The sequence below is a fragment of the Gossypium arboreum genome, chromosome 4 (assembly GCF_025698485.1).
Source record: "Gossypium arboreum isolate Shixiya-1 chromosome 4, ASM2569848v2, whole genome shotgun sequence".
NCBI lineage: Eukaryota > Viridiplantae > Streptophyta > Magnoliopsida > Malvales > Malvaceae > Gossypium > Gossypium arboreum.
Genome location: NC_069073.1, coordinates 92,179,759 through 92,323,937, shown reverse-complemented (window position 1 = coordinate 92,323,937; position 144,179 = coordinate 92,179,759). Strand labels below are relative to the sequence as shown.

The following is a 144,179-nucleotide window of genomic DNA, read 5'->3' as shown; positions in this document are numbered from 1 at the left end:
ACACATATACATCACAAGTACTTAAAAATAACCGAGGGTAGTCCTATACATGCCATATCCAAAACTCAACTAAAGGAGTACCAAAAAGGGCTTTGATAGTGTGGTTGACTTCAACTTCTATGATCCCGAATCCGATCGCTAACGAGCAAAATCTATAAACAGAGAAACAAAGAAACGGAGTAAGCAATTTATGCTTAGTAAGTTTGAGCCATAATATACACACAACCAAAGCATAGCATTCAAGTAGCTAAACAATAATTCATATGCACAATTTCTCAAAGACATGCTTACTTCACAATCCCAACTCTTATATTCATACACAAATAACGGCCTAGTTAATGCCGATAGCTCATTTATCATTAGAGCGAATATTCAATGCGCATTTACTCATAGTGTGCAAAGCACACACAAAACATACCTTGTTGTTGGGAATTTCACAAGTGCATTAACGAAAATTTTACAGCAAGCTTATAATTTTCAAATCACATACCTTTGAGTTTAACCGGATATAGCTACTCGTTCAAACGCCTTCGGGACATAGCCCGGTTATGATAACCCGCACAAATGCCTTCGGGACTTAACCCGGATATCACAACTCGCACAATCGCCTTCGGGCTTAGCCCGGATATCATATCTCGCACATTTGCCTTCGAGCTTAGCCCGATATCACAAATTGCACATTTGCCTTCGGGCTTAGCCGGATATCACAATCGCACATTCATACACATCTTTGTTTCAATATCATAACAAAACTTTTATGCACAATTCACTTAATAAGAAATATCATTTGGGCTCAATGGCCACATACAAGGGCACAATTTCGATTGCTTATTACTTCATCCAATCGAATCAAAATCTAAGTTCCGATACTCGAAAACTTACCTCGGATGTTGTCGAACGATTCCGATGGCTATTCGACTACTTTTTCCTTCCCTTTATCGGATTTGGTCCCCCTTTGCTCTTGAGCTTAATTTAACAAATAATTTGATTCAATCATTTGAGTATCGAAAAGAAGAACTCAAGGCACTTAGCCCACATATATTCACTAGACATTAAAGTCACATAAGTACGGAATTCATGAATCGACTTAACACACAAAGCCTTCAACATGCTTACTCATGGCCGAACAACACAACCTCTTAGGCACTCATTCATGGCCGATTATGCATGTTGATGTTGAGGCCAATTACATGTTTAACACCACACATGAATGGCACACATTTTACTAGCTAATGCTTTACATATTGTAGCTCAATACTTATAATATAGCATCAAGCACTCATATGGCCGATTATACTTAGCCATACTTGCACCAAATCAACAATAAATTCCAAGATTTTCACATCACATGTGTACTAGGCGAATGTACTTGCAATTTCACAAACATTCTTCAACAATTTCTTCTTTAAACAAACATATTTATCATTTACTTCATAACCAAATCATCATGTGCAAACATACATACACATATAGGTGCATGGCGAACCTCAAGGTGTTCATAACCATCTAAAACATAAATTTTACCAATCAAGTAACAAGCATAAATCATGCTCATGAATGCATCATGGCGAATACATCACATTCATACCCTTTCAACTTCGGTCATGGTTAAACAAAGAACTCAATGTCTTACTCAACAAAGAAATTTCAAGAGTAGTCAATCCATCATTGCATGCATCATTATCAAGCTTCACATTTAGCATGCAATGGCTTTAACACAATATCAACCTTGGCCTAATACCATTTCCATGGCATAACAAGGATTTGAACCATGGCTAACATGAACATCAAGTTAGCAACTAAAACATGCATGAATCTCATGACACAACTTCATACATACCTTAATCTTGATGCAAGTATAGCCAAATCTCCTTCTAGATCTCTTCTAAACCAAAATGGAGCAAAATCCTATCTTCTTCCTTAGTATTTTCGGCCAAAAGGAGAGAACAAGGATGAACAAAATTTTTCTTTGCTTTTCTTTCACTCACGACAACAATGGGGAGAATACCACACTCACACACATTTTTTTTTTGTTTCTCTTCCCACCACTAAATTTTTTATCATTTCATCACATCATGCATTATCAAAACATGTCATAACATGTTTTTCCTTGCCCATAACTCCTTGTCATGGCCGCCACTATGCCATCTTTGGGGAATTTGACATGCAAATCCTTAATTTTGCATGCATTATCAACTAGTCATCACACATTTCCCCATCATACTTTCAAAGTTTACTACTAGGTCCTTTCTAGTGAAATTCACCTTTATAACACTAAATCGAATCATCAAAAATGCCACACACAAATTAACACATATCATAGGCATCAAAATAAATTTTAAATTATTTTTATGCCTCGATTTTGTGGTCCCGAAACCACATCCCGATTAGGGTCAATTTTGGGCTGTCACAAAAGTGGCATTCTATATGTTAAATGTGTAAGTCCTTATGAATTTATTTGGCCTTTGGTGAATGGGATGGACAAAAATAGTCATCTATTATGTGATTTTTAATGATATAAGATGAGGTTAAAATGGTAATTGGTTAATTAATGTTATATTAAACAAAACCAAGTGAAATTATCATCATCTTTAGTTCATCCTAGCCAAAATTAAAAGAGAAGGAAGAGGAAGATGTGGTTTTAGGGTTCGGCCATTGTTATTCTTGATCAAGGTACGTTTTGAGCTCAGTTTTTGATGATTTCTATATTTTTGTGATCGTTGCTTTGTGTTCTAGCTAGCCCATGTCTTAATTTTTGAATTTTCTGATGATTCTATGAAGTGCCATTGATGAATGCTTGAGCTTTGAGATACATGAGGATGAAAAATGAATAATTGTTGATAGATTTTAATGTTTTGTAAAGTGAATTTTGACAAAAATGTCAAATAAGGATTAAATTGTAAAATTTACAAATTGAAGGGTTGAAATGTGAAATAAATGAAAGTATTAGGGTACTGAGGACCTATATAAAATTCAGCTAGGCTTGGGTTTAAAGAAATTTCAAGAATTTTGTGTATTTGTGAAATAGGGACTATATTGTAAAAATATGGAAATTTAGGGGCTAAAGTGTAAAAATGCCAAAAATAGGTATTTTTGGATGAAATTAAATAAATAGGTGATTAAATGAGTTAATTTTGAATTTATATAGATCAAGAAAGAACGAAATCAAATTTAGATCGGGGAAAATCGAAGGTTATCGAGTAATCGATTCGATTCGTCAATTTCGAATAAGAGGTAAGGTTGTATGTGGTAATTTCATTATAAATGCATGTTAAATGCTTTGGTATTTCATAAAATGTGGTTATGAGATTTTGGATAATGTTTAAATTGTGATTACGACTCTACAGAAGTGTTCGACGATGAAATCAACAAATGAAACTTCCTGGTTAAACCTTAGGAATGGTTAGGATGCTAATGACATGTCATTAGGTTAATGTATTGGCTTCGAGCCATGATATTGGCACTTCGGGTGCGAATAATACCTTGATTTGGCTATGGGCCATGGTATAGGTATTCAGAGAGGGGTTACCTTGATTTGGCTACGGGCCATGGTATAGGTACTCCGAGATAAGTTACATTGATTTGGCTACAGACCATGGAATAGGTACTTCGAGATCTTGATTTGGCTATGGGCCATGGTATTGGTACTTATCGATTGAGATCTTGAGTATACGACTTCTATTCCAAATGGTTTAGCGAGTAAATAATGACGTAGTTGAGAAAAAGGTTAGTACGAGGTGGTACAGGTACGTACGGAACCTGTTCGAGTATTACATTGAGAAAGTTCAATGAAATGGTATTGGATCATGTTTTGAGACATTAGAAAGGTTTGCGGTTAATGTGATTTCAATTTGGTAATGTGTAAATAGTTGAATTACATTTATTAGATGAATTGAAATAATCATTTACGAACTTACTAAGCTATGAAGCTTACTGTGTGTTATTTGTCTATGTTTTATAGATAATCAAAGCTAGCTCAGACTTGGGGATCGTTAGGAACCGTCATCACACTATCAAGCATTTTTTTGGTACTTTTGAAGCCTTGTATATATGATATATGGCATGTATAGGCTAGTGTCATTATGGTGCATTTTGTGTTATGGAATTATAGCCATGTGGTTTGGCTTGTATTTGGTAAAGTTTTGGGATGTGAATTTTGCTTATAGAATGTGTTTATATATGCTATGTGATGTGAAATGGTATGCCTTGTGAATCTGGCATAGTATGGTATGAGATTATGGTATTGAATTTGTGTTATTTTTTATTTGAGTTAGTTATTTTGAAGGATGAATAAATGCATATTGAAATTAGGTGGAATGGATGAATTTGGCATATTAAATCAATATGATTGGAGTAGTAAATGTGTATTGAATTGGCTAGTGTTATTATGGCATGAATTACGCATGAGTTGATGATGTTTTGGATGCCTATAAATGTATTGAAATGGTATAAAATGTCTTGTTGTAAGAAGGCATGAGGAGGGTGAGAAATGTGGCTTTAACCAAGCCTATTTTCACTCCACACAGCTAAGCACACGGGCATGGGGCTTGACTATGTGTGACAAATGGCCTTGGTACATGGCCGTGTGTCCCCTGGGGTACCCTTTCGAATTAAATCAGTATACCCTATAGGTTCGGCATGGCCTAGACACACGGGCGTGTCTACTGGCCATGTGTGGCACACAGGCTGGCATATGGGCATGTGGCTGGCCGTGTGACCCAAGTCAGTAACCCCTTCAGTTTTCTCACGGCCATGACACATGGGCGTGTCTCCGGCCATGTGGTGCAAGTCAGAATGTATACCCTATTTTCATACGGCCTGTGACACGGGCGTGTCTAGTGGCCATGTGAGGTACACAGCCAGTTCACACAGACGTGTGACCCTTAAATGCATGAAAATTTTTTAAGTTTCCCAAAGTTTTTAAATGAACTTTAGCTGACGATGTGAAAAGTAATGCACCCGTTCCCGCTTAAGGGGCAGTGTCGGCTGATTCTACGCTGATTTCAAGTAGTCAAGGGGGAGAGGCTAAGCAATCCTTCTTCCAGATGATGCGTGAGTGGTTCACGGAGTTCGTTCGAATGAATCTGGCTGCAACTTCCACCCCTACCTGTTCCTCAACAAACCCCTGTAGTTCCTCAAGGTATTGATCTTTTGCGATTAAATAAACCACCTGTTGATAAAATTCAGAAACATAGGGCTGAGGAGTTCTGAGCTACCGTTGATGATGATGCTGAGAGAGTTGAGTTCTTGCTCAAGAACACAATTCGAGTATTTGATGAATTGTCTTGTACTTCTGATGAATGTATCAAATGTGTGGTATCTTTACTTAGAGATAATGCGTACCATTGGTGGAAAACGTTGATATCTGTAGTTCCGAGGGAACGAGTCACTTGGAAGTTCTTCTAATCTGAATTCCAAAAGAAGTATTTGAGTCAGCGATTTCTCGAAACATAAAGAGTTTCTAGAATTGAAACAAGGCGGGATGACTGTGACCAAGTACGAAAGAGAATTTATACGATTAAGCAAATATGATTGGGAATATGTTTCTACTGAAGAGATTATGTGTAAGCGATTCGTTGATGGGTTGAATGAAAATATAAAACTTCTAGTCGGGATTCTGTAAATCAAAGAATTCGTTGTTTTAGTTGAAAGGGCTTGTAAAGCCGAAGATTTCAGCAAAGAAAAGAGGAAACCAAATTCAGAGGCTAGAGACACTAGAAAAAGATTGATGAGTAAGCCATATTAGTCTTTATCAAAGAAATCCAGAGATTCGTATATTCGTCCGAATGCTTTGATTGGATATCCGAACAAGGATCGTGCTAAAAAATAGTCCGGTTCCAAAGCTCAAGCTACATCAATAGCTAGTATTGGCAGTGTAAAAGACAATAAACCTAAATGTCAGTACTGTAGACGACGAAATTTTGGAGAATGTTAGAATGAAATTAATAAAGCTTGTTACAAATGTGGTTCATTAGAACACTTCATCTAAGATTGCCCGGAGTTAAATGAGAAAGACAAAGTTCAGAATGTGAGATCAAGTAATACTGCAGCTAGAGGGAGACCACTCCGAAACTCTGGAAATATGAGTGGTAACCGAAGTGTTGTGAGAGATTCTGTTATGAGATTTGAGGCACGAGCACCTGCTCGAGCTTATGCTATTCGTACACGGGAGGAAGCATCCTCGCCATACGCTATAACCAGTACTTTCACTCTTTATGGTACTAAAGTTATTGCATTGATAGATCCAGGATCAAATCATTCATATATATGCATGAATTTAGTATCCAGTAAGACTTTGCCTGTAGAGTCTACTGATTTTGTGACTAGAGTATTGAACCCCTTAGGCAAGTGCGTTTTGGTTGATAAAGTGTGCAAGAACTGTTCATTGATGATTCAGGATTTCTGTTTTCTAACTGATCTGATGTTATTACCATTTGATGAATTTGATATAATTCTGGGTATGGATTGGCTAACGTTACATGATGGTATTGTGAATTACAAATGAAAGACGATTGATCTGAGATGTTAGAATAATGAGATTATCCGGATTGAGTCAGATGATCTGAATAGCTTGCCAGTAGTGATTTCATTGATGTCGGCTCAGAAATATTTAAGAAAGGGTTGCGAAGCTTATTTTGCTTATGTACTTGATACAAAAGTGACTGAAAAGAAGATAGAACCAGTGTCAGTTGTGTGTGAATATCTGGAAGTGTTTCCTCAAGAGTTACCGGGTTTACCACCGTTTCGAGAGGTTGAGTTTGGCATTGAGTTAGTGCCAGGAACTACGTCGATATCGATAGCTCTGTATCGAATGGCCCTGACAGAGTTAAAAGAATTAAAAGCTCAGTTGCGAGAATTAACCGACAGAGGGTTTGTAAGACTAAGTTTCTCACCTTGGGGTGCTCCCGTGCTGTTTGTGAAAAAGAAAGATGGCACGATGAGAATGTGTATAGACTATAAACAACTGAATAAAGTGAAAATCAAGAACAAATACCCTCTACTGCGGATTGATGATTTGTTTGTAAATTGAAAGGGGCTACAGTGTTTTCAAAGATAGATTTGAGGTAGGGTTATTACCAATTGCGAGTTAAAGACTCTAATGTGTCGAAAACCACATTTAGAACGAGGTATGGACATTATGAATTTTTAGTTATGCCTTTTGGACTAACAAATGCACCTGCTGTCTTTATGGATTTAGTGAATCGGATTTTTAGACCGTACTTAGATCGATTTATTGTTGTATTTATTGACGACATATTGATATATTCACGAGATGAAACTGAGCATGCCGAACATTTGAGAATGGTATTGTAGACTCTGCGTGATAAGCAATTATATGCATAAGTTCAGTAAATGTGAATTTTGGTTAAGAGAAGTTAGTTCTCTGGGGCATATTGTGTCAGCATCAGGTATTCGAGTTGACCCCAGTAAGATATCAGGGATTATAGATTGGAAGCCTCCAAGAAATGTATCCGAAGTCCGTAGTTTCCTGGGACTCACCGGCTATTATAATCGATTTGTGAAAGGCTTTTCGATGATTGCAACTCCGTTGGCGAGATTACTTCAAAAAGATGTAAAGTTTGAATAGTCTGAGAAATGTCAGAAAAGTTTTGATCAGTTGAAAGCTCTATTGACTGAAGCTCCAGTGTTAGTACAGCCAGAATCGGGTAAAGAATTTGTGATCTATAGTGATGCATCGTTGAATGGTTTGGACCGCGTTTTGATGTAGGAAGGCAAAGTCATAGCTTATGCCTCGAGACAGTTGAAGTCGCATAAAAAGAATTACCTAACGCACAATTTAGAGTTAGCAACCATTGTGTTTGCGTTGAAGATTTGAGCCATTATTTGTTTGGTGAGAAATGCCATGTTTATTCTGATCATAAAAGCTTGAAATATCTGATGACTCAAAAAGATTTGAATTTGCGACAGCAGAGATGGTTATAATTGCTAAAAGATTACAAGCTAGTTATTGACTAACATCCGGGAAAAGCAAATGTTGTTGCTGATGCATTAAGTGAGAAATCTTTATTTGTTCTATGTACAATGACCACTCGGTTGGCTCTATCTGACAATGGCTCGGTTGTAGATGAGCTGAAAGCAAGGCCATTATTTTTACAGCAGATTTGTGAAGCTCAAAAAGTTGATAATGAAATGTTAGTAAAACGAGCTCAATATGATTCAAACCTTGATCCAGAATTTCAAGTTGACACTGATGATTGTTTAAGATTTAGAGGCCAAATATGTGTTTCGAGAAATTCAGAGTTGATTCGGATGATTTTGAGTGAAGCACAAAGTAGTCGTTTATCTGTTCATCCGGGAAGCACAAGAATGTATAATGACTTGAAACAACTCTATTGGTGGCCTGGTATGAGATGTGACATCTCAGAGTTTGTTTCTAAATGTTTGATTTGTCAACAAGTTAAAGCTTAGCATCAGGTACTATCTATTTTATTGCACCCGATTATGATTCCCGAGTGGAAATGGGATAGAGTGACTATGGATTTTGTGTCGGGATTGCCCCTATCTCTGAGAAAGAAAGATGTGATCTGGGTTATAGTTGACAGATTGACAAAATCAGCTCATTTCATTCCTGTACATATGAACTGTTCGCTTGAAAAGTTAGCTGAGTTGTATATCTCCAAGGTTGTGAAATTACATAGAGTACTTGTTTCTATTGTTTCGGATAGAGATATGAGGTTCACATCGAGTTTTTGGAAGAAACCGCAAGATGCATTGGGTACAAAACTACATTTTAGTACCACATTTAGCCCGCAGATGGATGGTCAATTCGAGCAAGTTATACAGATACTCAAGGATATGTTGAGATGTTGTATTCTTGTGTTTGAAGGTATGTGGGAAAAGTATTTACCATTGATTGAATTCAAGTATAACAATAGTTTTCAATCGAGTATTAAAATGGCACTGTACGAAGCTCTATACGGTCGTAAACATAGAACACCATTATACTGGACTAAGCTAAGCAATAATAAGATTCACGGGGTTGATCTGGTTAGAGAAACAAAAGAGAAAGTGAAAGTAATTCGCGATAGTTTGAAAGCTGCTTCGGATCAACATAAAACTTACGTATATTTGAAACGGAAAGATATTGATTTTCAGATCGGGGATAAAGTGTTTTTGAAAGTATCTCCGTGGAAGAAAATACTTTGATTCTGCGGTAAAGGCAAATTAAGTCCGAGATTCATCGGACCGTATGAGATCATAGAGCGAGTCGGGCCAGTTGCTTATCAGCTAGCATTGCCGTCTAAGTTAGAAAAGATACATAATGTATTTCATGTTTCAATGCTTCGATGATACCGATCCGGCCCTTCACATGTCATTTCCTCGACCGAAGTTGATATTTAGTCAAATTTATCGTACAGTGAAGAACCAATCAGAATTTTAGCTCATGAGATCAAAAAGTTGAGAAATAAAAGAATAACACTAGTGAAAGTATTATGGCACTGTCATGGGGTTGAAGAAGCTATGTGGGAACCCAAGGATGCTATAAGAAAGCAATATCCAAACCTATTCACTGGTAAGATTTTTTGGGACGAAAATCTCTAACGGGTAGAGTTGTAACAGCCCGGTTTTAGCTAAATTGGAACAGTGGTTTCAGAACCACAAATCTGAAGTAAAAAAACTATTTTAATATTATTTTTGGTGTTTACAACATGTGATTATATATGTGTGAAAATTTCGTGAGCTAGTTTTATCGTTTAATAACTCAATTTGAGAAAAATGACTAAATTGCGTAAATTGTAAAAGTGACATTCTATATGTTAAATGTATTTAATTGCTATGAAACTTAAATGTGTAAGTCCTTATATGGTTATTTGACCTTTGGTTAATGGGATGGACAAAAATAGTCATCCATTAAGTGATTTTTAATGATAAAATGGTAATTGGTTAATTAATGTTATATTAAATAAAACCAAGTGAAATTATCATCATCTTTAGTTCATCCTAGCCAAAATTAAAAGAGAAAGAAGAGGAAAATGTGGTTTTAGAGTTTGACCATTGTTGTTCTTTATCAAGGTACGTTTTGAGCTTAGGTTTTGAGGATTTCTATGTTTTCATGATCGTTGCTTTGTGTTCTAGCTAGCGCATGTCTTAATTTTTGAATTTGTTGATGATTTTATGAAGTGCCATTGGTGAATGCTTGAGCTTTGTGATAGATGAGGATGAAAAATGAATAATTGTTGATAGATTTTAATGTTTTGTAAAGTGATTTTTGACAAAAATGTCAAATAAGGATTAAATTGTGAAATTTGGAAATTGAAGGGTTGAAATATGAAATAAATGAAATTTTTGGGCTGCTAAGGACCTATATGAAATTTTTCTAGGCTTGGGTTTAAAGAAATTTCATGAATTTTGTGTATTTGTGAAATAGGGACTAAATTGTAAAAATATAGAACTTTAGCGGCTAAAGTGTAAAAATTCCCAAATAGGTATTTTTGGATGAAATTGAATGAATAGGTGATTAAATGAGTTAGTTTTGAATTTATATAGATCAAGAAAGAAAGAAATTAGATTTCAATCGGGGAAAATCGAAGGTTATCGAGTAATCGATTTGATTCGTCAATTCTGATTACGAGGTAAGGTCGTATGTGGTAATTTGATTATAAATGCATGTTAAAACTGTGATTATGATATTTCAGATAATGTTTAAATTGTGATTACGACTCTACGGAAGTGTTCGATGATGAAATCGACAAATGAAACTTCCCGGTTGAACCTTAGGAATAGTTAGGATGCTAATGACATGTCATTAGGTTAATGTATTGGCTTCAAGCCATGATTTTGGCACTTCGGGTGTGAATAATACCTTGATTTTGCAATAGGCCATGGTATAGGTATTTAGAAAGGAGTTACCTTGATTTGGCTACAGGCTATGGCATAGGTACTCCGAGGTAAGTTACATTGATTTGGCTACGGGCCATGGCATAAGTACTTATCGATTGAAATCTTGTGTATAAGACTTCTATTCCAAATGGTTCAACGGGTAAATAATGACGTGGTTGAGAAAGAGGTTAGTACGAGGTGGTACAGGTACGTACGGAACCTATTCGAGTATTACATTGAGAAAGTTCGATGAAATGGTATTGGATCATTTTTTGAGACATGAGAAAGGTTTTTGGTTAATGTGATTTCGATTTGGTAATGTGTAAATAGTTGAATTACATTTATTAGATGAATTGAAATAATCACTTATGAACTTATTAAGCTATGAAGCTTACTATGTGTTATTTGTCTATATTTTATAGATAATCAAAGCTAGCTCAGACTCGAGGATCATCAAGAACCGTCATCACACTATCGATCATTTTGTTGGTACTTTTGAAGCCTTGTATATATAGTATATGACATGTATAGGCTAATGTCATTATTGTACATTTTGTGTTATGGAATTATAGCCATGTGATTTGGCTTGTATTTGGTTAAGTTGTGGGATGTGAATTTTGCTTATAAAATGTGTTTATATATGCCATGTGATGTGAATGGTATGCCTTGTGAATTTGGCATAGTATGGTATGAGATTAAGGTATTGGATTGGTGTTATTTTGAGATTTGAGTTAGTTATTTTGAAGGATGAATAAATGCATATTGAAATTAGGTGGAATGAATGAATTTGGCATATGAAATCAATATGATTGGAGTAGTAAATGTGTATTGAATTGGGTAATGTTATTATGGCATGAATTGTGCATGAGTTGATGATGTTTTGGATGCCTATAAAATGTCTTTTTGTAGGAAGGCATGAGGAGGGTGATAAATATGGCTTTAACCAAGCCTATTTTCACTCCATACGACCGAGCACACGGGCGTGTGGGTTGACCGTGTGTGACACACGGCCTTGGTACATGGCCGTGTATCCCCTGTGGTACCCTTTCGAATTAAGTCAGTATAGCCTACAGGTTTGGCACTACCTAGACACACGGGCTAGCACATAGGCGTGTGGCTAGTCGTGTGACCCAAGTCAGTAACCCTTCCAGTTTTCCCATGGCCATGGCACACGGGTGTGTCTCCGACCATGTGGTGCAAGTCAGAATGTATGCCCTGTTTTCACATGGCCTGTCACAGAGGCGTGTCTGGTGGCCTTGTGAGGCACACGGCCTGTTCACACAGGTGTGTGACCCTGAAATGCATGAAAATTTCAGAGTTTCTTAAAGTTTTTATATGTTATTAGTTTAGTCCCGAACCTCTTCTAAGCATGTTTTAAGGTCTCGTAGAGCCTCATAAGGGACATTGTAAATGTGTTCATTGGATTTTAATTATGAATGTATAAATGTATGTTAATGATGCATATTGATCGGTAATGCCTCATAATCTTATTCCGAAATGGATACGGGTTAGGGGTGTTACATGGCTTGTAACCTCCACAACCCGACCTAGATGTTAAGCCCAAATTTGAAATATTACATTGGCCACCAAAATGGCCTTGTAAACGATCAGAGTTTATTAAATTGTCTTTTTAAAACATTTGCTTACTTTAATAGAAAAAGTTAGAGTGTTTTCAAAAGGAATTTTTTTTTCAAAATCCAATTAATTTCAATGTTTACTCTTAAAAAAGTTGAATTCCAATTTTATGTGTATTTTTCGAAAACTATTCACTTAATAATGCAACAGAAAAGTGATATTTAATATAGTTTTAATGAAAACCAGATTTCATGCAAAATTGAATCAAATTCCATGTTTCAGCAACTTAAAATCAATTTAAATGTCATGCATGCCAAATAAACCCAAAACCTAAGTTCCATGCCACAATTCAAATACAACAATATAGTTCCAACATAACAGAATTTATAGAAATATGTCAAATACTTTTAGCTAAACTAAAATTTAGTTGAGTCCTCTATATACCGAGTCCGCATCTGAATGTGGTGGGTTATATATAAAGATGGAAATTAAGGGGTAGTGAGCTTAAAAAGCTTATTGTGAGTTTAGTTAAAAGAAAACTAGTGCATCAGTAGATGAAGCATACAAAATAACAATTCTCAGAACAATTAGACTCATATAGTGTTTTAGAGTATCAGTTCTTTGGATTAACAAATCAATATAATATTTCAGAATTCACAGTTATGCATGCACATGCTTATGAATGGCGATGCAATTTTAATTTATCAGAGAAGATCCTACCCAACTCCACTTCATGTAACAACCCAATTTCAGTGAAATCAAAACAGTGATTTCGGGACCACAAATTCGATCAGAAAATAAAATTTATTTTAATTTTATTACATGGTCCGTATTAAGTTAGAAATGTCATGTGAAAATTCTGATAAGAAAATTTTACCGATTATGTGTTTAATTAGGGGAAGGACCAAATCGTATAAAATGAAAAAGTTAAATTCTAGTAGCTAGAAGGATTAAATAACTATAGAATTCAAAATTTGAGGTCCTTTTATGGTAATTAGACCATTAAAGAAAAGTACGTAGATTTTTTTTTTGTGACTCATCCATGGAAATTTAGAAAAAAGGCAATGACTAAAATGGAAATTGAATTAACTTAATTAATTAAAAGATGATAAAAGAAATAACATCTTATTTTATTTCATCTTCATCCCCAAAACACATGGAAAACCTAGAAGAGAGAGAAGAAACTTTCTTGGCTTAATTAGGTAAGTTTTCTTTTCCAGTTTTTAGTAATTTTGATATTTTGAAACCGGGATAGTTTAATCTATCTATTTGAGGGATCAATTTGAAAAGTTATCAAAGTGTGGAAATTATGTCATGGATGAATATGCTGAAAATTTGAAATTTATGGTAGAAAATGAAAGGTTGTTGATAGATAAACAACTTTTACAAAGTGATTTTTGATTAAAACATGATTTAGGGACTAAAATGTAAAGTTGTGAAAATTAAAGGAAAATTCTAAATTTTATAGAATGTATGTGCTGTAAATTTTATAGTGAAATTTTTGTTAGACTTGGAATAGGGAGTAAATTGCATAAATTTCATTTTTCGAGCTTAGGGATGAAATTGGAATTTATGGAAAATTTGGGGGCAAAATGGTAATTTTTCCTAGGATGTAAATTGAGTCCACTTGAATTTGAAATGTGATAAATTGATGAATAAATTCATTTGTATAGATCCGGATAACACAAAATCAAAGCTAGATCGAGGAAAAGAGAAAGTTTTGGATTAGTTGATTTATATACCCGAAGTCGAGGTAAGTTCGCGTAACTTAATTGAGTTGCAAATATGATAAATTGAATGTTGTGTTGTATGGAATGCGTTTTGTATTTATGTGAGTTAATTTGAATGTTATAATATAAGAAATGATTAGATGCTTGAGATTGTTTGAAAAAAGGGTTAAATTTCGTTTGAATATTGGATTTCGATAGATAAACGAAATTTCCTTATTGAATGAGGTCTTGCATTTGTTGCTGACGAGATTTAGCTCAAACGTGTAATCCTATTAACCTCATTATAGATAGGATTTAGCCCGGACAGGTAATCCTGATATAATCCCTCTCGAGCATATGTTATAATTAGGATTTAGCTTGGACTGGTAATCCTAATTGAGCTTTTCTTAGCACATGTTACAGAAAGGATTTAGCCTGCACTGGTAATCTTGATATATGATATGTGGCTCGAGAGGGCGCTCTCTGATTTAAGGATCATAATGGGTACTCTTGAATATAAATTGACGGGTTATTAAATTGTTCACCTTGAGTGTACTACCTAAATATCCATCGAAATTTCTTGATTCAACGGATAAAATACTTGACATGATATGAGAATTATGAGACAAAATGAATCATGTCTTGAAAGTATATAGTATAATGAGCTTATCTATGCTTACTTGATGCATATGTGAACATTTATGTAACTAACTTATTTGATTGAGTGTATGTGTATAGGTAAAATTTCCAAATTGATGAAAAAGCATGTTAGTGAATGCTTAATGTTAATAAATGTAAATTGGTAATTTTTAATTCCTATTATACAAATTTACTAAGCATGTAATGCTTATTTAGCTTTATTTTCCCTATTTTATAGTGCTCGAAAGCTCGTGAAGGTTGGAGATAAGTTGGAACATGATCACACTATGCACAAACTTATTTTGGTATAAATAGTACACTTATTTTGGTATAATGGCATGTATAGGCTAATTTGGCCATAGATGGCTTAAATATGTTATTTGTAATCTAGCCATTCCAGTAATGGTATGTTTTGGTATTTATAAAGCATAACGTCATGATAAACACTTATGTGTTAAGTATAAATGACTCAATGATTTCAATGTTTAGGTTAAACAAAGGTAAGAATTTAAACATGTATGGATGCTATGTTATAACATATTAGATGTTAAAATTTGTTTAAATGGATTGGTTGGTACTTGGATGTAAATTTTGGTGCAAAATAATGGTAAAATTTTGGGTGAGAAATGAAGCTAGAAATGGCTTTATTTTGTCCACATGGGTAGACACATGGGCATGTGCCTAGACAGTGTGTGACACACGGCTTAGTACATGGGCGTGTAGTTAGGTCGTGTGTGCTCTGCTTCTTAAATTCGAAAAACAGAATGTTCAGAATTGAGCACACGGGCAAAGACACTGGCGTGTGTCTCAGCCATGTGTGTTACACGACCTGGAACACGGGCGTGTGACTTGGCCGTGCAAAACTTTCACCTAATTTCAAAAAAATTAATTAACCACACGGCCTAGCACACGGGCATGTGGCTGGCCGTGTGGTACAAGTCAGAGAGCTACTTAGTTTTGAACACGGCCTGTAGCACAGGCATGTTTTAGGGTCACACGAGCGTGTCGCTTGAACCACATGGGTGTGTGAACCTTGTAACTTGGAAAATTTTTTGAAATTTCACGAAAATTTTTTAGAGTTCCTGATTAAGTCTCGAGTCGAGTCTAAAGCTCATATAGGGCCTCGAGGGTCCATTTAAGGGACGTTATGAATAATCTCAGAAAATGAACAATAACTAGTTATCTGTAAATGTCCTGAAAACTCTGATATCGCTCCACAACCTTGTTCTCGCGACGTATTTGGATTTGAGTGTTACACTACACACCACAGTAAGAGTTCTCAGAACTCATCCATCCCTACACACCGCGTTGTGGATAAACCACTAGTAATTTATAGATAATCTGCCATAAAAAATTATGGGTAACGCACTAGTATTTTTTTTAAAAAGTTTGTAGTTAAACTATCAGTAAGTTGTAGATGAACCACCAGTATTTACAGATTATTAAATTTCCAATACATCATTATTTCAATCGTCCCGCCCCATGCAATATGCCATGCTAGTAACAGTATAGTACTGAAATAGCAGACATGCTTAACATTTATTCGATTCAATAGTAATAGTAGGCATGCTAAACATGCAATTAGTAATAGTTTATCAGTAATACAGAAATAGTAGGCATGTATTGTAACATCCTAAAATAGGGCCTAGTTGGAATAGTGGTTTCAGGACCACAAATCCGACATCAAAATATTTATTTTATGATCATTATGAGGCCTAGACTATGATTATATGCATGTGTTAAAGTTTCATGAAGAAATTTTAGGTATAAGGTGTCCAATTGGAAATTAGGGACTAACTTGAATAAATTGCAAAATTTGATTCCTAGAAGTAATTTGTATGAAATTGCTTTAGATTATGAATTAGAAGGTCTTGGAGAGCAATTTTCCCAAATTCTAAATTTTTGGACAAAAATAGGCTTGCATGGATGAAATTTTAAAGAAAGGGCATAAGGGCATTTTGGTCATTTGTCATTTTAATGAATTAAAATGGGAAAAATCAAGCCAAAATCAGCCATTTTCTTCTCCATGGCTGCCGAAAATTGAAGAGACACCATAGCTAGGGTTTTCAACATTTTCAAGCTTAATAGTAAGTGCTCCCAATCCCTGTTTTTAACGTTCTTTGTATTTTTGAAATCCCGATAGTTGGATCTCTCCATTTCTACCCAAGTTTCATGCTAGGGTTCATGTTTAAAAATTTACCCATGCATGAGTTGCTTGTATTTTAATAGATTATGAAGGAATATGAAAGATTAATGTGTGTTAAACATTTTTTTCTAGTTGATTTTCATAAGAAACCCTTATAAGGACCATTTTGCAAAAGATGTAAATGTGTGGTAGAAATGAGAAATTAATGGATAATGTTGGCTACCATAAGAAGGAAAAGTGTTCGGCTGGGCTTGGGTAAGGTAGAAAGTGCATGTGTTTCATTATACGAACCTAGGGACTAAATCATAAAAATGTGAAAGGTTAGGGAGAAAATGGTCATTTGGACCAGGGGTAGATATTAAACTCAAAATGCATAATGTGGGGTATTAATGGGTTAATTTTGCTGATATAAACCCCGAGGAACAAATTCCGAAGGTCAATCGTGGTAAACGCAAGGTTACGGAATAACTGAAACACATTTTCGAGAAGAGTACCAGGTAAGTTCGGATAACTTAAAGTAAACCCCTAGTATGTATAATTACATGATTTATGAATGCATGATATTTGGATTTATTGATGGCATGAAAATGTATGAAATGCATCTTTGATAATGAATTGTTGATAACCGTCTCGGTTGAGGTTAAAAAGGGAATTTGATGGATAAACCATGTTTTGCATGTGGAATGAGATCCTGCATGTGTTGCAGTAAGGATTTAGCCCGGACGGGTAATCCGTGATCTCAAGTATGAAAAGGAATCTAGCCCTGACGGGTGTTCCCTGAATGATCAAGCCTCCCGAAGAATATGTGTGCACTATGGATTTAGTCCGGACGGGTAATCCAATTAGGGTCTGAATTTAGCCTGGACTGGTAATTCAGATCCGAGCTTATTAAGGATGTTTGTCACTATAAGGGATTTAGCCTGGACTGGTAATCCCGACATCACCTTACGGTTTCATGATATGAGGAATTTAGCCTAGACTGGTAATTCCGCCATGAAATGTGATGTTCACGGGAGTGCATATATGTAAAATGATCATTCATGAGAATTGACGGATACTGGGTATTCCATCGAGATTTTCTAGAAACTCAACGAGGTTAATATGATTTATGCTAACAAGATGATGAATGATGAACTCATCTATATAAATTACATGATGTTTTGTTAAGTGACTAACTCATTGATTGAGTGCATGTGATAGGAAATCATTTTATAATAGATGATTCCATGATTTAAGTATGGATGTATGCTAATTACTCGGTAAGTTTACTTTCCGGTTATTCGATCTTACTAAGCATGTAAATGCTTACCCCTCTCTTTTTCCCTGTTTCACAGAGCCCGAGGACTCGAAAGGATTGGAGGACAACTGGAGAGTCAACACACTATCAACTAAATAAGCTTTGGTATCGAGACTTTGTTCATTTTGTTCAATGGCATGTATAGTATTTTTGAGTATTTTGTTATATGTGTCATTTGATTTGCCAAATGAAGGCATGTAGAAATATATTTATTTCTTTGTATATAGCCATAAAAGTTGGCTTAATTTAAGTAGGCTATGACCTACGATTTTATACATGGTTTTATTTACAAACGATGGGTTGCTATCAATTGGCAATGAGTCTCTTGAACGAGCCAATTTCGGATGGATTAATGCAGCATGGGAACCCATAAACACTAAATAGGAAATAACCTATCATGTGTGAAACCAATGATAGGAGGTTTCCATATAATGAGTTTTATTAAGGTTGTTTACAAGTGCAAAATTTTGTTTTCTCTCAAACTTAGAAATTTCTAAACATAAGAGGTAGAAATGGGTGACTTTAGGCTTGGAAAATAGCCTATTAGAGTCCACATCGGCGTGTGTCTAGGCCATGTGTGACACACGTTTTTCTCCCATGGGCGTGTACTAAGGGCGTGTGTCCCCTGCACTTAAAAATTTTTATCTCGAAGTTGTACATCGTAGGACACACGGGCATGTGTCTGGGCCGTGTTAATTTAACTGAATGCTCAACTTTTGAACATGAGGTGAGTCCACGGGCATGTGCCATGGCCATGTCTAAATGTCAAAGTTGCCCACGGGTTAAAGGCATGGACGTGCCCCAAGTCACACGGGCGTGTGAGTCCACACGGCCCACCTGTACAGGCGTGTGCCCCTTTTTGCTAAGGAAAATGTTCTGAGGAGACCAAGGGAAATTGAACGAGCCCGAATTTGTCCCACATTTCCTTCCGATATGTTATAGGTTTCGAAGGCCTATATAAGGGACGAGATGTTCGTGATCGAAAGGTTTTAAATTTAAATGAAATTTTGTGACCTGAGTTCGTGTACCGAAAGTGTAAAGTTCCGGTAATTCCTCAAGCCCTGTCTGGATTTGGATACGGGTTAGGAGTATTACATTTATTGGTATCAGAGCTATGGTTTAGTCAGTTCTAGGACTACCGTAGAGGATTGTTAAAATTCGCTATACATGCCATTGTTTGAGTGTTGATAGTGTGACGTCTCCTAATTGTTTAAATTGTTTTGAATATAGTAAATGTCTTCCAATCAAGCACAAGATGAGTCCGAGGGAGCCGAGAGCCATGCTCCAGCTTTCGTACAACGAGCTGTATCTAGTAGTAGTAGAAAGATGATGTTAGAAGGCCGAGAAGAGGCCCGAGCTGCTTTCTTTGATATGATGGATGAATGGTTTGGGGATTATTTAAGAAATCGCCCCAATATACCAAGACCTCCCCCGCCTCCTAACCAAACTGATGAGGGTATGCCATGAGGTATGGCACCAGTGAGAATCGGTAAAGCCCCAGTAGATAAACTTAGAAAGTATGGGGCTGAGGAATTCAGAGCGAAAGTTGATGATGACGCTGAAAGAGCTGAGTTCTGGCTCGAGAACACTACGCTGGTGCTAGATGATTTGTCATGCACACTTGAAGAGTGTTTAAAGTGTGCTGTGTCCCTTTTGAAGGATACTTCATACAATTGGTGGAAAACCATATCCTCAGTAGTGCCGAAATAAAATATTAATTGGGATTTCTTCCAAGCAGAGTTTAGGAAGAAATACATTAGCTAACGGTTTTTGGACTCGAAGCGAAAGGAGTTCCTGGAACTCAAACAAGGGAACAAGACTGTAATGGAATACGAGAGAGAGTTCGTACGACTAAGTCAGTATGCAACTGAATGGGTCCAAATGGAATCGAAAATGTGTAAACGCTTCGAGGAAGGTTTGAATGAGGACATCAAGTTGTTAATTGGGATCTTGGAAATACGAGAGTTTGCCGCATTGGCCGATCGATCCAAGAAGGCTGAAGAACTCAATAATGAAAGAAAACAAGCTAAGCGAAAGGCTCAAGTTACGAGTAAGAGGTCTAGCGGTAAGACACTCTTGTTCTCTACAAAAAAAGCCAAGAGCCTGTATGAACGCTCCACTTCGTCAGTGGGATATTCGGGCAGATCAAGAAGCTCTAAGCGATGAGGTCAAAAGTCCTCCTCGATGGTAACTAGTGTGGAGAGTGTAGACGATCAAAAACTGAAGTGTAAGAGCTGCAACAAATTTCACTTTGGAGAATGCCGAATGAAAAGCGGCACATGTTTTAGATGTGGTTCTCTTGATCATTTTCTTAGAGACTGTCCGGAAAGAGCTAAAAAAGATGAGGAATTAGCTCAGAAGACGAATGCTCCTATTTCACGAGGTAGACCTCCGAGATATCTTGGGAGTGCTAGTGGCAGTTGAGTCGAGACGAAAGGCACTGCAAAACCAGAGGTTCGAGCCCCGGCAAAAACATATGCGATACGTGCTCGAGAGGAAGCCTCTGCTCCTGATGTTATTACGGGTACTTTCTCTCTTTTTAATACCAATGTTGTTGCTTTAATTGACCCAGGGTCGACGCCTTCATATATCTGCATGAGATTGGCGTCTAGTATGAACATATCTGTTGAACCTATAGAATTCATCATTAGAGTGTCGAACCCACTAGGCAGATCAGTCCTGGTTGATAAAGTCTGTAAAAATTATCTTTTGACGATTTAAGGTCATTGTTTTCCGGCTAACCTTATGTTGTTACCATTTGATGAATTTGATGTAATACTTGATATGGATTGGTTAGCCCTTCATGATGTAATTGTGAATTATGGTAGTAAGTATATTAAGTTAAAATGTCCAGATGGTAAGATTCTATGGGTTGAATCAAGAGTATTGGGTTCGCCGCCAGCTGTAATTACTGCAATAGTTGCCCAGAGATATATGAGGAAAGGATACGAAGCTTACCTTGTGTTTGTGATGAACACTAAGGAAATTGAATTAATGATTTGAGTCTGTGCCGATAGTATATGAGTATCCAGATGTGTTTCCGGAGGAATTACCCGGATTACCTCTTAAAAGGGAGATAAAGTTTGGTATTGAGTTGGTGCCAGGGATGACTCCCATTTTTATTGCCCCGTACAGAATGGAACCTACCAAGTTGAAGGAGTTAAAAGCACAGTTGCAAGAGATGACGAATAAAGGATTTGCTAGGCCAAGTTTTTCACCCTGGGGTGCCCCCGTGTTGTTTGTAAAGAAGAAAGATGGTTCAATGAGGTTATGTATCGATTATCGACAACTGAATAAGGTGACTATCAAGAATAAGTATCCTTTTCCAAGGATCGATGATTTATTTGACCAGTTGAGAGGAGCCACTGTATTCTCTAAGATAGACTTGAGGTCTGGCTATTATCAACTGCGAGTTAAAGACTCGGATGTACCAAAGATAGCTTTCAGAATGAGGTATGGCCATTATGAATTTCTTGTCATGCCGTTTGGGCTGACGAATGCACCGGCTGTGTTTATGGATCTAATGAATAGGATCTTTCGGCCATATTTGGATAAGTTTGTCGTTGTTTTTATTGATGACATTTTGATCTACTCTAAAGATGAGACAGAGCATGCGAAGCACTTGAAAATTGTGTTGCAGACCTTGCGGGAAAAGTAACTATATGCTAAATTTAGCAAGAGTGAGTTTTGGCTCCAGGAGGCTGGATTTTTGGGTCATATAATTTTGGGTGAAGGCATTCGAGTTGATCCAAGTAAGATTTCTGCAATTGTTGAATGAAAATCACCTAAGAATGTAACCGAGGTTAAAAGCTTTTTGGGCTTAGCCAGTTACTATCGAAGGTTTGTAAAAGGATTTTCTATGATAGCGACGCCGATGATGAAGTTGCTACAGAAAGATGTTAAGTTTGAATGGACGGAGAAGTGTCAGCAAAGTTTTGAAAAGTTAAAGACATTGCTGACCGAAGCTCCTATTTTAGTGCTACCTGAACCGGGAAAAGAATTTGTGGTCTACAGTGATGCATCCTTAAATGGATTAGGGTGTGTTCTTATGCAAGATGGAAAAGTGATAGCACATGTTTCATGGCAATTGAAGCCCCATAAGAAGAATTATCCAACCCACGACCTAGAGCTTGCCGCTATTATTTTTGCCTTGAAAATTTGGAGGCATTATTTGTATGGCGAGACTTGCCGTATATTCACGGACCACAAAAGTTTGAAGTACTTGATGACTCAGAAAGAACTAAATTTGAGATAGCGAAGATGGTTAAAATTAATTAAGGATTATGACCTGATTATCAACTATCACCTGGGAAAGGCGAATGTGGTCGCCGATGCATTGAGTAGAAAATCTCTGTATGCTTTGAGAGCTATGGATACTCGCTTGACTTTGCTTGATGATGGTTTAATTCTGGCCGAGTTGGAGGCTATGCCCATATTTCTGCAGGAAATTTATAATGCTCAGCTTAATGATGATGACTTGCAAGCAAAAAAAGCTCAATATAAGTCTAGGGTTGAGTCAGATTTCTGAATTAGTCTTGATGGATGTTTAATGTTTAGAGATAGTGTTTGTGTACCCAAGGGCAATGAACTTATTCGAAAGATTTTGCAAGAAGCACATAATAGTCGTTTGTCGATTACCAAGATGTACAACGATTTAAAGAAGATGTACTAGTGGAACGGTATAAAAAGGGATGTTTCTGAATTTGTATCGAAATGCTTGGTGTGTCAGCAAGTTAAAGCTGAACATCAAGTGCCTTCAGGTTTGTTACAACCTTTAATGGTCCCCGAATGGAAGTGGGACAGAGTTACCATGGACTTCGTGACAGGATTACCTATGACTCCGAAAAAGAAAGATGTTATTTGGGTTATAGTGGATAAATTGACAAAGTCGGCTCATTTTATTCCGGTAAAGATGGATTATTCTCTTGATAGATTGGCTGATTTGTACATTTCTGATATAGTAAGATTGCACAGAGTACCACTGTAGATTATTTTTGACAGAGACCCGAGGTTCACTTCGAGATTCTGGAAGAAGTTACAAGAAGCCTTGGGTACAAAGTTGAGCTTTAGCACAACTTTTCACCCTCATACCAATGGCCAGTCTGAGCGAATGATTCAGATTCTTGAGGATATGTTGCGTTGTTGCATCTTTGATTTTCAGGGTAGTTGGGAAAAATACCTGCCATTGGTAGAATTTGCCTACAATAACAGTTTCCAAACAAGTTTGAAGATGGCACCTTACGAGGCCTTGAATGGTAGGAAATGTCAGACTCCATTATACTGGACAGAACTCAAGGAACGTCAGATTCATGGAGTTGATCTGATCAAAGAAACTGAAGAAAAAGTTAAAGTGATACGGGATCATTTGAAAGCGGCATCAGATAGGCAAAAGTCTTATGCTGATCTGAAAAGAAAGGAAATTGAGTTTCAAGTTGGGGATAGAGTATTCTTGAAAGTATCTCCATGGAAAAAGGTATTGAGATTTGGTCGAAAAGGTAAGCTGAGTCCACGATTTATCAGACTGTACGTGTGACAGCCCAAAATTGACCCTAGTCGGGATGTGGTTTCGGGACCACAAAACCGAGGCATAAAAATAATTTAAAATTTATTTTGATGCCTATGATATGTGTTAAATTGTGTGTGACATTTTTGATGATTTGATTTAGTGTTATAAATGTGAATTTCACTAGAAAGGGCCTAGTAGTAAACTTTGAAAGTATGATAGGAAATGTGTGATGACTAATTAAAGCATGCATGCAAAACAATGGACTTGCATGTCAAATACCACCTTTTATAGGTGGTGGCGGCCATGGCAAGAGAGGATGGGCAAAACATGTCATAAACATGTTTTGTTGGTGCATTAGGGAGAAATAATAAACAAAGGAGTATGGGTAAGAAAAGAATGAAAAAAATGTGTGTGTGGGGGTATTCCCCCATTGCCGTGAGTTGTAGAGAAAGAAAGAAAAAATTTGTTCATCCTTTCTTTGAGCCAAAACTAAGGAAGAAGGAGGATTTTGCTCCATTTTGGTTTAGAAGAGATCTAGAAGGAGATTTGGCTATACTTGCATCAAGATTAAGGTATGTTTGAGGTTGTGTCATGAGATTCATGCATGTTTTAGTTGCTAACTTGATGTTCATGTTAGCCCATGGTCCAAATCCTTGTTGTGCCATGGAAATGGTATTTGGCCAAGGTTGATATTGTGTTAAAGCCATTGCATGCTAAATGTGAAGCTTGTTGATGATGCATGCAATGATGGATTGACTACTCTTGAAATTTCTTTTAGCATTCTTGAGTAAGACATTGAATCCTTTGTTTAACCATGACCAAAAAAATTAAAAGGGGTATGGTGTGTGATGTATTTGGCCATGGTATGCTCATGAGCATGGTTTATGCTTCTTGCATGTTAGTTAAAATTTGTGTTTTGGATGGTTATGGACACCTTGAAATTCGGCCTTGCACCTATATGTGTATATATGTTTGCACATGATGTTTTGGTTATGAAGTAAGTGATAAATATGTTTGTTTAAAGAAGAAAGTGTTGAAGAATGTTTGTAAAATTGCAAGTACATTCGGCCTAGTACACATATGATGTGAAAATCTTCTTGTTGGTTTTGTGCAAGTATGACTAAGTATAATCGGCCACATGAGGGGAATTATTGTGCATGCATTCGGTTAGAGGCAAGCTTAATGGTGCCTATTCTTGACTTAGGTAATCGGCTACCTTGTTGTGAGCTAAGGCCGAATGTGTGCGTAATTAAAGAAAATTGACTAAAGTGCTTAGTTATGTGATGTTGAGTCAATGATGTGTGTATTCGGCCAAGGCTAGCAAGCGAGACTTTAATAAATTGAATTTGTTTGAATTAGCTCAAGAGCTTAGAGGGCCACAATTGGATAAGGGGAAGGAAAAAGTGATCGAATAGCCGTTGAAGCCGTTCGACAACATCCGAGGTAAGTCTTCAAGTAATGACCCTACTTTAATTATGTGAAATGAAATTATGGATGTGTAATGATTACTAATATACGTGTGTATGAGTATTTGAATGGTACCGGGCTAAGTCCCGAAGGCAATTACGCTAGTGATTATATTTGTGTTTGAGCCTTAGTAACGAAAATGAAACATGAATGTGTAATGATTATGGATGTATGTGTGCATGAGCAATTGAATGATATCCGGTTAAGACCAAAGGCAATTGTGCTAGTGACTTTATCCGGGCTAATACCGAAGGCATTCGTGCAAGTTGTTATATCCGGGCTAATACCAAGGCATTTGTGCGAGTCGTTATATCCGGGCTAAGACCAAAGGCATTCGTGCGTGTGGTTATATCCGGTTGTATTCGAAGAAGCTTGGGTTGAAGGTGGCGTTGGTTGCTGTAATACATTTAATTAGTACGCTCGAAAAGCCCAAAGGATAAGGTATGTTTACATGTGCAATGGAAAAGTCGATACGTTTGAATAATATTCGTCAATCGACTAACGAATTTTCAGCTCTTGAATTGGTTGATATCTTGTGAATGTATATGTTGATGAAGTGTGAAGTAAGTATGATTATGTGAATGTGTATAAATGAAATGATTCATTTGGCTATGTGAATGTAATGCTTTAGTTAAAGCCGATTTCATTGCTTGAGATTTACTAAGCATAAACATGCTTACCCGTTGCTTTGGCTCTCTGTTTTATAGATTTTGCTCGCTAGCGATCGGATTCGGGATCATTGAAGTGAAGTCATCCACACTATCAAACCCCTTTGGTACTCTTTTAGTTGAACTTTGGATATGGCATGTATAGGACTACCTCGGTTGTTTTCAAGTGCTTTTGTGATGTATATGTACGGCCATGCGAAAATGGTTCGTAAAAGTGGAGTACTGAATTAGACCATTTGTGGTTTGTAATTTTATATGGTTTCATGATGTTATTATGGATTGGAATGGGAGTGTTGGTCACATGATCAGCCATTTGAATGGCTAAACATGATCATAGGTGGACCTATGTATGACTAGACTATAGTTGGTCCATGGAAACTACAAAATAGGTAAGGCCTACCTTAAAAACAGATGCTGCCAGTTGCAGTGACGTGGATGTGAAAAATCACCAAAATTTGTAGGAAGGGTATTAAATTGTGAATAAGTTATGCAAACGAACCTTGACGAGTCTATTTTCATATGAAAGTAACGAAACGATCATATGAATAGTATACTGAGAGAGATTAAAGTTCTCGTGTGACAGGGCCAGAACGGTTTCTGGGTCCCCTGACGCGACTTTGAAAATTTAATATAAATTATCCAGAAAGAATTAGAAGTCATGCCTTATATTTGCAGATTCCATTTTGAGTCTAGTTTCATTAGAAACAAACGGCACCAGTATTAAAGCCCTGTACAGAGAGATATTCAAGTTGTAACGCGCGAAGGTCAGTGTAGTCGACCCCTGTAACATGGGTGACTTTAACTAATAAACTGTACCAATTGGCCCAACCAAAAATTCTAGAAATAAATCCATGGATGGATATATGAGTCTAAATTCAGGGAAAATTTACGGAATCAGTTTCCGAGTTTTGAAACTCAAGATATGATTTTTAAGGCGACAGTGACGCAGTTTTCCAGCCTGTCTGGAAATGCCAAATTGGTCGGTACTTTAAGAGGATTTGTCTCGTTAACCCCTCGTGTCCGACACCGGCGATGGTCTCGGGTTCGGGGTGTTACAGTACGAGATTACCGAAAGAATCAGACCGTTAGCCTATCGTTTGGCGTTGTCACCCGAACTAGAAAAGATTCACGATGTGTTTCATGTATATATGTTAAGGAGATATCGATCAGACCCCTCTCATGTAATTTCCCCAACTGAGATTGAAATTTGACCGAACATGACCTATGGAGAGGAACCGGTTAAAGTATTGGCTCGCGAAGTTAAGCAGTTAAGAAATAAAGATGTGGCTCTTGTTAAAGTTTTATGGCAACGACATGGTGTAGAAGAGGCTACATGGGAGCCGGAAGAAACTATAAGGAGTCAATATCTGAATCTATTTCCTGGTAAGACTTTTGAGGACGAAAGTCCCTAAGGGGGGAGAAATGTAACATCCTGGAATAGGGCCTAGTCGGAATACTGGTTTCGGGACTACAAATCTAACATCAAAATATTTATTTTATGATTATTATGAGACCTAGAATATGAGTATATGCATATGTTAAAGTTTCATGAAGAAATTTGAAGTATAAGGTGTCCAATTGGAAATTAGGGACTAAATTGAATAATTTGCAAAACTTGGTTTCTAGAAGTAATTTGTATGAAATTGATTTAGATTATGAATTAGAAGGTCTTGGAGAGCAATTTTCCCAAATTCTAAATTTTTGGACAAAAATAGGCTTGCATAGATGAAATTTTAAAGAAAGGGCATAAGGGCATTTTGGTCATTTGTCATTTTAATGAATTAAAATGGGAAACATCAAGACAAAATCAGCCATTTTCTTCTCCATGGCTGCCGAAAATTGAAGAGACACCATAGCTAGGGTTTTCAACATTTTCAAGCTTAATAGTAAGTGCTCCCAAGCCTTATTTTTAATATTCTTTCCTATTTTTAATATTCTTTGTATTTTTGAAATCCCGGTAGCTTGATCTCTCCATTTCTACCCAAATTTCATGCTAGGGTTCATGTTTAAAAATTTAACCATGCATGAGTTGCTTGTATTTTAATAGATTATGGAGGAATATGAAAGTTTAATATGTGTTAAACATCTTTTTCTAATTGATTTTCATAAGAAACCCTTATAGGGACCATTTTGAAAAAGATGTAAATGTGTGGTAGAAATGAGAAATTAATGGAAAATGTGGGCTACCATAAGAAGGAAAAGTGTTCGGCTAGGCTTGGGTAAGGTAGAAAGTGCATGTGTTTCATTATACGAACCTAGGGACTAAATCATAAAAATGTGAAAGGTTAGGGAGAAAATGGTCATTTGGACTAGGGGTAGATATTAAACTCAAAATGCATAATGTGGGGTATTAATGGGTTAATTTTTCTGATATAGACCCCTAGGAACAAATTCCGGAGGTCGATCGTGGTAAACGCAAGTTTTCGAAATAACCGAAACACATTTTTGAGAAGAGTACCAGGTAAGTTCGGATAACTTAAAGTAAACCCCTAAATAATTGCATGATTTATGAATGTATGATAGTTGGATTTATTGATAGCATGAAAATGTACGAAATGCATCTTTGATAATGAATTCTTGATAACCGTCTCGATTGAGGTTAAAAAGGGAATTCGATGGATAAACCATGTTTTACATGTGGAATGAGGTCCTGCATGTGTTGCAGTTAGGATTTAGCCCTGACGGGTAATCCGTGATCTAAAGTATAAAAAGGAATCTAGCCCGGACGGGTGTTCCTTGAATGATCAAGCCTCCCAAAGAATATGTGTGCACTATTGATTTATCCCAGACGGGTAATCCGATTAGGGTCTGAATTTAGCCTGGATTGGTAATTCAGATCCGAGCTCATTAAGGGTGTTTGTCACTATAAGGGATTTAGCCTGGACTGGTAATCCCGACATCACCTTACGAGTTCATGATATGGGGAATTTAGCCTGGACTGGTAATTCTGCCATAAATGTGAGGTTCATGGGAGTGCATATATGTAAAATGATCATTCGTGAGAATTGACGGATACTGGGTATTCCATCGAGATTTCCTAGAAACTCAACGGGGTTAATATGATGTATGCTAACAAGATGATGAATGATAAACTCATCTATATAAATTACATGATGTTTTGTTAAGTGACTAACTCATTGATTGAGTGCATGTGATAGGAAATCATTTTATAATAGATGATTCCATGATTTAAGTATGGATGTATGCTAATTACTCGGTAAGTTTACTTTTCGGTTATTCGAGCTTACTAAGCATGTAAATCCTTAACCCTCTCTTTTTCCCTGTTTCATAGAGCTCGAGGACTTGAAAGGATTGGAGGACAACTAGAGAGTCAACACACTATCAACTAAATAAGCTTTGGTATCGAGACTTTGTTCATTTTGTTCAATGGCATGTATAGTATTTTTGAGTATTTTGTTATATGTGTCATTTGATTTGCCAAATGAAGGCATGTAGAAATATATTTATTTCTTTGTATATAGCCATAAAAGTTGGCTTAATTTAAGTAGGCTATGACCTACGATTTTATACATGGTTTTATTTACAAACGATGGGTTGCTATCAATTGGCAATGAGTCTCTTGAACGAGCCAATTTCGGATGGATTAATGCAGCATGGGAACCCATAAACACTAAATAGGAAATAACCTATCATGTGTGAAACCAATGATAGGAGGTTTCCATATAATGAGTTTTATTAAGGTTGTTTACAAGTGCAAAATTTTGTTTTCTCTCAAACTTAGAAATTTCTAAACATAAGAGGTAGAAATAGGTGACTTTAGGCTTGGAAAATAGCCTATTAGAGTCCACATGATTGGACACACGGGCGTGTGTCTAGGCCGTGTGTGACACATGGTTTTCTCCCATGGGCGTGTGCTAAGGGCGTGTGTCCCCTGCAGTTAAAAATTTTTAGCTTGAAGTTGTACACGGGTAGGACACACGGGCGTATGTCTGGGCCGTGTTAATTTAACAGAATGCTCTAGTTTTGAACACGAGGTGAGTCCACGGGGGTATGCCATGGCAGTGCCTAAATGTCAATGTTACTCACGGGTTAAAGGCAGGGACGTGCCCCAAGTCACACAGGCGTGTGAGTCCACACGGCCCACCTACATGAACGTGTGCCCCTTTTTGCCAAGGAAAATGTTCTGAGGAGCCCAAGGGAAATCGAACGAGCCCGAATTTGTCCCACATTTCCTTCTGATATGTTATAGGTTTCGAAGGCCTATATAAGGGACGAGATGTTCATTATTGAAAGGTTTTAAATTTAAATGAAATTTTGTGACCTGAGTTCGTGTACCGAAAGTATAAAGTCCCGGTAATGCCTCGAGCCCTGTCCGGAGTTGGATACGGGTTAGGGGTGTTACATGTATCATTCACATATCATGCATATAATAATAATTTAGTTAATCAAATCATAGATTCCAAAATATACATCTTATCAGAGGCTCAATTGAGTGAAACAAAACTCTAAAAATAGTTCAGGACTATACAGGAACTAATCTGCACAATTTAAAAAATTATGGGCAAAACTATAAAATAGTGGTCATACTGCCGTGTGAAAAACACTAAATTTACCCTATAGGAAGGACACAACTGTGTGGCAGGCCATGTGGAAGGGTTGTGGCCATATGGTTCACGAACTAGCCTAGGATTTACAGGGGCACATGGCCATGTGGTCTAATCGTGTGGTCTACACGCCCATGTGGGAGACTGTGTGGCCTTAAACTTCACATGATTTTCCAGTGATTCACTTGGAAAAGAATACACACCTTTCATCATGGGTTCGATTCACATGTGGTCCAGCACATGATACGATTTTTTAGACTAACACTTCTTTTTGTTTTAAACTCTATATTTTAAGCATACTCTGATGGTTCCTAATTATTTACTGAGTTCGCAATGAACTCACCTACTCCTCTCTTACTTCAAAAGAAAGTAGGTCTTTGATGACAGTAGTGAGGTAGATGACATGGTAAGGCTCATCCATGAACAGATACTAGCGAACCTGGGGAATAGACGCTGAGGTTTTACTTACGTGGGTTTAGATTTGATTCTGTTATTAAAAGAAATTCCTTAAAATTTAAGTTTATTTTTATTTCGTGAACCTTAAAGTTAAACCTTTATTACTAATTTCTTCTTAGTATGAATAAAGTTTGATGTTTCTTTAGTTCTCCTTGCATGTGTGCCATGTTGCATTCTTTCAATATTGCCAAAGTATGTACAAATATCAAATGCGGACAAATTTTATTGCGAAGTATTATTTTCTGTGACCCTATATGCATGCGAACACTTAGGAGCGATAATCTTTCTACTTAGCGAACCCTACCTAAGTTTGAAAACCTTTGCATGAATGTCTCTTTTGTTGCAAAGCTCGATTGTGTGCAATCCTATGATGTTTTGTTTTAAATTTGAACCCATGGTTATTGATGTTATGCGAACTCACACGTTATTCTGTTATGCAAACCTTTCCTTTATTTGTTTGATAAGCTCACATGCTTTACACTCTATGTAAGATATTATTTCACTGCTGTGCTATAACTTATCATAATATAGGTTGTAAGTAAGTGGTGTGCTAGAGGTTAGGTTGGGAGTCAGTGGAGAGTCACTTCGGTGGCTAATGTTGCTCGCCAAATTTGGGTCGAACCTACTCGATCGGGTTTGGGGTGTTATAGTGCACAAGGTAATTTTAATTTTAATTGCTCTTATGATTTTTGTAGTTTTTATTTTCTTGATGTTTATTTTTTTAGATATTTGTTTGCTTTTGTTTTCACCTTTAATTCCTTTGTACTTAAGCTTGTTTTAGTATAACAAAAAAATATTAACATTAGTTATGCATAATGCTAAATTTAGGGCCAGTTTAGCATTGCTTCGAAGAATCACTTTTCGGGTAAAAGGCACTTTTGAGATAAAAAACACTTCTTGAGATAAAATCATTGTTAAACAAGATGCTTTTGAGCTTTTCAAAAGTGCTCTTGAGATAAAAAAAATGTTTTGCAAAAGTATTTTTTTAGCCAAAAGAAGAAGTCAAAAATTATAGCTTTTGCTCAAAAGTGCTTTTTGGCCCTCAACGTCTATATCTTTTAAGCCAACTGAATTGTTTTTTTTAATGATAAATTTTTAAACATGATAGCTTTCATGACAATCCACATATACTTCATATTTTTTTTTATTTTTTTATATATTTTTTGAATTTTGATATTTTACTTTTTTGAATATTTGTATAAAATTGTAAATTATTTTTTGGTGTGACATATAAAACAAATAATGTCATGTTAGAATGAAGTACATGATGGGCGTTGAAATCACCAAAAATAATTCCTACAAAATAACTCTAAATAGTAGTAAAGAGTGGTAGTAGGGTCAAGTCCACGAGGATTGGTATTATAATCAACTTTCGCATTTAACTTGTGATTAGAATTTCTGTCGTGTCAATAGTCGTGGCTATAGTCATTCCCACGACTCCAAACGAACCTGCTAATAAATAAATAAATAAATCAGGGAAGTTTTTAAATGTTTAGAAACTAAATAATTGTAACAACATAAATAATTAATTAAATAAATTAGAAATTAAAATGGAAATTAAATTCGGATTTTGTAATCAAAGATAATAAGCCTTAGCCCTAGACTTTGTGGATTCCGAATTTTGTAATCGATCCTTGAAAATTAATTTTCTCCTCCAAACAATAAGCTGGTTATAGCAGTTAAGAACGTCCTAACCACCAATTCTTCCTCTTGTACCTGGTCCCGGTACGACATGCAAACCAACCCTTACCAATTATCCAACTGAGATACACGTGTTCCCCATTCAAGATTCCGGCAGCCTTGCACTCTGAGGAACCCAACTCGAATTAACGGACTCAATCGCATGGGTCGTTTAAACCCGATCACTTCTTCCTTGATTTGTTCTCGAAGATCCAAATATGGCACGACCGACTCGCTTCTCCAATTGTCAGCAAACACGACTCTAACTCAACGTGCATTTTTTGACTTAAAAATTAAGTTAACTTTAAGGGATGAGTTGTCAATCCCGATACTTAAGAAAAATGTGAATACTGATTGGAAGGATTTTTAGTATGGATACGTATCTCACGATTCCCTACCGGAAAGAATATCAGCCTAAAGCTAAGATGGAATTTAGTTAAACATGAAATTAATCATGCTTTGTAGGTCTTGAAAGGTGATTTGATGATAATGGAGAAGAATGGGAAAGAAAGGTACTTGGAAAGGAATTGGACAAATTTGGCAAAGAACAAAGAAATGAAAATTAAACATTAGTAGCTATTGACGCAGCAACTCTGGAAGAAAAAAAGAACAATTCTATTTAATTCCAAACGGAAATCAAATGTAAAATGTATTCGGTCTTTCTGAGCTTCCTTAAAGCTATATTTACTAAATTTAACTTTAATCACTTCAACATATAATTAAAATCAAATAAAAATTAAAATTAGATTTTTTTCTAATTTTAGCTTTTACAAAGTCAAAAGAATCTGATGAGTCCTTGGCATTTTTCACATTTTTTATTCGGCCTCACTTTATTGATTATGTTTTAATTTGGTCATTTTCTGCTCGTTTTTTACTCATAGCATCTCAATTGCATCTTAATTGCATCATTGACAAAATTAAAACATAAAAAACTAATTCAATAAGAATCAATTCAAAAATTAACCGAATTAAACACAAAAAGTCATGTAAATTAACATGTTATCAATACATGTGGACTATCACGCAAGTTGTCACCCCAAAATTAATAAAAATTAATGTTTTAATCAGTATTTACATTAAAAAACAAATAGACTCTTTTGAAAGGTTAATCAACAAATATAACTTAAAATAATAATAAAACTAAATTGAAAAATATATATAAACGTATTCGAATTAATTAAAACATGTAATAAAAGAGAATCTAAATCGATCTTAGTTTAGGAAAATTGATGTGATGTATGGTTATTTTATAATACTTCGAATTTTAATATTTTATTCTTTTAATATATCTGATAATCATATTAGATACATACGTAATAAAAATTTCAAAAGAAAAATGCTAAATAAAATAAATGATTTTTTTAAATTTCACTACCAATTAAGTATATGAAATATTACATGGTGTTGTTATAGTTATAAAATAATGTTGTCAAAATCACAACATCAATTTAGAAAATTTATTTAATACTAGACATTTTATTAAAACGTGTATGTGTGTAAAGAACACTTATTTAAAAAGATAAAAATGCATTTAAAAATAATATATAATAAAAATGAAACATATAATTTGAAACTGATTAATAATAACAAATGAAATATGTATAATATTAAAATTAAAAAATAAATTAAATTATGAGTAAAACAAAATTTAAATACATAAATATATCATATTAAGAATACTAAATGAGAAAAATTATTTATCATGGTATTGTTTTCAATCTTGAGTTGGTGTTGAGTTAACTTGTGATATCACTCAATCAACAATATTAATATATATATATGAAGGTAAGAAATTGTGCATATTAAAATAAAAATGAATAAAAAATAAAATAAAGTTTTGATTGAGTGGTAAACTTAAGATTTTACTAATTTAACCAATACAAATTTAAATATCATTATATACATATTTTTATTAGTTTTAAAAAATAAAGATATTAAAATACTTTCAAATAATATAATTTATCTTAATTATAAAATAATATTTTCGTAATTTTTTAATTGAGTTGGTAGTCGTTTAACTCGTGATTACACAACTTAACTGATGACTTTATTAATAATATAAATATTATCAATGTAATATTTAGATTGCATAAACAAGATTGAGAGGATGTGGTTTAGATGTCACCTTATCATTCTAATCATATATATATATATATATATTATAGCGCAATTTGATGTTTGAATAAAAGGAAACATTCCTATGTAATCTAATAGTGCCATTTGTCACAATAAAAACTTATCATGTGTAGTTAAAGATTATATTAAAATAAATAAATTTAAGGCTTCTTGAAAAGACTATTATGGAAAGTAGTAATTTTTAATTGCAATAATAACTATACAATCCAATTATATATCTTTTAAATTATTTTTTAGAAATAATTATATTTATTTTATTGAGAATCATTTTGTTGCCAATTTATTTTATTTAACCATGACAAGTTAATTTTTCAAAAAGAAAAATAATATTGTTAATACATTAGAAGTGCTAAAGCATTATTTTCCAAAACTTTACAAACAAACTTTTACGGAAACCGACAAATAAATTACTTAGAAAACATCTGATCTTCTTTAAATTCAAAAAAAACCAATAATAAATAATTTTAATAATTACAAATATAAAAATCCATAATTAAAAAAATCATGTGTCATATATTTTGATAATTAAATATCAATAAAATAATTGACATAAATAATACCAAGAGTCAAATAAATAAATAAAATAAATTATTTCTCATAGTCATGACATGCTCTCGTATTTAGCAGTCATGTTTTAGACTTCAAGCAGGACTATTTCTCCTAGTTATCTTTTGTCAATTAAACTCTAATTATTCTAGGGATATTCATTAACAAGAGTTTTTCTTTGAAGGCGATAAGATATAGTCGCATATGAATTTTAATGAGAGTTTCATGGTAATTATGGAGAGTATTTTGTACCCCTTTTATGAGTACCCAATAAGATTTAGGGTTTTATTTATCGGTTTGCTCTTTGAGATTTTGAGCTTTGTATTCGAGGTTTTGGGCAATGTACAAGTTGTACATTTAAATTATTTTCTTTATATTGTACTTTTATTTGTTTACTTATTTAGTGAAAAACCTATACCTCCTTTAGTTGTGGTTTTTATCCTCTTTGAAAATTTTCCATGTAAAACATTTGTGTTTGTTCTTTTCATTTTTATTATTTCGTTGTTTATACAAGTCGATACTAACGTAAATAATGATTAATAAAAGTGATTTTAAGTTCAAATTTAATATTTGAAATATGTGATTTTCAATCACTAAAGTAAGATTTGATAAAAATCATTCAAACCAAAATCCAATAATCTCAAAGTACAAAAATGAAGTTATTAGGAAATATTATTATGAGCAAATATATTAACACCCATTTATCCTATATTTTTGAAACAGTGAACTAATAAAGGAAATAATTATGAAACCATTAAAATTATTCAATAATTAATAAAGCGCTATAAGAAAAATATCGGTAATCAATTATTAATTAAAAAAATGAAGCCTTTACGTTCGGGTCATCATAATTTTATTTGAAATATTTATGACAGAATGTTTAGGTAAAATTTGTTTCAGTAAACTATAAAAATAGTTATTTTATTTGTTTTAATGCATTTTAGTTATCTATATTATCGTTTTGTTACGAAGTGATCACTTTACCGTTAAGCTCTGTTACCTTCCTAACGGTAATTCTACGTGACAATCCAAATAGATTTTAACTGCCAACTTGGATGTCCAAATAGGATGAGAATATGTTTTTAATTAAATAAATTTAATCAATTAAAAATTTTAAACCCTAAATCTTAGACTGAAAAATAGTTCATCTTTTTTTTTTAATTTTTTTTCATTTGACTGAAAAACTACTATATTCTTTATTGAATCAAAACAGTAGAAATCAAATTGAATGCTTCATCAATCAATTGAATTTTTTATTCAACATAGAAAAACAAAGGATGAATTCAGTGGAGGGTCCAGGCATATCTTCATTGCATCCGTCTATCTTTTTTACTGAATAAATAGTTTCACTCTAAAATAGCATATTATTTAATGAAAACTCTAAATTAAAAGCATTAATATTTTTTTTCTTTTTAATATATTCTTCACAAAAGAAAAAAATCCTTAAAAAGAACTCCAAATAGTATCTATGTGGTTTAAATACTACAATGTTTAGAAACTCCAAAGTTTAGAAGGATGTGTAGCCATGTTTTAATTGACTTTGTTTCTTATCATGAAAGTGTGGAAAGAAATTTTAATAATGGTAGAAAGTGTCATTAATGAGTAATCAATCCTTTTGATTTTTATCATGAAAGTGTTGATTGCTAAGCAATCTGTAAATGGTTCTTACAGTGGATTACAAATGTAGTTGTCTGACATTTTCTTGATGTGTATGTACTCAAGTCATAGTATTTGCCATAGTTATACTTATAACTATGCGAGTCCTCTAATTTTGTTGCTTTTTTACTTCATTTTCATCAGATATTGTTGTGTTTTATTAGTAACTTGTTATCGGTGTTATAGGCAATGTTCAATTATTTGAAAGAAAAAAATATGTTTGGTTATGTCAGACTTTATCTTTCATGTTATTTAGTTTCTTCTTATTATTATTATTATTTTTGTTTTGCTGATGTTTTTACTTCATGTTTTTGAAGCTGCTGCTTTATCTTGGAGGTTGTCTGTGATAACCCAATTTATTTTTTTAAGGATTTAATTTAGCTGATATCGAACTTAGGGCCTTTAATTGTTTAATTATTTACAAATGACTTTAAAAACTTGTCTTCTAGGAATATTTGGTTAATTAAGTTAGTAAAGATGTAAGCAAAACCCATAAAGACTAACTAAATAAGTAAAGCTGCATGAAAATAAGTCATGAAGGTTAATTATATTATATTCATATAACATTATTATGGGGAAATTTTGTAAGTTCTCTTGGACTTCTTTTAAATAGCTGAATAAATAAAATGGCATGCATGGTTCAACAATCTGTAGTGTAACTAAATTTATGTTTAAAGACTTTATTATTTGGGTGATGTTTAAGTAAGGTAAGGTTCAAATTAACTTGGTAAGGACCGATTGTTCTTGGAGGAAATAAATGGTGAAAATTTCGGTTAAATGTCCTATGTTGTACCATTTTATATGTTGCTCGGATATCTTTTATACTTGAAATTTTACAGTTTGATTGTGTGTAATTATGTTAACATTATTGACCTGAAGATATTGTCAATGTTGTTTGCTACATTATTTCTACATTTATGTTGTCTTAATGTAATTTATAGTTGTTGTCAAAATGTCTCTTAATGTGCGTATTTATGCTGTCCAAATGTAATTTATAGTTGCTGTCATAATGTCTCATAATGCGCATATTTATGTCGTCAAAATGTGAATAATGGCTGTTATTTTGATGTTCTAGATTGTGTATTTTAATGTTGTCCAAACGTGAATACCGATTGCTGTCCGAATGTCCTAAAATGTTCATGAATTCATCAGTGGTGTTGTTTGAAATTGAACTGGAGTTGATATAATGTTGTTTTCAGGTTTGAATTGTTGTGGAATTTGTTGGTAATGACATAATGTTTTGTTTTTCTTTTTTGGTTTAGGGTTTGATGTTGAACAAAATACTTCATGGGGAGATTTTGGAGGAGAAGCACCTGACTCAAATGATAGTTAATATAAAACTTATGAGTCAAATGCTTCTTATTTTGATTCTTTTGAGTCTAGTGGTGATAGGGTAGATGAACCAGAGGTTGAACTAGTAGGTGAAATGACATAGAAGGAGTTAGGTCACTTACTGGGCTAAGATTTTTGGGGTTTAAGAGATGATTTTGATAATAACAGTGATGATGATTTGAATAATGACGTGGATTTTGATAAAGATGGGAATAAAAAGTACCCTATGTTCTATCCTCAAACTAATATGAGAAATACTATATTAATAAAGGGTTTTGTTTTCCCTAGTATAGACATTTTAAAAGATGCAGTTAACAGTATGGAAGGATAAATAGGGTGGTAACGAAACTAACTAGGAATGGCAAGCTTAGGGTGAAAGCAGCCTAAGTACCTAGTTGTCCATGGACGTTGTAGGCATCCGAATTAAATCCAAAAGATCTAATGGATGAGAGTTGGCAGATTAAGACCTTAGTCAAGCACCATATGTGTGGGAAGGTAATGAAAAATAAGAATATTACTTTAAAGTGGATGGCTAGACACTATTTACACAAATTTCAAGTTGATCCCAATTATTCCTTAACATATTTACAGAATGATATTAGGGTGGATTTTGGAACAATAGTGTCTCAAACTAAATATATGAAGGCAAAGATTAGGGCCTTGGAATTAGTTCAAGGGAATCACAAAGCCCAATATGCCAATATATACGATTATTTACTTGAGTTAAGGAGACGCAACCTTTGTACAACAACCATATGTAAATTAGACTGTAGGCTATTTCAAAGGCTTTATACATGCATTGAAGCATGCAAATTAGGTTGGTTAACTGGTTGTAGGAGAATTATAAGGCTAGATGGGTGCTGGCTAAAAGGATATTATGGTGGACATTTGCTTGCTGCTGTTAGGGCTGATGCCAACAATTGTATATGTAACGCCCCAATTTTCGGGAATTCTGTGAATGTTGGCATAGGTTTAATTATGTTAGTGGGCCTCTAGAAGGCCCAAGCTTAAGATAGAACCCGACAATTTTAGTTAATTTTTTTTGTTCCATAAGAAAAAAGGGGGTGAAATTATGAAATAGGACCTATGTGAAAATGTTTGAAAATGCTATAGGCTAAATTGAAGTGGCCAAATAAATAGGAGTGCAAAATAGGAGCATTTGCATGACAAACCTCCCATTTTACATGAAGTGGCCAGCCATCATGTTGTTGTAGACAAAATGTGCACTTGATATTCATAATTTATGGTACAAATTGATACAAATTGATAATGGGTTAGGTAAATGTTCCATGATAATGGGTTAGGTAAATGTTTCATGATAATGGGTTAAATATTCCATGATAATGGGTTAGGTAAATGTTCCATGATGGAAATTTTATGTCTTTTGTATTAAAGAATTAAATGGATGAAATATGAAATTTTATTAAAAGAAAAAGGGGTGAAAAGAACAAGTTTTGTCTATCTTTGTTCATTATAGCCGAAAGTTAGAGAAGAGAAAGGAGAGGAGAAAGCTCTTGAATGTTCGGTTACTTGGGGAAGAAAATTGAAGGTAAGTTCATGGTAGTTTGCTTTTATTTTGAGGTTCATGAGTTCTTCTTGATTCTACCTTAACTCTTGAAGCATATTTTGGTTTTTAGTTGTGTTGTGAGCATTTAGTCATGAATTAAAATGAAGGAAATGGTTGTTGTTTCATGTTCTTTTGATGAAAAATGGAAGATAGGTGAAGTTGAGCCAAACAAATGAGCATGCATGTGCCTTAGATGTTAAAGGGAAAAATCGGCTAACATGTTGTGCTTTAAAATGATGAAATGGAGATTATACTTAAGTAAAATCATAGATATGTGATGATTGATTGGTGATATACATGTTTAAATAATATGCATGCAAGTTATGTGTGAAAGAGTGATTTGGTAATAAATCTGCTTGGGACAGCAGCAGTTAAATTGTGTGAGATGAATTAGAAGCTGAATAAATTATGTAATTAAAGCTTATTGAGTCTAGTTTCAAATGAAATAAACAAGAACATATTTTTAATTCTGTACAATGAGAAATTTGATTCGTAATGAAGAGTGGTCAGATTAGTCAAACAGTGAAACATGGGAAACTTTGAGAAAAATCTGGTATTGATTGGCCAAACCAAAAATTCTGAAAATTTTATGGATAGAAGATATATGAGTCTATTTTCAAGGAAAATTAACGGCACTTGATTTGGAGTTTCGTAGCTCCAGTTATAAATAATTTAGTGACTGTTGCTCAGGAAGACAACTTGCAGTGAAATTATGATTATGTGGTAAACATTGACAAAAATTTGTTAATGAGTTGCTTATTGATTTCTTATAAGCTTACTATGATCTGTAGGTGTGGTTGGCCGAATATTGTAAGGGGTTAATACGTAGTTCGTATTTGAATAGTTAGATTAATGTGTTAGTAATCCAATTGTAGGCAGTTCGTGTGTGGATCTCGTCACCATATCGTCGCAAACAGGTGTGTAACTAACACCCTCTTTCTTAGTCTGGATCGGCAAAAGTCGAAAAGCAGAAAATGCCGAAAACCGGTATTTTGTAAATTTGCGAGTGTGCGAATACTCGTGGGTAAATCGATTAATGTTTTGGTAAACTGCAAAATTTGGACTGCAAAGTGCATGATTTCTATGCCCTCGATATTTTTGGGCTTAATGGGCCAAAATTGGAATAATGGGCCAACGGGCCCAATTCGGTAAGAACCCTCGGTACGTGATTCTGTTAGTACGTGAAAAGTAGGAATATGCATGAAAAGCCCTAAAGTAGATAAATTACTAAAATACCTTTAAAAGTGGAAAATTTACAATTTTACCCCTAGTAGATAAATTACCGAAATACCCTTAGGGTTAAATTGACCTAAATGCATGTTTGACTGTTGTTATTTACTGCATACCATGTTGTTATTATCTGATGCATGGGATTGGGATATTGACGTAGGAAGTACTAAAAGTGGCTTGTCCACGTCTTGGAGGCTTTGCCTCAATTCTTTGATAACTGAGCAACAAGGTCAAGAATCTGTGGAGTGTTGGGCTAGGTGGGTTGAGCTATTCCCACATGGAGTGTATGGTGGTACGGTGGAGTGTAGTGGCTGGTGGGTTGAGTAGTCTCCCAAATGGGCTTGCATATATTTATTGATGTTGCATGTATTTTGAAATGGGCCTATGGGCCATCTTTTATCTGAATAAGGGCTAAGGCCCGTTTATTATAATCTGAAAAGGGCTCGGTCCAAGACCATCATTACTGAATGGGCTTAGGCCCAATAGGCTTGAGTGACTTGGGCTTTGAATGGGTTTTCCTTACACACGAGTTTCCCCAAACTCACCCTTTTATTTTCATCCACGCAGAAATCCCCAACCATAGTGGGCTTGGAGTCGTGAGGGAATTGAGTGGCCACCCGTTCTAAAAGTTTGATTTTCTTCTAGTGAACTAGACATCATTTTATTTACGTTTGAAGTTTTGGGTTTTTAAATGTAATAAGGCCGCTTAATTATTTTTTATGGTTTTAATATGTATTACTAAGATAGGTATTACTTATTTTAACTGTTGAAATTGGATAGCTTTAGGGCACGTTTTCAAAAACAACAATTGATTTCAAAATAACACGACAACAAGCAAAGCTTCCGCAATGAAAGTATTTTCCAAAATTAATCACTTTTCCTAAAATGACTTAATCAAATCGGTTTCCTAGAAATATCCTTGACGTTAAGGTGTGGCAATGGTGGTATGCATGTCTAGGATTGGATCCGAAGGAGCTTGGTATAGCGATCCGATGGACTCACCACCTCTTTTCGGTTTCCTACCGGTGCATGACTTCCATTCACTTTAACCTATAATGAAATTATCTTTTAAAACACTAAGTAAGTTTTTCTGGATCAACAATATAAAATGTTTTAAACGCTTCGATGTGGCATGTCGGATCCAGTCATAACGTCTGGGCCAGGTTTGGGGTGCTACAGTATATATCCAGTTGCCTTTGCTATAGTTAAGAGTGAAAACAAACAGTCATGGTTTTGGTTCATCGAGCTATTACATCGGGACTTGGAGATCGATAACTCCTACAATATATGCTTCATGTCTGACAAACAAAAGGTACCATAAAGCCATACTGTTCCCTAAATTGTTTATATAAGGTTAGAAGTGATTTTTGTGTTGTTCCCTAATGCTGGAGCAAGAAATTGTGCCAGACATCTTTACAACAATTTCAGAAACATGGAAGGATTTAGAGGCCAAGCTATTTGTCTCACTTTCTGGAAAGCTGCTAAAGTAACTTTTCCAAGAAAATCTGAATAAGTAATGTCTAAAATGAGGTCGTTGTCAAAATTTACTGAAACTTGGTTGAGTGACAAGGATCAAAGAACGTGGTTAAGAGCCCACTTCTTAACTAGATGCAAGTCTGATCTATTACTGAAAAATAATAGTGAATATTTCAACAAGGTTAAAATTTGTTTTTTGAGCTGACTGTTTATCACTTCATGTTGTATAAGTGTTGTTGGAGTTATTTAAGGACTTGCTCTTATTACAGGTTATTTTAGAAGCCAAATATAAGCATATCCCAATGATGTTGGAAATAATTAGAAGAAAAGTCATGACTAGGTTGGTTTCCATGAGGGAGGCTGTTGAGAAGTATTTTGGACCTTTATGTCCAAGGATATAGAAGATTGTCTGAAATTGCTAATCAGTCTAATAACTAAGTTCAGCTAACTCTTTTTTACTTAGTTTGGAATTTTGTTACTTAGATGCAAAAGTTTTAATTTTAGAATGTTATTTTGTTTGTAGCGTATGGCCAATATATGTTGGAAACAAGAAGTATGAGGTAGATTGTGGATTAGACAACAAACATGTGGTTGACCTCCTCAACTCCTCTTGTTCATGTAGAAAATGAGACTTGTTAGGAATCCCATGTAAGCATGTTATTTCTTACATGCAACTACTTGCTGTGAGCCTTAAAACTTATGTTAATACATGCTATACTTTCACTACTTAGTTGAATATTTACAACCACTTGATTAACCTTATAAAAGGTGTAACACCCCTAACTAGTCTTCGTCACTAGATTAAGGTTACAGAGTATTACCATATGAAATAGAACATTTAAAAACAAAATAGGAACATCTATACAAATTTAATATTATCAATTAATAACTCAATTTAATTATAGAAAAAGCACACATGCGGGCCTTAAACTGAGTCTATGGGGCTCTAAAAATAACGTGAGAACAATCAAGGACCAATTTGAAACAAAACAGAAAATTTTGGAAAAAGTTGAAAATTTTGGAAAATAGGGGTCATACAGCTGTGTGACATAGCCTAGACCATGTGGAGATTCGAAGCCTAGACATACGGTGGTGTGTTCGCCCTTTGGGTATTTGAAGTAGGGCCACACGACCGTGTGACCGCCTATGTGGGGTGACCGTGTGTGGCACAAGGTGGTGAGCCATTTCAAAACCAAACCTTGCACACCAAGATACTTCATTTTTACAAACATTCACATAACACACTTAAAACATACCAATTTCTTCAACCTATGAGACTAACCGATATGCCATCAATAGGCACCACAATTCATACCTCAAAATCAATCCAACCAATAACTCAAGTTCATTAATTAAACACATATCAAACATACCAAAACCATTTCAAACATACATGTCATTCAACCATGGTTTGGCTATCTTCACAAGGCATGCATAAGTATTCAATAGCCTATCTATTTATACCATTATTTTCAAACTATTAACTATAAATATTAAGTCATTTATAAGCTTAGCACCACTCTAACATACCAATTTTCCAAACTACAATAAAGTCTTATTACATACCAAAGCACACACATATCATTTTACCACTTCATTCACATTTCAATAAACCAAAGGCCATTTAAATCACATGGCATTCACAAGTGACCAAAACCCATACTTACATATACACATTTATAAGCCAACCACAAGGCATTTAGGTAAATAAACTTAAACCACAACACATTGATAAACAACCTAAAAACTAACTTGATGGTTGAGTACATGTGATAGGAAATTTTACTATGAATGTTGGCCTGAATGTCTTGTATGATTGCATACTAAATAACTGGTAAGTTTACTTCCCGTTATCCGGACTTACTAAGCATGTTAATGTTTACCCCCTCTCATTTCCCTGTTTTACAGAGCTCATGAACTTGTGAAGATTGGAAGATGATTGGAGCATTGTCAACACTATCAACTTGTTTTGCTTGGGTATATAGATACTTTATTTTGTTTCAATGGCATGTATAGGTTCTTGTTATTTTGTGATATGTGTCATTGGTTGGCCTATGTAAGGGCTTAAATATTAAACTTATTCTTTTTGTATATGGCCATAAGACATGGCTCATTTTGATGAAGGCTATGACCTACTAATTGTGCTTGTTTGTGGTTAAATGTTCTTGTGATGATTAAATGTGGTATATTATAAATAGACTTATGAAATGTGGTCAAATCACTTGGGATGGTTAGGTCATAATTGGAAATGAGTTATAACAACGAGCCAAGTCTAAATGTGTTCTTGAATGAGTTGTAAATCCCAAATACTGTAACGCCCCAATTTTTGGGAATTCTGTGAATGTTGGCATAGGTTTAATTATGTTAGTTGGCCTCTAGAAGGCCCAAGCTTAAGATAGAACCCGACAATTTTGGTTAATTTTTGTTCCATAAGAAAAAAAGGGGTGAAATTATGAAATAGAACCTATGTGAAAATGTTTGAAAATGCTATAGGCTAAATTGAAGTGGCCAAATAAATAGGAATGCAAAATAGGAGGATTTGCATGACAAACCTCCCATTTTACATGAAGTGGCCAGCCATCATGTTGTTGTAGACAAAATGTACACTTGATATCCATAATTTATGGTACAAATTGATACAAATTGATAATAGGTTAGGTAAATGTTCCATGATAATGGGTTAGGTAAATGTTTCATGATAATGGGTTAGGTAAATGTTTCATGATAAGAATTTCATGTCTTTTGTATTAAAGAATTAAATGGATGAAATATGAAGTTTTATTAAAAGAAAAAGGGGTGAAAAGAACAAAGTTTTGTCCATCTTTGTTCATCATAGCCTAAAGTTAGAGAAGAGAAAGGAGAGGAGAAAGCTCTTGAATGTTCAGTCACTTGGGGAAGAAAATTGAAGGTAAGTTCATGGTAGTTTGCTTTTATCTTGAGGTTCATGAGTTCTTCTTGGTTCTACCTTAACTCTTGAAGCATATTTTGATTTTTAGTTCTGTTTTGAGCATTTAGTCATGAATTAAAATGAAGGAAATGGTTGTTGTTTCATGTTCTTTTGATGAAAAATAGAAGATAGGTGAAGTTGAGCCAAACAAATGAGCATGCATGTGCCTTAGATGTTAAAGGGAAAAATCAGCTAACATGTTGTGCTTTAAAATGATGAAATGGAGATTATACTTAAGTAAAATCATAGATATGTGATGATTGATTGGTGATATACATGTTTGAATAACATGCATGCAAGGTATGTGTGAAAGAGTGATTTGGTAATAAATCTGCTTGGGACAGCAGCAGTAACGTGACTTTGAAAAATCACCATAAATTGTGGGAGATGAATTAGAAGCTGAATAAATTATGTAATTAAAGCTTATTGAGTCTAGTTTCTGATGAAATAAACAAGAACATATTTTGAATTCTGTACAATGAGAAATTTGATTCGTAATGAAGAGTGGTCAGATTAGTCAAACAGTGAAACATGGGAAACTTTGAGAAAAATCTGGTATTGATTGGCTAAACCAAAAATTATGAAAATTTTATGGTAGAAGATATATGAGTCTATTTTCAGGGAAAATTAACGGCACTTGATTTGGAGTTTCGTAGCTCCAGTTATAAATGATTTAGTGATTGTTGCTCGGAAGACACTTGCGTGAAATTACGATTATGTGGTAAACATTGACAAAAATTTGTTAATGAGTTGCTTATTGATTTCTCATAAGCTTACTATGATCTGTAGGTATGGTTGGCTGAATATTGTAAGGGGTTAATCGTAGTTTGTATTTGAATAGTTAGATTAACGTGTTAGTAATCCAATTGTAGGCGGTTCGTGTGTGGATCTCAATCGAAGATATCGTCGCAAATAGGTGTATAACTAACACCCTCTTTCTTAGTCCGGATCGGCAAAAGTCGAAAAGCCAAAATGCCGAAAATCGGTATTTTGTAGATTTGCGTGTCTGAATGCTCGTGAGGTAAATCGATTAATGTTTTGGTAAACGCAAAAATCGGACCGCAAAGTGCATGATTTACGTGCCTCGATATTTTTGGGCTTAATGGGCCAAAATTGGAATGATGGGCCAATGGGCCCAACTCAGTAAGAACCCTCGATGCGTGATTACATTAGTACGTGAAAAGTAGGAATATGCATGAAAAACCTAAAATAGATAAATTATGAAATACCTTTAAAAGCGAAAAATGTGCAGTTTACCTAGCGATAAATTACCAAATACCCCTAGGGTTAAATTGACCTAAATGCATGTTTGATTGTTGTTATTTATGCATACCATGTTGTTATTATCGATGCATGGGACCGCTATATTGACGGAGGAAGTACTGAAAGTGGCTTGTCCACGTACTAGAGGCTTTGCCTCAATTCTTTGATAATCTGAGCAAAGAAGGTGCAAATGTGGAGTGTTAAATTGGGTGGGTTGAGCTATTCCCACATGGAGTGTATGGCTGGTACGGGTGGAGTGTAGTGGTTGGTGGGTTGAGTAGTCTCCCAAATGGGCTTGCATATGTTTCTTGATGTTGCATGTATTTTGAAATGGGCCTATGGGCCATCTTTATTATCTGAATAAGGGCTAAGGCCCGGTTTATTATAATCTGAAAAGGGCTCGGCCTAGTACCACTTATTACCCAAATGGGCTTGCATATGTTTACTGATGTTGCATGTATTTTGAAATGGGCCTATGGGTCATACTGTTATCTGAATAAGGGGCTAAGGCCCATTTTATTGTAATCTGAAAAGGGCTCTGGCCCAATACCACTGTTACCTGAATGGGCTTAGGCTCAATGGGCTTGAGTTGACTTGGGCTTTGAATGGGTTTTCCTTACACACTGAGTTTCTCCAAACTCACCCCTTTTATTTTCATCCACGCAGGAAATCCCCAACCATAGTGGGCTTGGAGCTGTGAGAGAATTCGGAGTGGCCACCCATTCTGAAAGTTTGATTTTCTTCTGGTTAACTGGACATCCTTTTATTTATATTTGAAGTTTTGGGTTTTTAAATGTAATAAGGCCGCTTAATTATTTTTTATGGTTTTAATATGTATTACTAAGATAGGTATTACTTATTTTAACTGTTGAAATTGGATAGCTTTAGGGTGCGTTTTTAAAAACAACAGTTGATTTCAAAATAACACGACACCAAGCAAAGCTTCCGCAATGAAAGTATTTTTCCAAAATTAATCACTTTTCCTAAAAATGACTTAATCAAATCGGTTTCCTAGAAATATCCATGACGTTAAGGTGTGGCAATGGCGGTATGCATGTCTAGGATTGGATCCGAAGGAGCTTGGTATAGCGATCCGATGGACTCACCACCTCTTTTTCGGTTTCCTACCTAGTGCACAGCTTCCATTCATTTTAATCCTTAATGAATTAATCTTTTGAACATCAAGTACGATTTTCTGGGCTTAGAATGGAAATTTTTTTTTAACGTTTTTGATGTGGCATGCCGGATCCAGCCATAACTTCTGGGCCAGGTTTGGGGTGATACAAATACAAAGAGGATAAATTAGCATGTACATAACCAATGAGATGAGGTTAACATGAAATAGAACATTTATGGTAGTACTTGGGCATATTTAGGCCATGTTAAACTTTATTGAGATTCACAAATATGAGTGATTATTGAGGGTGACCATTGGCTTAGATTGGTAGCCTTCAAAAAGGTTTACACGGATAGACACACGGGCGTGTGTCTAGGCCGTGTGTGACATACAGTCAGCCCCACGGGCGTGTGGTATGGCCGTGTGTCCCCTGCACCAAAAATTTTTAGGTTAGAATGGATGGTAGTAAACACACGAGTAGAGACACGGCCGTGTGTCCCAACTGTGTAGAAGACACGGCCTAGAACACGGGCGTGTGTCCTGGCCGTGTGACCCTAAATGCATGATGATGTTATAAACAGAATGCTCGAGTTTTTGGGCACGGGCGACAACACGGACGTGTCTAGGTCGTGTGTAGTACACGAGCCAGGGACACAGGCGTGTGCTTGGCCGTGTGAAAATCCCTGTAGGTTCAAATTGAGAAATAAATTTAATTAATTACACACGGGTAAAGGACACAGGCGTGTTCCAAAGCACACGGGCATGTGCATTGCCTCCACACGGGCGTGTAAGGCTTAACCTAGGAAATTTTCCAAAAACTTTCTTAAGTTTTCAGTTTAGTCACGGACCATTCTCAATGTATGTTTTGGGCCTCGTAGGTCCATAATAAGGACATTATAAATATGATTGACTAGTTTTAATTTAGACGAAATTTTTATAGCCCATACTTTCTAAAAATGTCATGTTCATGCACAGTAATGCCCTGTACCTTGTCCCGATCTCAGGTACAGGTAAGGGGTGTTACACGAAACATGTTATTTGAATAGAAATTGGTTGAAGGATACCATAGTGTCTTTGAACCATGGCCTTATTCATTCTCGACTTGATGCCATAGTGTCTTTCAACCACGGTTTATACATTTTTACGTCGTGCTGGCATAGTTCTTTCAACCGTGGTCTTATTCGTTTGATTCATAATGCCATAACGTCTTTTAGTTATGGTCTTACTCATTAGAATTATGGTGCCATAACATCTTTCAGCTATGGTCTTACTCGTTTCCAGTATGATGCCATAGTTTCTTCCAACTATGGTCTTATTTAGTTTCAGTATAATGTCATAGTGTCTTTCAACTATGGTCTTATTCGTTTCCTTCAAGCCAACAAATTTGATTCACACATATATACACAAATAGATAATAATTTATCAAACGTTAATTAATTGAATTAACCAAGTTACGAACTTACCTGAACTTATAAACGACTTCTAACACGAACTGACCACTATTCCACCACTTTGACTTTTTCGTGTTGTGTCAGTTCGAGTTGTTTTTTTTTTATCTAGATAAATATTTTTATTCAATTAATCCCATTCTAGCATTTAAAGCAATTAGTTTAGCTTATAACCCATAATAATGAAAATTTACAAAATTACCCTTAAAGTTTACCCTTTTTGCAATTTAGTCCCTAAACCTGAAACTTGTAATTTAACCATTTTTAATTAAAATTCATGCCAGTCAATTTTTACCTAGTCTTATAACAACCCATATTTATCATCAATTTACAATATTTTCCTTTAATTTTACCATTTTCATAAATAAGTCCTAAACCTTAAAATAATCAAAAATTACTTAACAAAATATGTATATTTAACAACTAAGCTTAACAATATACCATGAAGCTTCAAAAACATATCAAATTCATCCATTACATAATTTATAACATTTTACAATTTTACAATTTGACCCCTAGGTTAGCTAGATTAAGCTAATACGAGCTCAAAAATATAAAAATTACTAAAAATAGGACAAAATTTCTCTTACATGCACCCTAATATAGCTTGGACGAATGTTCTTTATGCTTCACCATGGCTATACAGTTTCAAAACAAAAAGAAAAGGAAGAAGATAGTAGTATTATATTTTGTCATCTTTTATTTTAATTACTAATTTATCAAATTACAAAGTTAACCATTAAAAATAATTAAAATTTCACTAAAAACCATACCACATCCGTCCACTATATTTAAGCTTCGAAAATTTACCAATTTAAACCCTTAATCCATGTGTTAAATCAATTTAATGCACCTATAGAGATTAACTTTTACACATTTTTCAATTCAGTCCTTTTCACTTAATTAACTATTTAAACATTAAAATTTCTTAATCAAATTTTAATATGACCCTAATAAAACTCCATAAATATTTGTATAAATATTTATGAGTTTGGTTTATAGAAATGAGGTCCCAGTACCTCATTTTCTAAAACACCTCAACTTTAGGGGCATACCACTTGAACCTAAGTATTCTTTCAATTAATAGAATTCATTAAATCAAATATAAATAATATTTTACTTGACTCAAAAATATTAATTAATAATATTTTCAAACTCTCACATCGGATTTGTGACTTGAAAATCACTGTTTCTGACACTATTGAAAAACTAGTTGTTACAAAAGGTAATAGCCTTAAGACCCTAAACCTTTTGATGTATTACTTTATTGTAAATGTGTTTGACATCTTTAAATTTTTGCGTATAGGTTCTACGCAATAAGAACATGTGAAGGACATGGAAACCATTTCCTCCCATGATTAGAAAGCCCCCAAGAAGACCCAAACAAACAAGGAGGAAATAAGTTGATGAAGCAAGAAAGAGTGGACCAAAATTAAGTAAGACAGGACAACAAGCTAACTGCACCAAATGTGGCAAACCAATCCATAATACAAGGACTTGCAAAGGGATTGTTGGGGGAAACCAAATGGCAAACCAATCATCGAGCCTACAAATTTTGAAACTAGCCACTTCAATGGATAACACACCAAGCCAACCACCATTAACCCAAAAAAGCTCAAACCGTACATCAAATTTTTGAGCCAAATTACCTTTCAAAAGGAAGGATCCACTTGGTCAACAAACAATAGTCAGATGGATGCAAACTCAACAAATCAATGACTCCACTCTGACATAACTATCACGATTTAAAAAATGCCCAAGTATGAATCAATTGCTTTGACTGAATTGGATTTCATTTTGTTGCACAGTTAGGAATATATTTTGTTTGGGGAAATATGTTTTGTGGACAAATATTATATCTTTTTGGAAGGGTTATTGAACTATGTTAACAATAGTCAGATGATACACTTTGTCTTAGTTTAAGGTTTGCAAACAATATATTTTTTCTTCAAATGTTAAACTATTGAACAATTACTTTGCTAAATTTTAAATGGAATCAACATTTCAATTTATTTTTTATATCTTTTTACTCTCACAAAAAACTATGAGACCATGAAGATAATCAATGTATTAACTTCTGAAAGGTGATACAAGTTCACCTAAGGAATTTCCTCTTTCAAAGAAGCAAGGTTTTTACGATTATCTGAAATAAACTTCTTTAGTATACTTGAGAAATGATGGAAAGTTTTTACATTTTTTTTTTTGTGAAAGGGGTGGTTAACAAGCTAATTTTCCCCTTAATGGCTTTAATGGTTGGAGTCTTGGGTGGAGATTTTGAAATTGGAGGTGGCATGCTTATAAGCCCACTTCTTTTTCAAGTTGGAGTAGCCTTTAATGTAAGTAAACAATATATATATATATATATATCCCTGTTACTACCATAATAGAGTTCCAAGGACTATCAAAGGTCAACTTTATGAAATAGCCGATGCTATCAAATGATAGCAGCAAAAAAACCAAATAGTAAAAAAACAAATAAGTTGGTTTCACTTGACTACAGGTACAAGTTACACAAAACTATTTCAATTGCAATGTAATCAATGCTTTCCAACTTTTAGGGGTACAAAAGTTAGAATATCCGAGCAATCAATGTAGCTTCAAACATTATTTTCAGTTCTCATTTCACATACTCTTTCAAAGGGAAGGAAAGCAGTAAACAGTACACAAATCCTAGACTTTTAGTTTTGAGCCACACATTCAGAAATCCACATTAGGTTCCTGATCTCTTGCTCTCTTAATGTCATGTATGCAAATAAAACACCATTATGGATTTGTAAGTGAAATTTGATGCATTATTTATTTGATGAAGAAAATAGGAAATATAAAATAAATAAAAGCAAAATCAATCATATGCCGCCATTGTGCTTTTCTTTGATTATTGTTATTAACAAAGATAGTTTGATGCTTGAGAAATAAAATATAAACTTGTTGCTCAAAAGCTAGGCAAAGCCTTTTCACTTCCTTCTTGTAAAATGCCTTGTCAAGCATCTGGCTCTCTTTGTAAGATAATTTGGAGAAAATTGATAGGTAGGGAGGATAATTTTCTATCGCAGCACAGAACTAGGCAACAAACAAAGCAAAAGACTAAGAACTCAAAGTAGCTTCATCTAAGAATAATATGTAAAACTAACTTGGTCAATATCCTCATGCACAACAAGTTCTTTATGGCCATAGGGATAACTATTTAACACGAAATGGCATTTCAGATATAACACTCAAACAAACCTAATACCCAAAATAAAAGAGCATAGCCAAGCCACAGAGAATAAGCATACAACAAACCAAAATTCAAGTATAATTTCCTTCGATCATTAGGCATAAGTTCAATGCTAATGCTGTAAAAAGTAAACCAAACCAAACATGCTTATTAGAAAATACATGGTAAGAAAATATATAGAGCAAAACTAGAAAACTGTATGAAGTAAACTGTAACACCCCTATCTCGTAACCGTCGCCAAAATAGGTAAGGGGTATTACCGGACTTGTAACTCATGTCAGAACAGTAAAATTTTGAACTTTTTCTTGAAATAAAGATCGTTCATTTAAATAAGTACTAAGTACAGCCAGAGGTAAAATTTAAACTTCACTAAGTAAACATTCAAAAGATGCCATTTTCGCATGGCTTATATACATTAACCAAAAATATTCTTCCGCCACTAGTCTATTCTATACATGCCATAAAATAATTCTAAACATAACAGTAACAAGCGGTGGATAGTGATAGTGTGACTAGTTGCTGACGATCCTCGAGCCTGTAGCTTCGCAATGAGATCTATAAAACAGAGGAAACAGAGTAAACGGAGTAAGCATTACAATGCTTAGTAAGTTTTAAGCAGTGTCAACAGATAACAATCAAATTATAACATAGTTGTTCGTATTTCTATTTCACTCTTCCTTCGGGCATACCATCCCTTTACCGAATATGCACATCTCATCATATACAATAGGCAGATAAACTTTCACATAAAAGTGAGCTCATGTGACATAGATATATCGTATGATTTCACATAACCTCTCACACTGATCCGATGTCATATAATCATAGGAATAGTCTCATAGATTGCTCTCGTATGCATCACATAACTACCTTATGATTTAGTTCAACTCAAGCTCACATATAAACTTGGAGTACATACCTGTTTAACCTTTCGTATTGAATATATTTATAAGCAATTCTTATTACGAAGTCTTATAGCTTTAACCTCTACTCGGATTATCGGCGAGACCTTTAGCTCGCATTTAAATCTCCACATCGGTTATCGGGTCTTACCGGACAAAATCTCCACACGTAGTCATCGGGTCTTACCGGACATACTCTCCACACGTAGTCATCGGGTCTTACCGGACATAATCTCCACACGTAGTCATCGGGTCTCACCCGGAATATATTTCCAAGTTTCATGTACATTTAATCACATGTTACAACATTCACATCGACTGTCATATTTGTAATTCATTTGCCTCATCAAATATCTAATAATACACACCTTTCACATTTGGTCGTTCGGCCACAATATACGCACATCGCCTACATATTTCACACTAGCCATTCGGCTTTACCACATATACATATCTCATATATATATATTTCACATTGACCATTCGGCTTTACCACATATATGCATGTTCATATTCACCACATTGGCCATTCGGCCTTATCACACATATGCATGCTCACATTCATCACATTGGCCATTCGGCCTTATCACATATATGCATGTTCACATTCATCACATAGGCCATTCGGCCTTATCACATATATGCATGTTCATATTCACGACATTGGCCATTCGACCTTATCACACATATGCATGCTCACATTCATCACATTGGCCATTCGGCCTTATCACATATATACACATTCACATTCATCACATAAAATCCTAAATCAAAATATAAATTTTCATGTATTCATATCACAATTATCCAAATATACTTCACATACCACATATACTGTCATGTATACACTTTGTCTTGGCCGAATCTACATCAATCATTTTCCAATGAATAATTCAATTTCACGCCATACTATCATTTCATATTCGAATACTCATAAACTTACAATTTCACAAATTTTAATATCGAAGATCCGTCTAACACTCATATATCATTTTACAATATCACGATTTAGAATTCACGTATGGGTTTAATCAATAGCTTATGAGCAACTAAAACAAGTTTTATCCAGGTTTACAACAAAATCACATATTCACTACGAGCTATTTTCCTGAGCAATAGTCACTAAATTATTTATAACTGGAGCTACAAAACTCCAAATCACTTGCCGTTAATTTTCCCTAAATATAGACTCGTATATCTTCCATCCATAAAATTTCCAGAATTTTAGGTTTGGCCAATCATTACCAGATTTTTCTTAAAGTTTCCCCTGTTTCACTATTTGACTAATCTGACCACTCTTCACTACGAATCAAATTTTTCATTGTACAGAATTCATAATGTGTTCTATTTGATTTCATTTGAAACTAGACTCATTAAGGAGTCTAAGCATATAAATCTTATCTTATAACCATTTTTTACAAATTATAATGATTTTCCAAAAACAGAACAGGGATTTCGAGTCATTCTGACACTGTCCCACACAACTTTAAATATCTCTTTATAGGAAATTTCTTTGCTTCCACGGTCTCTTATATAAGAAACTAGACTAACTAAGCTTTGATTACATATTTTATTCAGCCTATAATTCCACACCAACAATTTATAGTGATTTTCTAAAATCACGTTACTGCTGCTGTCCAAAGCAAATTATTGCAATTTGCTCTTAAATTTCCAAGTCCAAACACTTATGAACTTACCATTTGAGTTTAAGACATATCATGGCCACATCATATCCTATTAAATCAACTCATTATGTCCTATTATGATTGAATTTACTCAATGTTTAATCACTTAAAACTTACCTCGGAAGTGGTCGACTATTAGATGTCCACGGCTATTCGTTTACTTTCTCTTTTCCCCTATCCGACTTTGATCCTCTTTGCTCTTAAGCTTAAGTAAAACAATAGATTTGCTTAAGTACTTAACTAATATTATTCACTTAACAATCACATTTGACAATCACATATCATTTAATCTTTGATTAACCAATTTAACACATACCAAAATGCAATCATACATCTAACCTTTATCTCAATACCAAACCGAGTTATAAGATCATACATTATACTAAGCATATCATTAAACATACCTATTCAATTTAGCTAATTTCATAGCCGATTAATCACCTTACCCCACATTACTCAATGCGAATATTAACCCAACATCACAAGCATAATCACCATGAAACTTACCTTAATACACATTTTATCCCATTGCGAATACATATATATATATCATCAAACAAATATTTATTCACATAACAACAATTCATTCACATCTCTATAAATGATCATAATCGGACATTATAAACAAATCAACTAGTTTAGCATTCAAATTCTTCTAACCATTCCTCAATCATTTACTCAATGAACAACAATCCAAGCACATCAAAGCATAGTCGAATGTATCGTTCTTCTTAAATTCAAAAATAAATACATGGGCTAACTTCAAAATCTATTTAACAACTCAACTTTATAAACACATATTCGGCTAGGAAGAAAGATTGATAATTTAACAACCTTAGCTTAACATATAATTTGTTGTGACACATCTTTAAGCACTTTTATTCCAACAACTCAAAACACATTCATCACTCTCAATAACTAAATTCATATTCGGCAATGGCCTCCAATATAGTGACCGATTCTTCTCAACCAGCACCTAGTGTACACACATGATCATTTGTTTGATTCAAGCACCTATCCACCAAAAATTCATCCAAATTAACAAGAACAACAACCACATTCTTTGTTATCTACCATGACCGAAACCCATATTCATTCACCAAATATCAAAAATTTATCATCAATTTGACATATAAGGACATAACCAAATGTTTCTTGCAACACAAACTCAAAAATTAACACATGGGTCATGTTATGAGCACCAAAACAAACTCAACTTCACAAAATTCCAAAAGAATCACATGATATCATACCTTAATTCCCCACACAAGATGGCCGAATGCCTTAGGTGTGCTTTCTTCCATTTCTTGGTTAGTTTCGCTTGAGAGAGGTAGGAGAAGAAGATGAACATTTTTTCTTTTCTTTTGTTTTCTTCCTTCAATTCACGGCAATGGAGGGGGCATGGATGAGACAACTTTTTTCATCACCCTCTCTTTTCATTACTTTATTACTAACCTCTTATTTTATTCTTTCTAACATAACACACTAACACAACATGTTTCCAACATGTTTCACCCCATAGCATGGCCGGCCACTAGCTCTAATTTTGGGTAATTTGACATGCAAACCCATCATTTTCATAACATGCATTAATAGGCCACTTTACATTTGCCTAGCAAATTTCTAAATTTTCTCACATAAGTCCTATTTAATAAAATTCACTTACAATTAACAAAATTCAAACATGAAATTTTCACACATGCATATATACATATAATAAGCATCAACTATGACGGTTAATTATTTTTATGACTCGATTTTGTGGTCCCGAAACCACTTTTAGACTAGGGTCAAATTAGGGGTGTCACATAAACATTGTACATAATTAATAGTATCTATTAATGGAGATATTTACAACCCTTCTGTCAGCCTCAAAGGCAAGGAGGTCAGACATGATCTCTGTTGTCGCACCACCAAGTTTCTATAAGAAAAAGGAACGTTTAACTTAACAAGTAGGGAAATGAAAAAAAAAAGTAGCATAATCCATATTAAAAAAAAATGCCATCTTTCTTTTGTATCAAAATCTTACTTGGAAAAATTTGTAGAAGTCTTTAATGAATGCTTTGTAGAGAGTGTTCCTCGTGATTTCAATGTTCATGTCATCAAGATCCTAGAGAAATTCCAAGATAAATGAAGCCAAAATAAAAGGTTTAAATATTACATTGTTCAACACAATAAACACCCCAACACAACTACTAACAATCGGACATGTGTGCTTATACACAGATAATCAAGAAAGTTGTTGGAAGCATGTACTTTAGAGGTAATACACTTAGAAAAGTATGGATGTAACAGCCCATTTTTTAGTGAAATCGGAACAGCGGTTTTGGGACCTCAAATCCGCCCCAAAAATAAGGTTTATTTTTATTTTATTATATGGTTTGTAATATGGTAGATATGTCGTGTGAAAATTTTAATACGAAAATTTTATCGGTTAAGAGTTTAATTATGAGAATGACTAAATCGCATAAAATGAAAAAGTTGAACTCTAGTAGCTATAAGGATCAAATAGCTATGGAATTCAAAACTTAAGGTCCCTATATGGTAATTAGACCATTAAGAAAAGTATGTAGATTTTCTTGGTGACTCATCCATGGAATTATAGAAAAAGGGCAAGGATTAAATTGAAATTTGAAATAATTAAATTAATTGAAAGATGATAAAAGAAAATATCATCTTATTATTGTCATCATCAACTAAAATTTTATGGAAACCCTAGGAGAGAGAAGGGAAACTTTCAAGGCTTAATTGGGTAAGTTCTCATGTCTCGTTTTTAGTAATTTTGGAATTTTTGAAATTGGGATAGCTTAATCTCTCTATTTGAGGGACTAATTTGAAAGGTTATCAAGGTATGAAAATGGGTCATGGATGTATTATGCTAGGAATTAGAAATTTATGCTAGAAAATAAAAGATTATTGATAGATAAACAATTTTTACAAATTGATTTTTGATACCACTGTTGGAATGCCGGTGCCTCCAAGGCGCAGCGGAAAAATAAAATAATTAAAGATATTCCGGCGATCCAAACCATGGATCCATGTGTAAGGAACGTATCGGGGTGATAAAAGATTTTGAAATTACCGAAACTTCAATCTGAGTAGACAGCAACGCCTAGGCAACGGGAATCCTTAACCACTATCGAACCAAGCCGCAACCTTTTCGATGTCGGCCTCTACGTAGTCCACACAGTTGACAATGAACGGTAGAAAAATCTCAGAAACTATTTCAGTGATTTTTATGCTTGATGACTACTAGACCCTTTAGCATAGTTTTGGGCTTATTTATATGTTATTTCTTTAGGGTTTTTACCCTTGCCATATATAACACCCTTTTAATTGGTATATCTTTTTTTCTTTAATGAATATTAATTCATTAAAATTAATCTGAACATAATAGTCATCATTAAAATAAATATAATAATGTTTAACCGAAAATTATAATTACATTAATTATAATAAAGATTTTGATAAACTATATTTATTTAAACTTATATACTGAACCAAATTCATATACAAATGAAATTATGTTCGATTATGTGTACAACATCCTTGTAGGTATAGTATGTTCAACAATTTGATTGCCCAATTAAATTAATTCTATAATTAATTTAATTCATCTAACAATCAGAATACAATACCAACTATGTTTTACTCCGTCCATTTCAACCATAGGGTGTGACCCTATAGGTTCTTGTAACGTTAGCAGTAATATTAGAACGATTCTAATGTTACAAACAATGAGTGGCATCTAGCAATGCATCATTGCTACCTAAGTTACGAGAAGTCATGATTCGACATAACCTTTTGTGATTAACCTTTCATGCATTAATCCTTAAGTCCTATATCTTTGGAATGGACACAAGTCATGGAATAGTCACACTTGCATAGTCTGTGAGAGCCCGATTTTTACCCTAGTCGGAACGGTGGTTTCGGGACCACGAATCCGAGTAAAAAAAAGTTATTATTTGTTTATTATTTATCTATGTTTTGAATGCATGAATTTGGTTGGCATGAAATTTTATTTTAAAATTTGCATCATTTGAATGCCGATTTATTGAATAGGGTCTAAATGCATAATATTAAAACTTAATGAGTTATTTGGTGATAACCAAATTATGAGGACTATTATTAGTGGAGGGATTTCATAAGAAATTTTGCCATTTCCAAGTGTAGTGGACGGCACTTGTTATTGTTATTAGTTTTATATAATGAATATATGCATTTTACCTATTAGTATTATTATATTATATGAAATGAAAGTAATAAAAATAAAAGAAAAGGAATAAAATAAAACCACTTGCCTTGTTCTTGTCGAAATAAAAAGAAGAAGAAAATAGAAAAGAAACAAGACATTCGGCCTTCCTTGATTCAAAATTTAGGTTTGTGTTTAGCTTTAATTTGAAATTGGTTGCATTTTTGAGATGTTAGTTGTCTTTTGATCATAACCCATGAATTTATTTTCCTAATTGTTGAACATTGAATGTTCGGTCATGAGGTTGATATGAAGAAATGCTTTAGTTCTTTGTTGAATGTGTTAGAAAATAAGAGTTGGTGTTTGATTATTGAGGTTTAAATTTAGATGTTAGGTGATTTTGTGTTTATGGTATGAAAATGAAATAAATTGTTAAATGGGAAGTTAATTGCGAAATGGAGATATGTAAGGATTCATATAGGCATATGGAGCATTCGGTTATGGTACATTGAAATAAAGAATTGATGTATTTTAATTATTAAATACTTTGGACTATTTAGCAAATGTTGAATACCATGAGGAGCGAATAAGTAAACTTATTAATTATGCATTAAGAATTGATTTGTTTATAAATTAAATTGAATGAGTTGAAATTGAAATTTTAATTAGATCAAGAAACGAGGAGATCAAAAGCGGATAAGAGAAAAGCGAAATTAATTGAATAGTCGAGAAACTTAATCCGTCGATAATCGAGGTAAGTTTTAAGCAATTGAGTTGATTGAATTTAATTATAATGTAATTCATGAATTCAATGGAAGTACATAATTATATATGTATAGTTTGGTATAATCAAAAGTGAATACATATGTATGGTTTGATATCACCGAAGGTGAATATATATATATACATTTATTTGATCTAGCCGATTGTGGTATAAGTATGTGTATATATATTCAAAATGGTAGTAAGCTTGAGATGAGCACTAAGTGTGCGAAGTGAAATTGGTAATGAGTACTAAGTGTAAAAAAAAATTGATCATTTGGCACTAAGTGTGCAAACTGAATTTATACCGAGTACTAAGTGTACGAGATCGGTTAATAAGCACTAAGTGTGTGAGTTTATCTTTACGTATCAAAGATGGCTTAAGGTGAATAAATGTTTATTTGTTTGTTTGAATTAAGCTCAAGAGAAAAATGAGCTAAATTCGGAAAGGGGGAAAGCAAAAGTAGTTGATTAATCAATCCGTAATTGTGCAATGACATTCAAGGTAAGTCCTTAAGTATGCGCGCTTAAGATTATATAATATGATAAGAAATTATTTGACCTTTACAAGTTCGATTTGCAATAAGTATATTGAATTTAGGCTATAAAGCCGAATATGAAATGGATGATTTATGTATATAATGTGGCCGAATGACTATTAAGTAATGGTGTGAAAGTGTGTAATATGTGTGTACAATTTTACTGTACTTGTTTGTATAAAGTCGAATGTGAATTGAATGGTATATATGTGGTGATCGAATAGCTATTATGAAACAAAGTCAAAGAATGGGATATTTGTATAATTGATGAATTGTGACTATTGTTCCTACTTGATCGAGGTTGTGTGTGAAATAATTTGTGAATATGGCATATAGCCGAATGGTTATTAAAAGTGAAACTGGGATAGTGAAAAGATTATGCGTTCTTTGTGTATGATTATTGAAACGAAAGTTAAAGGGTAGGTGTATATTTTGTGCTTATATTCGAATGAAGCAATTGAATTACTAATGTGATATGTTATGTGAAATGTGTTAACATGTGAAAAAAATATGCAAGATACTGGAAATGTATCCGGGCTAAAGTCCCGCAGGCTTCGTGCTGGAAATGTATCCGGGCTAAAATCCCGCAGGCTTCGTTGTAACACCCCATACCCGAGACCGTTGCCGGAGTCGAACACAAGGTGTTAACGGACCTAATTCATTAATTAAACAGCTCATACAATTCATTTTAAAATTTCCAGACAAGCTGGATAACTGCATTACAGTCGTTTTAAAAATCATATCTCGAGTTACGAAACTCGAAATCCAATTCCGTAAATTTTTCCTGAAACTAGACTCATATATATATCTACTAATTTTTTTCTAGAATTTTTGGTTGGTCCAATTAGTACAGTTTATTAGTTAAAGTCTCCCCTGTTTCAGGGTTCAACTACTCTGACCTCTGTGTATTACGAATCAGATATCTCCCTATACAGACCTTCAATAACTATGCCGTTTGTCTATAATAAAACTAGACTCAATAAGGAATCTGTACATATAAATCGTGACTTCTAATTATCTTTGTAAAATTTATGGTGAATTTCCAAAGTCAGAACAGGGGATCCAGAAATCGCTCTGGCCCTGTTTCACAAAAATTTAAAAGTCTCATAAAATATAGCTCATATACCTGTTTCGCTTATTCCATATGAAAATAGACTCATCAAGTTTCGATTCCATAACTTATTCATTATTTAATTCCATTTCTACTATTTTTAGTGATTTTTCAAACTCACGTCACTACTGCTGTCTGAATCTATTTTATGGTAAATTTTACCTATTTCATGGTTTCCATGGATTAGCTAGCAATTTGACATACATAATACCAAATATGATCATGATTAGCCATTCCAATGGCTAATCATTACTAAGCATTTCTATTTCCATACCACTCAATAACCATATCATAAGACCATACATATAAAATGATTATAATGCTATACATGCCATACTCAAAATATACAAGCCATTATGCCAAGATGGTATACGGATAGTGTGGCGTGCCTCCGACCGTTTCCGATTTCGAGCTGGCTTGTCAACACTACAAGGAATGAAAAGGAGGAGTAAGCATAAATGCTTAGTAAGCTCACATGCAAATAGCAAGTAACATAACCATATAAGCAAACATAAAACATCATTTTGCATAATCATCACCAAGACATTCATATCACCTTTTCATTTATCATCTTACCATATTGTTGTTATATCGAGTTTTCAACCCGAGGGTTAAGTACATACCTGTTCAAAGTATCCATTTCACAACACTTACCAATCGTCCCTTTCATTTTGAGTATTCCTCCATTTGAGTAGAACTTTACCCGTTGAACACATCGAATATAATTCGGATACATGGAAAGTTTGCACATAAGTGCCACATATGTAGCCAAGCTACCATGTAACCCGCCCATAAGTGAACTCGGACTCAACTCAACGAGCTCGGGCGTTCGCATCCATAAGTGAACTCGGACTCAACTCAACGAGTTCGGATGCCTAGTTACATCTCACGAACTCGACTCAACTCAACGAGTTCGGACGCTCGCATCCATAAGTGAACTCGGACTCAACTCAACGAGTTCGGATGCTCAACCATCCTAGTGACATGTCACTTGTATCCTAATCTATTCCTAAGGTTCAAACGAGCTTTTTCCTCGATCTCACATCTTTCCGTCTTCCACGGAATATCGAAATCGATACTTGGTGATAGTTCATACTCATCAAGTAATTCACATAATTACATATTATCAAACAATTATCACAAGTATAATATTTCATAATAATTATCATATCATTTAAAAACATTAAAACATTTAAAATAATAACTATGTTACCAACATTTACATATGAACTTACCTCGTATGCGAAAATGGCTATTTTACCATTTCGTCCACAACTTGGTATTTTCCCCATTTTAGCCCAATTTCAGTTTTCCTTGCTCTATCATTTAAAATATAGTCTAATTAGGACTCACATTATTCAAATTGACCCAAAATCATATTTTGGAAAATTTACAATTTTGCCCCTAAACTTTTGCATATTTACACTTTTGCCCCAAAGCTCGTAAATTAAAATTCAGCCTATTTTCTTATGTTTTATGACATTCTGATCATTTTTCCCTTCTATGGCAACATCAAATTCTCACTCTAACATGTACTTATGACTATTAGGTATTTTTACCGATTAAGCCCTTTTGCTCGTTTTCACTTAAAACCGAGTAGCACAAGTTGTCTAACATAATTTAAAACCTCACATTCTATCATAAAACACCAAAATACACAAATTTCACCTATGGGTATTTTTCCAAATATAAACCCTAGGTTAAATTATTGCTAGCATAAGCTAAATCGAGCTAGGGACTCCAAAACGTAAAAATCATTAAAAACGAGGCTAGAACGGACTTACAATCGAGCTTGGAAGCTTGAAAAACCCTAGCCATGGTTTCTCCTTGCTATATTCGCGATTTTAATTCATTTTACCTCTAAATGACCAAAATGCCCTTACTACTAAACTTTCCAAAATTCCTTCCATGTCCTAATTTTTGTCCATAGACTTAGAAATTGGTAAAATTACTCTTTAAGGACCTCTAATTAATAATCTAATTCAATTTTATGCAAAATACTTCTAGAACACAAGTTTTGCAATTTATTCAATTTAGTCCCAAATTTCAAATTAAGCACTTTATGCATAAAATTTCTTCACGAAATTTTCACACAATCATGCAATCATATCATAGACCTTAAAATAATCATAAAATAATTATTTCTATCTCGGATTTTGTGGTCACGAAACCACTATTCCGACTAGGCCCAAAATTAGGATATTACAACTCTCCCCCCTTGAGGATTTTCGTCCCAAAAATCTTACCGTAAAAGTGGTATTCACTTTTAATCTCATATTTGGTGTCAAGAACTTGCACTTAGACTGCACCTCCAATACATCTCTTCAATTTCTCATATGATCTAAAAGCTTACAGTCTCAACTCTCAACTGTTCTTAAATTTTCAACCCTTCTTAATTTCCCATGATATCATGACATAAAACCCGGATTTCAACTTGATTTAATGGAGACCGAATTCCAAGAAATCCAACAATCAAAGAGACACGAAATTCCATGAATCTGATGAGTAGGAATTCATTCAATACAGATGTGATTTATAGATCTCGCCAAACATTTAACAATAGGATACATCACATTTTCCTTTTTCCGCCATAGAAATAATTCTGATATGGCCTCAAGAATAATCCTTCTCATTTCCATCCCAATATCAACATTGACAAGGATAATTTTGATAGATCCCAATGCTCGGCTTTAACCCCTTTAACAACTTCGATTTTATGTAACATCGGATGCTCTAAACTATCACATTACCTCACTGTCTTGAAACACATCACAATTCATACAACAATACATTACTGAAAGTCAGGAAGTCATTGCTCAATGTAGACTAGTCTAGTTCAGACGTTTCGGTTACCAATATTCTCATCTATCCGAACTCTGTCAACATGTAATAAACTTTTCAGCTTTCACAAGATGGAAACCTTATCATTCGTAGTGACTTAAACTAATATTCAACTCTTTCTATTAAATATACACTTCTCGTTCAAACTATTTACTCTTTTATCCGTACAAAATGAAATTCTATTATCGACTTGGGAAAATAATCCGACATAATTGTCACATGAAATCTTTCAAATAAATAATTTACCATACCGACTAAAACTCGCGCTTTTATCACCTATGCCTTTACTTGATGTCAAATCCTTACATAGAAATTAGAAAAATCCCAATACTAAAATCACCACATTACCAAGATCAAATTAGAAGTATAGTCATATTTGACATGATTATCACGAATGAAGAACGTACTTGAACATGAGTCATAATTGACAAATTATGGAACAAAGATAACAAGAAAACCGAATAAAGAAATCCAAGATAGAGAAACCCGAATAAAGAAATCCGAATAAAGAGATCCGGGATAAAGAAACCCAAGATACGATACTATGCTTGAGAATCGAAAACCAAATTCATAGAGAAAATACAGAATACCACGATAATTCTTCAAAGAAAGAAAGTCCAAAAGAAAACATCATTTAATCCCACTGAAATCAAATATAACAAGATCAATATATCTTCCCATACATATATATCGGATGAAGCATCAAGTAGAAGAAGCAGAATCATAATATCATATGAATTCTCTCATCAATTCTTATCGATGAAATGAAATAGAATACCCGATGAAATAGAGCAATATAAATTATAAACCAGTCGGACTACCAATGCTTTCATCCAACACCGAATTAGAAGACATTCCCATATAACAAGAATTTCTTGAAGATCAATAGCCATAGAAATATTTACGAGAACGGGTGAACACATAGAACATCTCAAAAGAGATCTAAATCATCCGGTCATAACTGTCACACTCGGATAATTTGCATTTGAAATATCATTTCCTAACTAGTTCTGCGTCACAAATTTCATATTAAATCATTCACTAAAGAATGTCAGTTCGAATAAATTTCGATTTACACTTTTCTCGACCTTGCACTTGAGTAATTCGATTTACCAAAGAGAATTCCTTCTCTAACTGGGACGATGCATAATTCCAATAATCTTTATATCAATCCGATACTTTACGGCTCGACTTTACTTATCAGCTCATTTTCAATCTCGGATCATACTTATAATTATTCTATCATTTGAACTCTTTGGGTTTTCAACAGAAACTTATTCAATACAAATCTCATGAAATTCCATTATAAGTACCACTTTGGTAAGGGGAAGGGGTTGTAGGACCTCTAACTCGACTTTCTTATACATACACATATGACACAACTTCCATCATCATAGTAACATCATCAAAATCATGTCATTCATTCATGTTGGCTTACACCAATTTTCCTATTGTCCCATTTAGACAATATACTTATGCATACATTCTATGTTTTCTAGACAGCTTTACTTATCCATTCAATTAATTAAATTAATTCATGCTCATGACATTATATAAGGCCAAACAAACATAGATATTTGCATCACAATCACAACTTTCATTTCGTGCATCATCATGTACATATCATTACAATCATATAATTCAGTCCAACAATTTAACATAGATAAGTTCATTTCATTATAATCCTTTACCTCATAAAAAATTGTATATCATTAACATTCATCAACATTCAACGTCCAATCAAGACAAGGACATTTTCATCAGTATTATGATATTATGACCTTTATTCATACCTCTACTACTTTTTATTTATTCCGTTCATCTTATCAAGTAAGCTACATACACTACATCGTATGAGCATTAAGCAAATATAGATATTTATCACAACATGAACTTTCATCTCACATATTATCACATATGTATCATAAACTTTTATTCATACTTTTTTGAACCGAGACTTATCATAATCATAATTTTACTCAAATATCTTCACATAACATTGAACATGGTCGGCACAGCTCGGTTGGAGAGTACCCTGTCTAAATAAGACGGTACTTATACGCGTCGGAAGACATCACACTATCACAGATCAGTGGCATGTATAGCTAAACTTTTACACATGCTAGGTTAGTCCGAGAACCGACTAAACCTGCTCTGATACCACTAAATGTAACACCCCGTACCCGAGACCGTTTTCGGAGTCGAACACAAGGTGTTAACGGACCTAATTCATTAATTAAACAGCTCATACAATTCATTTTAAAATTTCCAGACAAGCTGGCTAACTGCATCACAGACGCTTTAAAAATCATATCTCGAGTTACGAAACTCGAAATCCAATTCCGTAAATTTTTCCTGAAACTAGACTCATATATATATCTAATAATTTTTTTCTAGAATTTTTGGTTGGTCCAATTAGTACAGTTTATTAGTTAAAGTCTCCCCTGTTTCAGGGTTCAACTACTCTGACCTCTGTGTATTACGAATCAGATATCTCCCTATACAGACCTTCAATGACTATGCCGTTTGTCTCTAATAAAACTAGACTCAATAAGGAATCTGTACATATAAAGCATGACTTCTAATTATCTTTGTCAAATTTATGGTGAATTTCCAAAGTCAGAACAGGGGATCCAGAAATCGCTCTGGCCCTATTTCACAAAAATTTAAAAGTCTCATAAAATATAGCTCATATACCTGTTTCGCTTATTCCATATGAAAATAGACTCATCAAGCTTCGATTCCATAACTTATTCATTATTTAATTGCATTTATACTATTTTTAGTGATTTTTCAAACTCACGTCACTGCTGCTGTCTGAATCTATTTTATGGTAAATTTTACCTATTTCATGGTTTCCATGGATTAGCTAGCAATTTGACATACATAATACCAAATATGATCATGATTAGCCATTCCAATGGCTAATCATTACCAAGCATTTCTATTTCCATACCACTCAATAACCATATCATAAGACCATACATATAAAATGATTATAATGCTATACATGCCATACTCAAAATATACAAGCCATTATGCCAAGATGGTATACGGATAGTGTGGCGTGCCTCCGACCGTTTCGATTTCCGAGCTGGCTTGTCAACACTACAAGGAATGAAAAGGAGGAGTAAGCATAAATGCTTAGTAAGCTCACATGCAAATAGCAAGTAACATAACCATATAAGCAAACATAAAACATCATTTGCATAATCATCACCAAGACATTCATATCACCTTTTCATTTATCATCTTACCATATTGTTGTTATATCGAGTTTTCAACCCGAGGGTTAAGTACATACCTGTTCAAAGTATCCATTTCACAACACTTACCAATACGTCCCTTTCATTTTGAGTATTCCTCCATTTGAGTAGAACTTTACCCGTTGAACACATCGGAATATAATTCGGATACATGGAAAGTTTGCACATAAGTGCCACATATGTAGCCAAGCTACCATGTAACCCGCCCATAAGTGAACTCGGACTCAACTCAACGAGCTCGGGCGTTCGCATCCATAAGTGAACTCGGACTCAACTCAACGAGTTCGGATGCCTAGTTACATCTCACGAACTCGGACTCAACTCAACGAGTTGGACGCTCGCATCCATAAGTGAACTCGGACTCAACTCAACGAGTTCGGATGCTCAACCATCCTAGTGACATGTCACTTGTATCCTAATCTATTCCTAAGGTTCAAACGGGCTTTTTCCTCGATCTCACATCTTTTCCGTCTTCCATGGAATATCGAAATCGATACTTGGTGATAGTTCATACTCATCAAGTAATTCACATAATTACATATTATCAAACAATTATCACAAGTATAATATTTCATAATAATTATCATATCATTTAAAAACATTAAAACATTTAAAATAATAACTATGTTACCAACATTTACATATGAACTTACCTCGTATGCTAAAATGGCTATTTTACCATTTCGTCCACAACTTGGTATTTTCCCCATTTTAGCCCAATTTCAGTTTTCCTTGCTCTATCATTTAAAATATAGTCTAATTAGGACTCACATTATTAAAATTGACCCAAAATCATATTTTGGAAAATTTACAATTTTGCCCCTAAACTTTTGCATATTTACACTTTTGCCCCAAAGCTCGTAAATTAAAATTCAGCCTATTTTCTTATGTTTTATGACATTCTGAACATTTTTCCCTTCTATGGCAACATCAAATTCTCACTCTAACATGTACTTATGACTATTAGGTATTTTTACTGGTTTAAGCCCTTTTGCTCGTTTTCACTTAAAACCGAGTAGCACAAGTTGTCTAACATAATTTAAAACCTCACATTCTATCATAAAACACCAAAATACACAAATTTCACCTATGGGTATTTTTCCAAATATAAACCCTAGGTTAAATTATTGCTAGCATAAGCTAAATCGAGCTCTGGGACTCCAAAAACGTAAAAATCATTAAAAGCGAGGCTAGAACGGACTTACAATCGAGCTTGGAAGCTTGAAAACCCTAGCCATGGTTTCTCCTTGCTATATTCGGCCATGGGGTTGAAGATGAGCAAAATTGGCTTTAATTTTGTATTTTAATTCATTTTACCCCTAAATGACCAAAATGCCCTTACTACTAAACTTTCCAAAAATTCCTTCCATGTCCTAATTTTTGTCCATAGACTTAGAAATTGGTAAAATTACTCTTTAAGGACCTCTAATTAATAATCTAATTCAATTTTATGCAAAATACTTCTAGAACACAAGTTTTGCAATTTATTCAATTTAGTCCCAAATTTCAAATTAAGCACTTTATGCATAAAATTTCTTTACGAAATTTTCACAAAATCATGCAATCATATCATAGACCTTAAAATAATCATAAAATAATTATTTCTATCTCGGATTTTGTGGTCACGAAACCACTATTCCGACTAGGCCCAAAATCAGGATATTACATTCGTGCTGGAAATGTATTCGGGCTAAAGTCCCGTAGGCTTCGTGCAGGAAATGTATCCGGGCTAAAGTCCCGCAAGCTTTGTGCTGGTAATATAATTTTGGGTTTTATACCTAGCAGGCGAAGTGCCGATGAATTTGATAAAAGTATACAATTACAAGATCCTACACTAAGATGACAAATTGAAAGTGTATTACATATTAAGTTGGCCAGGTGTGTATCATGTACTCGTATGCGATTTTGATTTGAATTAAATTATAAATGTATAAAGTGATGCATCTGTGAGTAAGTGTTATGACTATAAATGTGATCGTGATACATTTGGTAAATGTGTGAAGTTATGTGAAGTGATTCTATGTTTATATTCAAATATAAACACTTGGTCCTTGTGGAAAGGTTTGTGGAAGTATATGATTTTATTTTTAGGTGATTACGATCATGGAAAATTAAATGTGAATATGATATTGTATTTTATTTGTTTCAATTGAACTAAAGTTGATAGTGAAGCATTTTAATGCCTATGTTATATGAGTTCGATCTTGAATGACATGATATACATGTTTAAATAATTTGAATGCAAGGAATGTGTAAAAGAGCAAATTTGTAATAAATCTGCTTGGGACAGCAACAGTAGCGTGAATTTGTAAAATCACCATAAATTTTGTAAATTGAATTAGAAGCTTAATAAATTATGTAATTAAATCTTAATGAGTCTAGTTTCTTATAAAAGAAACCGTGTAAGCAAAAGAATTGTAGATAATGAGATATTTGAAGTGGCGTTACATAGAGTCAAAATGACTTCAAAATCCCCTGTTCTGTTTTTAGAAAATCATTGTAAATTGTACAATGACGATTATAAGATAAAATTTATATTCTTAGACTCCTTAATGAGTCTAGTTTCAAATAAAATAAACGAGAACATATTTTGAATTCTATACAATGAGAAATCTGATTTATAGTGAAGAATGGTCAGAATAGTCAAACAGTGAAATAGGGGAAAATTTAAGAAAAATATGGTATTGATTGGTCAAACCAAAAATTCTGAAAATTTTAGAGATATAAGATATATGAGTGTATTTTTAGGGAAAATTAACAGCACATGATTTGAAGTTTTTTAGCTCTAGTTATAAATAATTTAGTGACTGTTGCTCAGCAAGACAGCTTGTAGTGATTATGTGATTATGTTGTGAACATTGAATAAACTTGGTCAGATGTATGTAGTCCATGTGAAAATGAGACATGATAAATAACAGATAAATATATGCTATATGTGCTTGAAATGTGACCTTGTGGTTCCATGAATCAAACATGGGAAAATATGACATGTTTTGGTTGGTATGTATTGGATATGTGCAAGTTTTGTTCATACGAATGAATTGATGTTATCACACAATTTAAAATCATAGTCATAAGTTATTTGTAAATATAAATAAGTGAAGCTATTTAATAAGGTTATATGAACTTAAGAGTACTGTGAATGTATATGCAATTGAGATTATTTTTCAATTCGGATTAGTGATATGGAATTTTCATAATCATTGAAATGATTTATTTGCTTAAGGCTTACTAAGCTTTCAAAGCTTATTTTGTGTGTTTTTCCTATGTCTATAGGGCTTCAGAGAAATTGCTTGGGTTGGAAGTCGAGGAGATTTCATCACACTATCGAGTTATCATGTGAGTAGATAAAGTTTGTATATCATTAAGGTTTAAGGCATGAATAGAATAGACTAATAGTGGAAGGATATTTTGGTTAACGTATTTAAGCCATGCGAATATGGCATCTTTTGGATGTTTAATTTTATAAGTTAGAAATTTGATCACTGGTTGTGTCTAGCATTTATATAAAAAAAATCTTTATTTCAAGAGAATGTTCAAAATTTTACTGTTAAGATATGTTTTCTGATTTCCGGTATCACCTTGTCCTATTCCAGCGACGGTTACGAGATAGGGGTGTTACGTAGTCCATCCCATGTTTCTTGATACCTTAAGTGTACTATGATACACAAATAAGTATGACATCTCATATCAACTTATTTGAGCATGGCCATGCATTTCTAGTCTCACTCAATCAAGTGGCCTAAGATATTACTCCTATTATGTAGGAGGGACTTATCCTATATTGATCAACCATATCCCTCTACATAGATTGTGGTATATCCAACATCAGTCTTTATAGAACAACCAGTTACGATGTTCATTTGACTATATCAAAATATACAACTCACGATGTTGGGATAATGATGATCTCAAGTATAAGGATCATATACATATTAATCACTATGAGTAATGTTGTGAAAATTACATAATAATCCAAGAAACATATTCATAGCAGGTCAGTCCAATATGTTGTTCTCTAACACACATATTCATGCATTGATTTTGACACTCCATATCAATGATAACTCTTTATCATCAATCAACTACATGTTAGTCTTAATGCATTATTGTTTTCCTAGCCAACAATAATACTTGACTAAGGATCTTTTAAGAATAATCATATTATTCTCAGGATATTATTATAAAACAGTTTATTTATGTACACAGAAAAGAAACTGAAATAATAATGGCAACGCCTTATATCAATAAACATGATAAATCAAGTATGTTATTACAACCATCTCGTGATTGATCTTTGGGCATACTCTTACAGAAAATATGATTTAGGGATGGGTACCCTTGAAAAAAAAATTGACGGATTATCGAATCATACACTTCAAGTGTACTACTTGTGCATCTATCGGGATTCAATGGTTCAACGGACATAAAGCTCTTGACATGGCATGAAAATCTTGATATGTTATGATAATGACTTGAAATAATATTGCTTGATGAGCTCATCTATTCTTACTTGATGTGTATGGAAACTTCGTGACTAACATGTTTGATTGAATGTGTGTGATTAGGCAATTTAGCCAAATGGATGAAAACATAACATTGTATCCTAGATTTTAATAAACAAGATTGGTAAGTTTGGTTTTCGTTATACGAACTTACTAAGCATGTAATGCTTACTCTGTTTTATTTTTCCCTGTTCTATAATGCTCGGAAGCTCGTGAAGGTTGGAAGATCATTGGAGCATCGCCACACTATCAACTAACATTTTGGGTATACTTAGTAAAATCATGTTGGTATAATGGCATGTATAGGACAACTTAGCCAATAGTGACTTGAAATGTTATGTTTGTAACCTAGCCATTGGAATGGCTAGTAATGGTTCACTTTGGTATGACTAAGTAGATTATTATGTTATACATATACGCATGTGTTATGTTATGAATATGTTATCAGAGGTTGTTATTGCCTAAGTTAATCCAAGGTAAGTTTACAAACACATATGCATGTGATGGTATGCTATGATGAATGATAGAATTGTCTATTTTAAATGCTTGGATTGGTTGGTATTGAATGTGTGTTTCATGTACAAGTTTTAGGTGAAAATTTTGGCGAGAAATGGAGTTAGAAATGGCTTCATTTTGTCCACACGGGCATGTGTCTAGATGTGATGGCTTCATTTTGTCCGCACGAGCATGTGTCTAGACGTGTGTGACACACGACCTGGTAACATGAGCATGTGGTTAGGCCCTGTGTCCCTTGTACCTTAATTTTGCAAAACAGAATGCTCAGAATTGGGCACACGGGCAGAGACACGAACGTATGTCTCAGCCGTGTATGCCACACGGCCTAGAACACGGGCATGTGTCTTGGTCATGTCAAACTTGCACATATTTCTGAATTGAATTGGTTAACCATACGGCCTAGCACACGGGCGTGCTGCATGGCTGTGTGTTCAAGTCAGATAGTTACACGAGGTCAAACACGACCTCCAACACGGGCGTGTCCCAGGGCCACACGGGTGTGTGAGTCCTACACCTTGGAAAAATTTATAATTTTGCGAAAAATTCTTAGAGGTCTTGATTAAGTCCCGACTGATTCTAATGCTCGTATTGGGCCTCGAGAGCCCGATCAAGGGATGTTATGGATGGTCTCGATAAGTGAATAGTAATTTAAATATATTAATTGAATTTTTTTTAAATGTTCTGGTAATGCCTTGAAACCTATTCCGGTGAGGAGTATGGGTTAAGGGTGTTACATTAATGGTATCAGAGCTACGATTTAGTCGATTCTCAAATTAGACGTAATGAACACGAGTTTAGCTATACATTCCATTATATAAATTGTGATAGTGTGATGACTCCTAATAATTTTAAATGTGTTTTTCATATAGTAATATCATCTAATCGAGCTAGAGCTAAATTTGAGAAAGCTGAGAGTAATGTTTCAGCTTCGGTTCAAAGAGTTACGTCTGCGTCTGGTAGTGAAAGGCCCATGTCTGAAGGCTAAAGTGAGGAGGCAAAGCAAGCCTTCTTTCAAATGATGAATGAATGGTTTACCCAGTATTTGAGAACAAAACTTGTTGTACAACGACCTCTCCCACCTACTCCCCAACTGATTCCTAAGGTACCACAGGGTGCCGAACCTGTTAGAATTGGTAAGTCTCTGATAGATAAAATCTGCAAGCATTGGGCGAAAAAATTTAGATCTACCGTAAATAATGATCTGGAAAGGGCTGAGTTTTTGCTAGAGAACACTATCCGGGTTTTTGATTAATTGTTTTGTATACCTACTAAATGTCAAAAATATACAGTATCCCTACTGAAGGATACAGCTTATCATTGGTGGAATACCATAACTTCAGTAGTACCGAGGGAGAATGTCACATGGGAATTCTTTCAAGTTGAACTCATAAAGAAGTATGTGAGTCAGAGATTTATGGATCAAAAAAAGAAAGAATTTCTAGAGCTCAAACAGGGAAACATGATCGTATCCGAATATGAACGAGAATTTGTTCGACTGAGCAAGTATGCTAGAGAATGGGTTTTAACTGAGGCTAAAATGTGTAAACACTTTGAAGAGGGCCTAAATGAAGATATCAAGTTATTGATTGGGATTCTTGAAATAAGAAAATTTGCAGTGCTAGCTGGCCGAACATACAAAGTGGAAGAACTGAGTAAAAAGAAAAAAGAAACAAGCCAAAAGAGAGGCTCGAGTTTTTGGAAAAAGAACCATCAGTAAGTTACAATCATTTACTTCTAAGAAATTCAAGAAGTATTATGACCGTGTGACCACCTCTACAGGATATTCTGGAAGAGAGCAGGGTTCTTAACGTTCTAACCCAAGGTCTTTATCTCCATCTATGACCAGTGTGGGTAGTGTCGGTAATCCTAAACCAAAATGTAAACATTGTAACAAATTTCATCATGAGGAATGTCAGTCTAGAAGTGGAGGTTGTTTCGGATGTGGCTCCAAATCCTAGTAATCCTGTCTTGAGAGACAGACCACCCCGCTATCTCGGTAAAGTTAGTGGTAGTCGAGGTACTACCAAGGATACTACAGTTAGATCTGAGGCACGAACACCTGTAATGACATATGCTATTTGTGCTAGAGAGGATGCCTCTGTAGAAGACGTCATTACTAGTACATTTTCTCTACTTGATATTGATATTACTGCTTTGATTGATCCTAGTTCCACACATTCATACATATGCACGAACTTAGTGACTGTTAAAAATTTACCTGTTGAATTCACTAAATTTGTGGTTAAAGTTTCAAACCCCCTAAGCCAGTATGTTATGGTGGATAAAGTTTGTAAGAACTATCTGTTGATGGTAAAAGGTTATTGCTTTCCGGCTAACTTAATGTTATTGTCATTTGATGAATTTGATGTAATCTTGGGAACCCGATATGATGTAGTGGTTAACTGTAAGAAGAAATATATTGTATTGAAATGTTAGAATGGTGAATCGCTTCATATTGAATCTGATAAACTAGATGGACTACCTAATGTGATTTCAGCAGTATCGGTACAGAAATATGTTAGAAAGAGGTATGATGCCTATCTTACGTATGTGATGGATAGTAAAGTATCTGAGTCAAAGATTCAGTCAGTGCCAGTAGTATGTGAATTTCCTGATGTATTCCCAGAAGAATTACCTAGTTTATCACCAGAAAGAGAGGTGGAATTCTCTATAGATCTTGTTTTGGGAACAACACCAACATCATAGCACCTTACAGAATGGCTCCTACTGAATTAAAAGAGCTGAAAGTATAGATGCAAGATTTGATTGACAGAGGTTTCACTCAACCTAATTTCTCACCTTGGGGTGTGTCGGTTCTATTTGTAAAGAAAAATGATGGATCATTGAGGTTGTACATTGATTATAGACAACTCAACAAAGTTACAATAAAGAACAAGTACCCATTGCCTCGTATTAATGATTTGTTTGACCAGTTAAAATGTGTTACTGTATTTTAAAAGATCGGTCTCCGTTCTGGTTACATTCAACTACGGGTAAAAAAATCAGATGTATAAAAGACAGCTTTTAGAACCAGGTATAGACACTATGAGTTCCTTGTGATGCCATTTGGCTTGAAAAATGCACTTGCAGTGTTTATGGATTTGATGAACAGAATTTTCAGCCCGTATTTAGACAAGTTTGTAGCGGTATCTATAGATGATATTTTGGTTTACTCCTGAGATGAAAATGAACATGCTGAGACTTGAGAATAGTGTTACAAACTCTACGAGAGAAACAATTGTACGCCAAATTCAGTAAATGTGAATTTTGGCTATGTGAAGTTAGTTTCCTTGGGCATATAATATCTACTGAAGGTGTCAAAGTAGACCCAAATAAAATTTCAGCCATTGTTAATTGGAAGCCACCAAAGAATAAGTCTGAAGTCTGAAATTTTCTGGGACTAGTTGGTTATTATCTAAGATTTGTAATAAGTTTTTCAATAATAGCTTCACCGATAAATCGTTTATTATAGAAAGATGTGAAATTTGAATGGACTAAGAAATGCCAGCAGAGCTTTGACAAATTAAAGGCTTTATTGACAGTAGCACTTATGTTAGTCAGTTTATAGTGATACATCATTGAATGGTTTAGGCTGTGTTTTGATGTAAGATGGTAAGGTAGTAGCCTATGCTTCACGACAGCTAAAGCCACATGAAAAAAACTACCCGACACATTCTTGAATTGGCAGCCATAATATTTGCATTGAAAATCTAGCGGCATTACTTGTTTGGTAAAAAATGTCACATATTCACCGATCATAAAAGTCTGAAATACCTGATGTCATAGAAAGATTTGAATTTGAGACAGCGCAGATGGCTTAAGTTATTGAAAGATTATGATCTTGTTATTGACTACCATCCGAGAAAAGCCAATGTAGTAGCAGATGCTTTGAGCAAAAAATCCCTGTATACTTTGCGAGCAATGAACACCCGATTATCGTTGTTTGAAGATGGTTCAATGATATCTGAGTTAAAAGTTAGACCAACGTTTTTGTGACAGATCTCTGAAGCTCAAAAAAATGATAGTAAGTTGCAAGCCAAACGGGTACAAAGTGAATTGACTCCTGACTCAGAATTTCAGATCGGGGTTGATGGTTGTTTGTTATTCAGAGGCAGAGTATGTGTACCAAAAGATACAGAACTAGGACAGAAGATCTTAAATAAAGCTCACAATGGTAACATGCCTGTACATCCCGGTAATAATAAAATGTATAATGATCTGAAAAAGATGTACTAGTGGCCGAGAATGAAATGAGATATTTCTAACTTTGTATCTAAGTGTTTGATATGTCATCAAGTAAAAGTTGAACATCACTTTCCTTCTGGACTATTACAGCCGGTTACGATGCCGGAATGAAAATGGGAAAGAATTACCATGGACTTTGTAACGGGATTACCTCTGTCTCCAAAGAAGAAAAATGTCATTTGGGTAATCATTGATCTGTTGACAAAGCCTGCACACTTTATTCCAGTATGTATGGGTCATCCCTTGGATAGATTGGTTGAATTATATGTTTCTGAGATTGTCAGATTGCATGGATAGCCTGTCTCTATTATTTCAGATAGAGATCCTCGGTTTACATCTCGATTCTAGAGCAAATTGCAAGAGGCTCTAGAAACTCAGTTACATTTCAGCACTGCATTTCATCTCCAGACAGATGGTCAATCTAAACGGGTAATACAGATCTTGGAAGATATGCTTCAATTTTGTACACTTGAGTTTGAATTTAACTGGGAAAGGTTTTTGCCTTTGGTTGAATTTGCTTATAATAACAGTTATCAGTCTAGTTGATCGCGATTTTTGTGGCAGGTAAGTTTTAAATATTTATAATTAATCGTTCTTGAAACTAACTATTATCGCGATGCAGGCAAGTGTACCTATTGAACAGTAGTATAGTTTTAGCAAGACCGGATTGTCGAACCCAAAGGAACTAAAAATACTAATAATGACTGTCTTTTTTATTATCTAGCCTAAGAATAAGGGGGTTTTCTTTTAACTAACTAATTAGCTAATCTAAGAATTCACAGGGAATGGAATTGAGGGATTACTTTTGGAAAACGATTGAATTAATAAAATACCTAAGGAAAAATCCACCTAGAATGTACTTGTTATTCTGGCTCCGAATCGGATGATTTATTCATTTAACTTGTTCTGCAGAGATCCCTAAGTTATGTTATTATCCCTATTCAAGACTAATAACGTCTAATCCCTAGATTGAATAATTGAGACTTTTCTCTAATTAACACCCTAGGGTTGCATTAACTCGATCTATGGATCCCCTTATTAGGTTTCACCCTAATCCGGCAAAATCTTGTCACCCTATGTCTAGGCGCACAAACAACTCCGGTTAATTATGAAAAATGTACTCTTAGACAGGGTCATTCCTCTTCTGAATAAGATCTTATCTTGAATCAGTATCCTGGGATATCAAAACAAGAATTAAGAACACATAATTAAGAACAAGTTAAATATTTATCATACAATTCAAAAAATAATAACAAGATTTGTCTTAGGTTTCATTCCCTTTAGGTATTTAGGGGATTTAGTTCATAACTAAAAAGGAAATCATCTCAGAAGAATAACGAATACAAAATATAAAGAAAACCCAAAACTCCTGAGGGAAGTTGAGGGGAGATCTTCAGTCTTGATGATGAAACCGGCTTCTGAGATGGATCAATCGGCGTCCTTCGAGTAATTCCTTCCTTCCTCTCTGTGCCCTCCTTTCCTCTTCCTTTAGGGCGTATTTATAGGCTTTATAATGCTTAAAAACCCTCAAAATTAACCTTTTTCGAATTAGACTCAACTTGGGCTTGGCAGGGACACGCCCATGTGAATCGTGCTTCGAATCTACCAAATTGACACGACCGTGTGGTCTACCCATGTGAGGAAGTCCAGGCCGTGTTGATTTCGTACTTTGGCTCATTTTTTCTGTTTTTGGCCCGTTTCTCGTTCCTTTTGCTCTCCTATGCTCTCCTAAGTATAAAACATGAAATTAAAGCATTAGGAGCATCGAATTCACCAATTCTAAGGAAAAATCATCCATAAAATGCGTTAAGCATGGGGTAAAAATATGTATATATTACGGTTTATCAAATACCCCCACACTTAAGCATTTGCTTGTCCTCAAGCAAAATCCTCAACTCATAATCAAAATAAATCTTTCTTAACTTATAATCTCTATCGAAAATATCTCAAAATAATCCATAGGTAATCATACATTGAGAATTCAACTAAAAGAACATAAAGGTTTCAAACATTCCAAGTCGAGTGTTTAATCATGCAAACATAGGTGTCTCCCCTCATCTAAGTAATTACCTTTGATTCAGAATATCACAGAGTTTCACATCCTCACTAAAGATTCACTCAAATCACTCGAGGTGTTTAAGGACAATAATTGAAGCACTCAATAGTCAATAATGAAAAATTATTACCATAGGCTTGCATGAAAATCAAATCTCCACCACTATAAATTGAGATGATACATCAATCAAAAGGTCTTTAGAGGGTTGTAATGAGGCTTGGTTAGGGGGTGTGGTCACAGGCTGAAAGCAAAAGTTAGAATCGAGATTGAATTAGAAAATCACTTAACTAGAAAAAGATTTAATATCACTTGCGTACAACACAGCTTCTTCTCAAAATATGGAATTAAATACTTAAGCTCAAAAACAAAAGATTACTACTACTAATATGTATACATTTTTTTTAAGAACAAGTTAAATTACAAAATAGAATAAAACATAGTAAAGCAACTATTTCAATTCAAATCTCGACAAAAATGGGGATCAAATTAATTTAGAGGATTTCAACAATAATGGGTTAAGGGTTAATATTAAGGGTAATATAAGAAATTATTTGTTAGGCTCAAGGGGGTTTATTAGGGGTTAATCGTGGAGGTAGGCTTTTCATGGCATGAGTGGGTTAATCCTAAGTGCCTTAATCATTTTGACATGTCAAATCAAATGGTGTGGTCTTGACATGCATAATCAAGTAAGTTCTAGAATAACAGTTCAATACTGACGCACTTAAAGTAATAATAAAAGTACGCATGAAAGAATTAATAGATGCTCAATAGGCTCAAAAATTTTAAAAAAATTTATGGCTTTTTGATGTTTAAAACTTGTGAATTCCAACTCAAAGTAATACCTAAACTTTGGGGAAACAACCTAAGATTTTAAATTCTTAAAAATAAACTTATCATGCTTGATTCTCTAATGTCTTAAAGTTTAAACAATCAATGCATAAATGCCTATGTTTTAATTCAAGATATATCAATCAAAATCATAAATCAATTAAAATTTATCCTAAATATGATATGAGAGCTTTTCAAGAGAACAAGGTAGTCATTCAGGGATTTTTCTGATAGGGACATGAAGTAAATACCCCCCACACTTAAGATGTACATTGCCCTCAATGTACAAAGATAGATATAAGAATATAGAAAGAAGATAGAGAGAGAAGTGAAACTTCCTGTTTGATGAATTCCTCGAACTGGAGTTTTGGAGAGTAATCGGTGCGAGAGTGGAGGAGGATACTCCGACGGTGGTAGAGGTTCATTAGTCCATAAGTTTTGTGCCAAAATAATAGTATATCTAGTGGTAGCTATGGTCGTGGTCGATCAGGACATGGTAGTCGTGGAGAACCGTTCCCGGTGGAGTTTTTAGTTCCTATGCGATGATGAGCTTAGGAGCTCTATATAATTGTGATAAAATAAGGAACTTTTTAAGGGATATTAGGAAGAATAATTACTCATAAAGAAATAACCGAAATTGATGATTAAAAAAATTTCTAAAGTCTAATAAAAATTAAAAAGTAGTTTTAATAAAAATTAAAAACATAAAATAATAAATAAATATTTTTAAACATCTTCATCGTTGGATGGTTCGCGATGTGGGACTGGCGATGAGATATGGAGGTGCTGACAAATTTGCTGTAGAGTAGCATCAATGTTGTCAAATCATTGAAAACACTTCTGCTCGAATCGACTGAGGCACTCAAAGATGTCAGCATATGAAGTCGTCGCATGCACTAGACGAGAGGGTGGTGGTGGCTGAGACGGTGAGTCCTCGTGCTGTGGTGGGACACCATCAGGAATGTCCTTGTAGGCCTCATCCTCGGTAGATTAGGCGAGACGATATTGAGGAGGGTAGGTTCCTCGACTCTTTTCTATCATCCTCATACTAAGTATGCTCGAGATGGCTTGTGGAGACATCTGGCCAATGAGGGTTAAGGATGATTCTTGGGCTGTGGTGTTGAGAAGCCCGAAGTGTTGAGCCAACCGAGTAACATAGGGGCCAATGGAAATGAACCCCTTCCTATGCCGCTTCGTCTGGTGCTGAATCGCGAGGGCGATGAAATAGGCAAGGTCGATGACGTGCCCGTACGACATACACCATAAAAAGTAGGCATCGTGAGTGTTGACAACTCTGGTGCTCTCTCGTCTTCCTGTAATCGTGTAAGCCAAAATGGCGTGTAGGTACCTCAGAGATGAAGGGAGAGCTGATGCCTTGGAGTGGGTAGGATTGTAGGTAGCCCCACCTAGTACTAGTGCGTCCCAGCACCGTGAAGGAGAATGATGGATGTGATGACTGAGAGCATGTAAGTCATTCTCCTCCTTGAATTCCTCCGTATATAAACCCACCGCCGTACCGAATTCTAGGACGCTGAGCTGGTGGACTAATTCGCCTAGGCGAAATTGGACCATGCCGGGATCATCTTAGTTCGTCATCAAGGTCTGAAGATGAAATTTGGAGCATAATTCTATCATAAGCTCGAGATATGTTGGCTCGATGATCCCAAACAAAAGCTCCCAAGGGTCGGTGATTAGGAGGGCTCAAATCGCTTCAGCCAACTGAACTTGTTCTACCGCAGCCCAGTTGATGCAGCGGCCCGCAATTAAAGGTCAGGCTCGAAGTATTTGGAATAGTTCTTCTTGGGGCTTGATGGGGAACCTCAGGAAAGGGTGACGAACTTCCGCGGTAGGACCAGAGGAAGATGACGCACCCTTCCTTTTCTTTGAAACAGGGATAACAACCTTTTTACCACATGAAAATGACATGGTACCTGCAAATAGAATCATCAAGTCGTTTTGATGAGTGGTCAAAGTAAAACGAAGAAAAATTTTAAATAAAAATCATAATTTCAGCCACAACTAACTAAAACAATAAGTTCAATGGCATACTTTTGTGGCACTAGCACGGTGATACGAGTAAAAATGGCCAGGAATTTAATGGAAATATAAAGAGCATAAATTTAGCACATGGCATGAGTTGTAATGGTAAATAACAAAAAACAATTGAAAACTATGAATATTGATTTAGAATAGGTGAGTAAGGCATGAGAGTTTCATAAAAAATATGTCATGGGAATGAATGATAACAAATCTTAAAAGAAATGAAACTTGAATGATAGCATAGTGTGAGATACATGAAGATTATAGCATTAAAAATGCATGGAGTTAAAGGTAAAAGAGTGAACAAACACTAAAAAATGGAAGAATAAGCGTCAGGAATGAAGTTGGAAGCAGCTCACGGGCGTGGCGGGGAGGGCGTGTGGACTTGCAGCGGCTAGGGTTAGGGTTTTTGGGTGAAGAAAACAATGAATACTACAGCTTATTTATAGATTTGGGGGCACACGGCCAGGTAACACGCCCGTGTTCCCCAATTTTAGCCCGTGTGATTCGCAAATTTTGAGTTTGGGCACGTCTGACATTTAGTACACGCCCGTGTTCCTTGGGCGTGTGGGTACACATGGTTGTGTCACACGGTCGTGTCTGGCGTTGTTCGCTTCTCTCACACCCATGTAGGTAGACCCACGCCCGTGTCAATCTAACAGGTTCGACCATGGGTGCTAGACACGAGCGTGTCGCACGCCCATGTTGTTTTAACAGGTTCACCCATGGTTCTTCTACACGGGCGTGTCGCACGCCCGTGTTGTTTTGGCAGGCTCGACCATAGCCATGTCGTAGGCCGTGGCGTTTTATTGTAGCCCGTGTTTGGGAAAATTGTTGCCCTATTTTCACAAGGCCCTAAGCACGCCCGTGTGCTTGGCGTGTCTCTGTGGAAAACCTGTATTCAAGACCTCCGTTAGTAAGTTAGGTGTTGAAGACTAAATTTTAAAGAAGTTAATATAGTTAGTGCTTGGGTTGCCTCCCGAGAAGCGCTTATTTATAGTCTAAGCTCGACTTACCTCTCCATTGAATGGTCAAGGTGGTTCAAGGAGTTTATACTCCTCATTCATGCTATCATTCTCCTCAAAATAAGGTTTCAGACGGGTGTTGGTTACCTTAAAAGTGCTGAACTTGGGATGACTTACCTTGACTGTACCGAATGGGAAAATGCTAAGTACCGTAAGAGGAATTTTTGTATTCAGTGTGGTAGTGACAATGTGAGGATCTGTGGCATCTAATAAGACTTTATCTCCAACCTTAAGTTGATGTGGGAAGGTGTTGAGCTCGTTCTGGCGTAGTTCTGGTTTATCGTGTGTTCTTGGTTTATGCATCTGCCATTCATCTACCTCCTCAATTTGTAGCCTTCAATCTCCATGAACAGGTCCTCTGCTACTGCTTGAGAATGACTCATGTGCTTCCTTCAGACTCATTTCCTGCAAAGTAGGTTGTACCATATTGTCAGTTTTAGTAGAATGGGTTAAACGATCACCTTCAATTTCTGATGTGTTGCCAGAATTGCGAGCTTGAAGGGTGATTGTTTCGTCTCCCACAAGGAGTGTGAGTTCACCTGTGCCAACATCAATGATCGTTTTAGCAGTTGCTAAAAAGGGCCTTCCTAGAATTAAAGGAGTGTTGCTATCCTCTTCTATATCTAGAACAATGAAGTCCACGGGAAATATAAATTTATCAATTTTAACTAGCACATCTTTAATAATACCCCTAGGAAATCTTATAGTTTTGTCTACTAATTGAATGCTCATCCTAGTCTGTTTGGGTTTCTCGAGACCTAATTGTTTGAACATTTTGTAGGGCATGATGTTAATACTAGCCCCCAAATTAACTAATGCATTATTAACATCTAAACTACCAATTAAGCAAAGAATCGTAAAACTTCCTGGATCTTTTAGTTTGTTGGGTAGTTTATTTTGGAGAATAGTTGAGCAAACTGCGTTTAGGTCCACATACGACTCCTCGTCCAACTTCCACTTATTTGCTAAGCTACTTTAAAAATTTCATTGCGTTTGGCATCTGCGATAAACCTTCAATAAATGGTAAGTTAATATGTAATTTTTTTAAGAGTTTAAGGAATTTACCAAATTGTTCATCTGAGCGGTCTTTCCTTGAAGCGTTGGTGTATGGCACACGAGGTTTATATTCGACATTCACTAATTTGTTTTTATTATGACCTATCTCACCTTGACCTCTGCTTATCACAGTTTCTTGCATCGGTTCTGGCTTAGATCCTTCCTCATCTTGAACATTAATCACGTTGATTTGTTCCCTTGGGTTGGGTTTAGAATTACTTGGCAAGCTACCTTGTGGTCGTTCGGAGATTAGTTTAGAAAGCTGGCCTATCTGAGTTTTGAGCCCTTGGATTGACGCTTGTTGATTTTTAAGTACTGTTTTAGTGTTCTGAAAATGGGTTTCTGACACCAAGATAAACTTTGTGAGCGTCTCTTCAAGGTTTGATTTCTTTTCCCGTTGATAGGGTGGCTGTTGAAAACCCAGAGGATGTTGTGGTATTTGATTTCCTTGACCGCCCCACCAGAAATTGGGATGGTTCCTCCAATATGCATCATAAGTGTTACTATATGGGTTGTTTTGGGATCTAGAGTTATTATTACCCATTTATTGAACTTGTTCCTCCTCAATGCTAGGGTTGAAGGGTTGATACTCTGTGCATGCTCCTCCTCCATTCGTCTCGCACCTCATTCCTGGATGTACCTGAGTAGAACCAAGTAAACCATCAATCTTTTTCTTTAGAAGGTCTACCTGGTTTGACAGCATAGTAACCGAATCGACATTATAAACGCCTGCTGTTTTAGTTGGCTTAGTCCTCATGAATTTCCACTGATAGTTATTCAGTGACATCTCTTCAATAAACTTATAAGCATTTTCAAGTGTTTATTATTGATGGTTCCGCCAGCAGCTACATCAACCATTTGTCCAGTCGAAGGATTCAGGCCATTATGGAATGTTTGAACCCAAAGCCAAAGCGGTAACCTATGGTGAGGGCACCTTCTCAGTAAGTCCTTGTATCTCTCTCATGTATCGTAAAGAGTTTCTAAGTCCATCTACACAAACAAAGAGATATCATTACGTAATTTGGCCGTTTTAGCCGACAGAAAATATTTTAATAGAAATTTTTCGGTCATTTGTTCCCAAGTAGTGATTGACCCTCATGGTAATGAGTTCAACCACTGTTTAGCTTTGTTCCTCAATGGAAAAGGGAATAACCGAAGACGACTGGCATCATCAGAAACACCATTAATTTTAAATGTATCGCATAGTTCCAAAAAGTTTGCTAAGTGAGCGTTGGGATCCTCATCCTGTAAACCATCAAACTGAACAAATTGCTATATCATTTGAATAGTGTTAGGTTTTAGTTCAAAAGTATTTGCAGCTACAGTAGGTCTAACTATGCTTGATTCAGTTCCTGTTAAAGAAGGTTTAGCATAATCATACGTAGTGCATGGAACAGGATTTTGATTAACCGCAATTACAGGAGCTAGATGATTGTCTTGGTTTTCAGCCATCTCTTTGGTTGGGGTTTGAGTATCGTCCTCTTGCTCGTTCTCTGTGTATCTTAAGCTTCGCCTTATTTCTTTTTGGTTTTTGCGAACTGTGCGATCGATTTATTCGTCAAAAAGTAGTGGTCCTGATAGGTTTCTTCTAGTCATAAACTATAAAAGCCTGCCAAGAAAAAGAAAAAGTAAATAATAAATAAAAATAATTAAATTAAATCGCAAGAAAAATAAATGGCTAAAGTAATAAAAATTAAGCGTTCCTAATATCTTAGTTCCTCAGCAACGACGCCAAAAACTTGATCCCGCGATTGTGTGATAAGTAAGTTTTAAATATTTATAATTAATCGTTCTTGAAATGAACTATTATCACGATGCAGGCAAGTGTACCTATCGAACAGTAGTATAGTTTTAGCAAGACCGGATTGTCGAACCCAAAGAAACTAAAAGTACTAGTAATGATTGTCTTTTTATTATCTAGCCTAAGAATAAGGGGGTTTTGTTTTAACTAACTAATTAACTAATCTAAGAATTCACAGAGAATGGAATTGGGGAATTACTTTTGGAAAATGATTGAATTAAGACAATACCTAAAAAAAAATCCACCTAGACTGTACTTGTTATTCTGGCTCCAAATCGGACGATTTATTCATTTAACTTGTTTCATAGAGATCCCTAAGTTATGTTATTATCCCTATTCAATACTAATGACGTCTAATCCCTAGATTTAATAATTGAGACTTTTCTCTAATTAACACCCTAGGGTTGCATTAACTCGATCTATGGATCCCCTTATTAGGTTTCACCCTAATCTGACAAAATCCTGTCACCCTATGTCTAGGCATGCAAACAACTCCGGTTAATTATGACAAATGTACTCTTAGAGAGGGTCTATTCCTCCTCTAAATAAGAGCTTATCTTGAATCAGTATCCTGGGATATCAAAACAAGAATTAAGAACACATAATTAAGAACAAGTTAAATATTTATCATACAATTCAGAAAATAATAACAAGATTCATCTTAGGTTTCATTCCCCTTAGGTATTTAGGGGATTTAGTTCATAACTAAAAAGGAAAACATCTCAGAAGAATAACTAATACAAATATAAAGAAAACCCAAAATTCCTGAGGGAAGTTGAGGGGAGATCTTCAGTCTTGATGATGAAACCGGCTTCTGAGATGGATCAGTCGGCTTCCTTCGAGTAATTCCTTCCTTCCTCTCCATACCCTCATTTCCTCTTCCTTTAGGGCGTATTTATAGTCTTTAGAATGCCTAAAAACCCTCAAAATTAGCCTTTTTCGAATTGGACTCAACTTGGGCTCGGAAGGGACACGCCCATGTGAATCGTGCTTTGAATCTGCCAAATTGACACGGCCGTGTGGTCTGCCCGTGTGAGGAAGTCTAGGCCATGTTGATTTCGTACTTTGGCTCATTTTCTTCGTTTTTGGCCCGTTTCTTGTTCCTTTCACTCTCCTATGCTCTTCTAAGTATAAACATGAAATTAAAGTATTAAGAGCATTGAATTCACCAATTCTAAGGGAAAATCATCCATAAAATGCGTTAAGCATGGGGTGAAAATATGTATATATTACGGTTTATCACTAGTATTAAAATGGCATCGTATGAAGCTTTATATGGTTGCAAATGTAGAACTCCATTGTATTGGACAGAACTCAGTGAGAAAATTTTACAAGGAGTTGACTTGGTCTGAGAGACCGAGGAAAAAGTGAAGGTTATTCGAGACAACTTGAAAGTAGCCTATGATCGTCAAAAGTCCTATGCTGATTTAAAACTAAAAGAAATAGAATATCAAGTCAGTGACAAAGTATTCTTGAAAATGTCACCTTGGAAGAAAGTTTTCTGGTTTGGACGTAAAGGAAAACTGAGTCCACGGTTTATTAGACATTATGAGATTACATAAAGGATTGGGCCGGTTGAATATCGATTAGCTTTACCACCATAGTTTGATCAGATTCATAATATTTTTCATGTGTCTAACTATGGCGGTATCAATCCAACCCTTCACATGTTATCTCTCTGACAGAGGTAGAGATTCAGGTTGATATGACATATGGTGAAGAACCAATCAAAATCTTAGCTCGGGAAACAAAAGAGTTAAGAAATAAAAAGGTAGCTTTAGTAAAAGTTCTTTGGCAACGATACAGTATAGAAGAGGCTACCTGGGAGCTGGAGGATATTATGAAGAAGCAATACTCGAATCTTTTTATTGGTAAGATTTTTGAAAACGAAAATCCCTAAAAGAGGAGAGTTATAACAGCCCATTTTTTAGTGAAATCGGAACAGTGGTTCCAGGACCACAAATTCGACCCAAAAATAAGGTTTATTTTTATTTTACTATTTGGTCCGTAATATGGTAGATATGTCGTGTGAAAATTTTGATACGAAAATTTTATCGATTTAGTGCTTAATTATGAGGACTAAATCGCATAAAATGTGAAAGTTAAATTCTAGTAGCTATAAGGATCAAATAGCTATGGAATTCAAAACTTAAGGTGTAACACCCCGTACCCGAGAACGTGGCCGGAGTCGAACACGAGGTGCTATCAGACATAATATATTTATTTTCACAGTCTATTTAAAAATTTCCAGACAGCTGGCTAACTGTGTCACTGTCACCTTAAAAATCATATCTTGAGTTCCACAACTCGAAAATCAGTTTCGTGATTTTTCCCTGAAACTAGACTCATATATACATTTAAAAATTTTTTTCTAGAATTTTTGGTCAGGCCAATTAGTACAGTTTATTAGTTAATGTCTCCCATGTTACAGGGATCGACTACACTGACCTTCGCGCATTAAGACTTGGATATCTCCCTGTACAGGGCTTCAATACTGATGTAGTTTGTTTCTATAGAAACAAGACTCAAAGAGTAATCTATACATATATGGCATGACTCCTAATTATCTCTGATTAATTTATAATGAATTTCCAAAGTCGGAAGAGGGAATCCAAAAATCGTTCTGGCCCTGTTTCACGAAAACCCAAATATCTCTTAACATACAACTCATATGACCGTTTCGTTTCTTCCATATGAAAGTAGATTCATCAAGGTTCATTTTAATTTATTCACTATTTAATTACATTCCTACTATTTTTAGTGATTTTTCACATCCACATCATTCTTCTTTGTCGACATCCCTTTAAGGTAGACTTTACCTATTTCATAGTTTCCATGATTCAATTAGCCCTTTTACATACATAGCACAAAGTATAATCATGATTAACCATTTCAATGGCTAATCGTTTCCAAACATTTCCATACCTCTTAGTGATCAACATACAAAACGATTATAGTACTATGCTAAAAGCGATATAAGCCATTTTCGCATGGCTATCCAAATTTACACAAAATCCATGGGTACATGACCAACAACAAAAAGGGTAGTCCTATACATGCCATTTCAAAGTTCAACCAAAATTGTACCAAAAGGGGCTTTGATAGTGTGGGAGACTTCGACTTCCAAAAATCCCGAGTCCGATGGTGACGAGCCAAAATCTATAAAACAGAGAAACAAAGAAACGGAGTAAGCAATTTATGTTAGTAAGTTTTGAGCAAGGGATTCAAGCACAACAAAAGCATAGCATTCATATAGCTAAACGGATAATTTCATATGCACAAATCCTCAATATCATACTTACTTCACATTACCAACCCTTATGTTCATACACAAAGATCAACTTAGCCAAAGGCGGTAGCTCATTTATCGATTGAAATAATCTGATTTGTGAGGATCAACTAATTCAAAGCACATCTGAAACATACCTCTTTGTTGGGATTTCACAAGCGTATTAACTGAAATTTTACAGCAAGTTCATTCATTCCCGAATCACGTACCTTCGGAATTTAACCGGATATAGCTACTCGTTCAAATACCTTCGGGACATAGCCCGGTTATAGTAGCTCGCACAAATGCCTTCGGGACTTAACCCGGATTTAGTAACTCGCACAAATGCCTTCGGATCTTAGTCCGGATTTAGTAACTCGCACAAATGCCTTCGGATCTTAGTCCGGATATAGTCACTTAGCACAAAGCCTTCGGGACTTAGCCCGGACATCATTCGAAGAACCATGCACACATATATCAATAAATCATGACACATCCATATTTCATTTTCATTACCAAAGCTCAACACAAGACACTTATCATATTTACAATTTCGGCTCAATAGCCACATACAAAGAGCATGATTTTGATTTACTTAAGACATAATCTAATCGAATCATAATTTAAGTTCCATTACTCGAAAACTTACCTCGGATGTTGTCGAACGATTCCGATGGCTATTCGACCACTTTTTCCTTCCCTTTATCGAATTTAGTTCCCCTTTGCTCTTGAGCTTAATTTAACAAATAAATTGATTTAATCATTTGAGCATCGAAAAGAGGAACTCAAGATACTTAGCCCACATATATTCATTAGACATTAAAGTCACATATGTACGGAATCATGAATCAAACTCAACACATTAGTTAATACTCTCCTTAGCCGAATTTTCTAAGTCAAGATAAAGCCTTCAATATGCTTACCTATGGCGAACAACACATCAACCTATGTACTCATTCATGTGGCCGATTATGCATGTCTATGTTGAGGCCAATTATATACTCAATACCACACACAAATGGCATACCTTTTACTAACTAATGCATTACATATTATAACTCAATACGCATCCATCATGTACTCCATAACCGAAACACCATCATATGTAAGTATATACCTTGAGATATTGTATATGTCATACCAATACGTTATGTGCAAACATATATATATATATATATGTGCAAGAGCCGAATCTCAAAGTTGATTATAACTAAACATGAACATAAATCCAAAACACAAATCTTACCTACCATGCAATAAGCATAAATCATACTTATGGATATACCATGGCCGAATACATCACAACACCATACCATTTCAATTTTGGTCATGGTTAAACAAAGAACTTAATGTCTCACTCAAAAATGCTAAAAAGAAAATCCAAAAGTCATCAATCCACCATCACATGTATCATTAGCAAGCTTCATATTTAGCATGCAATGGCATTAACACAAAATCCACCTTGGCCGAATATCATCCCCATGACATAGCAAAGATTTGAACCATGGGCTAATTAGAACTCAAGCTAGCAACTAAAAACATGCATGAATCTCATGGCACAACCTCAAATATACCTTAATCTAGATACAAGTATGGCCAAACCTCTTCCTAATCCTCTTCCAAACCAAACATGAGCAAGAACTCCTCCCCTCTTCCTTAGAATTTTCGGCCAAAAGAAATGAAAAAGGATGAACAAATTTTTTTTTCTCTTTCCTTCACTCACGGCAATAGGGGGGAAAGAAACACTCACACACATTCTTTCCTTTTTTTTTCCATTTCTTTATTACCCATACTTCTTATTTTATTTTTCCTACCATACATCACTAACATAACATGTTTGTGACATGTTTCCACTCATAGCATGGCCGGCCACTACTAATTAGGGGGGAAATTTGAGATGCAAGTCCTCCCTTTTGATTACATGCACTATTAGATCCTTATGGATTAGCCTATCACATTTCAAAAGTGTCACACAAGTCCTACTAACTGAATTCACATGCAATCGGCTAAATCGAAGCTTGAAATTTTCACACATTCATAATTACATATTCTAGACAATAAATATTACGTTCAAACATTTCGGTGACTCGGTTTAGCGGTCCCGAAACCACTTCCCGACTAGGATCAATTTTGGGCTGTCACAACTCTCCCCCACTTAAGAAATTTTCGTCCCCGAAAATCTTACCGGTAAATAGGTTTGGGTATCGCTCTTTTATAGAGTTCTCGGGTTCCCAAGTAGCTTCTTCCATCCCGTGTTTGAGCCATAACACTTTTACTAACGGAACCCTTTTGTTTCGCAACTCCTTCACTTCACGAGCTAGGATACGAATCGGTTCTTCTTCATAACTCATATCGGCTTGAATTTCGACCTCTGATGGACTAATTATGTGCGATGGATCAGATCTATAGCATCGAAGCATCGAAACATGAAAGACGTCGTGAATCTTTTCAAGTTCAGGGGGCAAAATCAATCGATACGCAACTGGACCGACTCGTTCAGATATTTCATATGGCCCGATGAACCTCGGACTCAATTTGCCCTTACGCCCAAATCTGAGTATCTTTTTCCAAGGCGAAACTTTAAGAAACACTTTGTCTCCCACCTAATACTCAATGTCTTTTCGTTTCAGATCCGCGTACGACTTCTGGCGATCTGTGGCTGCCTTCAGACTTTCACGGATTACTTTTACTTTCCGTTCAGCATCTTTAATCAAATAAACTCCGAAAATTTTACTTTTACCGAGCTCGGTCCAAAACAATGGTGTACGGCATTTACGCCCGTACAAGGCCTCGTAAGGTGCCATCTTAATACTTGATTGAAAACTATTGTTGTGTTTAATTCAATCAAAGGTAAATCTGCTCCCACGAACCGCGAACTCGAGGATGCAACATCTCAACATATCCTCAAGTATCTGAATTATCCGCTCGGATTGACCATCGGTTTGAGGGTGAAAAGCGGTGCTAAATGCAACTTGGTGCCCAAAGCTTCTTGCAATTTCTTCCAAAATCGTGAGGTGAATCTCGGATCTCTATCCGACACAATAGAAATAGGTACCCCGTGTAATCTCACAATCTGAGAAACATACAATTCAGCTAGTTTATCCAATGAAAAATCCGTACGTACGGGGATAAAGTGAGCCGACTTAGTCGATCTATCAACAACGACCCAAATCGCATCTTTCTTACTTGCCGACACATCGGCAACCCGGATACAAAATCCATCGTGACTCGTTCCCATTTCCATTCAGGTATCATGATCGGCTGAAGTAAACCCGTAGGCACTTGATGTTCCGTCTTTACTTGCTGACATATTAAACACTTCGAAACAAAATCGAAATGTCTCGTTTCATACCATGCCACCAAAATCGACTCTCGATCGTTGTACATTTTCGTACTCCCGGTGAATTGACATTCGGCTACAATGAGCTTCGTTCGTAATCATCGAAATGAGTTCTGAATTTCTTGGAACACACAACCGATTTCTGTACCTCAAACAATCGTCATCATCAATTTGAAACTCCAATTCCACATTCGGAACACACTCAGCCCGTTTTGCAACCAACTCATCGTCGACTTTCTAAGCTTCACGAATTTGATGAATCAATAATGGTTTGGCCTTTAATTCGGCTACTAACACATTGTCGGGTAGAATAGACAAGTGTACATTCATCGCTCGTAAAGCAAACAGTGATTTCCGGCTTAAGGCGTCCGCAACCACATTAGCCTTTCCCGGGTGATAATCAATGACAAGCTCATAATCTTTTAACAACTCGAGCCAACGTCTTTGTTACAGATTCAAGTCTCTTTGAGTCATCAAATATTTGAGACTTTTGTGATCCGAAAATACATAGCACTTCTCACCAAATAAGTAATGTCGCCATATTTTCAAGGCGAATACGATGGCAGCTAATTCAAGATCATGGGTCGGATAATTTTTCTCATGTGGCTTTAATTGTCTCGACGCATAGGCCACAACTCGACCTTCTTGCATCAATACGCAACCTAACCCAAGTAGGGAGGCGTCACTATAGATGACAAACTCTTTGCCCGATTCGGCTGCACTAAAATTGGAGCTTCCACAAATAAGTTTTCGTTGATCAAAACTTTTCGACATTTTCCGTCCATTCAACTTAACATCTTTTGAAGTAGCTTCGTCATGGGTGTGGCTATCATCGAGAAACCTTTTACAAACCGTCGGTAGTAACCAAGTCCCAAAAAGCTCGAACCTCAGAATATTTCTGGAGGCTTCCAGTTAAGTATGGCTGAAATTTTGCTCGGTCGACTCGAATACCCGACGCAGATACCACATGACCCAAGAAGCTAACCTCTCTTAACCGAACTCACACTTGCTGAACTTAGCATATAACCGCTTATCCGTAAAATTTGCAACACTAATCTCGGTGTTCAAAGATGTTCGGTCTCATCTCTTGAATAGACCAAGATGTCATCAATGAACACAACTACGAACCGGTCCAAATCATCGTCTCAAGATCCGATTCATCAAATCCATAAATACCACAGGGTATTAGTGAGCCCGAACGGCATCACTAAGAACTCGTAGTGACCGTACCTCGTTCTGAAAGCAGTTTTGGGTACATCCGAATCTCGAATCCGCAACTGATAATAACCCGATCTCAAATCTATCTTTGAAAACACTGAGGCTCCCTTTAGTTGATCAAAAAATCATCAATACGCTGTAGCGGATATTTATTCGTTATCGTCACTTTATTCAGCTGACGATAGTCAATGCACAACCTCATGGTTCTGTCCTTCTTTTTCACAAACAATACTGGTGCACCCCAAGGTGAGAAACTTGGTCGAGCGAAACCTCTATCCGTCAATTCTTGCAACTGAGCTTTCAACTCTTTTAACTCGGTTGGTGCCATACGATACGGAGCTATCGAAATCGGCATAGTCCTAGGTACAAGCTCAATACCAAACTCTATCTCCCGAACAGGTGGCAAACCCAGTAATTCTTCAGGAAAAACATCCGGGTATTCACAAACCACTGGCACAGATTCGGGTTTTATTTCTAACTCCTTATCATCAAGTACTTACGCAAGGTATGCTTCGCACCCCTTTCTTACATATTTCTAGGCCAACATTGATGATATTACAGCTGGCAACCCCTTTAAGTCCGTAGACTCAACTCGGATCATCTCGTTATTTGCGCACCTCAAATCCATAGTCTTGCTTTTGCAATTCACAACCGCATCATGCACGGTCAACCAATCCAAACCAAGAATAACATCAAATTCATCAAACGGCAAAAGCATCAAGTCCGCCGGAAAACAGAACCTCAAATTACTAGGGACATTTCTTACACACTTTGTCGACAAGCACGTAACGACCCAAGGGACTTGACACCGAGTTATGAACTCAATGAGACTCAATAGGTAAAGTCTTCTTTGGATGCTAAGGTTTCGCATATATAAGAATGAGTAGAACCGGGTCAATCAAAGCAATCACATTAGTATCAAAGAGAGTAAAAGTACCGTAATAACATCTGGCGAGGAGCATCCTCGCGTGCGCCAGATAGCATAAGCCCTAGCAGGAGCGCGAGCCTTGGATCCGGTCGTAGCATCTCTAGATCCTCTCTGACCACCACTAGCATTGCCCGTATTTCTAGATGGTCTACCTCGAGCAGTGGTAGCACCCGGTTTCCCACTCTGATTTACATTCTGTTCAGACAACCTCGGGCAATCTTTAATGAAGTGGTCAACTGATCCGCACTTGTAACAGGAGCGGTCATGGAATCTGCAACTCCTCGAATGCCATTTACCACAATACTGGCACTCCGCTCTGTCTCGACGATCATTTCCAACACTAGCGATTGAAGTGACTCGTGTGCTCACAGGGGGTCGATTGCAATCTCGTCTAGAAAAGCCCGAAGTGTCTCTAGATCAGCCTAGATCATCTCTAAATTTCTTCGATGACTGTTGAAAGGGCTTTCCCGATGATCTCTTACGAAACTCCTTTGCCCCCACATCAGCTTTCCTTTTCTCCTTACTGAGCTCCTCGGCTTTGCAAGCTCGCTCGACAAGCACCACAAATTCTCGGATTTCTAAAATGCCAACATACAACTTTATATCATCATTCAGTCCATCTTGAGCGTTTACACATCACGCTTCAAGAAATACATTCTCGCAGCATCTGCTAAGCCTCACAAATTTTCGTTCATAGTCGATGAACCGACATGGAACCTTGTTTGAGTTCAAGAAATTCCTTCCGTTTTTGGTCAATGAATCTCTGACTGATATACTTTTTCCGAAACTCGGTTTGGAAAAACTCCCAAGTTACTTGCTCTCTAGGCACAACAGAAGTCAATGTATTCCACCAATAGTAGGCGTAATCACGTAGCAAGGAGATAGTACACTTTAGGCACTCATCGGTGTGCAAGATAGCTCGTCGAGTATCGGATAGTGTTGTCCAACCAAAATTCAGCTTGCTCGGCATCATCGCTGTCCGTAGCTTTAAATTCAGAGCCCGTGTTTTGGATTCATCAACTGGGGCTTATTTGATCTTATTTGGTCGATTCACGGAGGTATTGTAGGTCTTGGGGTGGTATTAGTCGGGAATGGAGGTTGTGGAACAGCCGTATTAGTTCGAATGTATTGGTTGAACCAATCATTCATTACACTATAGAAAGCTTGTCTAGCTTTATCATTCGGATTACTAGCAATAGGTTGAGAGTCCGCCGGAGCTGTCCCTTGTGCAGGAGCACGCGCTACACTCTCAAGATCATCAGCTACCGCTCGGTCAGGATCGAGATCCATTACTATAAATAAGCACATTTGCAAATGTCAGAAATCACCACACTATCAAATAATCACATAAAATGGCATGTATAGCTAAACCCAACGCATTACGGTAGTCCTAAAATTGACTAAACCGTGGCTCTGATACCAATTTAATTGTAACACCCCGTACCCGAGATCGTGGCCGGAGTCGAACACGAGGTGCTAACAGACATAATATATTTATTTTCACAGTCCACTTAAAAATTTCCAGACAGCTGGCTAACTGTGTCACTGTCACCTTAAAAATCATATCTTGAGTTCCACAACTCGAAAATCAGTTTTGTAATTTTTCCCTGAAACTCAACACATATATACATCTACAAATATTTTTCAAGAATTTTTGGTCGGGCAAATTAGTACATTTTATTAGTTAAAGTCTCCCATGTTACAGGGATCGACTACACTGACCTTCACGTATTACGACTTGGATATATCCCTGTACATGGATTCAATACTGATGTCGTTTGTTTCTATAGAAACTAGACTCAAAGAGGAATCTATACATATATGGAATGACTCCTAATTATCTCTTGTTAATTTATAATGAATTTCCAAAGTCGGAACAGGGAATCCAGAAACCGTTCTGGCCCTGTTTCACGAAAACCTAAATATCTCTTAACATACAACTCATATGACCGTTTCGTTTCTTCCATATGAAATTAGATTCATCAAGGTTCATTTACATAATTTATTCACTATTTAATTCCATTCCTACTATTTTTAGTGATTTTTCACATCCACATCGCTGCTGCTGTCAGCATCTACCTTTAAGGTAGACTTTACCTATTTCATAGTTTCCATGATTCAATTAGCCCTTTTTGCATACATAGCACAAAGTATAATCATGATTAACCATTTCAATGGCTAATCATTTCCAAACATTTCCATACCTCTTAGTGATCAACATACAAAATGATTATAGTACTATGCTAAAAACGTATATAAGCCATTTTCGCATGGCTATCCAAATTTACACAAAATCCATGGGTACATGACCAACAACAAAAAGAGTAGTCCTATACATGCCATTTCAAAGTTCAACCAAAATTGTACCAAAAGGGGGCTTTGATAGTGTGGGAGACTTCGACTTCCAAAAATCCCGAGTCCGATAGCTGACGAGCCAAAATCTATAAAACAGAGAAACAAAGAAACGGAGTAAGCAATTTATGCTTAGTAAGTTTTGAGCAAGGGATTCCAGCACAACAAAAGCATAGCATTCATATAGCTAAACGGATAATTTCATATGCACAAATCCTCAATATCATACTTACTTCACATAACCAACCCTTATGTTCATACACAAAAGATCAACTTAGCCAAAGGCCGGTAGCTCATTTATCGACTGAGCGAATACAGATTTGTGAGGGATCAACTAATTCAAAGCACATACGAAACATACCTCTTTGTTGGGATTTCACAAGCGTATTAACTGAAATTTTTACAGCAAGTTCATTCATTCCCGAATCACGTACCTTCGGAGTTTAACCGGATATAGCTACTCGTTCAAATACCTTCGGGACATAGCCCGGTTATAGTAGCTCGCACAAATGCCTTCGGGACTTAACCCGGATTTAGTAACTCGCACAAATGCCTTCGGATCTTAGTTCGAATTTAGTACCTCGCACAAATGCCTTCGGATCTTAGTCCGGATTTAGTAACTCGCACAAATGCCTTCAGATCTTAGTCCGGATATAGTCACTTAGCACAAAGCCTTCGGGACTTAGCCCGGACATCATTCGAAGAACCATGCACACATATATCAATAAATCATGACACATCCATATTTCATTTTCATTACCAAAGCTCAACACAAGACACTTATCATATTTACAATTTCGGCTCAATAGCCACATACAAAGAGCATGATTTTGATTTACTTAAGACATAATCTAATCGAATCATAATTTAAGTTCCATTACTCGAAAACTTACCTCGGATGTTGTCGAACGATTCCGATGGCTATTCGACCACTTTTTCCTTCCCTTTGTCGGATTTAGTTCCCCTTTGCTCTTGAGCTTAATTTAACAAATAAATTGATTTAATCATTTGAGCATCGAAAAGAGGAACTCAAGATACTTAGCCCACATATATTCATTAGACATTAAAGTCACATATGTACGGAATCATGAATCAAACTCAACACATTAGTTAATACTCTCCTTGGCGAATTTTCTAAGTCAAGATAAAGCCTTCAATATGCTTACCTATGGCGAACAACACATCAACCTATGTACTCATTCATGTGGCCGATTATGCATGTCTATGTTAAGGCCAATTATATACTCAATACCACACACAAATGGCATACCTTTTACTAACTAATGCATTACATATTATAACTCAATACGCATCCATCATGTACTCCATAACCGAAACACCATCATATGTAAGTATATACCTTGAGATATTGTATATGTCATACCAATACGTTATGTGCAAACATATATATATATGTGCAAGAGCCGAATCTCAAAGTTGATTATAACTAAACATGAACATAAATCCAAAACACAAATCTTACCTACCATGCAATAAGCATAAATCATACTTATGGATATACCATGGCCGAATACATCACAACACCATACCATTTCAATTTTGGTCATGGTTAAACAAAGAACTTAATGTCTCACTCAAAAATGCTAAAAAGAAAATCCAAAAGTCATCAATCCACCATCACATGTATCATTATCAAGCTTCATATTTAGCATGCAATGGCATTAACACAAAATCCACCTTGGCCGAATATCATCCCCATGACATAGCAAAGATTTGAACCATGGGCTAATTAGAACTCAAGCTAGCAACTAAAAACATGCATGAATCTTATGGCACAACCTCAAACATACCTTAATCTAGATACAAGTATGGCCAAACCTCTTCCTAATCCTCTTCCAAACCAAACATGAGCAAGAACTCCTCCCCTCTTCCTTAGAATTTTCGGCCAAAAGAAATGAAAAAGGATGAACAATTTTTTTTTTTCTCTTTCCTTCACTCAAGGCAATAGGGGGGAAAGAAACACTCACACACATTCTTTCCTTTTTTTTTCCATTTCTTTATTACCCATACTTCTTATTTTATTTTTCCTACCATACATCACTAACATAACATGTTTGTGACATGTTTCCACTCATAGCATGGCCGGCCACTACTAATTAGGGGGGAAATTTGACATGTAAGTCCTCCCTTTTGATTACATGCACTATTAGATCCTTATAGATTAGCCTATCACATTTCAAAAGTGTCACACAAGTCCTACTAACTGAATTCACATGCAATCGACTAAATCGAAGCTTGAAATTTTCACACATTCATAATTACATATTCTAGACAATAAATATTACGTTCAAACATTTCGGTGACTCGGTTTAGCGGTCCCGAAACCACTTCCTGACTAGGGTCAATTTTGGGCTGTCACATAAGGTCCTCATATGGTAATTGGACCATTAAGAAAAGTATGTAGATTTTCTTGGTGACTCATCCATGGAATTATAGAAAAAGGGCAAGGACTAAATTGGAATTTGAAATAATTAAATTAATTAAAAGATGATAAAAGAAAATATCATCTTATTATTGTCATCTTCAACCTAAAATTTTGTAGAAACCCTAGGAAAGAGAGGGGAAACTTTCAAGGCTTAATTGGGTAAGTTCTCATGTCCCGTTTTTAGTAATTTTGGTATTTTTGAAACCATGATAGCTTAATCTCTCTATTTGAGGGATTAATTTGAAAGGTTATCAAGGTATGAAAATGGGTCATAAATGTATTATGCTGGGAATTAGAAATTTATGGTAGAAAATGAAAGATTATTGATAGATAAACAACTTTTACAAAGTGATTTTTTGATGAAAATATGATTTAGGGACTAAAATGAAAAGCTATAAAATTTGATGAAAATTCTAAAATTTTATGGATACATGTGCTGGAAAATTTGTAATGGGGCTTTGGTTAGGCTTGGAATAGGGAGTAATTGCACAAGTTTCATTTCCAGGCCTAGGGACAAAATCAAAATTTATAGAAAAGTTAGGGGACAAAATGGTAATATGAAATGTATGAAATTGATTGTTAAATTCATTTATATAGATCCGGACAATACTAATTCGAGGTTAGATTGAGCAAAAAAAATATTTCAGATTAGTAGACTTTTACGCGAACAAGTGTCGAGGTAAGTTTGTGTAACTTAATCCAACATGTAAATATGTTTAATTGAATATTGTGTTGTATGGAATGTGATTTACATTTATGTATATTACTTAAATGTTATAATAGGAAACTTAATACATGCTTGAAATGGTGATAAAGGGTTAAGTCCCAATTGAATGTTGAATTTCGATGATTGTATACGCTTTCTCGGAACAATTAAGGTCCTACATTTGTTGCAGACGGGATTTAGCTCGAACGAGTAATCCCAATGATCTTGTTATAGAAAGGATTTAGCCCAGACAGGTAATGCTGATATAATATCTTTTGAGTATACATTATGATTAGGGTTTAGCCTGGACTAGTAATCCTAATCGAGCTCCTCTGAGCATACGTTATAAAAAGAATTTAGCTTGGACTGGTAATCCTGTTATAAAATATGTGGCTCAAGAGAGTGTTTCTTGGTTAAGTTCCCTAATGGGTACAAAATGGTAATTTTTCCTAGGACGTAAATAAGTCCATTTAAATATGAAATGTATGAAATTGATTGTTAAATTCATTTATATAGATCCAGACAACACTAATTCGAGGTTAGATCGAGGAAAAAAAATGTTTCTGATTAGTAGACTTTTACGCGAACAAGTGTCAAGGTAAGTTCGTGTAACTTAATCCAACATGTAAATATGTTTAATTGAATATTGTGTTGTTTGGAATGTGATTTACATTTATGTATATTACTTAAATGTTATAATGAGAAACTTAATACATGCTTGAATTGGTGATAAAAGGTTAAGTCCCGATTGAATGTTGATTTTCGATGATTGTATACGCTTTCTCGGAACAATTAAGGTCCTGCATTTGTTGCAGACGGGATTTAGCTCGAACGAGTAATCCCAATGATCTTGTTATAGAAAGGATTTAGCCCTGACAGGTAATGCTGATATAATATCTTTTGATTATACGTTATGATTAGGGTTTAGCCTGGACTAGTAATCCTAATCGAGCTCCTCTGAGCATATGTTATAAAAAGGATTTAGCCTGGACTGGTAATCCTGTTATAAAATATGTGGCTCAAGAGAGTGTTTCTTGGTTAAGTTCCCTAATGGGTACAAAATGGTAATTTTTCCTAGGACGTAAATAAGTCCATTTAAATATGAAATGTATGAAATTGATTGTTAAATTCATTTATATAGATCCAGACAACACTAATTCGAGGTTAGATCGAGGAAAAAAAATGTTTCTGATTAGTAGACTTTTACGCGAACAAGTGTCAAGGTAAGTTCGTGTAACTTAATCCAACATGTAAATATGTTTAATTGAATATTGTGTTGTTTGGAATGTGATTTACATTTATGTATATTACTTAAATGTTATAATGAGAAACTTAATACATGCTTGAATTGGTGATAAAGGGTTAAGTCCTGATTGAATGTTGAATTTCGATGATTGTATACGCTTTCTCGGAACAATTAAGGTCCTGCATTTGTTGCGATTTGGATTTAGCTCGAACGAGTAATCCCAATGATCTTGTTATAGAAAGGATTTAGCCTGATGTAATCTTGATATAATATCTTTTGATTATACGTTATGATTAGGGTTTAGCCTGGACTAGTAATCCTAATCGAGCTCCTTTGAGCATACGTTATAAAAAGGATTTAGCCTGGACTGGTAATCCTATTATAAAATATGTGGCTTAAGAGAGTGTTTCTTGGTTAAGTTCCCTAATGGGTACCCTTGAATAAGAAATTGATAGATTATCGAATCATAAACTTCGAGTGTACTACTTGTGCATCTATTGGGATTCAATGGTTCAATGGACATAAAAATCTTGACATGGCATGAAAATCTTGATATGTTATGATAATGACTTGAAAGAATATTGCTTGATGAGCTCATCTATTCTTACTTGATGTGTATGGAAACTTTGTGACTAACGTGTTTGATTGAATGTGTGTGATTAGGCAATTTAGCCAAATGGATGAAAACATAACATTGTATGCCTAGATTTTAATAAACAAGATTGGTAAGTTTGGTTTCCGTTATACGAACTTACTAAGCATGTAATGCTTACCTGTTTTATTTTTCCATGTTTTATAGTTCTTGGAAGCTCGTGAAGGTTGGAAGATCATTGGAGCATCATCATACTATCAACTAGCATTTTGGGTATACTTAGTAAAATCATGTTGGCATAATGGCATGTATAGAACAACTTAGGCAATAGTGGATTGAAATGTTATTTTGTAACCTAGCCATTGAAATGGCTAGTAATGGTTCACTTTGGTATGACTAAGTAAATTATTATGTTATACATATACACATGTGTTATGTTATGAATATGTTATCAAAGGTTGTTATTGCCTAAGTTAATCCAAGGTAAGTTTACAAACACATATGCATGTGGTGGTATGCTATGATGAATGATAGAATTGTCCATTTTGAATGTTTGGATTTGTTGGTATTGGATGTGTGTTTCATGTGTAGGTCTTGGGTGAAAATTTGGGTGAGAAATGGAGTTAGAAATGGTTTCATTTTGTTTACACGGATAGAGACACGGGAGTGTGTCTAGACCATGTGTGACACACGGCCTGGTAACATGGGCATGTGGTTAGGTTGTGTGTCCCTTGCACCTTAATTTTGAGAAACAGAATGCTTAAAATTGGGCACACAGGCATGTGTCTCAGCCGTGTGTGCCACACGACCTAAAACACAGGCGTGTGTCTTGGCCGTGTGAAAGCTGCACCTATTTTCGTATTGAATTAATTAACCACACGGCCTAGTGCACTGGCATGTGGCATGGCCATGTGTGCAAGTCAGAGAGTTACACGGGGTCGAACATGGCCTCCAACACAGGCATATCCTAGGGCCACACGGGGCTGCCCCTTGGACCATATGGACGTGTGAGCCCTGCACCTTGGAAAAATTTTGTAATTTTGCTAAAAATTCTTAAAGGTCCCGATTAAGTTCCGACTCGATTCTAATGCTCGTATTGGGCCTCGAGGGCCCAATCAAGGGACGTTATGGATGATCTCTGTAAATGAATAGTAATTTACGTAGATTAATTGAAAAATATTTTGAATGTTTTGGTAATGCCCTGAAACCTTGTTCCAGCGACGGCTGCGGGTTAGGAGTGTTACAATGGAGCCAAAGGAGTCTCAACAAGAACTAATGTATAGAGTTTACGTATGTTCTAAGCAACTTTTAGTGTTGCAATACTGAAGTAGCAAAATAGAAAAGTCAGCGTTGATATTAGGTGAGGTTAGATAATAACCTGATCGCAATTAAGGGGTTCAAATACCTATCAAACATGCCCAAAGGATGGCACTCCTCCAAGAACTATTGAACATCTCTCTCATACAAGGTTAAATTATTTGCATATTTACACCATCTTAACATACATCTTTCGTTACATCACTGAGAACTCAAAAAAGCCCAACCAAAGTCAGCAACCTTACAATACCCCATCCCCCTCTCCAAAAAAGGTGAATTAGCAACATAAAAATGTAAAAAATTCACACCGTCGTATCAAAAACCACCTGTAGATAATACTAGACAAGGTCGGCACTGCTAATATTCAATTAAATGAAACCTAGATCATTAGATGTGAAATAAATCAACTACCATTGTTCAAGAGAAGGATAATTTGATATATCACAAGCAATTCACAAAAAGAATTTTTGCATACGTGATATATTCTAAGAAGGTGGACAATGGCTCCGTAGCTTGGCATAACATATACTTATACTCATCAACAAATTTTAGAGTACATTTCTCCATAATTATAGTCGTATACAATGGTGAAGGTTCTGCAAAGTATATAATCAAATTATAATGAGATCCCATAATTCATAATATTAATCAAATATAACTTGAACTAATAACATGAAGTTGTAGTTAATATCAATTTCAGCTCAATTCACACAAAAATAAAAGAATTACCTTACCAGATTTGAATTGAAAAAGCAATTAAATTGAAGATCATGAAAGATACGTACTGTTTTGGAGATAAGGGTCGTACTTGATGGCAGAGAGATGCATCTTGATATCATCAAGGGTTTCGCAAACCATAATAAAAAAAATTCAAACATTGGGATTGTCAGAGGAAACCAAGTCCTCCATACCCGATTGCTGCCTGGATATCATTTTTTCCAGCAAGGACTTAGTTATGCCAAAAATCGGAAGATGTTTGATGCAAAAAGTGAAGAAAACAAAACAAAAGAGAAGAGTGAGAAATAGATTGGAGATACGCAACGAGTGAATTTGGTTGATTTGGGGGAATCTGTGTGGGAAGAATGTGATGGTGAGAAAAGATGGGGAATACTCGGGAATGAAAGAGATTAATTGACTCCTTTTTACCATTTCATAAATTTTATTGAATTAAAAATCTATTCTCATCTCATTTGGACATCTTAATTGACACTTAAAATCTATTTGCACTGCCCCATAGGATTATCGTTAGGGAAATAACGGAGCTGAACGGTAGAGTGACCACTTCGTAACAAAATAATAACATAAGTGACTAAAACATAACATTTCAAACATAAGTGACTAAAATGTAATCTGAGACAAACAAAAGTGACTATTTTTATAGTTTACTCTATTTATTTTTACAAAAATGGAAACATAAATAATTAAAAATACTATAATGCATTTAATCACACATCTTATCTAAATAAATTGTATGCAAAAAAAAGTATTATTAGTTAACCAAATTCACAGCAAATAAAAAGAACCATTAAGTATTTTCTTATTTTTTTCCAATTTCTATATTTATATTACATCACATATATATCCTCATTTTACCCAAAAAGGCCCATTTCCAAAATTATTTATGGAAATGGGCTAATTTTCTGATTATTTACCAGAAAAGGCTAAATTCCGCGAAAACATATCTACGTCAGCGCGTTCTCAGGTGATGTGTCAGCAAAACGCGTCCCTAAGGCAGTGTTTTGTCCACATCAGCACAAAGCGCTTCCTTGAAGAAGAGTTTTGCTGACGTGGACAAAACGCTCCCCTAGGGATGCATTTTGCCCCCTTTTTTAAGGTTAGGGTTTTTTCCTTGGTTTAGGATTTTAGGGTTAAGGTTTAGGATTTATGGTTTTAAGGGTTTATAATTTTAGGGTTTTTTAAGAAAAAAATAATTAAATTAGGGTTTAGGGTTTAAACTTAATTAATTAAATTAACTATTAATTAAAAAATCAATTAAATTAGGGTTTAGAATTTTAGGGTTAATTAATTAAATTATGTTTTATTTTTTTAAAATAATTTTATGTTTAGGGCTTTGGAAAAAATATATTAGCAATATAAAAACTTTTTGTTTTTTTTCTATAGTAGTATCTGAAAAAAAAATTTTGAGAAAATGTTTCTGAACAAATAGTGTCCAAAACGCTTTAAACAGGATACACTGTCAGCAAAATTGCTGAAAAAAGCTCCCACGTGGATGCTATTTTTCTACAGTAGTATCTGAAAAAATAATTTTGTGAGGACATTTCTGAACAAATAGTGTCCAAAACGCTTCAAGCAGGATACATTGTCAGCAAAATTACTGAAAAAAGCTCCCATGTGGATGCTCCTTTTCTGCAGTAGTTCCTATTTAGCCTTAGACTATAAATTAGCCAAATTTCATTCTCAGGTTACATAAGTTACAGTAAGAGAAATTGAGGCTAAAGTAGAATAGAAACTGAAAATGAGTGAACGTATTAATGTTGTTATTTACTATGATGGTGAGGTCCATGACACCGAGAACGGCATTGTTTTTTTATCGGAGAACATAACACGACTAGTTTTTAACAGAACATAGATTTGACAGAACTTCGTAAAAGAATTAGGTGGAAAATTTTCGGAACGACACCAATGAAAGTTTTGTCTATTAAGTACCGATTTTGTGCTTCAGTTGATCTCGTGAGATATGACTTATTCGACATCAAAGGTCCTCGTAGCTTGGAGGCAATGGTGCAGACTCATCTTACTAGTGGACCAACCTATCTTGAGTTATATGTACAATTTTCACCACCAAATGATGCATTTGCGACTTCAACATCTACTGCTGTTCAATAGGAATACACGACCCCTGCCTGACACTCCATTAGTGGGTGACAAAACACGAAAGCGCCTGTGTTTGGTAGAAGTATGGAATACACAACCTCTGCACGACACTCCACTAGTGGATTGGACAGGCACCTCGATGGGTCGATGTTTGATACTAGAAATACATATTGGGGAATGACATCAACTTCTAGTGGTTGGCAATCCACATCTAATTGAGGACATTATGAAACGTCCACAAGAAGGGATGATGTACTCTCTACGACGTCCACCTGTGAGGGGACCTCATTCGTTGTAAATGATGGTGGGTCGAATGATGAGTCCAATGTGGATCCACCTCAAGAGTTCGACCCCGATAGTGCAGAAGTTGCATTATTTTCTAAACTAGAGTCTGTTCCAACCATACCTGAAGATATTGAAGGGGGTTCAGATGAAGAAGAACAAGATCCGTAATTCAGGGTGTACTCACCTCCAGCCCATATGCATAATGTCAATCTATCTCAAGATGATGCGTTAGAGTTTCCAGATCTACCACACAGAAGATGTGACCGTACAAGTTCGTCATTGGATTTGGGTGATTTGGAATATGGTAAAGAGTTTTCCAATAATGATAGTTTTCTTGGTGCATTGAAACAACATAGCATTATGAACGAGGTTAATGAAAACATGGTTAAATCCAAATCCGATAAGTTTGAGGCCAAGTGTGCAGTGCAAGACGGTACATATTCATAGAAAATCATGGCCTCGTTAAGGAAAATGACAGGCTTGTGGGGGATAAAAAAGTACAAAGGTCCACATACATTTGTTGGCAGTACAGTATCACTAGGTGTTTAGGGTTTTTGAATAATACTGTTATTACATAATGTTGCATTATTTAACGTACTTCGTTGACAAGTGTTTCACAAGATCATCCCAAGATGGATTCAGATATGTTAGCTAGCTTAATACTACCGACGGTGAAGGCGGATCCCAAGACTTTAGTGCCAGTCTTAATTGCCAATATTCGTAGCCAATTGAGGTACACGCCCTCTTACCGCAAGGCTTGGATAGCTAAGCAGAAAGCGTTGGAAAAGATGCATGGTGGATGGGACGCTTCATCTAATGAAAGTGGCAGTGGTGTCAGGTGCTGGAGAGATATGTTTTAGGTTGCATAATAGACCTTGAAACAGAACCTACGTACTACAACGACCGATTGCTCTGTGGATGCCAAGTGTTCAAGCGTTTGTTCTAGAGCTTTAAGCAATACTGAGACGTATTTCTTTACTACAAGCCATTAGTACAAATTGACGGTACCTTTATGTATGGTAGATATACCCATCGGCTATTGCTAGCTATGGCACAAGATGGCAGTGGGAGAATCCTTCCAATTGCATTTGCAATAACACCGGGGCAGTCAGCTGATGAATGGGATTTCTTTCTTTCTAGAAGGAGGCATGTTGCCCTCAACCTGATATCTGCGTTATATCAGATCGAGGCACTGGAATACTAGCCGCAATTGAGTGATAGGGAAGCCTATGGCATCACACACACCATCGGTATTGCCTAAGGCATGCTGCATCCAACTACTACGGACAATATCGATATACAACTGAACGACAGCAAGTGATCAACTTGGGTATTTAATCTTTATTAATATAATTTCGTTTGTAATATTCAATTTATTCTGAATGGAAGAGTGGTATGTAATTTTCACTATCAACTTATATTGGTAGGGTATGAGATAAGTAGGACCGTTTTCATGAGATGTTGGTAGTTTTCTGTTCAGTTAACGAAGAAGGCGCAGACTACCTCTGTAACATACCTTTTGAACAGTGGACACAAGCATACAACGACGGCCTACGATATGGTCATATGACCTCAAACCTGGCTGAATGCATAAATTCTATTCTAAAAGGAACGTGTCATTTTCCGATAACATCGGTTGTGCGAGAGACATATTTTCATTTAGCGACACTATTTCCAAAGCGAGCGGTGAGTTATAAAGGCCAAATACAGGGAGACCATGTATAGTGCGCGAAAGTATTGCAAGAAATTAACAAGGCGAAGGCAGGGCCAACACCATGCACCTAGTGTGTCACAATCGCGACAACATATGGTTTCGTGTGACGGAGTTTGACAAATTGAACCAAGGTATTATTAGCGGGCAATATCATGTACACTTGAGAAATAGGACCTGGGACTGTGGGAGGTTTGACGCACTTTGTTATCCATGCGCTCATGTAATTGCAGCTTGTCAGAATCTCCGTCTGGATCCCATGAGCTATATCGATGAAGCGTACAAAATAGAATACATGTACAACGTGTCGAGACACATATTCCCACCGGTCTCAGATAAACGTAAGTGGTCGTCTGTATTGCTTACTCCATTTAAGCTATTACCAGATAAAGAATTGCGTCGCAAACCAAAAGGTCGACCTTGCTTAACTAGAATACGTAACAATATGGATATCCGAGAAACAACCAATCAACAGAAGTTGTGCAGATGATGTAGGAACCCAGGCCATACAATTCGATCATGTCCAAACCGGAATAGCTAATAGTTGTTGTAATAAAATTATATTTTATTATTTATATTTTATTAAAAATATTGTCTTATTCAAAAGAACTTTTATTTTATTAAAAATATAAAAAGTAAATTATAATTAAAATATTAAAACAACTTTTATTTTATTAAATGAAACAATATAAAAAAATTTATACAAATATATTAAAAAAAATCAATGTTGGTGCCAGCCGGAATCAGTGCCACATAGGGGTCGTCGATGGTTACGCGCGGATTCCTCTTTGGTTCAGCTTCTAGCAGGGGTTGTGGTTGTTCCGGTAGGGATTATGGTTCCTCCGGTAGGGGATTTGGTTGTGGGTGTTGGGAGGATGACCCACCTTGATAGAATAATGACTGCGGAGGTGTTTGCATCACCCATAGCGGAGGTGTTTGAATCCCATAAGGCGATGGGGATTGGTAAAAATAAGAACTCCCCAACAGTGCCTCATGCGATCCCTCATGCAACGACTGCCTATAGATCCGCGGTTGACTTGGAGTAATCGAGAATAAAGATGAACCGGGCCATGCATTCCAACCTGCCATAGGACTGGGAAAAGGAAACATATAAGGGTTAGGATACATATAAGGGCTAGGATACGCACCTGGCATAATTTGAAAAGGTTGTGATATGGGTGTCGTCGGTTGAAGTGTTGGGCCCAGTAATTGTGTGGGTGTTGTTGATGGGCCCAGTGACTGTGTGGGCGCTGTTGATGGGCCCAGTGATTGTGTGGGCGCTATTGATGGACCCACATCGTTATCCATTCTTCTTAGATTTAAAGGGCCCCGTCATTCCTTTTGGACACAAATTTGCCGTTGCCTCTCCTCTTCCGACAATAAATATGGCTTGCCATGGATCCTAAACTATGGCATGTATTCTGGTACGCAAGCTAACTCAGGAACGATGATCGGTTCCCGAGTAGGTATATAATCATACCGATTTTCCTACATTTTGATATATTCTAACCAGTATCTCGGCCAATCTGTATTCAATTTCTGTAAGTTGATTTTGTGCTCATCATCGAGCACCTCATGTGCCAAGGGAATCGATTGTCAGAATCCAAATTGTCGTAATACTCTATCTGACTGATGCATCTCCACGGTAGCATAGTTGACCAATGGGACCTTCACATGCTAAATGTTCAAATTTTGAAAGAATTCATCCAAAATTACTGCCCGAATTGTCGAATCCTCGTATGGTGTTCATTGAAACTATATGAACATGATAAAAATATTAGTTATATACATAATACTAAATACTAAATATGAATGACTATTTTATTATGTATATATATTTTATTTAATACTTACTTGTGCTTCCGACCGTTGGTCTAATAGAAGCCGTATATCTTCAAGAGAGGTAGGTATTCCAACATAACTCGCTGAATGGTTCCACCTAATTAAATAAATTTTTAGCATACAATTATATTTTAAATCTATGTAATAATTGTAAAATCTAATATAAAATTTACTTCGTTATGAGTGAGAATGTATATGGGTGGTCCACTCGAGGACGTAAAAATGGAAAGCGAAACCGTGCCCATGATTGCAATAGTGATAGGCAACCACCGATTTTGGCTTTATTTAGTCGTGTTGCCCCACACATCTCTTGGTACAATGTTGCTAACACGGAAAACCCCCAACTAAATTCACCAACTGCTCTAAAATCAACGAGTTTCAGTAGCCATCTCAGATGTACGAGGTTTTGTGACAAGTCCGGCATTAGATAACCTCCAATCATCTTAAGAATATATGCCCGAGCATATGTATTCTTTCTAGTTCAGTCGAATCATTATCTGGCTCGGGAAATGTGTCTCATAACCAGCCCATCTAGATCCGACCTCCGTTAATATTATCCGAAATAGCACCTAAAAGCTCGTAGCATACGGCTCCCCAATCAGCAGATTGAGCGGACCCAGTGACTGTGTACCCATCCACCGACAATCCCAATTGCAACTGCACGTCTTTCAGAGTGATAGTACACTCTCCGCATGGAAGATGGAAAGTGTGCGTCTCGGGTCTCCACCTCTCTATCAACCCATTGATTAGTTTCGGGTCCAACTTGCACCCCTGGCCTATCGTGGCCACGTGCCAAAAACCGCTTCGGCAAGTAATTCTCTATCAACGACGATAGAGGACCAGACATATTACGCATAAAGCATTGCAACACCCAATCTACAGACTATTATAAAAAATTATAAAATAAAAATTAATTAAAATTGCATAAATGAAAAAAATATTAAATAGTATTGAAAAATTAAAATTATCACTTACCATTGTCATTTGATCGACGGAGATGTGTTTATTATTAAGACAAATTAATTCTTCGGCCATTGCTAACACGATTGAATATTTTTAATTAAAAAAAACTAATTTAAAAAAATTTTAAACAGAGCTTTTTTGCAAAAATTAAAGAGAGCTTTGAGAAATTTTGAGAGAATTTTGAGAGAATTATGAGAAGACTCTTGTGTGAAAAAAAAATGAAAGGGAGACCTTTTATATATTTTTTTGGACCGTTGGAGCCCAAACGGTCAAAAAAAAGGGCCGTTGGGCAGGGCATAACGCCTCTTTGGGGGAGCGTTTTGTCCACGTCAGTAAAGATCTCCTTCAAGGAAGCGTTTTGTGCTAACGTGGACAAAACGCTCCCCTAGGGACGCATTTTGCTGACACATCACCTAAGACGCGCTGACATAGACGCGTTTTCGCGAAATTCAGCCATTTCCGATAAATAATCAGAAAATTAGCTCATTTCCATAAATAATTTTAGAAATGGGCCTTTTTGGGTAAAATGGCCCATATATATATAATATGAGATTACAAAAGAACCAAATAAATGATCATACTTACTTTACAGTTTTTCTTTTTACAGATGACGTTTCGATTTAAAGTAGAGGTGTGCATGGGCCGCCATAAAAAATTTCTGCCTGGCCCTAGGAAAAAAATAGTAGGGTCGAGCCCGGCCCGGCCCGGCCATATTAATTTTTTTTACTTTTTTTATTAAATAAAAAAATTTAAAATATAATAAATCAAATACATTTAAAAACATAAAAACAAATATTAAAACAAAAAACAAATAAAAATGAGACTAAAATAATTCTTAAAATAATACATAAATTAAAAATATAATAAAAAAGTAATTATATTAAAATTGAAAAATTGAAACAAATTAGAACTAAATTAAGAACCAAATTATATTAATAACAAAAATTTTACAATATCAAAATAACATTAAAAACAACAAAAGAGTAAAGTCAAAGTACTAAAGTTACTTAAAATTAAAAATAAAATAATTTAAAAAATAATTTAATATTAAAATCGGGCCGGGCTTGGGCAAAAAAATCTTACCCGGGGCCCTGCCCGTTTCCTAAACGGGCCTCGTTTTTTGTCCAAGCCAATTTTTCGGGCCTATATTTTTACCCAAACCCTCTCACTTTTCGGGCGAGCCTTCAGGCCGGGCCGGGCCGTCCGGCCCATGCACACCTCTAATTTAAAGCATTTATTGACAATTTGAGTAAGATATTCTTTTACTCCTAATCTTTTAATATTTTTAAGTTAATCCATGCCTTTTGTTTAAAAAATTATTTATTTAGTTGTTTGTTAAATAAAAAGTTGGTTTAAAAAAATTACCTTTTATTTTAAAAATTTACTAAATTGAATTATCCTTTAATGTTATACTATTAAAATTAATGAATATTAAATCGTTAAAAATAAAATAAAAACACATATTAATAACAATTGCTAAATTAGATTTATATTTTTCAAATATAATAAGAGTTAATTAGTCTTATTTACTAAATAGAATAAATATAAAATTAAAATTAAAAAATAGAATATTAACAATTTTAATGTTAAAACAAATTGATTTAACAATATATAAACTAAATAACCTATAAGAAATTATTAATAATATTATTTAAAATATAATATATTAATATTAATATTCAAATCATGATAAAATTTTGTATTATTTTAATATTAAATATTTTGAAAATTATATAACATTAATATAATTTAATTATTTAAAAATATATTTTATAATTAAATTATTTTTAAAATTTATTAATGATTTTTAAAAAATTATTAAAAACTTTGAATAAAAACTAATTTTCTAAAAATATTCTAAATTTAATATACACAAGCAAGGATACAAACTAGTTCAAATAAAACTATTCATCAAAGAAAAACAAAAACTACAAGCTTACTCTACAAGCTTACTGTGTAGACCTCTTAGAAATGATTGTATGTGACGTCACGTCATCTGTATCTCTTTCCAATAATTTTATGCCACATCAGTATTCTTATCCTGAATTTTAGGATTTTATCCTAAATTTTAGTATTTTAATTTGGATTTCATTTTTTTCAGGATAAAATCTTGAAATTCAAGATAAGAATACTGACGTGGCATAAAACTATTAGAAAGAGATACAGATAACGTGGCGTCACTGTTTCATACAATCCTTTCCCGTAGACCTATTCATCAGAGAACAAAACAAAAACTAGAAGCTCAAATAGATGAGATATAAATTATGCATTTCTCAAAACCCATATATCAAATTATGCAATTTTAATTTATTATTATGTTTTGTGATAATAAATTGGGGTGTTCCAGTATTATTAAATCAAAGGTCACAGAAGAAAACCAGAACTCAAGAACTTGGCCTGCAACCATGGCTTTGGCTCCAGGTTTTCTTCTTTGCCTTACCATATTTGCATCATCAGCTCTATTTCTATTCATCCGGTGAACAAACAACTCCATTACAGGCAAGCTCCCCCCAGGACCACCAGGATGGCCTATTTTCGGCAACATATTCGACCTAGGCACCATGCCACACCGGACCCTGACCCGCCTTCGCGACAAGTATGGTCAAGTCATATGGCTCAGGTTGGGATCCCTTAACACCATGGCAATCCTTTCAACGAAAGCAGCCGCAGAGTTCTTCAAGAACCATGATCTCTCCTTTGCTGAGCGCAACATCACGGAAACCATGCGCGCCCACGATTACCACAAGAGCTCAGTGGCTTTAGCACCATACGGTTCATACTGGCGTGTGCTGAGGCGCCTGGTGACGGTGGATATGCTGGTCAACAAGAGGATAAACGAAACAGCTTACATACGAAGAAAATGCATCGGCAATATGCTCCAATGGATCGAAGACGAGGCAAGTAAGATTCAAGGGGAGTCGAATAGGAACGGAATCCATGTGGCTCGTTTTGTGTTCTTGTTGACGTTTAATTTGCTTGGAAACCTTATGCTGTCGCGAGATTTGTTGGATCCAGATTCTAAGGAAGGGTCTGAATTCTTCGTTGTTATGTCGAGGCTAATGGATTTGTCTGGAAAAGGAAATATAGCGGATTTTTTCCCATGGCTGAAATGGCTTGATCCTCAAGGATTGAAAAGGAAGACGACCAAGGATTTGGGTAAGGCCATTGGAATCGCCTCTAAGTTTGTAAAACAAAGAAGGGAAGATAAGAGGTTGAGTGACAATAATAAGAGGGATTTCTTGGATTTGTTGCTTGAGTTTGAGGGAAATGGCAAGGGCGAACCAGCTAAATTTTCTGACCAAGACTTGAATATCTTTATCCTGGTAATTCTTTCATTGCAAGTATTTGTATCTCAGACTCATGTTCCTCGTCGATTCAGGGATATACGACCATCCAAATACATGATTTTCTAACAAGTTGCTGCATCTTTTTGGAGCAGGAGTTATTTATGGCAGGTTCAGAAACAACAAGCAGCACCGTAGAATGGGCATTTACTGAGTTGCTTTGCAATCCAGAAAGCATGATTAAGGTCAAAGCAGAGCTTAGTCGTGTTGTTGGACCAAACAAAAAGGTAGAAGAGAATGATATTCAGAAACTTCATTACTTGAACGCAGTGATCAAAGAAACATTTCGATTACACCCTCCACTTCCATTCCTTGTCCCAAGAAGAGCATTGCAAGACACTGAATTCATGGGGTATCATATACCTCAAAACACACAAGTTCTTGTGAATGCTTGGGCAATCGGAAGGGATCCGGAAGTGTGGGATGATCCTTTGTCATTCAAGCCCGAGAGGTTTATGGGGTCGAAAATCGATTACAAGGGCCAGAACTATGAGCTAATTCCATTTGGAGCTGGAAGAAGAATGTGTGCAGGTATACTGGGTGACAGAGTTGTTCACCTTGTTTTAGGCTCATTGCTTCATCATTTTGATTGGGAACTTGGTGGCAATGTGACCAAAGACACAATTGACATGAAAGACAGCTTGGGCGTATCAATGAGAAAACTGGAACCGTTGCTTGCCGTTCCTACAAAGTGCTTGAAATCTGCAGATTAAAGTAAAATGGGTTGTTATTAGATGATTTAGATAGTCAAATTGGAACCTTCTGCAAGTTTATCATTTACATTAAGCATCTGATGCATACTTTGTGTTTCATTAGTGTTTTTCTTTGCCGCACTCACTCAATTGAGGCTTGGCCCTCTAGATATGACTCAACCAATTGCAATCAAATGGAATAATAACGATGAGGTGAGGATGAAACTATTAACGATATTATAGTAAACTAAATTATTAAAATCATGTTTATTTAATTCATAAATTAATTAAATTAAATAAAATAAAATAAAATAAAAACATAATATAATATAATATAATATAATATAATATTATTTTTATTTACATAATTAGTTATTTTAATTTATCAAACAAAATATATGTTTAATGATTTATTATATCATAAAAAGGGTAAACTATATAAATGGTCATCCAATTATGCTCGCTTTCTTATTTCGGTCAACAAATTTTAAAAATTTTCAATTTACACACTAACGTTTGAATTCATTCATATTTTGGTCACTCGCCAACAAAAAACCTTTTTCTAATTGGCATGATAACAAATTTAGTCCTCAATACTTATTTGATCAATTTGATCCTAATTCTAAATAATTCAATAAATTTAACCATTCACATTTACAAATTCTATCAATTTGATCCTCAAACTTCTTAGCCAAACTTTCAACTTTTAGAATAGAAGCATTCCATATCTATTAATTATTTTATTTATGGATGAAATTATCCAATTCGATACATAACCCTTTTGTTTATATTTTAAGAAGTTAGTGTAAGAAATTAATTAAACACCAATAAAAATAATAAAAAGTAAAAATTTTAAATATATAATATGTAATAAAATTATAAAATAATTTAATATTTGTAAAAAAATCACTCTAACTAGCATAATTTTAGTTTTTAATTAATTTGGTAAATGATTTGACACTAAATCAAATTATTAGTGATGCATATTGTTTATTATGGATTTAAAATTTTAAAAAATAAATAGAACACATAATAATCTCTTAATCAATCTATAAAATTTAAAAATCATTATCAATGTAGCAAAAGGAAAATCAAATAATACTTTCACTCTTTTTTCGATGAAAAATTAAATGTTCATAATTTTTCTTATATAATTATTGATTGAACAATTAGATTTTTCAAAGTCATATTTTTTAACTCTGGATTTAATCCTCAATTTCAAGGACCAACTTCGAGGACTATTTCTATGTACCTTGAAGGAAATTTCATACTATTAACAACAAGAGTAAATATAAAGTGTTTTTTTAAAGGTTTTTTCATTTTCTTTAGCCAAAATTTTATCAATCAAAAGGTTATAAATAGAGGTTTTCATGGTCGGGTTGGGGCGGGCCTAAGCATAATATCAACATATTTTATGTTTGTCCAAGCCCGACGTGACCTAAAATATGAGCCTAAAACTTTGCCTAGACCCACCCATATTTGCGAAAGACTAACCCATGCTCATTTTAGGTTTGCCCATATTATTTTAAATTTTTTTTTAAATATTTATTTTATTTTGTTTTGATATTTAATAATTTTATTTTTTATTTATTAAAATTTTTATATAGTCATCTTAGCATTAATTTAATGTTTGCATTAGAGTAGTATTATATATTTAGTATATATTTATTTTTAATGTATTAAAATTACATAATATATAAAAATAACATAATATAAATTATTATAAACTTAAAATGGGTTGGGTTGGGCCAAGCCGAGCCCAAGCCCTAAATGTTTAAACTCGAGCTCAACCTATATTTAAAACGGGCCTGATTTTTTTACCCAATCCCAGTTTTTGAGCCTAACAACTCATTTGGTTGAGGGAATGGAATAGGGTTGTAATAGTATTCTTGTGTTTGGTTGAATGAAATAGATGTTGTAATAGCATAAGGAAAAATATTTAAATGACCAAAGTACCCTTAATAAAAAATTTTAAGTAGATGATTATTGTTATTGTTATTAAATTTTAATAAGATTATTATTAAATATAATTTAATAAAATAGTATATAATTTAATAACATTCTTGATATAATTATTATTAAAATATGGATTAATAAAATAAAAATATATAATATTATAAAAAGAATATATAATCTACTTTATTATTTTTGAACTGCAATGCATATTTAATGTGCTAAAATATCATTAGCAAAATAAAGAATTTAATTATCTTCTAAACTAAAAAGTAAAAGATTAGAACTAATAAATAGCTTGATAAATATATTTTACATCCAAACATAATATTCATACATTAATAAAAAGTTACATGATGTCATTAGCTTATATGCCATAATTTATATGTTAAATTTTACAAAACTAAAAAGTTACAACAGTCTGTGACATTCTTCTAGTGGCATTCTACTAATGGCATCTTACCATCCAAATATTACATATACAAAACGTTGCCAAAACATCACCAACACAACCATGATTTTTAATGGTCAGAAAGAAATCTTCTCACTCATTCCAATCATACTGAAGAAGGTAGACGAAAGAAAATGAGCATTTGCATTGGATGGTTAGAAATTTTGCTCAACGCATGATAGCGCTTATCTTCAGTTAATCCTTCTACTTTGCATAAGGTTGGATATAATTTTTGAGCACTTTCTTGAATCACTTTATCGAAGGAAATGCTCCTACTTAATTCAAGGCCAACAATTTGTATGTTTTTCCCCAATAACATGGTAGCATCAGTAATTGAAGAAATTTGTTCACTTCCATCAAATTTTTTTTCTTCTTTGAAACTATCTTGGTTTGGCTTCGGCGATTATGATTGTGTAGCCAAGACATCCATCTCAACTAAGGAAACATCATCTTTTCATCCACGATAATTGTTTCCTTCTTGAAGATCATTTGCAGTAGTTACATCCTCAGCATCCATTTCTTCAACAATATGTGCAACTATTCGAACATCTTTCCCAGTGGCAGTGGTTCAATCTTTTGCATATATGGAAATAAGTTGGTCATAATAAGGGAAACTACAATGTCTGAATTGACCGGTTGCTTTTTGACTATATAAAAAAAGAAGTATTTCACATTAGATATAAGTTTGGTCAAAATAAGATAATAAAGACAGGAAATAATTCTTACACTTATATATGAGTTCCACACAACATTTTCAGCAACAACCTTCTGCCTATGCTCGTCCCAACCAAAGCTGCTATTATCTTTTCCACAGAGCATGTTGTAAACGATTGTCCAATCCCTTTTTAATGTCCTAATCCTTGATTCAAGATTAGGTTTAGCCTTCAACATAACATGAGGGAAACCTTTTTCTAAAATTCTTTCTAGCTCATTTATATAACAGGCCTTGAATCCTGTATATGCGTTATAGGTTCCAACATTGTACAAGTCGACCATACAAGAAACCAACACAATATCTTCTTTTGGAACTCATTTCTTTTTGGTTCCTTGAGAATTTTGGGAAGAAACACTTGGTTGTGAAAAGCCTAACATAACTATTTTAAGAAAAATAAAAATAAAAATTAGGTTCGATATTATGAATTAAAAGGTTGACACTTTATAAAATTATAACACATGACGAATCAACAGAAAATAAATTAAAGTTGTAATTCAACAAGTTTAGTACAATACAAAAAGACAATTCAAACAATACCAAAGTTTTGTAAACTAGATACATGAAATAACATAAACAAATTAACATTCTACTATGTTTTAATAAACCTAACTAATTTCTAGATGTTTGTCATTCATAGAACATTTGATTGGCTAGTTCCATCCTCCAAGTAGCCCATGTATCCGATGGATGAATATTTACGATATTCGGTTCATCATCATCTATCACATTGCTAGGTAATCCTTCTCCTAACTTTGCTTCAATAGGATCAAGACTCATAAATGTTCGAATAAAATTATGGAGCAAACAACATGCAATAATGATTCTATTATGCACCATCATAGGATAGAATTATGGACTCATAAGTATTCCTCATCTAAGGTTTAATAACCCAAAGCATTTTTCAATAACGTTGAGCGCTAAAGCATGTTTCATAGTGAAAAATTCTTCTGAAGTACTTGGTTGTTAGCTTGACACCATTCATTCAAATGATATCTTTCTCCTCTAAAAGGTGCAAGAAATCTTTCACAGTTTGTGTAATCAGCATCAACTAGATAATAGCAATCTATAAAAAAGAAAAAAAAAACTATTTATCATTGTTAACTTTCCCAAAAAAGCTTGATCTTAAAAATTTATTCAAATTCGTCAAATTTGCACTTTACCGTGAGGAACTTTTAGCCAATGTCTTATACTAATGGCATCTTGAAGAACCTGTCCATCAGCAATAGAACTTTCTTAACCAGGAAGAACATAAACAAAATGCATATCAGGTGTACAAAAACCTAACATATTTGTTGCTATGTCACCTTTTCGCGTTCGATATCTAGGTTTATCAATTGTTGGAACCCTAATCTTGATATGGGTTCCATCTAAAGCACCTAAGTAATTCTACATCACATGTATAAAACCTCGGGTTAGGTTACTATATTTAAATCTAAATCAACTAAATTATGTACGAGCTATATATGGAACTCACTCCAATACCTTGAACCATTTTCACATTGGGTCTATAGAATTAACTGTAATTAGCTCTGCCTTTTTAAATAACACATCTTGTAAACATATGATAACATTTAAAACATTGTGAAATGATCTGCTAACGGTTTCCCTAGACCTATTAAAGTGATGCTTGATAACTCGGTTTGTAAGGTGATGAGAAATGATATGTAAAAACATTGTCACTTGCTCATCAACAAGCATATTCCTTGGCGACTTAATCCTCTTAAAGTTTGTAACATCTCACATAGTTTTAAAAAAGTAATTCCATTCATCCTAACTTGTTCAATACATGTCTCGTCACTAGCATATACAAGTCTTTTCACACAATCTCGTTTTGCATAAAAATCTAAAATATATGATCTAATTCTTGTTCTATAAGTATGTAGGCTATGGATGACATCCAATGTAACTAAGAACCAACTCACAACTATACAAATTTGCAACCATACTATCAATGCAAGACCAATTCTTTTACGCCTCTCACTTTGTACTATCAAAGGCAAACGAATCATTATTGCAAGATATTAAAGTGTTACATATCTTCAAGTCATAGTAAAATAGTCACATTTCTTCAATACTAATCTCAAGAACATTAAAACAAAATCAAATAATTTAATTGCAAAAGAACTTACATTGATTTAGTGAATACAAGAAGCTCAGCTATGACTGGAGAAAGCAATCAAGCAAGCCAAAGAAGAAAGGTAGTAGTAACACACTATCAAAGAAAAATGAAAAATACATATTAAGAATCTTTGCAGGACACAAAATAGAAATTAAAAATATCTTTGTAAGTAAAAAACCTGAAATTAATTTCTTTATCAAATTTCATTTAACAAAACCGACTCATTGTTTAGCAAATAATAATGTCTTGAACAAAATTTTACATGTTGTATTTATGTATTCCGTTTTAAAATTTTAACAAGGCTGTAGGTTCTTTAATTGTTTACGTCCATTTATTTGTTGTAGTTACATGTATGGATTCTTTTCAATTCAGTACTTGTATTATTAGATCAAAGTGAACTACATCATCAAATTTGAGATAGTATAGGGACTAAAATTATAATTTGACCAATTTAAAATGCATTAGATAAGCTTAATACATGCCATGAGTTTAATCACCATACTTTTTTCTCTAACAATTTATTCACTATCAATCCAACTGTTATTACTATTAAAATTATTTTACTAAATTGAGTCATTACATCATTATTTCTTTAGGTGCATGTCTACTTTTCTTTATTAATTGATGAGTATTATTTTATTAAAATAACTGAATAAAATTGGATATTATCTTTTCTTTTTATCTTATTATGTAGCTAGAATTTTTTTATACATGAAATTGCTTTTTTTTCCTTTTAAGAAAATGAGCCCACAAATCTCTAGAAGTTCAGATTATATGGTTTTTCTTTTTAGCTAAAAATAACTTAAGCAGTATTATTTTTCAGGGTCCAAAACCCAATTTACAATTTATAATTTTTTTCTTTAAAATAAAAAAATGATAGATCAAACTTGTCATATATAACTTGTAATTCGATTAAAATATCAAAAGTTAAAAATATATATTTTTCAACAGAAAGTGCAACATATATCTTATAATTTTATACATCTCAACCATTAAAATTTGAATTTATTTTCTATATATAATTTAGATTCCAAAATTGTGAAATGAAAAGGAATAATTTCCCTTTATTATGTAGCTGAAATTTGATGAAAGTTAAGTAACAAGAGACTTTGGAGAAGACTTGTCAACTAAATAAAATGATATATAATGATTAGTCATAACTCAAATAGGTTAGTTCAGTTGAAAACTAAAGATAATATCTAATTTTATTCAATCATTTTAATAAGATAATATTCATCAATTAATAAACTGAATAAAATTGAATAAGATAATATTCATCAATCATTTTATCCCACTAAAATCTTATCCATAGTACCAACAGATACAAGATATGTAGATATATGATTGCACTGGTTCAAAGGGCCAAAATGATTAACCCAAGCTTGAAATGACAAACCTGAAAATCAAATATGTAGGATAATTTAAAATCAATTAAAGAACCTCAAAACTAACAGAAAAGGATTTAAATTATTTTAAGAAAGAACACACAACATACCATAAAAACACAACTTATCTGTTTTTGGAAATCTGTAAATTCTAATATTCTTTTAACGATGGAAAAATGTTATCAATACACTGGTAACTTTCAACATTTGGAAGTTAACAAAAAGAGAGATAATATACTGAAATGATAAGGATAAAAAATTAAAAACCCTATTTAAAGATTTTTTTTTATAAAATGAAATAAAACTCAGTTGTTAATCCTAAGGAACTCCTATTTCATTTAAATTTAACTCTCTTTTTTTTTTTTTTTTACCTTCGAGTCCTACATTCCTTTTCTATTTCCACCAATACACTGTTATATTTGAAGCACCAAACTCTGTTTCCACAGCAAATATATTGTTCTTGATCCTATTAGAATCTTATCCATAGTTTTCCTTTATATATGACACCAACATGAAATAGATAGATATACTTATACGCTAAACTCAGATCTTGAACAAGTATCAGTATGATCACATATAGTTACCTCACTTGCATGCATAAAAAAACACAAATCAAACATGTCCAAGAAACAAAACAACTATTTACTTCCAATATGGAAGGCAAAAGATACATTAATAGGCATTCAAACCTCCTAAAACACTTCAATGATATCAAAAGACATTCACATAACCACAAAAAAAGTAATAGTAATATAAAGTCTAGGTACAAATCCATAGAAGATATTTAAAAAGATGTTGTGGATGAAACTTAAGCCAAAACATGTACATAATTTGTCATTTTTAGTCAAGATCAAAGTAGAAATTAGACATTTAGTTATTAAGGGACAACAAATAAAGTATTGAAGATCATGAAGATTGTAACACCCCGAACCCGAGACCATTGCTGGTGTCGGACACGAGGGGTTAACAAGCCAAGTCCACATATTTTGCCCACCAATTTGACATTTCCAGTCAGGCTGGAAAACTGCATCACCGTCGCCTTAAAAATCATATCTCGAGTTTAAAAACTCGGAAACTGGTTTCGTAAATTTTCCCTGAATTTAGACTCATATATCCATCCATGGACTTATTTCTAGAATTTTTGGTCGGGCCAATTGGTACAGTTTATTAGTTAAAGTCACCCATGTTACAGGGATCGACTGCTCTGACCTTCGCGCGTTACAACTTGAATATCTCTCTGCACAGGGCTTTAATACTGGTTCCGTTTGTTTCTAATGAAACTAGACTCAAAATGGAATCTGTACATATAAGGCACGACTCCTAATTCTTTCTGGATAATTTATAGTAAATTTTTAAAGTTGCGACAGGGGACCCAGAAACCGTTCTGGCCCTGTCTCACAATAGCTTTAATATCTCTTAACATGTAACTCCTATGACCGTTTCGTTTCTTCCATATGAAAATAGACTCATCAAGGTTCATTTACATAGCTTATTCACTATTTAATACCATTCCTACAAATTTTGGTGATTTTTCACATTCACATCACTGCAGCTGGCAGCATCTGTTTTTAAGGTAGGTCTTACCTAGTTTGTAGTCTCCATGAACCAACTAGTCTTGCCATACATAGGTTCACATATGATCATTTTAACCATACCAATGGCTGATCATGTGACCAACATTCCCATTTCAATCCATAATCACATCATGACACCATATATATATATATACAAACCGCAAATAGTCTAAGTTCGTACTTCACTTTTACGAGCCATTTTCGCATGGCCGTATACATATACATCACAACATATTTAAACCAGCAAGGGGTAGTCCTATACATGCCATTTCAAAGTTCAACCAAAAATTTATACCAAAATGGAGGCTTTGATAGTGTGGATGACTTCGACTTTAATGATCCCGAATCCGATTGCTATCGAGCACAATCTATAAAAGAGAGCCAAAGCAACGGGTAAGCATTTTATGCTTAGTAAGTCTCAAGGAATAAAATCAGCTTTAATTAAAGCAATACATTCACATGGCCAAATGCATCATTTCATTAATACACATTCACATAATCAATCTTACTTCACACTTCATCATTATATACTTTCACAAGGTATCAACCAATTCAATAGCTGAAATTCGTTAGTCGATCGAGCGAATGTTGCTCAAACATGTCGACTTTCCAATGCACATATAAACATACCTTATTCTTTGGGCTTTTCGAGCGTACCAATTGAATTCATTACAGCAACCAACACTCACCTCCAGCCCAAGCTTCTTCGGAATACAACCGGATATAACCACGTGCACGAATGCCTTGGTCTTAGCCCGGATAGAACGACTCGCACGAATGCCTTGGTCTTAGCCGGATGTAGCCACTAGCACAATTGCCTTGGGTCTTAACCGGATATAATTTCCAGCATAAATGTCGCGGGACTTAGCCGGATATCATTCAATTGCTCATGCACACATACATCAATAATCATTAGACATTCATGTTTCATTTTCGTTACTAAGGCTCAAACACAAATGTAATCACTAGCATAATCGCCTTCGGGACTTAGCCCGGTATCATTCAAATACTCATACACACATAAATCAATAATCATTACACATCCATATTTCATTTCACATAATTCAAGTAGGGTCACTTCTTGAGGACTTACCTCGGATGTTGTCGAACGGCTTTTACGGCTATTCAATCACTTTTCCTTCCCTTGTCCAATTGTGGCCCTCTAAGCTCTTGAGCTAATTCAAACAAATTCAATTTATTAAAACCTCATTATGCTAGCTTATGGCGAATATGACAAGGAGTTTAAATGGTCATATGGCCACCCTTTAGCTTGAATACACAATGGTCATGCACATTTTATACTACATCAAGCAATTCAATACAATTCATTCAAGCATCAAGGAAAAGCTAAGGCCATCAATAGGCTACCTAAGGCCGAATATACTTAGTCATACTTGCACCAATTCAACAATAAATTCCAAGATTTCCACATCATATGTGTACTAGGCGAATGTACTTGCAATTTCACAAGCATTCTTCAACATTTTCTTCTTTAAACAAACATATTCATCACTTACTTCATAACCAAAACATCATGTGCAAACATATATATACATATATGTGCATGGTCAATTTCAAGGTGTCCCTAGCCATCCAAAACACAAATTTTAACTAACATGCAAGAAGCATGAACCATGCTCATGAATTCATCATGGCGAATACATCACAATCATGCCCCTTTCAACTTCAATCATGGTTAAACAAAAGAAAACTCAATGTCTTACTCAAGATGGCTACAAAGAAATTTCAAGAGTAGACAATCCATCATTGCATGCATCATCATCAAGCTTCACACTTAGCATGCAATGGCTTTATCACAATATCAACTTTGACCAAATACCACTTCCATGGCATAACAAGGATTTGAACCATGGCTAACATGAACATCAAGTTGGCAACTAAAACATGCATGAATCTCATGACACAACCTCATACATACCTTAATCTTGGTGCAAGTTTAGCCAAATCTCCTTCTAGATCTCTTCTAAACAAATAAAATGAAGCAAAATCTCTTCTTCCCCTTAGTTTTGGATCAAAGAAAGGATGAACAAATTTTTTCTTTCTTCCTTTACAACTCACGCAACGGGGAGATACCACACTCACACACACATTTTTTTCATTCTTTTCTTACCCATGCTTATTTGTTTATTATTTCTCCCTAATGGCCAACAAAACATGTTTCATGACATGTTTAGCCCATATTCTTGGTCATGGCCGCCACCACCTATAAAAGGGAATTTGACATGCAAGTCCATTGTTTTGCATGCATGCTTTAATTAGTCATCACACATTTCCCTATCGTACTTTCAAAGTTCACTACTAAGTCCTTTCTAGTGAAATTCACCTTTATAACACTAAATCAATCATCAAAAAATGTCATACATGAGCATACACATATTATAGGCATCAAAATAAATTTCAAATTATTTTTATGCCTCGGTTTTGTGGTCCTGAAACCACATTCCGACTAGGGTCAATTTTGGGCTGTCACAAAGATACCTGGAATTGTGGGTATTCTGGAGCACTAAATACAGTTATCAATTTCCTCGACTCCACATTATGCTAGTTATACTGCTTCACCTGAACACCAAGAAAGGCATCAGTTATTCGTCTTATTACAAGGCTAAAACATATCCGCAAAAGACTCATCCCAGTTTGGATCTAGGAAACTCTTGATTCAAGTCCCACTTTCAACTAAAAGCACACACAATTATCTAGGAAGAAGGAAGAATTTACAACTAATTGACAGTAACATTAAATACTTCAGTTTGAGGTACATAAACCATAATACATCCTACGACATCTAGCACTTTCAACAAGCCACTTCCAACTTAAAGCAAACATATATAATAAACCTCAAACATTAACTTAAAGATACTGCATGCGCCACTATGGTAGATAAAAGAAGAAGCTAAAATTTATAAATTACTTACTACGCACATTCAGCAAGTTCTACAAGATTCTGATTGTCCAAAATTGCCAAAATCAACTTCTTATTCTCATCAAGGTACTGGTAAGAATGAAAATTAAAACACAAAAACTTAATGAATCATAATATACTCCATTTTTAGGCATTAAGTGAAAGATATTGTGAATACACAGAGCAAATAGCGAAAATAAACAAAAACAACAAAAAACAGTAAAGCCATACTGTCGAAACCATTTTTAAGTTTTTAAAAACGTGGATTGACTTTAAAAATGCAAATGGAGTCGTCACCAATCTTTTCCAAGGTGAGATTGGGCCACCTTAAAATCAATCATTTTAATAAAACATTTGGGCCTATTAAAACAATAATTCTTTTTGGTCTGCTAAGTTTGAGAAAATGGGCTTGGGAGTCGGTTACGTACGAGGAAGGATTAGCACCCTCGTAACGCCCAAAAATTGGTACCTATTTGATTAGTTAATGTCTTGGTGTCAAAATTTAAAAAGACTTTAGAGTACGATCTTTTTATTTAAAAAAACGGAATAAATTGAATAAAATGTAAAGACCTACTCATCTCGAAGGGAGAAAATGCCATATCCAGTAAGTTAGGATTTAACATTTCAGACCTTCGGGACTAAGTTGGTTTTTGATTTTTAAAATTCATGTATGAAGGTTCAAGAGAAGGATATTCGGTCCTCCAGGACTCATGAAAAATTAGAACTCAGTAAGTTAAAGCTCAATCTCTCAGATCTCCCAAATATCGAAGGTTGCCTTGATTTTGGAAATCACTATCCTCAATATAACGCGATGCCACACCCAGTAAGTTAGGGTGCGACATCTCGAATTTCAAGAATAGGTTTTTATTTGAACCTCATACAATTAGATTTAAGAAGGGTACTCAATTATTTAGGCTCAACGAGGAAAATTGGAACCCAGTAAGTTAGGGCACAATCCTCCCGAGGATCCTAAATATCGAATATTGCCTTTATTTTGAAAACAAGCAAGGATAATCTTTGAATAAAAATGAATTTAGGGTGGTTGAAACTTAACACAAAAAATGATGACATGCGATATGAAAATAGCAGTATAATAATAAACTTGACAGTGTATATATTAATACCTAGAATATAGTAAATATAAGGAAAATCAACAATAATTATAACAATAGTAATAAATATAATAACATAACAAACATAGCAATAAAGATATTAACGAGACGAAAATGCATAATAGAAGTGAAAATAATATGTCGAATGATGATGTATATATATAGTGATAATAGTAAAGTTAAAATAACAATGCTAAATTAGCGAAAGTGAACAATAATAAATAATAATAATTTAGTATAAAATATTCGATAAAAAACTATGGTATATAAAAATAATAAAAATAATATAGTAGGTCTATTAATAATTATATTAAAAACTTTAGCGAAAAATATATACATATAAAAATTATAAATAATAATAGTAAAATAACAAGAGTAAACGGTAAAAAAAATAAAATAAAATATAATACATATAATAGACTATATTTAAAAAAATATTAACTTTTAATAAAATATATATAAAAAATTTAAAAATAAACAGAGAGAAAAATGATTATTAGTAAAAGCGAAAATAATATAACAAATGATGTAATAAATATAATGACAATTTATACATAAAATAATTAGTTTTACTTTAAATATATATATACATATATATATATATATTAATCATATAACAAATATATAAATAAATAAATAATATAATAATGTGAAACATAACTCAAATTGACTAAATTAAATGAAAATAAAAAAATAACGAAAATGATATAATAAGTATAATAAATAATAGTGTAAAAAAATAATACAATAAATAATAGGAAAATAACTAAAATAAATAAATAAAATAGCAATAATAGATTAATAATAATAGTACCAAAAAATTAATTTTGTGATAAAAGTTTTAAAATAAACAAAATAGGGCTTAATTGGAATCAAAACGGAAGTTCTGGGGTAAAACATAAATAAAAGGGGAAGGGAGGACCTCATTGAAGCACGCGCGGAACAAGGGGGTTTAAAAATGCAATTTACCCAAATTCTTGAACCTAGCATTTAATATGGACCAAATTAAAAGCTGCACAAAATTGCTGGGTGAAATCCAAAAACAAAAGTGAAGCAGATTTGGGCAGCAAGAAAATGTACGGGGACCTAATGCACAAATTGACCTTTTAAGGGCAAGACGCGTGGGCCCCACCACTTTAAAAGCTATTGAATGGTTTTGCCATTTTTTAAGGACCCATTTTATTTTTTTATTTCTATTGTTTTTCAAAAAAAAAAAAGAAGTAGAATGCTTCTTCTTCCCTGCTCCCTCTTCATTTTCTGCTAGGAATTCAACCTAGCTTGCGCCACCCTGGAGGATCATCGGTGCCACGCACTTCCATCCCACCGCCGGTTCACGGATCAAGACCAGGTAAGCCCTCCTTTTTTTCTTTTTACTTAAAATTAGTCTATAAACAAAATAAAAAAAAGGAAAAAAAAAGAAATACGGATAAAAAAAAAGTTATAGGAAGAAGAATGAAAAATCACCTTTCAAACCTTAAACCAGATTTTTGATTTACTTTCGATTTTTCCTCTATAATTTCTGCTAGTGTACTTATATAATGAGCAAAAAAAAGACCCTGTTTACAATGTTTAGAATGGCTTTTATAGCCTAGAAAAATAAATAAACTCTTCTATTGGTTGCTATTTGTTTGCTTCCTGTTACAGGTGTTGTTGTGGATATCTCGGAAGCACAAGGCGTGACAAAGAGGGACTGCTGGTAGCGCACGTCTCGGAGGTGCAGTGGATGGTGGAGGCACGTGGGGATGGGGGTATTGAGGTGAATTTTGTTTTGGTTTTGGGCTGTTTTGGGTTATAGGATTGGGCTAGTGGTTAATGGGTTTGATTAGTGGGCTAGGCAAAAAAAATTGGTCCAACACATACATTACACGATATATGGTTTTTCTAGAGTTTAGGCACAACAGAAAAAAGGACCGAACCGAGGAAAGGATAGCCCCTTTAATAGGAAGTTGTTGAATAGAAATGATAATTGGATTTCAAGTATGCCTTTGAGTGGATCTGTTTGTTTCAGCGACAAAACAACTTAAGGGGAGAATAATGCAATTCGAAGCCCTAATTTTTGGATTTAAAAAAACAAATCAGTGCAATATTTACATCTTCATCTTAGATTAAACACAAAAACAAAATTAAAAAAAAAACACGTAAATAACAAATCCCATGAGAAAATTGAATAAAAACTTAACATTTGTTTTGAATCTAAGAGGAACTGATAGCTTCAAAGTAATATTGACTGACGTGATTCAATAATGAAAGGGAAAAGAAAAAGAAGAAAAAACGAAAGAACTGATAGCTTCAATCGACCGACGTGAAAGAGTGAAGGAACAGAAATGGTCGGAGGCGAAGCAAGCAAGGGAGACTGGGTGAGAGGGGCTGTCGAGTTGAGGGAGGAGGATTTCAGAAAGGTTAAGGGCAAAAAATGCAAATGGGGAAAATTTTTTATTCCACATAGGCTGAATCACAATTTAGTGTCGAGGAAATGAAATACCTATGCTACCTTTTCCTGCAATAAGGCCTTATTCCATGCAGACTGTAATACATCATTACAATCAACTAAACTGACGTTTGGTGGTGAGTCCACCGAATTGGATTGAAATCCATTTATAAACCCCCTAATCAAATATGTTGTAATAATTTATTTTATTCTCAAATCCTTTTAAATTTTGAGCGGGCCTTCGCGTTTGGGTAAGTAGCTTGACGCATAAACATGTCTAGTTATAAAATATTATATTTAGAAGAAAATTAATGAAACAAAGGAAATGAAATAAAGTTTCAAGATAAACTCATTGGTATTAAGAATTGACTCGAAAAAGGACTCATTAGTTGAGAAAAGTTTTTTTTTTTCTTTTCTAGGTCTTACAAATTTATAGATGTGATATGCATTTATTTTAAAAATTGAAAGCTTTGATTAGGAAGTTTGAAGATTAAATTGATAGAATTTGTAAATGTGAATAGTTTAATTTATTGAATTATTTAGAATTAGGATCAAATTGATAGAATATGTATGTATTGAGAACTAAATGTGTTATTATACCAATTAGAAAAAAGCTTTCTGTTATCAATTTAACGGTGGGTGACCAAAATAGAAACAAATTCAAATATTAGTGCCTAAATTGAAAATTTTTGAGTGACCAAAAGGAGCGCAGACATAATTGAGTGACAATTTGTATAAATTACACTAAAATATTAAATTACATTAATTAAACTTTTTTATTTTTAAATAAAATATAATAAAAAAATTAGGTTACATAAACAATGTTTGTTCCCTGTAGGCACGCACTATTTAACACAAGTTAAGAAAAAAAAAAAGGTCCGTATGGAAGAATTAGTTTCTATTGGAGCTTGAAGCTTTAGTGAAAATGCAAGTCTCTTGCAATTGAAATGATTTTACAATTAGCCTTAAAAATTTGGGTAAACTACATTTAAAGTCACTTTAAAATATGATTTATTCTATTTTGTTCACTTTAATTTTTTTCAGTTTAGTCACTCCTGTGAAAATAATCCATTTTCTATTAATAGATTACTAACGTGACACGTTAACCCATTGAGTGATGACATGTTTGACTAAATATATAATTTACCTTTCTTTTGATCATGTACTCTCTCTTTTTTTGGGGGGGGTAGAAAAAGCAGCCTTAAGTAATTACATTAATAAGCACATAGTAAACTCATATAGAATTAATTCTATCCACCAACAATAAGTCGTGAATCGAAATTGGTGGTTCTTCAAAGGAGATCAATCCCACGCTACCATTAAATGCACATTTTTCCATTTGATCCGCAACTTCATTTTGAAACCTCTGAATATGATGAAAACGGACTTTCTATTTTCAAGTTAGTAACAAATGGATTAGTCGTAGTTCCACCATTCTACTACTAATAGCTCCACCAGCTACAATAGTTTCCACTAGTAGCGCATTGTCACTCTTCAAATCAATTTGTTTAAAACTCTTCTCCCAAGCTATACGCAACCCTTCTACATCGCTCTTGCCTCAACTCTTTGATCATGCACTATTAATTTATCATTGGTTTATTACTAATATTATTCATGTTGCATTATCATTTTAAAATCTCTTTATAATTATGGAATTTACTATTAATATTCAATATTATATTTTATTAATTCCTAATTATCAACAAAATTGAACTAATAATTAATTGTAGAAGAGTTTGCAATCTTAAAAATACAATTTAATTATCTAATATTTTATGAATTAACTTGCAAAATTAATATAATTTTAAACCTAAATTAATATTATAATAATGATGATATTTGTAAATGCACATAAACTTATTACTTATACAAATTTTAACATTTTATTGATAAAATTTATAAATATTGCCTTATATATATTATATAATAATTTACCACTTTGTTATGAATTATTAACTATTATATTATCTAGTTTCTTATAGAAGTTAGGAGGGGAGTTAAACATCGCAAAGGCGAGCGTAAGTGTCTTTGCCGGTACCATTAATCATCTTTTGCTTATAGTTCCTTTAAGCTTTTCAAATGAAGAATATGTTCCTTCCATTTCTGTTTTTAAGCTTTCATGAACTTTTCGTCTATGGAAGAAACATTTCTCTATTAAAGTTTTCTTACAATGATTTTGTCTACTTTTATGGCACGTTTATGTTTGCTTCTCTAGCACGGTAGTTTGGGTTTCTGTTTAGTTTTCTCGGCTTTCTAAGCATCTGGGAGAAAGAGGGTAAAGTCGTGGTTCAATGATTTGTTGAGTGGTTATGGTGGTGGTTTTGGCAGCATTGTCCATAAAGGGTGGGGAAGTTGATGAGTGGCATATCAATTCCAGCGAGGGGGAGAAGGAAATCAGGTGAGGGGGTAGGGAGGTGAGAGGCAGCATCGAATGATAGGGGGATGGGTTCCAGGAGAAGCCTTGCTGTTATGCGTTATGGTGGGTTGGATGGACTTTAAATTGTTGAGCATGTTGCCACTGGATTGAGGAGTGGACACAGACTGGATGCTATTGTCTTGGAGCAGATCTAGGGCAAATTGAGGGTGAAAAGATGCTGGTGGATCTTGCTAGAGTCAGGGTATTTCATCATTCATTTGTCATGGGAGACGCGAGGTATCAATAGAGCTTTATACGTATCAATGTGAAAATGTCGGTTTACATGAGGGGCAGCTCAAACAACAGCTAGATGCGCATGGATCTTCCTTTTGACAGGATGCTAGTCAGCAAAAGGGACCTCGCTCATTATCTTCTTGTAGAAGATGAATGACGAAAAGTGTCCACGGAAGTGATGTGGTGGATGGGTCAAGCTTGAGGCCGATGGTGGTGGGAGACGGAGTGTTGGAATGGATCACAATGGTCAGGATGCTTACCATCGACTTGTTTATTGCCGGATGTTTTTGCCACCGTCTGCAACTAGCAACGGATGTGGACAGAGGTGAATTTGGGAACTTTTCAATTTGTTGGTATTCTGGATTTTAGACAATGAAAGCTCATCTGTGGCTGGAATATATACTTTTCTTTAGATGTTTTCCTTTTAAATCTTAGGGTTGGTATTCTATTTGGCTGTATTTATTTTTTATTCCCACTTGTAAAACGTTGTTGTCTTGCTTCAATAAAGATGTCTAGCCTTTATTTCAAAAAAACTGTTATATTATCCATTTTTTACATGTTAACGCAATCTTTTCAATTATTTGTTAATAAATTAACCATTTACAAAATATTTTATTGATTTAAAACTTTGTTTAACATGTTCGCCAAATCGTGAATTAATATAAGTTGAAATAATTTCAGAAACTTAAAAGTATAATTATGATTTTATGGTAAAAGAAGTTGATATTTCTAGACATAAAATTTATTTACCTTTTCTTCCTTGGATGTAATCTGTTTTATATAGAGGTGTTATTATTTTTGTGGGGTGTTTTGCTGCTGTATGAATGTTTGTGATGATGAATGATTTTTCTTTTGCCCAAAATATATATTTATTATTTTTATAAAATTTATGCAATTTTGACAATTATAATTATGAATTGACTATTTTATATTAACTTGTATATTTTTTTATTAATGATTTTATTTTAATAAAGATTTTAAAACATGTAAACTTTTACTAAATTTTCATAATTTAAAACTTTTGATTATACTCATATGCTAAATATTATATTCATAAACATTATAAAAGTTTGTATAATTTGTATTAGTAACTCAGATAAAATTATAAAGTGATAATTATTGGTAAAGTGGTTTAGAAATTCCTAAGTAAAAATCAGGAAAAATAATTGAGTCTTTATGGAAAAATACATCCAATTGAGTTTTTATTATGAAAAAAATTAATTAAACCTTTAACGAATTTCATTATTGATCAATTTAACTGAATGCTTAAGTGATGAGAAATTGACATATGGCATGCTACATTGATAAGTATGTTGATGAAAAAATAAAAAATTATTGAAACATTTTTGTTCCAAATTGTCCTTGTTATTTTGAATTTGGACAACTATTTGTCCAGATTTATTCTGGATGTGGTTCCAAATATTACAAAAAAATTATTAAAAGTAGTGAAAGTTATTAAAATGTAAAAATTATAAAATTATAAAATCCTTAAAAAAATAAAATTACTAAAAATACATGACTAAAATGACTCGGACAAGTGGATGTGCATGTTCATTTGAATTTAGACAATCATTTGTTTAGGTTCATTCTGAATGTGATTCTAATTATTATAAAAATTAATTAAAAGAACCTATTCAAAATTTTATAATTTTTATTTTTTTACCATTTGTAAAATTTGGCACCATATTTAGTATGAACCTAGATAAATGATTGCCCATGCAAGTGCCGTCTAGACGTAAATATTTTAATATGTATTCTTAATACATGTTGACGTGGTTTGTTCATATGATATGCCATATGTCCTTTATCATCACTTCTGTTAGTCACGTTAACGTCCATTAACAGTCAAATGAGAAGTAATGAAAATCATTAATGGAAGGACCTAATTGATTTTCTTTTTGTAATAATGGTTCAATTGGTTGATTTTTTCTTAAGATTATATTGATTTTTTTTTACGGAAATTTTAGAACATTTTCCCAATGACTCTATTACGTATTCATTTACTATTATTTTATCCATAAATTATTAAATGCCGATGTAAAAATAGTATTTAAAAGGTAAATCTAAAAATTTAGGATTTAATGAAATAATGTTAAGTTAATTTATTATATTTTAATTAAAGTAGTGAATTTTATTTTTATTGAGTCTTAGTTTGATTGGTATGTACATTATTGTCAATGTAGGAGGATGTAGGTTCGAGTGCGTTGAAATGCATTATCCTCCTATTTATAGGTCGGGAGGAGCTATAGATAGTTCTAGGTATATTTTAGAAAAAAGCAGATGATCGAAACCTATGATGTGATTGTTAAAAAAATTAAATTTTAAAAATTAATAAAAATATATTTAAATTTAATTAGTTTATCATAGATTAATAAAATGTGAATTCTATTTTAAATATTTATAAAATTTAGATCTAAATAAAATAATAAACTTACATATTCAAAGAGGATATCTTTGTTAACTTTAAAAATTTAAAGGATATTTATGTGAAGCACTTTTGATAGTTAATTTGGAGTTGAGACATAAAATTCTTTTTAAGAACTTAGACTTATATAGTAGTAGGATTGAAAATTATCTTCAAAAACCAATTTTAAAATGAGGCTACTGCAAAGGGACCAAAGCAAACAATATCCAAATCAGGTTGCGTTTTTTTTCTCGACGGGTAAGCATATTACATTGTCCACGAATAATTAAAAAAATTTGATTATCAATCATAATATAAAATTTTAAAAATATATTACAAATTGCATCATAAGGAAAAGACAAAGGGTAAATTCTGCAGTGGTAATCCAATTTTCATAGATGTTCATTTTAGGCACTAAAAATAGAAAATTTGTAATATGGGCACAGTCGTTACATATTTTTTATCATTTTAGTCATTGTCATTATATGCATTTATCATTTTAATCATCCATCGTTTATTTGTCATTATATAAACTCATTTTCGTCACCCAACTTTAGTAAATTTTTATTTTAATCACTCACTTTTTTTTTTATTATAAAAAATTAAATTTTTACAAGCAATTGAATTTTTTAGTTACTAAGATGAAAGTCACAATTTTCACTTGTAACTCATTTTCATGTAAAAGATTCAGGCCTTTCCCTGTTAAAACCCAAGTAATTCCCCCTAAAAACCCATGTTTTTCTCTTGAAAAACTAAAATTAGAAAAGAAAAAAATGAAGGAAATTAAAAGACAAAATGATTTTTCCTATAAAACCCAAATAATTTCCTATAAACCCCACTTATAGAAATAAAACTAAAATTAAGTGAAAAATAAAAAGGAAATGAAAAAGATAAATTGATTTTTTCTTGTAAAAACTCAAATTTTTCCTATAAAACTCATGTAATTTCTTATGAAACCTCAAGTTTTTGCTTCTCTTTTATTAAAAAATTGAAATTAATACTAAAATGAAAATATATAAAATCATTTTTCTAAACTATATTTTCCCTATAGAAACTAGGTTTTTCCTTTGTTAAAAAACTAAAATTAATTCTTAAAAATAAAGGATATTAAAAAGATAAAATAAGTGAACAAAATAAAAATTTGCTAAAGTTGGGTGATTAAAATGAGTGTATGTAATGTCAAATTAACGGTGGGAGACTAAAATAATAAAAGAATGTAACGACAGTGACTAAAATGATAAAAGTATGTAACGTAAGTGCCCATATTGCAATTTTTTTTATTTTCGGTGTCCAAATTGAAAAGTTATGATAGTTGGGTGATCAATTGTATAGTTTACCAGAAGATAAAATAAAAAATAAAAAAGGCTTAAACTACAGTATTAGTCGCTAAACTATGTATAAGTTTTCGTTTTGATCACTTAATTAAAAAAAGTTACAATTTAGTCACTGAACTGTTTGAAAGTTCCGTCAGTGAGCTCCAAGCGACGATTCGATGATCGGTATAGTGGGTTAGTACCCATCTGTAGCAACGTAAAAATTTTTGGTTTGGGGTCGCTAATTGTGGCGATCTATTGAAAACTTGGAAACTGAAATTTTATTTTAGAATAAAAAAAGGAGTCGCCACCGATCCCTTTTTTATAGGTGTGATCGGACACCTATTAGATCTATTTTTTAAACAAAAGAAGGCTGAGTTTAGGTCTACTTGAAAATCCAGAGAAAAATTAGGGTTCGGGAGTCGGTTACGCGCGAGGAAGGTATTAGCACCCACGCGACGCCCAAAATTGGTATCGTATAAACATGTGTTGTCTTGATTTTCCAAAATACGAATTCAATGCAACATTTAGTCGTGATCCGATTGCAAAGACGAGAAGTTTTAGTTTTAGTTTTTTTAGTTTTTGAGAAGGGTGTACCATTCTAACACGAGCTGATAAATTTCATCCAACATAGCGATGAAACTTACGACTTAATGTTAAATCGATATATTGCCTTGATTATTGAAATTGATTAAAACATGGGAAAGATATTTATAAAGTGAGAATTTTAAGTAAATCAACGATGCAAATAATGACATTATTAATGAAAAATATTAACATGAACACTAGAGCATTAGAAAAACAATAACAATGATATTTACAAAAGAAATAATAATAAAAAACAAGTCATGAACAAATATAAAATACACTTAGTAATAATAATATAAGATAATATGCAAAAATATAATACATGACATATATACATGACACATGAAAGTATAATGCCTAAAAGATATATGTGTAATAATACTAAATATATATATACTAGATACACATAGTATAAATGAACATGTGCAATATATATTAGGAACAATATAGACAAGGAAAATACATTTATATACTACTAATAATAAAAGATGTATGTACACCAAATAATAATATATAAGTGGCAATAATAAAAATAATGAGTATAAAAATGAATAATATGACATACGAAAATAACACAAATAAAAGAGTGTATATATATATATATATATGTATAATAAAACATGGGTACTAATTATGTAATAAAATATAATAATATATATATAGTATGGTATTAAAACATAGATATAAAAACATAATACTAAAATATACATATAATATATAAAGGTATATATATAGTAAAGTATTAAAAATTTTGTGCAAGATATATATATAATATGATGTTAAGAGTATACATATAAAATATAATGTTAAAAGTATGTATGCATAGTGTAAAATGTATATATAATATGACATTAAAATATTTACATAACATATACATATATTGGAGATAATGATGTCAAAGAAAACTATTATAATATTACATGTATATATATCTATATGTATATTTAAGGACATATAATGAGACACATATTAAAGTTAATGATAATCAACAATGATGACATAAAAACATATACATATATAACAAGGCATTCACTATGTCAACAATTATAATGGTGGTAACGATATTAAAATACAATATAATATAACAAAAATACATCATATATATAAATCTATGTACATAAATAAAAGTATACACTATTATAATAATATAAAAATATTATTAAAATACCAAAAACAAATATAATAAAGATATTGAAATAAAAATAAACCTATACGTGTAAATATATACATATATACTAGAACAAATATATATAATAATAATAATAAATATAACAACAATATTGAAAAATATATATATATATATATATAACATAATATTTAAAAGACATATAATAAATACATTTAATATAACAAATATAAATATTATAACAAATAAAATACAAAAAATGAAAACAAGTAAATTAAAAATAAAGCAGTAAATTAACCAAAGGACTAAATTGAACTCAAAACAACATTTTGGGGCGAAATTAGAAATAAAATAGCAGGGAAGGACCAAAATGCCATGCGCGCATAACTTAGAGGGTTAAAACAGCAAATATTCCCTTTCACCAAAACGCTGTGCAGCACGGAGGGACTAGATCGCAAATCAAATTAAATTTTAGGGCCGATTTATAAATAAATATAAACCTGATTTAAAACAACAAAAATGCGGAAGGACCGATTGCACAAATATCCCATTGAGTTAAAAACACGCGGATCCTAAAGCGGGTTCGGGTCGAATCGGGTCGGGCCAAGTAAAACGATGTCGTATTTTAGTCTAAGTTTGGGCACCAAAACGGTGCCGTTTTGGTAGGCTATAAATAGCCTAAAAATCTGAAAAAAAAAACATTTGGAGAGGGAAAAGAAAAAAAAATGAGGGAGAGGGGAGCACGGGGCGATTTCCGATGGGGAAGCCGGCCACCGGACGATCATTGGAGGCTCGCCGGCGCCGGCGCCGGCCACCGTGGAAGTTCGAAAAGGTTCATTTTTTTTGTTATTTTTATTTTATTATCTTATTATATTTTAATATGTATGGTAGATTAAAACAAGTTAAAAAAACGAAATAGAAATAGGAAAAAAAATAATCACCTTTCGATTTTAGTTTCTGATTCTTTGATCTGAGATGTTCTTTTTGCTTGGCTGCTATTTTTTTTGTGTCTAAGTACTGAGGGAAATGCTATTGTTGCTTCATATTTGAAATGGTTTGTTCTTATTTCTTTTTGTTTTCAAAACTGACGAAAAAAGGAACCCCCTTTTTACATTGTATGTTTTGATTATATACTGCTCTCTTCTTGCTTGCTGTCTATTCTCTTTTAATGCTTGCAGGGGATAGTGCAATATGGAGGACGATGGAGCGGTTGTTGAGGCAACGTCAGAGGGCATGGGGTCGTCAGAGGGTTGGTGGGGGTGGTTGCGACGCTAGGCAGGTTTAGGGTTTTAGAAACTGAAACCCTAATGTCTAAAATTGGGCTTCTAGGCTTGGGGTTGAGTGTTTAGGTTATAGGTAGATTTGGGTTTAGGTGGGTTGGGGCTGAATATTGCAAACGGGCTTGTGGGTAACATTGGGCTCCGGGTAGCTGATTGGGTAGGGTTTGGATAATGGGCTTAATGATTTGGGTAATGTATTGGGAATGGGTTTGATTTGAGTAAGGTTTGGGGGGTTATTGGGTCTGATGTAAATGGGTTAAGGTTGGGTTAATGTTTTGTTGTATTGGGTCCAAAATTGGCCTGTACAGCTGCCCCTCTTTGCTCATTTTCGTGCAACGGGAATTGAGCAAAGACATAATGAAAGGCCAATTTTGCCCAGTCTTGCTGAGTCTTGACTTCATTGGTGCTCTTCTTGTTCAAATAGTCTTCTTCCAGTCCATCGTATCTTGTAGCTTTGGTCCATTGCATCTTCTGATATATGCCTTGTAGCTTCAATCTACTTCAATGTAACTTCAAAGATATGAGATTTGTAGCTTTGGTCTGCTTCCATACAGCTTCAGAAAGATGAGGTCTACAGCTTCAATCTACTCTTCTATTGCTTCAGTGAGATAGGGTTTGTGATCTTCTCTTCTGTAACTCTAAAAAGGTAAGCTTTGATATCTTCGATCAGCTCCACTGCAACTTCAGGGGGACGAGACTTGCAACTTTGACCTACTTTACTACAACTTCAAGGAGGACAAATGGTGTCTTTCATCAGCTTCAATCTTTATTCTTGCTCGGCATGTGATCTTGAGCTCAACTCATTTCTCACAATATGAATTGACTCTTTAAAAATAGATATTAAAAGGCTCAACTCACCTCTCACAATATGAGTTCACTTTTTGAAAAACAGAAATTAAAAGGCTCAACTCACCTCTTGCAATATGAGTTGACTTTTTGAAAAACAAAAATTAAAAGACTCAACTCACCTCTCGCAATTTGAGTTGAATTTTTGAAAAACAGAAATTAAAAGGTTCAACTCACTTCTCGCAATATGAGTTGATTTTTGAAAAACATAAATTGAAAACAGAAATTGAAATTACCTCAACGTGCCCCGAGGCTCAACTCACCTCTCGCAATATGAGTTGATTTTGGAAAAATAGAAATTAAAGACAAAAATTGAAAATACCTCAGCGTGCCATGAGGCTCAACTCACCTCTCGCAATATGAGTTGATTTTTGAAAACATGAATTAAAACAGAAATTGGAAGAACAGAAATTGAAAATACCTCAGCGTGTCCTAAGGCTCAACTCACCTCTCGCAATATGAGTTGATTTTTGAAAAGCAGAAATAGAAATTGAAATTATCTCAGCGTGTCATGAGGCTCAACTCACCTCTCGCAATATGAGTTGATTTTTGAAAACATGAATTAAAACAGAAATTGAAAATACCTCAGCGTGTCTTGAGGCTCAACTCACCTCTCGCAATATGAGTTGATTTTTGAAAAGTAGAAACAGAAATTGAAATTACCTCAGCGTGTCCTGAGGCTCAACTCACCTCTCGCAATATGAGTTGATTCTTTTGAAACATAAATTGAAAGAACAGAAATTGGAAATACCTCAGTATGTGAACCGAGGTTCAACTCATCTCTCGCAATGTGAGTTGATTTTTTTGAAAAACAGAAATTAAAATTACCTCAGCGTGCCCCGAGGCTCAACTCACCTCTCGCAATATGAGTTGATTTTTGAAAAGTATAAATTAAAAACAGAAATTAAAAGGCTCAACTCACTTCTCGCAATATGAGTTGATTTTGAAAACATGAATTAAAACATCAAAATACCAAAACCTGTCATTGGTAGAATTCAGGTGTCTTTTCCTTTGATTCAGTACAGCTATCATCACACCCTCTTGCTCTACTGGAATACCTGTATATGTCATGCATGTTGTCATCATGATATGCACATGTTTATCTTAAATGCCTTAATGCCTACATGATTATGCTATGCGCCTTAGGCATGTTTATCGTATGCCCCTTTTCTGTCACGATTTTTGATGATCTGCGTTCATTGCTTTGACTCTTGACTTTCTCTTCAAGTTTTGTACCCGTCTTCAAGCTTTGCGAGTAATCGACGTTTCTCAGATATCACTCTTTTGTCCCTGGTTGAACTTTGTCCTTGCTTTGAGGCTCTTGTATTTGTCAAATTTTCATTCAGGTAATGCTTAACATTTCTTTTGTTTAGAGTATGTCATTTCACTATTTATCATATAAATAAACACATAATGAGATACATGAAAATGGTTAGGTAGGGGCAAAAAGGCTACCTCACATTTATTTATTTCAAATGTAGCAAACAAAGAAAGTTAATCAATGATAGTAAAAAGTGTCATAAAGAGAAAAGGGATCGCATTCAACGGATACAAATGCTCTAGATATTCAACACATGAACTCTTCCACGTTCTTTCATCTAGAATCTTTTCGAGCATGGCTTCTTGCGTAGAAGATTTCGAGCTTTCCAAAAATGCTTCCAATACTGTAGTCTCACTGTTTGAACCAATGTTCAAAATGCCTTGCTCTTTAAGCCCAGTGTTTGTTTCATTAGGACGCCCTTTTTGGGTTTTCATCCTAATCTTTTGTGTTAATCAAGACGCTCTTTTCGGATTTTCACCTTGATCTTTTTTTTTAAGATGCCCTTTTGGGTTTTCATCTTGATTTTCTTTTTTCAAGCATAATATTTCTTCACAGCATCTGAATTTATTGGATTCGGTAACTCCTTCCCATCCATCTCAGTGAGAATCAAAGCTCCACCAGAGAATGCCTTCTTTACGACGTATGGACCTTCCCAATTTGGTGCCCATTTTCCTCGCAAGTCTTTTTGTATTGGGAGAATCTTTCTCAGCACGAGTTCTCTTTCGTGGAATTCTCTTGGTCGTACTTTCTTGTCATGGGTTACGATTATTCTCTTCTGGTACATTTGTCCATGACAGATTGCCTTCAGACGTTTTTCTTCAATAAGGTTTAACTGGTCATATTGAGCTCGAACCCATTCTGCTTCTTCTAGTTTTGATTCCATTAAGACTCGTAGAGAGGGGATCTCAACTTCGATAGGTAGCACAGCTTCCATTCCATAGACCAGAGAGAAAGGAGTTGCTCCCGTAGATGTCTGTACAGATGTGCGATATGCAAACAGAGCAAAGGGTAGCTTCTCGTGCCAGTCTTTATATGTCTTGATCATTTTTCCAATAATCCTCTTAATATTCTTGTTGGCCGCTTCAATGGCTCCATTCATTTTCGGGTGATAAGGTGATGAGTTATGATGCTTTATTTGAAATTGTTCACATACTTCTTTCATCATCTTGTTGTTCAGGTTCATGGCGTTATCTGAAATGATTCTTTCAGGCAAACCATATCAACAAATGATTTCATTTTTTAAAAACCTACAAACTACAGTCTTTGTCACATTGGCAAACGAAGCGGCTTCTATCCATTTTATGAAGTAATCAATAACCACAAAAATAAACCGGTGTCCGTTAGAAGCTTTTGAAGAGATAGGCCCTATAACATCCATGCCCCACATAGAAAACGGCCACGGAGAAGTCATGACATGAAGGGGCGAAGGGGCTACATGAATCTTATCACCATAAATTTGACATTTGTGGCATTTTCGTGCAAAACTAATGCAGTCACTTTCCATCGTTAGCCAATAATAACCGAGTCTTATAATTTTCCTGGCCATAGTGAAACCATTGGCATGTGTCCCACAGATTCCCTCATGGACATCTTTAAGTATTTTCCTGGCTTCAACAGCATCCACGCATCTCAAGAGCACTTGATCTTTTCCTCTTTTGTATAGGATGTCCCCATCAAGAATAAATCCCGTTGCCATTCTTCTGATTGTTCTTCTGTCGTTCACATTTGCTTGCTCAGGATACCTTTGATTCTTGATGTATTCTAAGATATCATGGAACCATGGCTGCCCATCTGGCTCTTTCTCAATACTGAAACAATGTGCAGGAACTTCATATATGCTCATTTGAAGAGGCATTATTTTTGTTTCTCTGTTTGCTTTAAACATTGAAGCCAAAGTGGCCAGGGCATCAGCTAACTGGTTTTCTTCTCGTAGGAAGTAATTAAAAATTATTTCTTTGAATTCTTTAATCAACCCTGCCACGAGATCACCGTATTTGACTAATTTTGAATCCCTCACTTCCCAATCTCCACGGATCTGATAAATCACCAATGCTGAGTCTCCGTATACCTCTAAAGTTTGGATGTTTCGTTCAATTGCTGCACGAAGTCCCATGATACAGGCTTCATATTCCGCTATGTTATTGGTACAGGAGAAATTTAGCCTGGCAGTGAACGGATAATGGTTCCCTTCTGGTGATACTAAGACTACTCCAATCCCATGCCCCAATGCATTCGATGCACCATCAAAGCTCATCTTCCATGACTTTTCTTTTGATGACTCACATTCTTTTTCTGTAATGCACATTAAGTCTTCATCTGGGAAATCAAATTTCAATGGCTCGTATTCCTCCGTTGTTCGAGTTACTAAGAAGTCAGCTATTGCACTCCCTTTTATCGACTTTTGGCTCACATAGACGATGTCATATTCTGATAGTAAGATCTGCCATCGTGCCATTCTTCCTGAGAGTGCGGGTGATTCCATCATGTACTTTATTGGGTCCAACTTTGAAATTAGCCATGTCGTATGATACAGCATATATTGCCTGAGTCTCCGAGCTACCCAAACCAGAGCGTAGCAGTATTTTTCTATGGACGAATACTTTGCCTCATATTCAGTAAACTTTTTTGCTGAGGTAGTAGATCGCCTTTTCTTTCTTTCCTGACTCGTCATGTTGCCCCAGTACGCAACCCATTGAATTCTCAAACACAGTCAAATATAATATCAATGGTCTTCCCGGCATTGGCGGTACTAGCACTGGAGGATTAGACAAATACTGTTTTATCTTGTCAAAAGACACTTGGCACTCCTCGTTCCATTCTCCGGGATTATGTTTTCGAAGGAGTCGAAAGATTGGGTCGCATCGGTTGGTAAGTTGAGCGATAAATCGGGCGATGTAATTTAATCTCCCTAAAAATCCTTTGACTTCCTTTTGCGTGCGCGGGGGTGGTAACTCTTGAATGAATTTTATTTTATCTGGATCAACTTCAATGCCTCTCTCGCTGACAATGAAGCCAAGCAATTTTCCTGAGGTAGCCCCAAACGTACATTTGGCC

At 34.5% G+C, this 144,179-nt stretch overlaps 1 protein-coding gene, 1 non-coding gene and 1 pseudogene across 2 annotated transcripts; 2 read left to right on the top strand and 1 right to left on the bottom strand.

Annotated features, from left to right (window-relative positions):
- Positions 1-51,946: 51,946 nt before the first annotated feature.
- LOC108459111 (V-type proton ATPase subunit d2-like) lies at positions 51,947-104,126 on the bottom strand (annotated as a pseudogene).
- LOC128291982 (small nucleolar RNA R71) lies at positions 84,971-85,077 on the top strand. Its single transcript, XR_008281966.1, has one exon. It is a non-coding gene; the product is annotated as a small nucleolar RNA R71 (small nucleolar RNA).
- Positions 104,127-113,198: 9,072 nt separating the features above from the next.
- On the top strand, positions 113,199-115,140 carry LOC108459110 (cytochrome P450 76A2-like). The gene is made up of 3 exons (XM_017758474.2): positions 113,199-113,325; positions 113,404-114,227; positions 114,344-115,140. Exons 1-3 carry the CDS (start codon positions 113,220-113,222, stop codon positions 114,959-114,961), a joined length of 1,548 nt encoding a protein of 515 aa, XP_017613963.2. The 5' UTR covers positions 113,199-113,219; the 3' UTR covers positions 114,962-115,140.
- The last annotated feature ends 29,039 nt before the right edge of the window (positions 115,141-144,179 follow it).

Excerpts from the sequence above, each read along its gene's own strand:
- LOC108459110 (XM_017758474.2), top strand. The coding sequence starts at position 113,220 with ATGTTTTGTGATAATAAATTGGGGTGTTCCAGTATTATTAAATCAAAG. Across the intron at positions 113,326-113,403 it reads AACCATGGCTTTGGCTCCAG|GCAAGCTCCCCCCAGGACCA; the intron begins GTTTTCTTCTTT and ends ACTCCATTACAG. Across the intron at positions 114,228-114,343 it reads ACTTGAATATCTTTATCCTG|GAGTTATTTATGGCAGGTTC; the intron begins GTAATTCTTTCA and ends TTTTTGGAGCAG.